This window comes from Notolabrus celidotus, chromosome 18 (genome assembly GCF_009762535.1).
Source record: "Notolabrus celidotus isolate fNotCel1 chromosome 18, fNotCel1.pri, whole genome shotgun sequence".
NCBI classification, from domain to species: Eukaryota; Metazoa; Chordata; class Actinopteri; order Labriformes; family Labridae; genus Notolabrus; species Notolabrus celidotus.
The window spans coordinates 15,979,612-16,092,683 of NC_048289.1; the positions used below are offsets into that span (position 1 = coordinate 15,979,612).

The 113,072-nt window shown below is 40.8% G+C and overlaps 7 protein-coding genes across 7 annotated transcripts; 2 read left to right on the top strand and 5 right to left on the bottom strand.

Annotated features, from left to right (window-relative positions):
- The first annotated feature begins 4,394 nt into the window (after positions 1 to 4,394).
- Positions 4,395 to 12,405, top strand: pgap3 (post-GPI attachment to proteins phospholipase 3). The gene is made up of 8 exons (XM_034707912.1): positions 4,395 to 4,834; positions 7,025 to 7,122; positions 7,252 to 7,404; positions 7,548 to 7,610; positions 9,424 to 9,485; positions 9,706 to 9,842; positions 10,015 to 10,219; positions 10,340 to 12,405. The coding sequence occupies exons 1-8, from the start codon at positions 4,564 to 4,566 to the stop codon at positions 10,401 to 10,403; spliced, it is 1,053 nt and encodes a 350-aa protein (XP_034563803.1). The 5' UTR covers positions 4,395 to 4,563; the 3' UTR covers positions 10,404 to 12,405.
- Positions 12,406 to 18,523: 6,118 nt separating this feature from the next.
- On the top strand, positions 18,524 to 50,364 carry erbb2 (erb-b2 receptor tyrosine kinase 2). The gene is made up of 27 exons (XM_034707845.1): positions 18,524 to 18,809; positions 30,606 to 30,757; positions 31,410 to 31,590; positions 31,687 to 31,827; positions 31,963 to 32,028; positions 32,714 to 32,829; positions 32,932 to 33,073; positions 33,385 to 33,513; positions 35,737 to 35,878; positions 36,967 to 37,040; positions 37,140 to 37,230; positions 38,510 to 38,712; positions 40,113 to 40,242; positions 40,901 to 40,991; positions 41,148 to 41,302; positions 42,310 to 42,357; positions 42,486 to 42,624; positions 42,737 to 42,859; positions 42,954 to 43,052; positions 43,140 to 43,325; positions 43,562 to 43,717; positions 43,802 to 43,877; positions 45,094 to 45,240; positions 45,350 to 45,447; positions 45,619 to 45,810; positions 45,940 to 46,336; positions 46,602 to 50,364. The coding sequence occupies exons 1-27, from the start codon at positions 18,737 to 18,739 to the stop codon at positions 46,967 to 46,969; spliced, it is 3,915 nt and encodes a 1,304-aa protein (XP_034563736.1). The 5' UTR covers positions 18,524 to 18,736; the 3' UTR covers positions 46,970 to 50,364.
- Positions 50,365 to 68,075: 17,711 nt separating this feature from the next.
- Positions 68,076 to 71,058, bottom strand: LOC117830037 (homeodomain-interacting protein kinase 1-like). The gene is made up of 9 exons (XM_034707936.1): positions 70,888 to 71,058; positions 70,226 to 70,419; positions 69,900 to 70,091; positions 69,602 to 69,783; positions 69,381 to 69,504; positions 69,184 to 69,303; positions 69,002 to 69,094; positions 68,742 to 68,902; positions 68,076 to 68,532 (listed from the first exon to the last, which is right to left on the bottom strand). Exons 1-5 carry the CDS (start codon positions 70,895 to 70,897, stop codon positions 69,384 to 69,386), a joined length of 699 nt encoding a protein of 232 aa, XP_034563827.1. The 5' UTR covers positions 70,898 to 71,058; the 3' UTR covers positions 68,076 to 68,532; positions 68,742 to 68,902; positions 69,002 to 69,094; positions 69,184 to 69,303; positions 69,381 to 69,383.
- A 3,655-nt stretch (positions 71,059 to 74,713) lies between these two features.
- On the bottom strand, positions 74,714 to 77,917 carry LOC117830005 (homeodomain-interacting protein kinase 1-like). Its single transcript, XM_034707880.1, has 9 exons — positions 77,747 to 77,917; positions 77,084 to 77,277; positions 76,758 to 76,949; positions 76,460 to 76,641; positions 76,239 to 76,362; positions 76,042 to 76,161; positions 75,860 to 75,952; positions 75,600 to 75,760; positions 74,714 to 75,390 (listed from the first exon to the last, which is right to left on the bottom strand). Exons 1-9 carry the CDS (start codon positions 77,754 to 77,756, stop codon positions 74,766 to 74,768), a joined length of 1,701 nt encoding a protein of 566 aa, XP_034563771.1. The 5' UTR covers positions 77,757 to 77,917; the 3' UTR covers positions 74,714 to 74,765.
- Positions 77,918 to 81,619: 3,702 nt separating this feature from the next.
- LOC117830036 lies at positions 81,620 to 92,571 on the bottom strand. Its single transcript, XM_034707935.1, has 4 exons — positions 92,537 to 92,571; positions 92,355 to 92,447; positions 82,503 to 82,663; positions 81,620 to 82,293 (listed from the first exon to the last, which is right to left on the bottom strand). The coding sequence occupies exons 3-4, from the start codon at positions 82,604 to 82,606 to the stop codon at positions 81,672 to 81,674; spliced, it is 726 nt and encodes a 241-aa protein (XP_034563826.1). The 5' UTR covers positions 82,607 to 82,663; positions 92,355 to 92,447; positions 92,537 to 92,571; the 3' UTR covers positions 81,620 to 81,671.
- A 5,521-nt stretch (positions 92,572 to 98,092) lies between these two features.
- LOC117830006 (homeodomain-interacting protein kinase 1-like) lies at positions 98,093 to 101,305 on the bottom strand. Its single transcript, XM_034707881.1, has 9 exons — positions 101,135 to 101,305; positions 100,472 to 100,665; positions 100,136 to 100,327; positions 99,838 to 100,019; positions 99,617 to 99,740; positions 99,420 to 99,539; positions 99,238 to 99,330; positions 98,978 to 99,138; positions 98,093 to 98,767 (listed from the first exon to the last, which is right to left on the bottom strand). The coding sequence occupies exons 1-9, from the start codon at positions 101,142 to 101,144 to the stop codon at positions 98,143 to 98,145; spliced, it is 1,701 nt and encodes a 566-aa protein (XP_034563772.1). The 5' UTR covers positions 101,145 to 101,305; the 3' UTR covers positions 98,093 to 98,142.
- A 3,382-nt stretch (positions 101,306 to 104,687) lies between these two features.
- On the bottom strand, positions 104,688 to 107,883 carry LOC117830007 (homeodomain-interacting protein kinase 1-like). The gene is made up of 9 exons (XM_034707882.1): positions 107,728 to 107,883; positions 107,065 to 107,258; positions 106,729 to 106,920; positions 106,431 to 106,612; positions 106,210 to 106,333; positions 106,013 to 106,132; positions 105,831 to 105,923; positions 105,571 to 105,731; positions 104,688 to 105,361 (listed from the first exon to the last, which is right to left on the bottom strand). Exons 1-9 carry the CDS (start codon positions 107,735 to 107,737, stop codon positions 104,740 to 104,742), a joined length of 1,698 nt encoding a protein of 565 aa, XP_034563773.1. The 5' UTR covers positions 107,738 to 107,883; the 3' UTR covers positions 104,688 to 104,739.
- Positions 107,884 to 113,072: the final 5,189 nt, after the last annotated feature.

Consider the following 113,072-nt stretch of genomic DNA (forward strand, 5'->3'; position numbering starts at 1 on the left):
GGATGGGCTGATCCGATTTCTCCTCTCAGTGAGTATTTGCCCGGTCTTCGAGAAGACTCTTTCAGAAGGAACTGATGAAGCCACGATACACAGCCTCCCCTCCATCACCTGTATCCTATATCCTCACATGTGATTGGCCACATGACCGCCATGCTGACCAATCAAAACAAAGTTCTGCTGTGAGCAGAGCTGGGGCTGAACACTGTAAGAGCTAGGCAGCGCAAGGAAAAAACTGGGAGCCGGCTCTCTCTCGATGCGAGCCGGCTCTTCTGATTCACTACAAAGCATCGGTTCTCAGAGCCGCAGCTTTTGATCATGATACATCACTAATGTACTTAATCTGTGTTACAATTATGAGGGGATCCTTGGATAATTTTCTCACCTGTAAGGGGTCCCTGGCTCCAAAAAGTTTGAGAACCCCTGCTCTATGCTCATCAAACCAGGATTACTTCAATTATTTTCAATTACAGTATGTGTTGACAGGATGTGATTTGAGGGCTACTCCACTAATTTCACTCTAACACAGCAAAAACTCAAAATCTCACAAAGTGAAATCGTCTAATTGTCTAACTTAATCGTGGTCACGTTAGCTTGCCAATGTTAGCATTTTCTATAATATGCTGCTAACATTGCTGTATACTGGTTGCTTTTATATTTTCAATATAAATATAATACCATGTCTATTTTTTAACCAAGAACATTTGAATGACATAGCAGCTTGTTGTTATTTGGACCCAGGCATTCCTAAAACACACAAGATTCATCAGACTTATGTACTTCTGTCATTTGTATTTTTCCTTTCTAATTTTACAGTGAAACACATTTAAATCTTGAGGGTTCAGGGTTTTGGTGTTGACGTGCACACACACACACACACACACAAACACACACACACACACACACACACACACACACACACACACACACACACACACACACACACACACACACATTATTCAAATCAAACTAACATTATCAAGTACAGCGGGTCATATTGTCATTTTACTACAAGCAGTGGACTTGTTCGGTTGTTGTACAGAAGGGATCTTTTTTCCATTGATTTTTATTAGAGTGAGACAAGGTTCAATTTGGCTTTTCACCACCAAAAATCTAAATGTCTCGGTTAACTAACAACACAAACTGCGCAAATACGACAGGAAATATATTTCTGATTTGTAAGGACCATCCAGAGGGCCCTATTCTCTGGCTCTGTATCAGTGTGGTTTCTTTTGTTTTGGGCCTTCCTGGAGCTCTTGCTGTACTCTGGGACAAGTTACAGAGAGGACGAAAAGGAAGCCAATTCACACCTCATGATGTTTTTGTGGTTAATACTACCATCATAGACGGGATGCTTTTACTCTTTAATTTACTGGAGCTGTATAACTATTTATACCTGCATAGCTTGGATTTTGAAGTATTTATGATGTTCTTGTTCTCATTGAATACGTGTGGAAGGCCTCTGTTGACCACTTGTATCTGTCTGGACTGTTACCTGGCTGTGGTTCATCCAGTTGTGTATCGGGCAAATAAGAGCCTGACCCCAAGGGTCCTGATAATTGTTGCTGTTTGGATTGTGACCTTTATTCATGGATGTGTTTTTGGAATTCTGGTTGAGTCAACCATGGACATGTATTTTGTCTTGTTCATGGCTTTGACCCTGCCTATAATTGGATTTTGTGATACCACCGTCCTCTGGACCCTGAGTAGACTGAACCCTGCAGGAGGAAGCATCCATCCAAAGAAGAAGAGGGCTCTGCAGATCATCATCAACAACCTGGTTGTTACCTTTACTTCCTATCTCCCACCAGTAATTGCTGCAGCGGTGAGCGACATTCTGAACTTGGATATTGTTACTGGAAGTTGTCTTGTTATGATGCCAGTGTTGTGCAGCGTGTTAGTAGGAAATACAGTTTCCCCCATTCTACATTTGAGCAACTTGGGGAAACTGGACTGGATAAAATGTTTGTGTCAGAAATTAACCTCTTCTAACCTTTGATTTTTCTATTCAGCAATATTTTTTAGTATACTGTAGCTACAAAGAGAGTTGCTCTTTATGAGAAAGGTGTTACAGAGAAAATCATCACGAACAATTCACAGTAATTAAAATGTTGTAATAACTTTGATTTGAAACAAAAATGTCATAAACACTTTCAGTTAACAACCTGAATTTATTGATATCAACTACATCACAATGCAAGGTATGATTTGCATATTGACATAAATTAATTTCATTTTGTTGTGACTTTTATGAAGTTTTCATTGTGCGTGTTAGTGTTTGAATTTTTCAGGAAATCTTAATTCAGTGTATTTTGTATAAAATAATTGGATAAGTATAAGTTCTCTACACCCTAATGTGCTTAATTATACCTTTTTTCTGTTTAAAATAAGCATATTGTAACTTTGTTCCACAATATACGTGTGATTCGGGTATTTGGGGATGATTTTTAGTAACTTTGAAATGTGTTTCTTGAAATTCTAATATTATTGAAGGAGGGTAACTGCTGTACACTTTCTGTCCTATTGTTTTTTAACATGTATGGAAGTTATCTGCTATAAAACCTTTCAAGTAATACATTTTGTGTCTCACTCATTGGGTTTTGATCAGCAATCTGCTTCTGCTTTAAACAAAATAATAAATGATGACTGTCACTGTAATTTTGTAATTTCAGAACTCATCACATCATTTAGCCAGAAGACAGCCTCATTTGTCATGTTGACAGTGAGTAGTGATAACCTAGGCACTGGAAAATGAATTGCATATTCAAATCAAGTAATATTTTCCACATTAGGTGGCTACACCTGTTAAAGATAATATATCTAAAAGTCCAAGGACGTAGAGAAAGGTAATATATCTGTCACAGATGTAGGAAGGAGGGGGAAGACCCGGGTGCAGATTCAAAAATAAGATAATTTAATAAACTAAAACAGAAATAAAACAAACTAAATCTAGGGAAAAAAAACAAACAGGGACACAGGGACACAGGGACACTGGAAGACTGGAAGACTGGAAGACAGGAATCCACATCACATCACACATCAGAAGCACAGTGAACAGAGACAGAAGGGAGGAAACACAGAGACTAAATAGACACACTGGGTAACGAGTAAGGACACACAGGTGAGTACAACAAGTCTCAGGTGAAGACAATCACAAAGGCAGGAAAACACAGGCAGTAACACTAAACTTAACCCAAGACTATTCTACAAAATAAAATAATGAAAACCAACTCAAGACCACAGGAAAACACAGGTAGCAACAAGACACAACATTAAACACACAAGAACACAAAACGGCAACAGATAAAACAAAGAACAAAAAATAAAGAAACACACGTAGTGAAACCAGAAATAAAAGCCAGGACACCACAAAGAAAACACAAAACAAAAGCAACCCATGATAATATGTATGTTTAAAAACATTCACTGATTTATTTATAAATTATGACAATTGGGTATCACTATGTAAATTACACAGACTTTTTGATGTACTTTCTTAGATCAGCGTTCTATTTTGTCTCACTGTTGCATACATTCTCATATTGAATTCTTCGTATGTTACAAATACTTCTTCTCCTTTATTATTATTATTATTATTATTATTATTATTATTATTATTATTATTATTATTATTCAGAATCAGAATCAGAACTACTTTATCCCTGGGGGGAAATTCAGTTGTTACAGAATGCTCTAATATACAGTATGAAAAAGTCAAAATATGAAAAGAAAGAAGGAATAAAATAAGATATAAATATATAAGATAAGATAAGATAGAATAAGAGATTCCTTTACTTGTAGACAGTGCAAAAGAAATATACAAAGCAAACAAGAGCCTATAAAGTAGCAATTATTAAAAAGTTATTAGCAATTAAAATTAAAATTAAAATCAAAGAGGTAAAAAAATAAGCATATCTTACACACTCACACTCACACTCACACACACACACACACACACACACACACACACGTGTTATTATTATTACTACTACTGCTACTACTACTATTATCGTTATTATTATTAGTGTTATTAGAAGTAGTATTTGTTTTGGTCATGTAGTCGAAATACTAACTTGGTTTTCACTTTTTGAGACAATTTAAAAAATCAATGTATCGACGAATCACATGATCTTATGACGTTGCTACGCAAAACAGGAAATACAAGTAACTACAAGAACACATCCTGCCTTCAAAATAAAAGCTCCCACAACGTCGCTTAAAAAAACTGCTACTGTCCCTTCCGAATAAGCCGTCTAAAGAGGCAGGAATTGCTTCTAGATGCAAATTAAAAAATACAAATTCCAAGTGAGGGTAATCTCATAGTGGCAAATGAAATTCCAATATTTAAAGCAACATTTTCGTGAAACGTACTCTTATGCGTGTCTTATTTTGAAAAACGTTGACCGGGAACAGTATGTGAGTGTGAGATTTGACCCTGTTCATGGTGCAGCAGGGGAACAGTTGGGCATACAGCACTGCAACTGTAAAACATTATAGGCCCGGTTCGTCTTCACCAACTCGGAATGGCAGTCTGGTAATGTGGACAGACGGCTGTCGAGGCCATCTATGCCGTTGTTGTCCCGCCGTGCCTTCGTGAGTTCTGACGGGTCAAGAACCATCACCATGGCCTCAGTGATACCCCGCTGCACATCTGTCAGACTCCCCGGCGTGGCCACTGTCGCCCTGCTCCTGATATCGGCGACCACTGTACAGTCCTCTCAAGGCGACAAGGAGCCAGTTTACCGGGACTGTGTGAAGCAGTGTGTCCGAATCAACTGCACCGGGGCTCGGCTGCGCGGCTTTCAGTCCACCCAGCCGCAGTACATGGCGCTGACAGGTGAGTTAACTATGGTTGTTGATGGCAGGTGTTTCAATGAAACGAGTGACCTAGGTAACTGTGGACATCCAGCCGAATGCATCAGTAGTGGTCGTCGTTATAACAGCTGTTATCATCATGCACCTTGTAACTACAACCACAGACGCATTTGGTTGAAAGTCGCCAGTTAACAGCCAGTCTTTTCACCGAAACACCAGTAAGTTGAGCTAGCTTGCTAGCTGTTTGTCGTTACATTCCTCGACAATGAAACTTATTGACTATGTGGCTGAAGATGTTCCTCAACTGTCTCTGCAAACATTCACTTTGTTCTAACCACTTCACGAAGCTGCACATGCTGCTTGTTTGTCATGGCTGCAGCGTGACTAACAGTGGTGGACAGTAACTAAGTCAATTTATTTGAGCACAGTACTTAAGTACATTTTTTGAGTATCTGTACTTTACTTGAGTATTATTTTTTGGGAAACTTATTACTTTTCTCCACTACATTCAGAAGACAATTATTGTACTTTTAACTCCACTACATTTCTGTCAATGCTCTAGTTACTCACTACTTTTGCTTTGATGTCAGCTCATGAATTCCCTTCTCTTTTCTGAAATCTGATCCCTAAGACAGTAAACTGTGTTTTTGTATTTCTATTTGTCTCAGTGGTTTAGCCGTACCTGTATATCGTGCGTCTCCATGGTTCAATGTGGAGCAAACAGAGCAAATTTCACTCAGATCAGGCAGTTCATGTAGAAGTGGTAATGATGTCTATAATTCTCTACCTGAGCACCCATGTCCATATCTTCAGCCCGTGTTAGAGGTTTTTGAAATGAAGAATGATACGGATAGTTTGAAATGTTCTCCCTGTTTCCCACTCTGCCCAAACATACAAACATTCACTGTCCAACCTGAGAAAGCATGTTGAGCTGCGTAACATTTGTTTCATTCCAGATGAACATTTCAAACTAAGTTGTCTGAGCTTGGAGTAACTTAGTTTCTGTTTGTATTCCATGGTATAGTTTTTGGGGATTTCAAGTAATGGTTTCTAAGTAAACATGATGTAACAGAATGTACTTCTATGTATTCTTGACTGTCATCATGCAAAAAGTACTTTGAATACTTAAGCATTTTTAAAAGCAAGTACTTCAGTACTTTAACTCAAGTATGTCAGAGCAACTTTCACTTGACCTGGAGGATCTATACTTTGACTTAAGTAAGGAAGCTGTGTACTTTGCCCACCGTTGGTTATTTCCTCACCCTTTACATGTTACACTATTTAATGTGCTGAAACAGCCATGGAAGTTCAAAGCCGGTTTTTCGAGCAGAGCAAGAGTCACAAAAGGCCGATTGTTACTCCACCCACGATCCCTCGTTAACAACTGTTTACCAATGTATCTACATGTGTTTGTGTGTGATTGTGTGAGAGATTTAAAAACAAAGCACTGCACCTTATGAGGGAAGGACATGATGCAGTGATTATTTGTAGTTAATCTTACTGACCTTACTTAATTTCAATATTTGATGTAATATTGTGTTATTTTTAGTTTTTTAATTGTATTTCATTTAAGTGTCTTGACTTTAGAAGTGCAACTGTTGACTTGCTTACTATTTGTTAATTTATTCCCTTCCTAAATTATTTAAAGGCACAGTGATTAGTTTTTAAATGGCTGAGAAACAGAGTGAAACTGATCCTGATCCCTCTTAATGACCTTCCAAAGCAAACAAGACCATCAACAACAACACAGATACCTTCTCTGTTGTCATTTTTAATGTCTGAAACTGCTCTGAGGGGGTAGTTGTCAGACCAGCTTCTTAGAAAACAACCTTTATTTGACTGTTTTCATGGAAAGCAATGACCTGACTTGATACATTTGACTTATGAAAGTCAGCAGGATGAGGTTTTTGTTGGTTCTGATTGGGACATTATTTTTTAACAAAAGAAAGCACATCACATTTTCCCAAAGCAGGATTGGTAAATCTTCAAATGTCTCGGTTTGTTTGGCCATGACAGCTTGTCATAGTAATCAGATTAAATGTATAAAAAAAACAGCATATCTGTGTAAGAATAACTTGAGCGTATTTCAGCCAACCAGAACATTCCTAGATGTGCGTTATTGTTAAATATGTAAAGGAAGACAATCTTAACTTCACCCTTTAACCTGTGAGTCTGCTGAAAGCCCTTCTCTTTCTTTGTCCCTGTGTTCCAGGTTGGACATGTAGAGATGACTGTCGCTACGAGTGCATGTGGACCACTGTGGGCCTTTATCAGGCTGAAGGGTACAGGATCCCACAGTTCCATGGCAAGGTAGGTGCCTTTTACAGAGGTCACTATCTATTTAACAGCTTCGCCGCAAAAACCTTGTTGGGTCCTCCAAAAGTGCTCGGTCAAATAGAGGGTCAGTATAGTTTAATAACGATGTCACATTTCTCACAGTGGCCATTTGCACGCTTCCTGTGCTTTGAGGAGCCAGCGTCTGCCTTGGCCTCTCTGCTTAACGGCCTTGCCTGCCTTCTCATGCTGCTGCGCTATAGGAGCACAGTGCCACGCCAGAGTCCCATGTACCACACCATCAACGCCTTCTCACTGGTGAGTCAAATCCTGCATTTTTTTTTTCTTCTAAATGAAAGAAAATTCAAAAGATCTTCACACAACAGTACGGTTATGTCTTAACTCTGACATGATGACTGTATAAATCAGTGTGAAAATAAAACATGATTGTGTCTCTTCAGGTATCTCTTAATGCCTGGTTCTGGTCCACAGTGTTTCACACCCGGGACACGTATCTCACTGAGGTAACGGATGCTAACTGCTTAGATATCTGCATGAAGCCATTTTTGTCAACTTGCTGGCAAAAACCAAAGTTGAAGTAAAAATGAAAAAGAGAACGCAAATCCTTTAGAAACTGCACTGTGAATGCTGCGTGTTGGAAAAAGCAGCTGCTTAACTGCAAAGCTGGGTTTGATAGCAGAATAAAATACATGATGTGTTTAATGTTGGGCTGGGCGATAATTCAATAACAATAATTATCGTGATATAATTTTTTTCAATATCGATATAACACATGTTAGATACAAATTTTGATATATTGAAACACCCGTAATCCATAGTAACCTTAAAAGGGGTGACACTACTCACGACAATACTCTACACTATAAACTGATAAACAGGAAGTTAGCTCCATCAAAAAAATTAGGATTCAAGAAGCTTATCAGAGAACTAAATCCAGATACAAGCTAATGAACCATCTGATTTATTAAACTTTTGAAAATCTGCTTTAAAATTTTAATTATTTGATATTTATGGTGATAATTATCGATATCGAGTGATATGAAAAATGTTATCGTGATCACATCTTTTGCAGTATTGCCCAGCTCTAGCCCTGTACAAGCTCTATCTTTAATTCGAGTTAAAGTTATTACATTGATGGCGTCGGTGAATCTCAGTGGTCAAACTGCGCCTCATGCACAGAGGTTATCATCCTCAAAGTGGGCGGCCTGGATTCATATCTTACCGTCGGCTCATTGCTGCATGTCATTCACAGCCCTATCTAAAAGAGTTCCTGGTTCATTATTCATCTTCATATTCCCTCAGACATACGCAACATCTCTTTTTATTGTCCCCAGAATCCATAAAGAAATTGGTCGCAGGTCATTCAAGTTCAAAGCCCCATCCGATTGGAATAATCTACCCCCTTCTCTTAAATCCATCACCATCATCCACTGCTTTAAATCAAAATTTTTTTATCATTTAAAAACAAGCTGTTCCTGTTTCTGACGTGTGTTAATGTGCTTTTTTGATGCCTTTCTCTTTGTTGATGCTGTCTATTGTCAAAGTTTTGTTTAATGGTGGGATGCTGGGGGTCCAGGAAGAGTAAGGGTGAGGGAGAGCTGTCTGTGTTTGTGTATTTGTGTTTGTTGTGATTTACTGTTTTGTGTGTATTAATTTGCTTTGTGTTTTTGTTGGGACCCCCTTGAAAACGAGATGCTGCATCTCAAGGGGCTATCCTATAATAAATAAATTACAAGTCAAATTACAGCCTCTATTCCCAGTGTCCTACTCAATCCACTGTCCTGTCTCTCTTGTGGTAGGCGTAAAAGTTCAAAATTAAGCTTTAGAAATGTTGAAGTACTTCAGTGCCAAAACCTACTGTACTACTTATAATAGTATTGATACATTGAATCCACTTATTTCTTAGAAAATGTGCATTCTGTTAGCTTCTGGTCTGGCTTTAGCTAATCACTATTTAAATGGAGGGATGTTAAGAACCATTGGGACTACATTTTCATGCCAAAGAACCTAACAACGAGCTCATTACGGCTCAAAGCAACTTCTTCCATACAGGCATTTAAAAAGAAAACATTTAGTGCAGCGTCACTGTATGCCGAGCACCAAAATATATTTTCTGCTGCCAGAAATCCTGCTGAGAAAGGGAAGGATTTTTTCTCTTTTCCCACCTAATGAGCTTACCCACTCAGTAGCATCCTAATGCCATTACTGTCCAGCTCTTCAGCTGCGTGGTATTATCTCCGTGACAATACAAACAGGCTCACCACTTCTGTTGTCATTTAACTAGTTTGTTTTTTGTTTGTTCTCTTTGTCTGTTAGAAAATGGACTACTTTTGTGCAACAGCAGTCATCCTGTACTCAATCTACTTGTGCTGTGTCAGGTGAGTTAGAAGCACATGTCTCAAATCATGTTTCTCATGATATTCAATGTGAAGCAGTCATTGTCCTGGTTAATATTTCAGTGTAATATCTCTTAAATGTAGTTTTAATATTTCTGTGAACTGTAAAAAAAATAAAAATAAATAGGCGCTCAGATTTTTGTGGTTAATGTAAATATAATAACACTTGATTCTTTTTCACTCTGCTCCCTCTCTTGGTCAGAACTCTGGGACTGAGGCGACCCGGGGTGTCCAGCATGGTGGGAGCCCTGCTGATCTTGGCCTTTACCTCGCATGTGTCCTATTTAACTTTTATCAGCTTTGACTACGGCTACAACATGGCTGCTAACTGCTCCATCGGTAAAGGACATGCTTACATAAAAAGCTTACATAAAAACCCATATTTTCTTGATTTCAGAGCTTATTATTTGGCTATTTGTTCCATTTTTAATCACTATCTTGATTTAGCAGCTTCATAATTATCAATACTTTCTATTTTTGTCATATTTATCTGTTTGTTTTGTCTCTGAAGGCATGGTAAACCTCCTGTGGTGGCTGTGTTGGTGCTGGCAGAACCGGCGGACCCTCCCATACTGGTGGAAATGCGGCCTGGTGGTGATGCTGCTTCATGGTCTAGCCTTGCTGGAGCTGCTGGACTTTCCACCAATGCTCTGGATCCTGGACGCTCACGCTGTGTGGCACATCAGCACAATTCCTGTGCACTTCCTCTTCTACAGGTTCGTACACTCACCTGCCCCCTCACCTTTGATTTAGAGCTCTCCTGAAGTGAGGCATTTCTGTATCTGAAAGAGAAAGAAAGATCAAGTTAAATGACCCTGACTTCTTTCTCCCCCCAGTTTCCTGATAGACGACAGCCTCTACCTGCTAAACACAGAGAAGATGGGCGTCAAAGTCGAGTAGGAAGAGCTCCTCGACTTGTCACCGCGCCCTCTCCCTTGCACCTCTCCAATCAGGGCAGCCGTACACCTGAACACGGACTTGACTCAGCCTGCCAGATGACATGCATGACAACACAATGACTTCCATCAAAGTAGACTTTGTTTCCTTGTTTTGTTTTTAGTTATTTATTTCAAGGGGGGTGGGGGGTATTTTTCCTCAATATTTTATTCCCACGGTTAATGCTTCCTTTATTTCACTTTGCCTTGTGTTGACGGTTCTCTCGCCATCCGTCACGACTACAAGGCACAATGAAGGAAAAAGTTTTGTGTTCCACTTCTTCTGACTTTGACATTTTTAATTACTCCTGAAATTAATCCTCCAAACACGCAAAAAAACTCACTCTGACATACTTCTGGAAGTCCAGCATGAACGGCAGTTTGCTGTGTCTGACAATAGATGGCACCAGTTCCTTCACCAGGCTGTCGTGACCTTCTCTCTGTTTGTGCTGGGGTCCATCTGAGCCAAAAGTGGACCGCTGAATACAGAGAGGTGGCCCTTGTGAATGTGGCTGGATTGTTCTAGAAAGAGAAGGGGGGTGGGGTGTTTGGAGACCATTCTCGCTGACTGTTGTTTTGTTTTTTCTCTTCTCCCATCACACCTTTTTCTTTTTGTGCCTGTGTTCCAACCACTGCTTTTGTTTCTCCTCGTTATAATTTTCGTAAGCTGCCTTAGATGTTTTAATTCTGTCGTTTGTGACCAATTTGTGCTTTATGGTGTTTACAGTTTTACTTTGATGACTTGATTTCGACTGGGTTGGGGAATGCCTGATGATCAGAAAGTGGGAGCGTTTTTTTTTTAAATCACCTGGATTGCCTTCAAGTGTGAGGAAAAGGAGGAGATGGTTGAGGTTGGAAAATAAGTTGCAACAGGGAGCTTTTTGTTAGTCCTGTGGTTGGTTGGTTGGTTGGTTGGTTGGTGTGTGTGGATGAGTGTACGGATGTTAATTTGACGAACATGTTTTTACATTTTCTTGCAGTAATGTTTCCCTGACACACAACCAGCTGCCCCAATGTCTAAAAAAACTCAATATCCCTCCATGTCTGCCTTACACACTGAATCATAACATTCATGTTCAAAACCAATACAATCAAATTCATACCATGTATGTATCCATCCCAGAACCGCCCTTCCATATGTGCACTTTACAGCTGCGTGTGTGTACGTTTACATAAACATTTTGTGTGAAACTCTTCTTCCCACACCTTTGTACCTCTCTGTGAGATTGTGAACAAAGACCAGTGTGTGTGCATGTGTTCACGTTGCCTTGACTCAACTTTGTTTTGTTTTTTTTGTCATTGTAAACTGAATCACTGTGTGTGTGTGTGTGTGTGTGTGTGTGAGAGGGGGCTAGATTGTGCTAGTTTTGCCCCTTTTGTGAAACAACTGAGTATGTATGAGTGTGTGAACTGTGTAAACTGTATGTGTGATGACGGACAGCCTGTGATGGAGGTGACAGAGGACAAAAGACATGGGAGAGCTCAAAAGTGGCAGAAATATTCCTGAGTTCACAGCAAAATTCTCATGGTATGATAGCTTTCTGATACTGTGCATTTTAAATAGTTGCATCTATATTAATTGATCATTTACGTCCACGAAACTGTCTGAGGCCCACATATGATCTATCTGAAGATGTATACAAATTTCACCCCATTTGAATTCATGATGGAAAAAAACACGGCCTGCAATTTTTTTTCTCTAAATTATTAAATGATAACTGTTTTAATAAGTTGGGCAATGCCTGTAAAACAAACTTCAGTTAATGCTCCGTGAATCATTTAATAGTCTATTTCCTTCTTCCTTATTGATAACCACATCCCTCACTCATCTGCTGCCCCCTGCCTGCTGCCCTGTGCACCATCACCTCTCCCACTCAGTGCACTTTCCTTCACCTCACAACTTATATTTGACCAAAAAAAAAAGGGAAATATATGAAACAAATAAAAGTGTTCTTTATTGATAAGGACTTGGACTCTGTTGTGTCTTTTGTTGTGTCTCAGTTTTATTTTTTTACTTCTCTGTTCTAGTGGTCCTCAAAATATAAATAAGGGTAGGAAAACAAGAGGAAGAATGTTCTGTATACTGACCGAGGATAAGATAAGAGCGCCTCATGAGACAGCTCTTAACCTGTTCAGGTAGGTACAATTTTAAAAACTTTTTTTATGATGACATCATAGACATATAACATCTCATCTTGCTTCTATGGGATTTATTGGTAAACTGTAAATGTTTGTGCCTCAAAAATGAGTTTTCATTCAAAGCAGTTGAGACTTTTTAAGGGAAAAGGTCAAGGGGTGGTATGAGGTACTTTTAAGTGTTATCCACAGGGGATGCCAGTTAGCTCCGCCTCTTTGTTGAGAAACCAGCCTGAGAACTAACATGGACACGCTGCAGACGGTCAGCTCTACTCAAGATTGTGCTTTGCCGTTGGAAAGCAAATTTATTTTAGTAGCATTCACTGACACAACACGTATGTGTTCTTCTGTCTAATTGGGTCTATGACGTACGACTCACCTTGATTTTCGCACAGTGCACTGATACATTGTATTTTGATATTAGGCAGAAGAACACATGCGTGTTGGGTCTGTAAATAGTGCAAAATCAAAGTGTCTTTCTGACGGCAAAGTATAGTTATGATTTTTTTCTTAGAGTGTACTCTTACACCAACTTAAATGTACGGTGGCTGAGAAGTGCAATGCAAATTTACAGGGGATGAAACACTTTTACAAAGTTGGTGATAAATTTATATTTTGGAAACATTTGTACATTTTATAAAACACAATTACATGTACCACGGATTTTCAAAATAAAAGACGTCTGTAATATGAAAATGTGCAACAGCCAGGAAATTTATATATATTTGACATTAACAACCCTGTTTCCACTAAAATATTTTAGATAAGACTGATAAGAGAACACCTCAAAATGTGTTCCTGCCTATCACATCTATTTATATGTGATTTTGGAATTTCAAAGTAAATGTATATGCTAAATTTCCAACAGTTTTTATTTTGAAGTTCCAAATCAGATATAGCTGTGATTGGCAGGAACGTATTTTGAGGTGTTCTCTGAACAGTCTGAATCAAATTATAATGTATATTATTAATATATATTAATTCCCTGGCTGTTGCACATTTTTATATTACAGACGTCTTTTATTTTGGAAATCGTTGGTACATTCCGTTTCCATCTGAATCTGCGTTTGTAATTTTGCTTCTGGTAAAATGTTCTGTTAATTGTAAAATTGTCTCATCGCTTGTAAAAGTGTTTCTGATTTTGTAAATATGTGTTCTTAAATTACATGACCATGTATTTTTTATGCTCGGCTCCAAATTTTCCTTGTAATCTAAAATGTATAATGTAACCAAAGTGAACGTTACTACAATCCTGTTTGATGCCCTTCAGTGTGAGTCCACAGGTAAAAGTGTGAGGCCATATCTACTGTCCAAAAGCTTCTCTTCTTTTGCTACAAGGAACTACTTTCTTCGTAGGCAGTGTGAGTACTAGTTATCCTTAGACTCTCACTAGCACACAGTATCTCTCACCCGCTTGCTGGGCTCCCCCTGTCTTTGCCACTCTGTGCAGACCCCAACAGTTATGAATGTTTTATAAGTCCATGTGGATAGGCTTTACTACATTTGATAATGATTTTTTCAATACAGAGCTAACAAAAAACTGTCCAGGTTTGCATGTTTCTGCAGAGGCATGAATCCAAGAGTTAAAATTCCTCATTAAAAATGTAATTATTTATTTACTGAAGTTCACAGCTGAGAAAATCATACAAGAAGAGAGCAGAAAGAGAACCACTAACTGATGTGAAAAGCCAGTAACAACGTGTGTTCTGTGTGAGCAGCTTTTTGTTGTTTCCTGATAGCTCAGTGCAGTAGGTCGGACTCTGACCCGGCCGCTGTGGGTGGGGAGAGTGGATAGATTGGGATGAATAGAGTTTATTCTTCTTCCTTCAACTCCTGATTTGTGACCGTCAAGTGAGGGGCATGAGAATTATAGAGATGCTCTGAGCTGGAATCATACAAATCCCTCTCACAAATTCAGTCAAACACAAAAGTCACCTGGTAAAGAGAGTCTGATTAAGATATTCAGAATTGTGTTCCATATATAAAGCATAAACATCTGATACTATTATAGTGAAGAGGCCTCTTTTGTGGGTAAACAGATACGGGGTTATAGTGAATGAGTGTTTGAATGATCACTCTAACTGTTTGAACTGGGTGCCCTGAGGAGATTTATTTTTAAAAGTATGTCTGTCCCCCTCCCAGGAGTGTGGACCATGATACTAATTACCATAATCTACTGGATAAGTAGATAAATCAGAACAAGTAAGGCCTACACAGTGGCAACGAGTGTAGTGGCTGGAATCAACAACTCAGTGTAGGTACCGGTTCTGAGTCCCACTGGGGGCTTTATTGTGTAGAGGTTGTTCTGGCTTCCTACCAATGGATAATGGACACTTCTGTTGTGCTAGCATAGATAATCCTGAACAAGTAAGCCCTGCAAAATGGCATGGTAGAGTGACTGTCAGCATTTACAACTCGCAGGGAGTAGGTTTTAGATTTAAATCCCTTATTTGGAGCTAGGATGCTTCGGCTTCCTATGAATGGACGATTCTTTTGAGTAATTAATTATCATTATACACTGAAGAGGACATAAACCTGAGCAATTAGGCCTCGAAAGTGGCTCTTAGGCTACGTTCACACTGGAAGGCTTAATGCTCAATTCCAATTTTTTGCTCATATCCGATTTTTTGTTTGCCTGTTCACATTACCATCTATAATGTGACCTGTATCCAATTCCAGTGTGAACTGTTTGCGGCTCCGAACTGCCCCGCATAAGCAAAAGAACAGTACAATGACGTCACATGCAGCTGTTTCACAAACGTAAACATGGAAGAAGTCAGCATTTTTTCATTTTCTTCTGTGTCCCCGTTTGGCAAGTTCTTTCGATATACTTTCAAACACAGACTGGTTACAGTATTAAACCTCAAGCTTTGCTTGTATGGAAGTGTCACCCCATGTATTTATAAGGTCCAAGACCTCGCTGTCCCTCAATTGACTTGCTCCATTGTTGTTTTCCTCCATTTTTGCAAGGCTACCGCAGCGTAGAATTGTGACGTGTGTCGCTATAAAGTGACGTGAAAGTATCGAATGCGCATCTAATCCGCCTTGGCCGTTCACACTGAGGTTGCATTGAAAAATAACAGATCTGTATCTGATTCAGGACCACATATGGAAGTGGTCTAAATCTGATTTGAAACAATCACATTTTGGCCAGATTTGAGTGTTCACACTGCCTCTAAAAAATCTTACCTGGTCACTTAAACCCCCCAAAAAATCAGATTTGGGCCACTTTTGCCTGCAGTGTGAACATAGCCTTAGTGTGATGATGGCTTTGTTGTCTCATGGCAAGACGGTTCTAGGTTCCAAACTCTCCTGGGTACCTTTTTCTTGTGATAGCAGAATGTTTTGGGTTCCCGCCGTTAGAAAATGGACAATACTTTTGAACTATCATAAAGTACTGAAGAAAAGATAAAACCTCAACAGTTAAGCCCCGCAAAGTGGCACCCAAGTGTGGTGAAAAGCCCTGATACCTCACAGCAAATTAGTAGTGGGTTCAAATTCTAGGGTGGCTGTCTCAACCAATTAAGAATGGACAATGATTTTGAATTACTGCAATACTGGAAAGAAAATGAACCTGTTGCAAAGTGCTATGTGTCATGTCAGTGTAGTGGTTAATAATGACATCACATTGTGGAAATGTAATGTTCTGGGTTCTGTTCACTGTAGTTTGCATCATGCATTTAAACGTAATGATGTACTGGAGAGTGAATAAACCTGAAAGAAAGAGGTGGTGTGGTGGTTAGGAATGCTACCTCATAGTGAGAAGGTCATTGGTTTGAAGCTGCTGTTGACAGGCAAGGTTGGTGCATGCATGTGTAGTTCTACGGCTAAATGGTTTAAAATAGGTTTCAATTTGTATTTGTATGCTGTATTAACTTGTGCGCTTGTCAACAGTGACAAGTCAGTGTTGAGCTTCTTTCTTAGTGTTAGAGTTTAGCAGATAAGCAAGTATAAAGCTGTCTGTTTATTTCATTGCAACTTAAAGCTGCTGTTGGTAGTCACAGAGTAAACATCTGTTCAGAGCATAGACTGTATAAAATATGGACGTAGTATCCGTGACGTCACCCATCTGTTCCTCAAGAGCTGTTTTGAGGCCAATCGTCGTCAGCAGCCGTATTGCTGCTGTGGAGCCAGTGTGACGTAAAGAGGCGGAGTTTGAGCCTCCTAGCCAACAGCTACAGTGTTCCCGCAGACGGCTGTGCCTCTCATTGTAAGACTGGTAATCTCAATATCTTCGGAATTACTGTGTTATAAAAATTCACCCCCTTCACAGTGAGAGCCGATTGAGAAATGAGCTATCCATACTAGACTCTTCTTTTGTACCAGGCTGTAAACATGTTTATTTCTGCTGTAAAGACCGTCTTCTTCCCATTCATGTGTATGTGACTTCCAGTACTTCCGGAGCCAGCCTCAAGTGGATTCTTGATGAACTGCAGCTTTTAGCACTTCTGCATTGGACTCATATTTTTTAGACCAGAGGTTGCCACTTGGTTCAGAGAGAGGGACTTCGAATGTTAACACCATCCCTCCCAACCAGATTTCTTCTTAGCCCCCCAACACAGATCAGCATATGCACACATGATAGTGCCGGACTCATAACCAATCGGAGGACGTAGTAGGGGCCGCCCCTTAGCCAATCAGGACAGAGGATTGGAGATTAGCTATGATTGGTCCGTCATAACGGGAACAGAAGAATAATAACATTGCTTGATACAAAGGCATTGGAAAACGCAGAGATTTCGCAATAATCTCAAATTACTCCACTTAGTGATGAGTACCGATGGGCATTATGACCTTTTCTCCAAACCAAGCAGAAAAAAAATTACATTTTTTACACCATTCCTACCAACAGCAGCTTTAAATAGAGAATGTAACCTACCTTTCTTACACCATCCTGTAATTATATTGATGAGGATCATCTTTTCTCTCCTGTGATTATTGATCCTAAATTTCCAGGGTATGAAAAAATTATAGTTACTAAATGCTTTTAATAGATCCTAAACATAATGGAGGTGTGGTTGTAGCAATTGTGCAGGGTTGGCTAAGGCAGGGCCCAACGCGATTCCTTTCAATGACTCTTATGTCTGTACTGTACGTAGTATCCGTGACGCCACCCATCTGTTTCTGAAGCACTGTTTTGAGGCCAATCATCGGCAGAAGCCATATTGCTGCTGTCGAGTGATTGTGACTTAAAGAGGCGGGCTTTGAGCCTCCTTGCCAACAGCTACAGCGTTCCCGCCTGTCAATCAAGTCAGCTGTGCCTCTCATTGAAAGACTCGTAATCTCAATACCTTCGAAATTGCTGCGTTAGAAAATGATTCACCCCCATACAGTGAGAGCCGATCGAGAAATGAGCTATCCAGACTACACTCGTTTTTTGTACCAGGCTGTAAACATGTTTATTTCTGCTGTAAAGATCAGCTTTTTTGAATTGGTGTGTATGTGGTTTCCGGTATCTGGAGCCAGCCTCAAGCGGATCCTTGATGAACTAAGTTTTTAGCACCGGAGGTTGCCGCTTGGTATAAGCACTGTCTGTTTATTTCATTGCAACTTAAATAGAGAATGTAACCTACCTTTCTTACACCATCCTGTAATTATGTTGATGAGGATCATCTTTTCTCTCCTGTGATTATTGATCCTAAATTTCCAGGGTATGGAAAAACTATAGTTAGTTAATGCTTTCAATAGATCATAAACATAATGGAGGTGTGGTTGTAGAAATTGTGCAGGGTTGGCTAAGGCAGGGCCCAACGTGATTCCTTTCAATGGCTCTTGTGTCCGTAGTGTGATATTCTCTCTTTTACTTTAATAAAATGTCAAAGTGCGTCTCTCGCCATCTCTTTCCTCTTCCTAAAAAGCTAAAATGAAGTGTAATTCGCTCTCGATAACGAAGTGAGGGCGGGCTGAGTCAACCTGCCACTCCCCGCTCAGGCCTTCACGGACGCGCGCCTCTGCTCATGCGCGCTGCTATCACGCTTTACAACCAACAGGCACAGAATTCCAGGGAGGAAGTCACTGAGAGTGGGAGACGAAGTATTCCAAAAGGTGCCAAAGCAAAACTAACCCAGAGACGAAGAGAAGTCAGAATACGGCAGTTCGGCTTTAGGAGCAGCGAATACATCAAAGTTTTGATTATGGACTAGAGGCGGCGGGTCGCTGCAGATGGAGGCGGTGAGAAGTTTAGTGTTTGTCGGGGCCGTGCTGCTCGGAGTGACGGGCGCGCTGGGCAGAGAAGGTGGGTAACTTTCGCCTCTTTTTGCCTTTGTTAAGACACGACTTTTATAAAAATGGACACTCTGCCTACATTGAATATATAAGGGGAAGGTATGTGTGCTGTTTGAGTGAATTTTTGAGGTTCAGCTTTCCCCTAGAGGTTGATATTTCTAGCTTGGACCACATTCCTCCGTGAGTCCGCAGCCCTCGTCACTCAGTCACTGCTGAGGCTCTTGGGATTTATGGAGCGCTGATAAGGAGACAAAAATGGCACCTGTCACAAAGTTTACCCGAGTTAAAAGTCTTATTTCAGATATAAACTCACCGTGACAACTTGTGGCACGGTTTTGTTGCACAAATAAACATTGTAGTAGTAGCAGGTGAAGAAATATGAGGAGACAGATTACAAGCTCTGAGTGACTGAGTGCGCATGCAGGCGGACGTGAGGCTGGTTTGCTCAACGCGTAAACAAAAACAAACCAACAACAATCACAGGCAGTGCATTGTGTCCCAGGGATCATGACGATGTCAATTATTCACTCCTGGCTCCAAAGAGGACATTGTCTGATAGAGGGCTACTTGTCACACTAGGAGCTTGAGTGCATGCCAGTAAGACAAGAGCTAACAGTGCAAACAAGAAAAGATTTGCAGGAGAGTCTCTGCAGATCAGGGTGTTATTTTTTTTAAAGTTTGAATATTGCATGAGAAAAGGAACATTTAATAACATATTAAGATTGCATTAATACTCACTCTGTAATAAAATCTCATTCACTATTTACTGCTTCCTCTTGTTTCCTAGATCAGGGGTTCCCAAACTTTTCAGCCCACAACCCCCAAAATATAGGTGCCAAAGACTCTTGACCCCCACTGTCCCTCAAAATTATTTAATGTGACTTAATTTAGCTGGTCTACAGAAAATTTGATGATTATGTGGCTGTTTCCTGTGCTGATATTGATTAACCTACTGCTACTGATGCTTTTGATAATTCATTGTTCACTAACCCTAAACTTAGGAGTCATCTGGCAAAAAGAAAGGCAGAAAACTCATTACATTTTCTATTTTCAATGTTTTATTTCAAGTTTAGCTACTATTCTTTACTATAATGGGTAAATTGTACTATTTTAGATAACTTAAAAAAAAAAAAAACATTCTGGAAAACATCTCATGACCCCCCTAGTTGTGTCTCGCGACCTCCCAAGGGGTCCCGACCCACACTTTGGGAACCCCTATCCTAGATCATCGGATTGTCAGCCTGCAGGAAACTCGGTGTGTAAAAAAAATAAAAAACAGATTAAACTCATTTTCTAAAAGAACAGTAATATTAAAATCATGACAGTAATAATTACCTATAGCTTTGTAATCTTGACTCCATGCATGGTCCTTTTATATTGGTAGAGATCATATGTTAAGTGGAGTCAAACATCAATAAGCGTAGTGTGCTTATTTTGAAAGCACTTAATATGTCACACAGTTTGTATTGATGTTTTCCTTTTTGATGATCAATACCAGGCTGAGGAAATAGGTCAGTGCTTTTTCACAATAACCACAAGACTTCTAAAAAGGAATCATTAATAATTGACTAAAACTGATAATGTAAAGAAACACAAATGTACTGAAGAGTCTGTGGCTACCCCCTCCTTCATCATCACAGCTACACACACTAACAAAGCCAATAGTCACAGGTGAAGTGATTTCAAAATACAGCTGCATTGTTGGTAGGAACAGGTTAGTGCACTTTGCTCCACAGTGTCGATCTCTGAAGCATCAGTTCAGAACGAGCGCTGTAATTGGTTTGAGCTGCAACTTAGGTAACACATCAGGCACAAGCAGATAATTCTTTACAGCTTCAGTTACTAAGTGTTGTTTTTGTCTAAACACACACACACACACACACACACACACACACACACACACACACACACACACACACACACACACACACACACACACACACACACATCCACATCCTGTGAACATCAAGTGTCTGATTTCAACGGTCAGCCATTGTTTTTCTTCTACTCATCAGGAACAATTATTTCAACATCCTGCCCCTGTGTGAGAACATAGTTTGTGTTTGTGTGTACGTGTGTGTGTGTGTGTGTGTGTGTGTGTTCATTCAGAGGGCCCAGTATTCACAGGGTTCATGTCCTTGTCACACTCCAGTACCCCCATTGAGTGCAACTCGCAGCAAAGTGATTAAGCTGTACTGAATGGCCTTCGGTGGCAGGTTAACTCGACCAGCAGTGACTCACACATTGAAGCTGTGTGTCAGCGATCTGATCACTGTGAGGGGAAGGAGGGGGAATCAGCGGACCCTCACTACCACATTAAGAGGGAACTGTTCACACCTTTCTGTCTGCTTGTCTATGGTTTGCGATACTCTCTGTGAACCATCAACACATCAACAATAAAGACATAATATAATATAAAAACAGACACAGATCTAAACAAAGAAGTCACAGTTATTAAGCAACCTATTTACAATAACAATACTCTTGATCATGTTAGATTTTTGTGTATATCTCCATTACACTTAACTTACTTGGGTTGTACGATACTGGAGATAACTGATTTTGCAATATTTTTCCTTTTTGTAATGTTTGTGAAAATGAAAAAATCCAAGAGTTATACCAAAAATGTGTGCATTTGTACTCTATAAATTATTTGAAAAATGAATACAGTGATACTTTGCATTGTTTGGATCTTTAAGTAGATCTTAGTGGATCTAAATCCCCCTCCTATGGGTGCTCTGACACCTGCGTTGAGAGATCGAAACACAAGAGGAGACAGAAAGCACAAATGCAGTGACGTGTTACTCGCTAACATCAAAGTTATCAAGTAACGTGAGCTTAAACATAAAGTTCTGTTTAATCTGCGTCATCGTCCCCGGTAACTTGAAATCAAACAAAAACTCACCTTCACTCTGCATGGGATTTTCTCAACACTAAACCGTACATGCACTACAGCTGGAGATGCTAAAAGTAAACACACTCATTAAGTAATGCTTAATGTCTTAATATCTGGCCTTGTTGCTTAATTGAGCATTTTCCAGTGTATCCATGATGGCAGTAGCGTATGACCAATATCGCATGTTATTCAATGTGACTAAAGCCCATATGCACATCGCAGTTGCAATAGTCAAACAATATATTGTTCATCTCTAACTTACCGATTACACAACAAAAGTCCCCCTCAGGTCTGAACAGTCCACAGCAGAATGAATGACAACTTTTAGCAGCAAGGTTTTTAAAAATGATCTGTCATGATGGTCAATGATCATCTGCGAATTCGCCTTGATTATAGATGCTAATAATAGTCACCTATATTTCAATAAAAATGTTGAATATTGTGTTTATTTTAGCTGCATATTGGTCCCAAAAGGTATTGTTTACAAATATTCTACCTGGACCTCTGAAAGGTCTTATTAAAGACTTAAAAAGTAATCAATAATTGTTGAATAAGCAAGTACATATATTTATTTATGGCCTTTGTATCAAAAAACGTATTAAATGCATTATTATTTCTATTTTAAATTAATTAAGAACAATTTTTTAAAGTTCTATTTCGCCTTTATTTGATAAGACAGTTTAGGCATCCCATGCAGAAAATTGTCCCAGCCGGAAGTCGATCCAGCGACCTCTGCAACAAGGACTTAGACCTCTGTGACGAGGACTTAGGCCCCTGTATATTGGGTGCGCTCAGACTGTGCAGCCAACGGCACCCGTGGATTACAAAACTTATTTGAAAATATTTTCTAATCTCACTTACCACCAGTAGAGAGTTAATTGAAGTACAATCCAATACCCATACCAGAAATGTGTTTAAAGCTCCTGTGAGGATTATTAAACTGGTTGTGAAACAGGCTAAGATTTACTATGACTACATGTTCTCCGTGTGCCACGTTCTCCTGCTCGTCAGCCCCAACCAGACCTTTGATGTGACCTTTTTTAGAAGACCATCAGCACCCAGACTGCTGATTTCTTTATTGTAATTTTAAAACCTGTAATCATCACGAGAGAGGGTAGGTGTCAGCTGGTATGACCGCCACTACACCAAAAAGAACGCTTTTTCCCCTGCAGTTTTTCCATGGGCGCAGTACCTCGTGTCAGATACCAGTTTTTCGTACCTGCTCTGCTCGGGTTCCAAGCAAGCTGAGCCAATACTAAAAGGTGACGTCGACGACATGCTGGCCACTGATTGGTCAGAGAATGTCATCACTGAAGAGTCATGACGCCCAGCACAGGATTCAAACCTGCCATTTTTAAAAAAACATCAGTACTGTACAATGTCTGCACGCAAAGTTTCTCCGTGGTCGTTGACGAGGTCCAGACTTTTTTGGGTCAACCATTGCCTCCATGTCCTTCATTGTTTGTGATTGTTGTGTTTTTGTTGCGTTCAAAATGACGTGAACCCAGGTTCGCGCAGCTGTGTTATGACGACACCGCCCAACGTGAGTCGGTGCTCGGGCTGGTGGAAAAGGTACCCAAACCGAGTTGAGTCAAGTAGAGTAGGGCGCAAACTGTGTAGTGGAAAGGGGCCATCAGTTAGAGAACATATTTACTTGTGAGTAAGAGCATCAAAGAAATAAGAGATATTACATTGTCCACAGGAGGCGCCAAAATTAACACAAACCCAAAGCCTCTCTCTAGAGCTTTAAAAGATAAAATGTGTTCTGGGCAATATTCTGATATTTCTGTCAAGTTTATCACTGGAAGGTAACAGTTATTTTATTTTAATAACCTGAACCATTGCACAGATTCCTGCTGCAGATGATTTCACACTACCTTCAGTGTAAAAAAAAGTTTGCACAAGTACCTCTAGTGCAGGGGTGTTGAGTGTATCTGTGTTTATAGTCTCTGCATGGCAGCTGAATGGATGAGGAGCTCACGTCTGACGCTCCGGTACAGTGTGAATCCTGTTCTGCTTGTCTGTTGAGCAATACCTGTTTTTTCTTCCTCGGCTGTAGAGCGAGAAGGGGAGAAAGAATGTGTTCAGGGAGGTTAGGAGAAATTCGCAGCTCATGCAAGACGCGTTGCTAGGATTAGCGCTGCATTAGAATAGGGAATGACATGTTAAATCTGCAGGATAACACCCTGACAGAGAAAGTCCTGATGGATCAGATGTTCTGTTTGATCTATTGCAGGAAAGTCGAGGACAGAAGATCCTTTTGGTTGTTATCTGTGTTCTCTCCAATGTCTAGCTCAGTCTAGTTGCTGCAGTAGCATCGCTGCTGCCATGTTTCTGTCACTTAGCGTACACACACTTTTAAATGCACACTCCCTTTGCTACCTGGCGCACAGCCATGGCCAGGTGTGGCTTGAGGCTTGCTTTCAGTTTGCAGACACTCACTCAAGCAGCACATGGGTACAAGATGCACTCAGTGTACGGCCACTCAGACAGGAAGCCAGATTAGCATCGCATCACTCACCAATAATTCTTGGAAGATGCAGTCGGTTGTGATCAAAATAGCCATCAGTAAACAGAACTCTGGAAACATTCACTAATCTAACGGAAATGGAAAAACAAACATAAGAGTGGAAAAAGATATTAGCCGTCCTTCTAAGGTTTGATGAAATCAAGTAAGGAGATAATTTATCAAACATTAGTATGTTGTGAAAACAAATAATTAACCTTTTGTACAGTTTAAGATAAATACATGCTAACTAGGGATGGGAATTTACCGTAATCCTTGTAATCGATTACTCAAATTTCCTAATGAACGATTACTTGAGTACTCACAATTATTATTATTTTTCAACCATATACAAAAATAAATAAATAAATAAAATCCGTCGGACATGGACCTACCAGACCAGAATTGTAGTAGGTTCTGCTGCCTTTTCTTCAGACATCTTTTCCATTCTCGCAGTTGTTGTTCTCCGTGATGGTAGCTTGTACTCCGGCTCGACAAACGTGATCAGCTCTCTGGAGCCTTCTCCTTCCACAAAACTTAATGGGAGCATATCTCCAGTTACCATTTTGGTTATTATCAGGCTAATCTTCTCCGCTTTGGTTTCATCACAACGACGTGTGCTAACAGGGCGAGCAAAAGACGTAATGCGAGACTGCCTGTTATCCGTCTCCGCTGTTTTCTCCTTGTGCTTTAAGCGCATGTGGTTAAGCATCAAACTAGTATTTCTATGGTATGTAAGTTTAACGCCACATATCTTGCACTGCACATTAACTTCATCGTTTTTTTCGAAGCACTTCCAGATATCACTTTTTTTTAACTGACATGCCGCAGGTGTTGCAGACAGTTCTGTGTTTGTTGTGATTTCGCTTTCGGTTGAATAACGTGTTCCTAAAATGCTGCCGTAGCTGCCGTAAAACAGATGTTTTTGCTGAAATCTGGCTCGGTGTGTTCTAAAGCTGAAGCCGTGGCCGGAGAAGAAAAACGTTTATATCCCGTTGATTATTTTCCTACCTAGTATATTCAGTCAGGCAAAAACAAAAAGCACATGGTCACACATGTAACGCTGTATGTTTTCAGGTTATCTTTCCAGGTGGGCGAGTAACAAACTGCTATTCGAATAATGGGGTCAATGGTGAATACTCGAGTACTCGAGTAATCGTACCCATCCCTAGTGCTAACACCTTAAGCTTTATCGATCAAGTGTGCTGTTTCGTGTGCAAAAACAGTGAGTAAGAATGTTGTTTAAAAAATAACATGAGAGAATCCACCTTACAGTTTCACCTTTGGACAGCTTATCAATTAAAGAGGTGAAAAATCATCCTTATATATCTGAGTATTGTGATTAGTTATTTATGTCTTTCAAAGTCCAGTCATACGTTGTGTTGAAGATCTAGTGCAGCCACGCTGGCTGTAGCTCCAATCAGTGGCTACTTCCATAATGCTATAATGCTCTGTTCTATAAGCTAGATGTAAACAAGTACCGGAAACCACATACACACAAATTCAAAAAAGCCGAACTTCACAGCAGAAATAAACATGTTTACAGCCTGGTTCAAAGACGAGTGGAGTCTGGATAGTTCATTTCTCGATTTGGCAGACACTGTAGGGGGGTGAATATTTTTCTGACGCAGCAATTTCGAAGATATTGAGATTACGAGTCTTCCAATGAGAGGCACAGCTGACTTGATTGACAGGCGGGAACACTGTAGCTGTTGGCTAGGAGGCTCAAAGCCCGCCTCTTTAAGTCACAATCTCTTGACAGCAGTTAGGTTGAGTTCAGCATTTCCAATATGGCTGCCGCCAACGATTGGCTTCAAAACAGCGCTTCGGAAACAGATGGGTAACGTCACGGAAACTACATCCATATTTTATACAGTCTTTGCTTGTAACCAGCACAGGCATGTGGACGTTAACCTGTAGGGCGGACTGGAAGCTGGTGGTGCTAGCACCGCTATTGTTAGACACACACAGCAAACGGATTTGAATCAGATTCCTAGGGATTTAGGTGCTTCAGAACATCCCTTATTGTGATACTGTACAATCTTGATGAAATGTTAATTCCTATGATTTAACTGTAGAGAAACTAGTGGTAGTGGTGTGTTTATGCATATGGTGTTTTTTTTTCACAGCAAGAGTGTTCCCAAAAATACATTCAAGAAAAGTGCAACATATATTGTTAAGCTGATTCTGTCAAAACAGATGGCAATAATTACAACTGTAACCCCTGTGTTATGGTTTATACAACACTAGGGATGCACGATATTATCGGCAATTGTATTTTTCACATGTTCCCTGTGAACACAGGTTAGGTTTACTTACTATGTCAAATGTGAAATTGGCCAAAATTGCCCTGGTTGAGGGTATTGTTGTGATTGTCTCAGGGAGAGCATCATCCAAGTTTTAAGTAGGATGTATCTTTTTGTATTAATTAACCAACAATCCCACATTGTTCTTACTTCCTTGCCATGATTGGTCTGTTGTACAAATGTGAGAAAGCAATTTAGTCAAGTTTTTCTTTCTTTCCTTTCTTCACTATTATGTGCTGTAATTCCTGTTTTTATCATCTGTAGCATCTCAGTCCTCCTCTGGCGGCAGTCTTTTTCCCCACTATTCAATGAGGCTGGACAGAACAACTGTAAAAACAGCCTTTGAAGATGAACAAAATGAGTGTGTATTATACTTTTTTTTGTGATGCAGTAAAGTGGTTCCTGTATTTATTCAGCTAAGTCAAATCTCAGATCTTGACAAGAATATCATAAAAAGTGTGGAGAATAGAAATTCACTTGTTTACTGCAGAATCAGCTGAGCAGTGGAAGTTTACAGATCCAAGTTGCCATGATACATTGTGCTGTATCAAACTGTGTGTGTGTGTGTGTGTGTGTGTGTGTGTGTGTGTGTGTGTGTGTGTGTGTGTGTGTGTGTGTGTGTGTGTGTGTGTGTGTGTGTGTGTGTGTGTGTGTGTGTGTGTGTGTGTGTGCTCGGATGCCAGTGTGTGGGTGTCACACTGCTGGACATAGAGATCGTCTTGTAACCTGAAGGGTCAAAGGTTACTGAGTTGTCTTTGATCAAGAGTCTGACTGGCAAACCTGGTGTCTCAGTGGTGAAATACATAGTGTGTGTCATCTTTTAGATATGAAAAGACACACATTCCTGTGAAATGACACTTTTCCAGAGTCCAAAATAAGTTAGGACACGACTCAGGAAAAAGTGAGAGACCAGGGGATTGCAGAGATCAGCTCTGAGAACAGGTAAGAGAAAAAAGTGTAGTGATTGAGTTCAGAAGAGGAAAGCAGAGCTAGTGACATGACAGCCGGCAGAGCGAGCGAAGTAAGTGATAAAAGAGTGAGTATTTTAGGCCAGGGGGACGGAGGGGTGGGCTACTCCTCACAAGGCCTTTCACACACACACACACACATCCGCACATCCGCACATGCGCAGGCGTTGCTGAGAGACTTTTGGAGAGCAAACAATGTGGGGATAAAAGGGGAGGAAGCTGAGTGCTGGCCTTACACACAAATGGAAATAGAAATGGAAAATCTGCTCTGTTCCGGCACATTTACCTAATCCCCGGAGCTGGAGCCGACCCTGCGTCTGCTTCTGTAGTTTTTTGTGCAGATTTCCGAGTTTTAGGGAGTCCTTTTCTTTAGAGATACATCATACTGAAAGAGATTTAAGAGTGGCAGTGATTAGTCATTAGATTTGATATACTAGACACAAGCATGGTGGGTGTGTATTTTCGGCAGCTGCTCCATCAATTAGAGACTCATTTGCTTGTCAGAAATTGATGCAGACTTTTGCAGGAGTTTTAATGTGGGTCAGCCATCACCAGGAAACTTCACACGTGGCAGACACACATGCATGATAAGAGCATGTCTGAAGCTCAAGTCTCCTGAACTTCATCAACCTCGTCCAGTCTGACAGCACTTACTGCTCCTCTGATGATGTATCCGAGACATCTTTTCCCTAAAGGAGGGACAGATATAGCACTGAGCAAGAAGAGGGGCTGGGGGGGGGGGTCTTCAATCAGGAAAAGTGGGTAGACTATTGAAGGGCTGTTGGAGAGGAGCCAGAGGAAGTCATTTATAACCTCAGCGGAGGAGGGACAGCCCAATATGCGTGTGACTGCCTGTTAAAGCATGGCAGCTATGTGTGTGTGCGTGGGTTTCTCTTTATGTGTGTGTGTGTGTGTGTGTGTGAGAGACAACCCCCATGAATTGTAGAGCTGTTTGACCCTGAATGTAATGCTGTGTGTGACCCACTGTGGGGAATCTGGGCTCCCTGCTGCCAGTGGAAAATATACCATACACACTCAGAGACACACAGAGGCAGCGCAGATGTTGTGTGTTTCATACCAGCGCATCCAAGGCCGCTTGTAAACTGTCACACAGTCAAAATATGTGCAGTCACAGCCGATACAACCAACATCATTTTGAGATCGTACATACATTCTCAGCCTGTTACTTTAACCATGCACATCACAGTCCTCTTGAGGGTAAGATCATTAAATTAAAAGATACAAAACAATTTTATTCTGTATTTTAATTATTTTCTTAAAAGTGTTGTCCTTCTAAGGATAAATGACAGTTTTTCTCCTTTTTACTTATTTTGTATAGATACTATTTTTTGATATGTTTATCACAACTAATGCTTATTTTCATATTATGCACAACTATGACCACGTATTTTCCCTGGGTACTGCCAGGGTGCCCTTGAGCAAGGCACCGAACACCCAACTGCTCAGTTGGCGCCAAGCGAGAACCTCCGGTCTAAAAATATGAGTCCAATGCGGAAGTGTTAAAAACTGCAATTTATCGAGGATCCGCTTGAGGCTGGCTCCGGTAGTACCAGAAACCACATACAATTCAAAACCAATTCAAAAATGACGATCTGTACAGCAGAAATAAACATGTTAACAGCCTGGTACAAAAGACGAGTATAGTCTGGATAGCTCATTTCTTGATCGGCTCACACTGTACAGGGGTGAATTTTTTTCAAAGATATTGAGATTACAGGTCTTCCAATGAGAGGCACAGGTGACTTGATTGACAGGCGGGAACACTCTAGCTGTTGAACGGAGGCTCAAAGCCCACCTCTTTACGTCACAATCGTTTGACAGCAGCAATATGGCTGCCGATGACGATTGGCCTCAAACAGCGCTTCAGAAAAAGATGGGTGACGCCACGGATACTAGGTCCATATTTTATACAGGTTGATGGCAGCCTCCTCGCTCTGACAACTTTTCTAAGTGCATGTTCATAGCATGTTTGTGAATAATTGTATGTCAAACTGTGTGTGTGTGTAGCATGATAAAAAAAATACGACAAGAGTGACGAACCTGAATTTCCTCCATGTGGGTTAATAACGTACACTTACCTTAGTTAGCCCACAGTCATGTGAAGGCAGTGCATCATATAGCTCACCCTAAAACCTTTGCACTGAACCCTCCCGAGCTTCAGTGGCGACACGCGTGCAGGGAGTCAGTCTGTGAGGGTTTGAGATCAATATAACATTAACTTAATTTTGAAATGTTCTCCTTAAAAGGGGGAAAATGGGGCGCTGGTGGCCTAACGGTCTAAGCGTCCCATGTATAGAGGCTATAGTCCTCGTCGCAGAGGTTGCTGGCTCGACTCCCGGACCATTTACTGTATGTCTTCCCCAGCTCTCTGCTCCCCACCTTTCCTGTCTCTCTTCAGCTGTCCTGTCCAATAAAGGCAAAAAAGCCCCAAAAAATACATATTAAAAGAAAAAAAAAAAGGGGCGGGGGGGGGGGGGGGGGGGTGTGGGGGGGGTTGTTTGATGTTAGGCTCTATGTATTCACACACTGACCTGGAGCACACCTCAAAGCCAGTGGATACTGTCTAAACCAGCTCTTTTTATAAAGCGTCTTGAGATACCGTTTGGTGTCAATTGGCGCTAAATGAATAGAGATTAATTGATTAGAAATAAGTATGTTGGGCTGGTCAGGTGGTACATGGTTGAACATATTTCAAAGGTAGCCTATTATTGAAAACATTCAACCAATCAGATAAATAGGACATAATAGGAAATGTGACAGATTGTAAATTCTTTCTTTACTCAAACCAGAGACCACATATTTTTAATTTATGGTGATACAAAACAGAGTAAAGCAGTACATTTAAACTATTTTTTAAGCTTGGGTTGTAAATTTTGATGCATTTAACTAAAAGATGGCTATTTTGTAAGAACTTCCTGTTTCATACTTTACATTGTTTTGTTGTTTTACCTTTTCTTCTGTGGTGGTATTTTGTTGTTGATAGTTTTTGCCCTCCAACTGATTTTGAACGCCATGAAACACTCTTCGCTACATTAATGTATGAATGCTGAAGAGTACAGTATTTTACATGCAGGAGGAACTTAAGCTCATATGTTGTTGTGTTTTTCAGTATGCCTGGGTACAGACATGAAGCTGGCCCTGCCCTCCAGCCTGGAAAATCACTATGAGACCCTGAGGCTGCTCTACACCGGCTGCCAGGTCGTCCATGGCAACCTGGAGATCACACACCTTCATGGAAACCCTGACCTCTCCTTCCTACAGGTATATGTAGAGTGCTTGCCATCATAATGGATGAAAATGAGTAGCCGATAATAGAGATAGACTGATATGGTTTCTCAGGGCCGATACAGAAACCGATTATTAGTAACCGATAACCGATATTTGGAGCTGTAACTGCTGCAGGCGGAAGAGCCCGTCTGTGTTGCAGCCAAAAACAAATGGACTTTCTGGCGGCAAATTAAAGTGCTGAAAAAAATCCAAGTGGAGCGTACACGTAAACAGAAGTGAGTGCTTGGGATGGAATCTTTAGGAATTCGCTAAATCACGTGGCAGAAATGACACCGTCTGCAGAAACGGTAACCTGGCTTGTGTTCCATTTCTCCCTGCAGTTTCTCATTGGCTGATTGGCTGTTGCCCGTGCCGTGGCTCTGCGTGTAACCAATCATATGGTGTAGTGACAGCAGACAGAGAGGCCCAGCTGCATCAGAGCCAAAATTTCCCAGTTTTACATTGATCTCTTATCGGCTGTCGGATTTTTAAAAAGGCCGATGCCGATATACGTAAAAATGCCGAATATCGGCGCTGATAATCAGTCTATCCCTAGCCGATAATGAATAGCTGTTGACAAATGTGCATTCCCTCAGTTAGCTCCGGTAAAGGCTCATGTTTTTACCCTCTGTATCTTCTTTCTCAGGGGATTGTGGAGGTTCAGGGTTATGTCCTCGTAGCTCACGTGTCAGTGGGTCTGGTCCCATTAGACAACCTCAGGATCATCAGAGGCAGCCAGCTGTACAACTCCAGCTACGCCCTGGCTGTGTTGGATAACACTCTGAATGGACAAGGGCTCAGGACGCTCCGGCTCCGTTCCCTTACAGGTCAGACTCTTGAACTATGAGGTGTTGTAGTCCAGAATTGACCTGTCTGGACTGGACTCAATTTTCTATAATTATTATATCCCCTCTCCCTCACAGAGATCCTGCTGGGTGGTGTGTATATTTGGGGGAACCCTCAGCTGTGCTTCCCAGATGCCCAGAACATCATATGGAGGGACACTTTGAATGAGCAGAACATCCATGCAAGGCAGCAACGACTGCAGCCTCGAGCTCCAAACTGTAAGCAGATTATTGAAAATGAAATGAAATAGCACAAGAAGCAGACTTTAAATTGTTGTAAGGGCACAAATAAAAATCAGCTCAATACAAGGTACTCAGCTCTTTTTGTTTGTTGTCATCTTTTGTCACGTTCAGGTCCCAGTTGTAACACTGCGTGCGGAAAAAGCTGTTGGGGAGAGACAGCACAGGACTGCCAGACCTGTGAGTAAATATCATGTGTGTGACAGTAAAGGCCAAATTCCACCAGATCCGTCTCTGGTCCATCTCTGGTCCTTCTGTGGTCCGTCACGGCACCGGATCTGATAGGTTTCTATTCTAGTCAATGTGTTATCCCCTACTGGATCCGCTCCGTTGCGTTCCGGCTGCATCTCTGATTCGGTAGGTCGGAACGCAGTGAATCAGATACACAAGACTTTTATTTTTGCCGGATGCTGGAGCATGACGCATCAATTCAGCACAGAGCAGATGGAGCGGGACAGGAAGTCAAGCACCAAAACTAAATAAAAACCCGGTTCATTGTCAGAATAAAACATTCTGTGTTATCTTTAGATCGCTTTCAACTTAACTATGACAAAAAGAAAAAGTAATTTAGAGCGGAGGCAGGCCTGGAGTCATCAAGTCAGAGGTTTTCAGAGGCTGATAAAGATAACATGGGGAGGAGAGGAGGAGGAGGAGAATCCTTGATTCAGTCATTGCCGCAGGAAAACCTCTGTCACATGACTCCAGATGTCCGTTCCGAAAACACAACTGGTGGGTGTTGACGGATGAGAGCGCATGGAGACGGACCGGACACGGATCTAGTGGAAGTCCTGTGTAACACTTACATAATTTAGCATCATTTAAGTCCAGAGCAGCAACATCTTGACCTTTTCATCTCTTTTTCAAGTGACCCGTATTAAATGTGCATCCGGCTGTCAGCGATGTAAAGGTCCCTCACCAAACGACTGCTGTCACATGCAGTGTGCTGCAGGATGCACGGGACCCTATGACTCAGACTGCCTGGTAAACGACACAATATATCTGTGACTCTAATATCTGTTGTGCTTTCGTGAACTGCCCTTTGTTTGTAGTGGATTAACACACTTCCTTCTTCCTCCTCTCCAGGCATGCCGTCACTTCAACGACAGTGGTGTGTGCAAGGAAAACTGCCCTCCACCGACAATCTACGACCCTGTCACCTTTCAGACCAAACCCAACCCGAACAAGAAATTCAACTTTGGAGCCACCTGTGTGAAGACGTGTCCCTGTGAGAGCTCTTCTTTTCGAACATGTCTTTTCAAAATCTCTGCAGCTCAGTGCTCAGCTAGTGGGCAATGCAGCTCGACAATGCACCTGATGATTACAGCGTTCAGCTGCAGGGCACCTTGGATGACAGAAGATGCTGACAGTGTGTTTATTTAAATCACTTACGCTGCCAAGTTTTCCACACATATTCTAGGAATTAAAACTTGGCAATGGTACCACACATTCCTACTTCTGAAACGCTTTAGGCCACCAGCATCTTATTTAATCTTTTCCAATGAAGACACCCTTTAAACTCTGTCTCTCTGTCTTTAGATAACTATCTGGCTATGGATGTCGCCTGCACTTTGCTTTGCCCCAAAGCCAACCAGGAAGTTATCGTCACAAACCCTGATGGAAACGAGACACAGAAATGCGAAAAGTGTGAAGGAGACTGTCCCAAAGGTGAGGATCTTTAAGTATTTGTGGGACATCATTTATCAGAGACAATGTTATCAGATGCTCAATCGCCTACTTTGTGATACAGGTTCAGGCTAATACTGGTTTAACTGTCTGGGTCACAAATTTGAGCTAAGTGAGCTAACCACAACCTACATGAGTGTTGTTTCTGACAGTATGCAATAGGGATGTACATTTTAAGTATTTTACGTCATTGATTTTTGGAAACGTTAACGATCAATTATCGATTAATCATAAAAAAATATATTATTCTTATGTGAAAAACAATGCAAAATAAGTTTTTTCCCCCTAAATTATATTTTCTACAGCAACAAAATACATATAACTGACGGTATCAAATCCTGCAGGGTTAGGCCATGACACAAAGCACACATCCTTTCAGTGTCAGTGAACACAACAATGAGCTCAGTGTCATCTAATTGGTCCAGAGTCACCGGATCTCAATCCAGAAGAGCATCTTTTGACATGTGGTAGAACAGGAGATCTGCTGCATGAGTGTGCCTTTTGCAAAACTGAGCTGATGATATAATATTAAATCCATGCCACAAAGATGTCAAGAGCTGTTTAAGAGATAGAGGAGCCATAAAATGTGGCTACTTTAAAGTCTGAAAGAGGATAAACAGTTTTGCACTACGTGGCGCAAATCTTGCGAGACTAATTCCATGTAAGCATTCACCCCATGCATTACATGGGGATGCTGGAGCACAGGTGATTATTTCTGCCCTGCACATTCTGAAGCATCACATGCTAACATTTCTGCAAAGTAAACCAACCTGTTTCAGCTCTAGCTTGTTGTTGTCACTGCTGAGGTTTGTGTCATGAATATGGGTTGGTACATTTAAATTACATAGATTACAATAATGGATAAAACGTGTGTGCGAAGGTGGAAAGATGATCACTCCTTTCTTCTGTAGACGTGAGCAAGCCCAGATAACTTACAAACATTATTTACAGAACAAGACTAGATGGTTTATAACACTCCTCAGCTTTTTAACATCATCGTGTTGGGCCTTCATAGATTAAAACAAGTTTTTTTTTTATTGTTGAAGTGTTTTACATTTTATGATTTTAGATACTTTTACAGGTTAAGCATACACACAACTGATTAACATTGCTTGAGTCACTGCCTTCCCCCCTCACTTCTTTCATCATTCAACTCAGCTCAACTCAACTCAACTTTATTTATACAGCACCTTTCATACAAAAAAACATGCAGCCCAAAGTGCTTCACAGAATAAGCTTTTATGTTTCAGGCCCCTTCCAACTGGAATAACTTACCTTTAAATATTTGTTCTCTATCTTCTTATTTAAAAATTATTTGTTTTCCCATTTCAAAAGAAAACTTTTTATGTTTTCAGTAAAGCCCTCACTGTTCCTCTACTTCCTTTACTTATTTTTATTCCATTATTTTTAATGACGATTATCGTTATGTATGTTTTTGTTGTTGTTGTTGTTGTTTTTGTTGTTGAGTTGGTTTATTGTCTGACAGTTCGTGGGGTTGTTTTTTTGTTTTTGTTTTGTTTTGTTTGTTTGTTTGTTTGCCTGTCTGTCTGTCTGTCTGTCTGTCTGTCTGTCTGTCTGTCTGTCTGTCTGTTTGTTTGTTTGTTTGTTTTTTCTCTTTTGAAGGATGCATGTTTTGTTGTATATTTTGTATTGTACTGTTTTCTATTTGTGATTGTCTGTCTGGGGCCCCCTCTAAAACGAGATGGCACCTCTCAAGGGGTTTATCCCAATAAAATAAATTTCTTTCAATAAAGAGAGACAGAAAACAACAGCAATAGTAAAATTAAAAAAGGCATGATAATAAATAAAATACTTAAAAATAAAAGAAAATCAACACAGTAAAATTAATAAAATAAGTCATAGTGGAAAGAAAAGTTAAAAATAAGGTAGAGTTAACAAGATCAGACGAACACAAGAAATAAATAGATAAATAAATAATTACATTTTCTAAATAAATAAATACATTTTCTAAATAAGATAAATCAGTGTTAAAGCAATGATTAAAGTAATAATTAACATACCACTCTAAATCCCTGTAGTTAAATGCACTACATTTATTTGCATCTTACGCAGATGGTTTCCCTCTTTTCATTGAAGTTTGTCGGTTATTATATTTGTTTTGATATTAACTAAAGTTCAGATCAATTGCTTTTAGATCACTTGGTTGAAGTATAGTAAAGCCATTTTTTTCTTCTTTTTTTCCAGTGTGTTATGGTCTGGGTATGGATAACCTAGGTGTCACAGACAACCATGGTATCACCATGGTGACATCATCAAATGTGGAGCAGTTCAACAGGTGTAGAAAGATATTTGGTAGTCTGGCTTTTCTCCCTCAGAGCTTTGAAAGGTAAGAAACACATCAGGTAGAACATAACACACACAAACACAAACACAAACACACACACAAACACAAACACAAACACACACACACACACACACACACACACACACACACACACACACACACACACACACACACACACACACGGTTTAGTTCATCATTATTATGTTATATTACATTATTATTGTTTACTACAACTTATGGTCATATTATATACCCATATTTATTTATTATAGTGCTTAATCTGTCATTACCAACCATAATCATAACCATGTCAACCTGTCACTACTGGAACATTTTTAATACTGCCTGGAATTATTGCTATTTAATCCATTTGTAACATTTGTATTTATCTAAATTGTATTCTATCTTTATTTATCTATTTTTATTTCTACTTATTTTATCTTACTAATTGGAACTTCTTCTTGATTATACTTATGTCTGGGTTGCTGTAACAACTGAATTCCCCCCTGGGGGCTCAATAAAGTAATATATTATCTTATCTTATGGTTAATTTAGACTTGTATTCACTTTAGTTCCTCAAAACAGCAGTTTCATTGCTAAACCTTTTAACTGCCACAGAGCCAAATCTCTTCGGTTCAGCCCTTTAACTCTTTGAGTTTACAGAAACATTTGTAGAAGAGTCTTTCAGCGGGTTAAGGGCAAGTTGCCAACCAAGCCAAACCCTTCGTAGGAAGTTACTCAGGTGTACTTTAAACTTACAATGAATCTCACCCTCCCAGTATCTCTATGTCAACATAGACAAACTGTGTGACTCTGAGTACAGTTATGAAATAAACAACATTTATAAAACTAGCATGTTACCTCATAAGTTGTTCTGTATGTGGTAAATAAAAGCTTTGTGGATTGACCTTCAGTGTTATCGACTCAAGCAAGATGCCAAATCCCTGATAAATCCTCTCGCTTGTGCCAGCTGCTCACAATGAAAGTGTGAAATGTAAACACACACCTGAGACAACCTACGCCCCACCACCACAGATTTTATTGATGGAGATGTTCAAAGATTATTATGTTGAAATGATGAAGGGATTTTGTGTTAAATTGCCATAAAACTTGATGTGCTAATTATCCAGGGACCCTATGACCAACACTTCAGGCCTGACCCTCGAGCAGCTGAGCGCCTTTCAGAAACTGGAGGAGATTACAGGTATTTGTTGAGCCCTTCTAAAGCCCTGACAAAGAAAAGAACATTGGTTGATGCATTCTTGAAAGTGTTTGAGTCTCTCTATCTAATTCAAACATGCAGGTTATTTGTACGTCGACGCCTGGCCAGAGGAATGGACTGACCTGAGCGTGTTTGAGAACCTGAAGGTGATCAGAGGAAGGTTGCTCTACAAGTAAGACTCTGCCCAGCATGTCTCCCTTTCTTTCTTTTTTATGCATGTCTACATACTACCCTAATGTCCCAAAATTAACCTTTCTCAGCCTTTCTCCTGTATCAGTTTTCATTACTCTGATTTTAGCTCCTTGCTCACACTTGTTATTCACCTTTTTATCTTTGTGTGTGCACTTTTTTTTATTATTATCACTCCCTGAATCACTGTTGGCAGTTTGTTCAATCTCCAGGTTATAAAAGCTAATAATTAGCCAACACAGCTGCTGTTGACTTGCAGCTCTGGACAACAGTTGAAGTACATGGTATGCTATCCAGTGTAGCAAACTCATTCTAGGTCATACTGATAAACCTGGGATCTGCTTGTCTGATACTTTGGAACAAGTTCTAACTTTATGAGACGTCATTGAAAATAGAACACTTGCATTGTGCTTTTGTCATGTGCCCATGCCTGTTTTTTTTGCATTAATGTTGTTTATGCTATTGTCCACTGGAAAGAATGCCCCTCCAAAAACAAGAAAAAAAACGTATTTCAAGGTACTTTTACCTTGAAATAAGCAAAAAAATCTGCCCATAGAACAGGTGAAAATTTGCTTGGTAACATTTCTTTAAATAACACGTAATATTTATAAAACTGTGATCTTAAAATTAGCTAAGAAAACTTATTTTAAGCAATATTTTACGAGTATGTTAAAGCTTAGTTTCTCAGAATAAGCCAGGAATGCTAACAATTAGTATTTTTTCACTCAAAAAAAAGATTTTTGCACTAATACATTTCATGTCAACTTCTTTATTTGAGATATATTCACCTTCATTTGAGTTGTATTATAGCGGCACTTCTCTAGGTTTAAGACCATCTTGTTCTTGAAATAAGATTACAAAGTTTAATTTGAGTGTATTGAGATATGTCTTCTCATAGTGCGCTGGATATACTAATATTCAGTCATTGTTTTTTAGGATAAGCCAGCTATGCTTAAAAGAAGGTGTTTCGTTGTGTGCATGTATTTTGAGGATGTATATTTTTATCTGATTTAGAAGAAACAGTGTTTCTTCTAAATTACAACTCAAAACAAGATCATTTTAAGATTGTTTGACTTAACAAGATATTTAAGGTGCATTGTCTTAAAACAAGTCCCTCTATCTTGCTCAAATGTTACTTGTTAGTACATTCATCTTAAATCAAGTGGGATAAGACATTTTGACTAAAAATGAGACAATTTCACTTGGTAAGATTTTGAGTTTTTGCAGTGTCTTCATTCCTTTTTTTCCTCTCTTCTACTTAGGGGTGTCTTTTCACTTGCGGTCCAAAATCTTCACATCCAATCTCTTGGGTTGCGTTCACTACGCAGTGTCAGTGGAGGTTTGGTCCTGTTGAACAACAACTCCCGGTTGTGTTACACTGATTCACTCCCCTGGGATAGTCTCCTCCATCCAACCCAGGGACCCCACCGCATTGTCAGCAACAACCAGAAGTCCCAACTCTGTGGTTGGTACACACTCACATGCACTCACGCGCACAAACGCATACACACTTTTTCACAGTACAACACAGGTTGCACTTTGATCAGATGCTTCACATTTGGCATCTGTCTGCATCAGTGTTAATTCGTTAGTGAAATTAGGACGATAAATGTCCGTCAACGACTAATTTTTTCATGACTAAAACAAGACTATGACGAGCTAAAGTGCTTCACTGATAATAAAAACCTCTGATGAATGTATGTTTTGATTTAGTTGACCAGACGATGACGAGACAAAAACTTTAGTGGCCGACCGTCGGACATTAAGAATCCACATTTCCCCCCGCTGTGCATCTAATCTTTAGAAATAAAAGTGATGTATTCCTGTGACAGGCTGAGTTATTATCTGAGGGGCTCAGTGTTAGCTTGGTCTCTGCCTGCAGCAGGTGTGCTTTATGAAGCAGCTCTCCCCGCCTCCATTCATCTGTCTCATCTTCATTGAGGATTTTTACTCCTGGTGTGCGTTAGTGACAAAGACACAACCGGGGGACGTCTGTTTAATATTTGATGGTTTTGATTTAATCCAGTTTGGTGATACATCAGACACATTTAGTAAGTTTTGATCAACTCCTTGTTGAAAGATGCAGATAAATTTCAGAGTGCCGTGAACTGACTGTCTGTCCAGTGCGCCTGTCACTGCAGGTGCATTCAAGGACCGTCGTAAATGTGAAATACAGTCCTTTCATGGCATTTTTCTGTGAGTCAAGAGAATCAAAATACAGTCACAGTGGTCACATCAAGAATGTTTTCTTTTGACTTTTTAGCAGGGACAGGCTGAATTATTTAACTTCAGATATTACAAAAGCTAAAAGGAGTGAAATGTTGATGATTTTAACACTTAGTACAACTCTGGTACCGATAACTGATCGACTACATGAATTATTTAAAGGCTGAAGATGTTTCATCAAAAATCAAAGACTAAAATGTTTTGAGTTTCCGCCGACTAAAACTAGACTAAACCTAAAAAGGGCTGAAAAGACTAAAATCTGACTATAACTAACAGGTATTTTCATCTAGAGACTAAGACTAAATCTAAAATAGCTGCCATTGAGACTGCTCTGCATCCAAGTTTTATATTGTTGAAATTTAAGTCAGCTGCGTAAGTTACCTTTTACACACATGATAAGCAACATTTGCAAAGGTTTTAGCCACATGCTAAATATTTAACATTGTTCCACAACCCTCACAGTGGACAGTGCAGACAGCTCCTACCTGTTTTTAATCACTTTCTCATAAAATAAAGTTTTAACTTTGCAGCTCAAGCTCGGACAAAGATTTCAGCTCTCTTGTAACACAGTTAAACTCACTAGACTAAGACTATCTGCAGCATGCGTCATGCTTCTCTTTCTCTCTCTCGTGTTTTCAGAGGCAGAGGGACGTGTCTGTCACCCTTTATGTGCGGGGGGCTGCTGGGGTCCGGGGCCAAGCCAGTGCGTTTCCTGCACGAATTTTCAACGTGGGTCTGAGTGTGTTCAGCAGTGTGACATCTTACAAGGGTAAGACATTTCATCTCTACGTGCAGCTGTGCTTAAAAAGCTAAAATTAGCCGAGTGATAATGTTTCAAATAATACACTAAACAAGTCCTCCACTTTCAAGTTGTTTCACAATCACACACTGGCCTAAAGTTTGTAAACAAGCAGATTTATGAGGGATTGACTGGATTTGGAGTTGGCGCCAATCCAGCTGAGTGTTCACAATAAATCAATCTGAAAGCTTTTAACTTGAATTGTTCCCTTAAGCATTATTGACAAAGCAAACTCTTGTGATATTGCTATGGAGTCAACGCTTTGTGGCCCCATTGAAGGTTATGTGCTGGACTATGTCCTAGTGAATGTTAATCATAGCTTTATATTAAACCAACAGACATTACAGTGATACTAAGCATATCTAATTCCTCACAAGAAGCTGTCACTTTCTCACACTGTGTCTCTCCATCATGCATACATTATTTGTTTAGCCCTGTGTGGCTCAGAGAACACCCTGTGCGGTCCTCTGATAAGCTAACATGAGCAGTTATTTCAAGCCAGAGGCCCCCTCTCTAAAAATGTCCGTCCTTTATGACAGTGTCAGGTGCTTTACCTAAAAGCATTTAACAGATTCCCAGACTGTGTTGTGAGATGTAGAGTTTCATCCCCCTTGTGTTTGTGTTGCAGGCCAGTGCGTGAGTACACAGATGGGCCTTTGTGTGTCGCCTGTCACTCAGAGTGTCGTCCTCTCAATGGCTCAGCTTCCTGTCAAGGCCCGGTAAGATAGTCAGGCGGCTCTCTGGCGGTCACGCTGACATAAACAATAGTGGCTGCAGCTTTGATTCTTTTTCTTTAGTTTTTACTGCCAAAAAGGGAGTAAATCCACCACATCATGCTTGTGTCTTTGTGTAAAAATGTGTCCCTCTGTCTTCAGGGTGCTGATGATTGTGAAGAGTGCAGAAACTTCAAGGACGGTGAGTTTTGTGTGGATCACTGTCCGAGCGGCGTGAAGGAGGATCAGCAAACAGTGTGGAAGTACAGCAATGCTACAGGACACTGTCTGCCCTGCAACACCAACTGCACGCTGTCGTGAGTGGACACACATCACAGGCACAAGCACACACACATTGCAGCCTTTAGGCAAGGCAAGGCAAGGCAGCTTTATTTGTATAGCATATTTCATACACAAGGGCAAATCAATGTGCTTTACATTAAAAGATTAAAAGCATTGGAAACATTCAGACAAGCATAAAATAACACAATTAAAATGACAAATATAATACAACAGAAAAGAAAAGGAAAATTAGAAATATATTAAAAAATACATTAAAATTTGCATTTAAAGCGAGTTAAAATAAGCTAAGATAGGAAGGCAGTGGCAAATAAAAAAGTCTTAATCTTGGATTTAAAAGAGGTGAGAGTTGGAGCAGACCTACAGCTTTCAGGGAGTTTGTTCCAGATATGTGGTGCATAATGACTAACCACTGCTTCACCATGTTTCTTTCTGACTCTCGGGACTGAAAGCAGACCAGTACCTGATGACCTCAGAGGTTGAGATGGTTCATACAGTAGCAGCAGATCAGCAATGTATTTTGGGCCTAAACCATTCAGTGCTTTATAAACCATCAGTAGGATTTTAAAGTCTATTCTCTGACAGACAGGAAGCCAGTGTAGGGATCTAAGAACTGGAGTGATGTGGTCTACTTTTTTGGTCCTTGTTAGGACTCGTCATCTGATGGACTTTTTAGGGAGTCCTGTAAAGACACCGTTACAGTAGTCTAGTCTGCTAAAGATAAATGCATGGACGAGTTTTTCTGCATCCTGCTGAGACATAAGTCCTTTAATCATTGATATGTTCTTAAGGTGATAGTAGGCTGACTTTGTAATTGTCTTAATGTGGCTGCTGAAATTAAGGTCTGAGTCTATGACTACACCAAGGTTTCTGGCTTTAAAACAATTAATCTTGGCATCCTGTTGGAGGCAGAGGCACTGAGTTAAATTAAATTGGTTAAGATTTTCTTCTGTGAAGTATGGTCTGCTTCAGGGGTCAGTGGGACGATGACAGTGATTTCACACCCTGCATTTCTCTGTTTCAGCTGCACTGTTATGGACGAGAAAGGCTGCCCCGTTGACAACAGGACAGGGTGAGCTGCTTCGACTTTTCAGACATCACGGTGCTGTCTGTCTGTGCTGACTATTGGGTTAAATCAATAATAAAGCTAAGCAGAATTTTTCTCTATGCTTGCTTTGTTTGACTGGTGTCTCTGTTTAGACCGGGTACCACCATCGCAGCTGCCGTGGGTGGGGTGGTGCTCTTCTTCATCTTGCTGGCTCTGCTTGTCTTCTACCTGAGGAGGCAGAAGAAGCTGAAGAGGAAGGAGACGTTGCGAAGGATCCTTCAAGAGCATGAGGTGGGTAGAGCAGGGAATAGAATAATAGTGCCAAAGTTAGTTATTTGGCTCACCTGGGGGTTGTTGTGATGTGATTGAAACAAACAACCATATGTTTTCTTTATGTGAACAGTTGGTGGAGCCTTTAACACCCAGTGGTGCGTCACCCAATCAGGCTCAGATGCGCATCCTGAAGGAGACTGAGCTGAAGAAGCTCAGGGTGCTGGGTGCAGGTGCTTTTGGTACTGTTTACAAGGTATGAGCAAGTCCTTAAACATTACATAATGCATAAATACGGCATGTGTTGTTCCACAGATTTCAAGTTATTGAATGGTTGTCTTGTGTTTCAGGGAGTGTGGGCTCCTGATGGGGAAAATGTGAAGATACCAGTTGCCATTAAGGTGTTGCGAGAGAACACATCCCCAAAAGCCAATAAAGAGATCCTTGATGTGAGGCAGACACAAATCCATTCACTTTTACATCACACATTCAGTCCAGTTTAAAACACTTTATCATCTTTCCTCTGTGTTCCTCAGGAGGCCTACGTGATGGCCGGTGTGTTCAGCCCGTACGTGTGTCGTCTGCTGGGGATCTGTCTGACCTCCACGGTGCAGCTAGTCACCCAGCTGATGCCGTACGGCTGCCTTCTGGACTACGTCAGGGAGAACAAAGACCGCATCGGCTCCCAGTTCCTCCTCAACTGGTGTGTCCAGATCGCCAAGGTGTGTGACTAAGAACATGGTGTCCTGTTTGTGTAGGTTTAGTTAAACACACTGACACTTCTGCTCGGATTAGTTGAAGTGAAGATGTGTATTTTACATGGCATACGACAGTGCCTTTTTTGTCGCTGATGCTTTTATCTCTCCTTTTCAAACTCACTGGGATATCAGCCTGTATATTTGAGGACACATGGATTTGTGGGTGATGGGTTTGTGTGTGTGTGTGTGTGTTGGGGTAGGGGATGAGTTATCTGGAGGAGGTCCGACTGGTGCACAGAGATCTGGCCGCCCGTAACGTTCTGGTGAAGAACCCAAACCACGTGAAGATCACCGACTTCGGTCTGGCCCGTTTGCTCGACATTGACGAGACCGAATATCACGCTGATGGAGGAAAAGTAAGGTTGAGGAGTGACTGTGAAAACATCTGCATTGGAGAAGTTTGCATTATTTATGTGTTTATTCTATGATTTGTTTTCCAGGTGCCGATTAAATGGATGGCCCTGGAGTCCATTCTGCACAGGAAGTTCACTCATCAGAGTGACGTCTGGAGCTACGGTCAGTATTACTTATGCCTTAATTTCCCAGCAATCTTGACAGCAGCATGCTCTCGAGCCAATCCATGTCCACTCTAGTCAATGCTTCACCAAAGTTACGTGTCGAGTCTGTTTCAGTGGAGCACAGAGCGTGTCAAGCTGAACAGAGTAGACAGACACAGGCGTAGAGCATGCGGTTCATTTCAAAATTAAACACCTAATCTTCACCTTATGTTGCTGATCAGTTAAACCCAAATAAGATTATACCAACCCGCTGTTTTAACACCCCACATAGCAAAATTGGTCTGGCCCGGTTCTGGCCCACAATACACTTAGACTCAGCCAACATGCCGCAAAGAATGACGGCCCTTAAGTGGCCCAGATATAGGCTGTTTTTGAAACCACCTACTATACCAGCATTACATACTGATTTGGCCAAAATTCAGTATGTAGTAAGTAGTATGGGAAAAAGAGCAAAATCTGCAGTATGCCAAAACTCCCCAGATGTCTACTGATTCGGGAAAGATTCACAGTATGCATCGGACCAGTCTGCCTCGGGTACTGTTTCCCACAATGCACAGCGCTCATTTTGCTTTTTGCTTTTTCCTTCTTTTTTTAGAGGAAATCCGTTTAAGGGTGCTTTGAAAATTATTAGATTACATATGAACCACTTCCTAACTTTTTAAATCATAAGTGGATGCTAGAGAAGCAGTTTCGCTATCAGCTTGGGCACTGTTTACTTCCGCTTTTCAAAACCGGAAATCCAGTGACGTCTGACCCAGCATACTGCAACACAGATCGAACAGAACAGTCATACTACATACTAAATTCAAACTCAGTATGTAGTAGCCAATACCTACTGTCTACTACATTAGTAAATAGTATGTAACAGGCCGTTTCGAAAACAGCCATAGTTTGCCAGAGATGACCCACACATGGGCCAGCTTAATCACAAGCTCAACCTTTATTGGCCGAGATGCGGCATGGAGAGACCTGGGCCACATAAACCAAGCCACAATCGGGCCAGATGTGGACTGCCATCATATATACAATGCCATCATTGCCAGACCTGGTCCACATCCAGTTGACATACCACTTGCCATGCCAGCAGTGCCGGCTTGACGCCAGATCTGGCCCAGACCTATCTGCTATGTGGGACGTCATTAGTAAATATTGCATATTTTTATGACTAACATATTCAAACTGATGCATTACCTTTCTGTACATTTCCTTCCCAGGGGTGACGGTGTGGGAGCTCATGACATTTGGGGCTAAACCCTACGACATGATCCCAGCGAGAGAAATCCCAGATGTTTTAGAGGGAGGAGAACGTCTCCCTCAGCCGCTCATCTGCACCATCGATGTCTACATGATCATGGTCAAATGTTAGTAGTTACATGATTTCCTTCATTTGTTTTGTTTTGTCATTCTTCATGTTTTTGGTTAGTTTTGAAAATGATTGATTGACAGCTTGGTTTTATGTTTGGACGGTAGGTTGGATGATTGACCCAGACAGCAGGCCAAGGTTCAAAGATCTAGTGAATGATTTCAGTGCCATGGCCAGAGATCCACCTCGCTTTGTAGTCATTCAGGTATGAGTGTGTGTCAAGCATCAAATGTTTGATTTGTAGTTTATGCAGCATGTTGTTTTTTGAAAAACAAGTGTTTGCTTTTAGACAGATCTCTCTTGAATTAAAAATCAATTGCAGGCATCTTGATAAATAAAGACTTCCTTTCCCTGTTTTTCTTTTCCTGTCTTGCAGAACGACGAGCAGATGAGCCTGTCAAGTCCAGTGGACAGCCAGTTCTTCAGGATGCTTCTGGAAGAAGAAGGAAACAATATGAGGGAACTGCTGGATGCAGAGGAGTACCTGGTGCCTCAGCCAAACCTTTTCCCAAGAACTCAGGGAGATGGGCCTCAAACCAACGGGCCATCAAGACACCAATCATACAGGGTCAGTGGGGAAGGACAATGTTTTTGACGCCACTTTGTTATAATGTCAAAACATGCACATGAATATGTTGAATAATCATTGTTTTGAACTTGTGTCTCTGTGGCCTTCTTCTTCATTTCTCTCGAGCAGAGCAGAGACCAGGGCTTGGATATTGATCCATCCATCGCTAGCGGTCCTCGGAGCATGTACTCGTCCCTGAGCACTCTGGGCCGCAGCCAGTACCCGACCTTACCTTTAGGAGCCAGCACCTCCAATGGCCTGTGGACCTCTCAGTACCCGATGCTGGCTCGCAGCACTTCAGCCGGCGGCCAGTCTGACTCCGTCTTCCTGGACGGACCTCCAGATGACCCCTCCATCCCTCCGGCTAGCCCTGGACGCTACTGCAAAGACCCCACCTACTCTAACGGGAGCCAGGGCGACCTGGAGGTAGATGGACCAGTGCAAAATGGATTCCATCTTCCTAACCATTTACATCATTCACTGCCAAGGCGGAATCATGGGTATAATCACAATCATGCCCTGCCAGGTGAGATTTCTAGAATACAAATATCACTCTATCAATTATTAAATGATTTGTATGGTCGCAAACTATAATCAAAGCCGTCTTATGATATTCTTGACTATACAGCCAGTCAAAAGACTTCTCTCTAAAATTAATCCACCTATGAAAAAGCACTTGGTAACAAGGGCAGGGAAGAAACTTTCTTTTTACAGAAACCTCGTGCAGAACCAGACTAATTGGTTGACAGCCATCTTTCACAAATGAATAATGTCCTCCTCCGTCTGTTCAGAATATGTCAACCAGGAGATTCAGGACCTCCGGCCAGGGATCCCTGATCGACCCACCACTCTGCCTCGCAAAGGCTCCAGAGTAGAACGCCGCCTCCCTAATGGCCTGAGCTCGGGTCACAGTGTGGAAAACCCAGGTTACTTGGTCCCTGCAGGCCCTGGAGCCGCTACGTCTCCAGCGTTTGACAACCCATACTACCTGGACCTTGTGGCCAAAGCCAATGCTGTTGCCGGGGCTGCGGCTCACGGCGGCCCAGGGACATCCGAGCAAAACGGGGGAGTTCCCAGGCATGTGAACGGGTTTGTGACACCCACAGCAGAGAATCCAGAGTATCTTGGATTAGCGGACACGTGGAGTGGATATACTTGAGGAGAAGGGGCTGGACGTAATGTAATGAACTCAAGAGGAGTCACAGTTTGTGTCCTACGAGCAGCGAGAGAATGGAAGAGGAATAGTGTGTGTGTGAGAAATGAGCGGGGTGTGTGATTGATTTTGAGAATAGTCAACGTGAATCTTCAAGAAAATACAAACTTATTTGAATCATCAAACCACCCAGCTGTGACGCACCGTGAGTCAACAGTGTAGCATTAATGTGGTGTCTCAGGCATCATGTGTATTCTGTCCTCCACTCAGCGCTCTGTAAATGACTGTTAAGTGCCAAAACACGTTGATGTAGCCTGTGTTTATGCACAGAACTTGAAATACAAAAAGAGTACACATTTATCAGAACTGATCATGGTACAAGAGGTCTGATTAGCACAGAAGCAACATTTTACTGGGTTAACAAAGCTCTTTTTTTCCCATCCTCATTTAAACATTAATGTCTGCTGTTGTTTATACATCACGTGAAGCATTTCTTGCATCCTCTGAAGCTCCCTTTCGTGTCTTGATATGCTAAAAAAATCCCAGCTAAAAGGTGAAAACTACACAGAGAACTTCAATACAGAGAGCAATGGCGTGCATTGAAGGTGATGCTTAGTATTCCAGTCACTTTTCCTCTGACCTGATGGGGGTCTTCAACAAACTCAAAAGCCATTTTGTTTTGGCCAGAGAAGGCCCTGCAGCCCATCTGGCCAGTGGACATGCTCCCTGAAAGAAGGGCATCCTGTAAGGAGAAGACAGAGGCATTGTGCTGCGCTGATGTATGTGGTTGTTAGTGTCCGCGGCTGCAGCTACTTTGTGGTACGGCACATGAGATGCGAGGTACAAGCAGGCTTTTTAAGCTGGGGGAAAGAGTAAACATCTCAAAAAATTATGTTTACATGTCAAAGACTGAGGGTACAGGGGAAGTTGGAGCCAACCTTTTCAGGGATTGTATGCTTTTGCAAAGACTGAGGGGAGATAAAGTGCATTTTAAATCATGCACAATGCACTACATGTTAAAATACTGCATATGCCGCCCCTGGATTGAGTTATCACATTAAGCCGTCAGATGGCCTTTTACTGTGCAAGAAAGCTCTACAAGCTATAAGTGAGTATATCGCACACAAAGTGAAGAATTTGCATGTAAGTATACATGTGTTTATGCAACAAAAAGCAGTTCTGCTGTTTGTGTTTTTGTGTAAAAGTGAGCGATGCACCAGACACTGAATCTGAATCTGAGGAGGCAGAAAACATTGCTCCGCATGGTTTGGATAATCAATGCATGGCTCAAATTCCACTCAGAGAGAACACACTGGCATCCCAGTTAATAATCCACAGCATTTTCTTTTTTTTTCTTTTTTTTTTTTTACAAGATTTTTTTTTTTTTCATGTGAGCTGGTGTTGGGTGGGGGGGGGGGGTCTGAAGCCGGTCAAAGAAGCCATTGTCAGACTCTCGTGTCTTTGTTGGAAAGTCAGCGCTCTCCCAACTCACACATCCCGAACAACTGGGGCTGTCACTGTTGTGGAAAGTGAGAAGTAGAGTTTTGGCAGCTTGTTGTTCAGTGTTTGGAGCTTTAAATCCTAAAAGTCTCTCAAAAGAAAATACCAGACCGTTAATCTGTGTCCAAACCTGCATCAACAATAAACTGTTCTTCATCTTGATGTTCTCATACGGGTTTTGAAGAGTTTTGATGCAGTAATATATTTCTAAGAAACTATACCTGATTTTATATAACAATTCCTTTGATAAATATATCATGTTTTTTTTCTAAAAGCATTGCAAGATTATATTTTAATAATTAATCTATCATATATTAATATAGATTGCATTTAATATAGAGTAACAAGGTGCACTGGACATTGTTTTTACTTCAACAAATAGTATAATGGGTATATTCATAGTGAATCCCTGTCAGGTGAATACCATACCTCAACAAACTTTTGAGCAGGAATTTTATAGATAATGTATTACTGCTTTGGTTGTTAAGGGTGTAAAAATACTGAGAGAAGCCTGCACCCCTCGCGTCCTGCTTCCACTTACGTATGCGTACGTAGGGGGTCACCCAGAGGTCAATTCATTGCTATGAGGATATCCAATATGTCTGTAAACCCCCCCAACCTCTGCTCATGGTTTATACACAACAGAATATGAATCTAACTAATCGGCCACAGTATACATCGTATACCCTTGACTTAATCAGTTTGATATGAAGCAGCAAGATTGATCCGTGTTTCAGATTTGCCTCTCCTAGATAGCTACAAATAGTTTTCACCAGGTTTCTATTCAGCCGTGAAAAACTGCACATACATTCGTTGAACACTGGAGGCATCATCCGTATATTAACAGATTTACAGACACTAGTCACATATGTAAGTGGAGACTAGGTGTTGAAATAAAAATATTTTAAAAATACAAGATTTCCAAAACAAGAGTTCCAAAGCTCACTTTGTTGTTTAGGGTGTTCTAAAGGAAAAAGTATCTTCAAAAATTGACATTAACCTTTAGAGTTGTAGGGTTTTCACCGGATCATGGCCAAATTACAGCACTCTTCACACATGCACCTACATCCTAAAGAATGTGATATTTTTCAGGATACACTGAGACCACTCCCTTATATACAATCACAAATAATGTGCTGGTATTTCCACGGTAGTGTCTTTACTGTAGAATAACATATATGACAGGGCTGATCTATTTACGGAAGTGTTTTTTTTCCCCCATACAAAGCCCTTCAGTTGTATCAGAACCAGACCAGACCTAAGGACTGGCCAGTGTTAGGTGGCACAGTGGGCACACGTTAAAGCCATCTAAATGTACTCCCTGTGAAAGTGAGCTTTGTTAAACTGTAAGATCAAGTAGAAGGGTAAACTTGAATGTAAGAGGCTGTTTTGAAATTTAGATAAACATCTACTAAAGTGTGTTAAAGAGTCTCAAATATGTTCTCATGCAGGAGTGAACCCAAGAGAAAGGAGGAGAATGTTAAGTAACATGTGGGTGCCGAAGGTTGTAAAAGATTAAATATCTGTAATTTACATTTTGAAGCAAATGTATTTTTTGTACTTTTCATGTGAATATTTTTTACTGTTCACAGTCTGTGTGATTTTGATAGAACATGAATAATAACCTGGTTTTTTGGGGGGATTTTAAATGCATCTTTTACTATTCGGTCAGTAAGTCTCATAATGTAAATGTGTATATATAAATAAAAACAATCACTTTGGTAGCTAATTTGATTGAACACAATCTGGTCACGATAAGCACATTGTGACCGTAGGAGCAACTGCTCGGGGGAGGGGGAGGGGAAAAATACATCAGATTTTTTTTATGAAGAAATGGTCATCTTTACATGTAATTGGTTGCATACATTATGTGTGTTATTAAAAGTATATAACACTCCAGACTTGATTGTTTTGTTATCTTTGCAGAGAAACAACACAATGACAATGTGAGAGTACATTTGAAAAAAATGCTTAAAAACAATGTAAATGTTGACATTTTTAACCATATTAATGAAAAAGCAGGTCAGAGGCTTGGTGTTAAAATGTCACCAGTCACTGCAGTTTATAATACAAAACAAACTGCTCCTGCCCCCCAGTGATGACAACTGGAACTGCAGCCATGAATCCTGTCCAAGGCAAGAGAGGGTAAGTCTATAATGCACTATGTAACCGTCTCTTCCCTCTGCTTTCTACTTATCCAGTGTTAAGATTATAAATCTGTGCATTTTATATGCTTTGATATGTTTTGGTGGATGCAGGAAGTAAACTTTGTCCATACTATAATGGGAATGCATGCACCTACAATTGTTACTTAATAGAAAGCTGAGCTTTACACGAACCTCATACTGAAGATGTAATTCAATTCAATTCAATTTGCTTTATTGGCATGAAAGACATGTTGCCAAAGCACATCATATTTATACACATACATTACATATATATTCATTACAAATTATATTCATTACATATTATATGTAATAAAATAAAATGCATTAAAACAATGGTGTCACTCGTACAGCATATCAATGTCCTCACTTGATGCGGTATGCTCATAAAATGTATCTGTTAGCAGGGAATCCTCTGCTAGCATAGATAGAGGTCAAGAATGTAATCAGGAAATCTAGATTTTGAATATTAACAACTGGCATCATAACCTGTACTAGACTAATTCTAAGATTCTGGAAGGAGACTCAAACTCCTACACTGAAAATGTGGAGAGAGCAGATGACAGGAATTGCAGCATGTGAGAAGGTGTTGGGTAAATTAAACTCCAGAAATGGTATGATTAAAGAACAATGGGACAGCTTCATTGACTTTAAGACTGGGGGAAGCAACATAACTCTGTGAGCAATGTATGGTAATTGCCTTAATATGTAAATGCAAACATAAATGTAAATGTAAATGTGAATGTTAATGCCAACTGTTTTAATTTATTTATCTTTTACTTATTAGTATTTTTTTTATTTTATTTACATATTTACTTATTTTATCTGATGTTGTCATAGTCCATTTTATTTGTTTTGTCTTTGTTGTTCATTTTTCTTGTAAAAAAAAAAAAAATAACTCAATAAAATTACCCATTATAAAAAAAAAAAGAATGTAATCAGGAACCAGGCATGGCTAGGATTTACCATTAGATTTCAATAATGCAGGACATCACTGAGCTATCTTGGCTAAAATGTCTCTTCAGACTCTACAGTAGATCCAGGACATCTCCTGTGGATCAACAGACTCAGTTGTTCAACAAATAAGGGAGCCATATGGTACAACATTCTTACTGGGGTAGTCTCAGCTTCCCATTCAGACTACATGCATCTTATAAACTTGTAGAAGGCTTACATTCCTTTCCAAATGGGAGTCCTGTGAGGAGTATATGAACAGTATTCATCTGGATGCTTTCTTTGAACCGTCTGTTCATTTCATAACCAAATGGATGATTGTGTCCATATTTTTGGAACATAAAATAATCTGGCCACCAAGAGAGACACCTGGAAAACTTTGCTATCGTGACCTGACTTTACCTGACTTTACCAGTCCAGACTGTGATTGAAAAATGACCCTCAATGTCACTTGCATATTCAAATCCCAGTTAAACAAATGGACCACATCATTACTGAGTCTCCTCAATAAAACAGATCACACCCAAACACGAAGACATATTGTAAAGAAGAGTGATCGGTGCATGTAGAAATATATTCATTTAAAGTTTTGGCTGTTTCTGGAATAGAAGTGTCGCTGCTGGAGAGAAATGTTTCTCCATTTGCAACTTCGCTCCCAAAATCTGACCTTAAACCACAGCGAGCCTTCAGAGGATGAATTTGGACACTGTGGCGACCTGATGACAGGCATCATAGTTTGGGCTTCTCTGAGCGCACTCATGTCTTTGATTGGATGTCCTGCATGTGTCGGTGTCCTCTGGGAACTCCTGCAAAGACACAGGTCAGGAACTCCATTGACCCCCAACAGCGTCTTCATGCTGAACCTCACCATCATGGATCTGGTCTTCTTGTTTTTCGTCCCCATCGGGCTGTGCAACTTCTTTCTGTGGCACTTTGAGTCCGTCCAAAAGTTAAGCAATTTTCTGTACGCCTTGAACTTGGTTGGACGGCCTCTCCTGACAGCATGTATCTGCCTGGACTGTTACCTTGCTGTGGTGTACCCTATCACCTACAGCAAAAAGAAGAGCCTGACTCCCCGTGTGCTCATGGCCACGGCTGTTTGGACTATCACGGTGGTTCAAGGGATCATGTCCACAGTCTTTGACGAGTTGAACCACAGCGCCTGGGCCATGTTCGTGTATGTAATAGCGCTGCCTGTCATCATCATGTGTGATGTCTCCATCTTCTGGGCTCTGAAGAAGTCCTTTCAGGCAGGAGGAACCCTCCACCCAAGGAAGAAGAAGGCTCTCCAGATCATCACCAACAGCATGGTCATGACCGTCATGTCGTATGTCCCTCCATTGCTGGGTTATATTCTTGGGGATTTGTTGATAAGTGATGAAAAAGTGTACGACTGCTTTTTAGCAATACCTATCCTGGTGACTCCGACTGCTGGGAGTGCTATCATGCCACTTCTTTATCTGGGTAATCTGGGCAGTATGAAGAGCTGCTGCTGTACTGTGTAACAGGATTATTAATATGTCTCACTACAAATCACACCTAAACAGTGGTGGACAAAGTACACGTCTTCATTACTTAAGTCAAAGGCTAGATACTCCAAGTAAAATATTACTCCAATGCAAGTGAAAGTTGTTCAGTCAAATTATTACTTGAGTTAAAATACTGAAGTACTTGCTTTTAAAAATACTTAAGTATTCAAAGTACTTTTAAAAATATCTCAAAACGTTGTATTTTCACAAGACATAAGTGCAGTAAAGAATACATAGGAGTATATTCTGTTACATTATGTTTATCTAGAAAAAATGACTTAAAATATCTAAAAACTATACCATGGAATAAAAACAGAAACTAAGTTACTCCAAGCACAACTTAGTTTGAAATGTTCATCTTGAATGAAACAAATGTTACATAGCTCAGCACGCTTTCTCAGGTTGGACAGTGAATGTTTGTATGTTTGTGCAGAGTGGGAAACAGGGAGAACATTTCAAATGATACGTATCATTCTTCATTTCAAAAACCTCTAACACGGGCTGAAGATATGGCCATGGGTGCTCAGGTGGAGAATTATAGCCATCATTACCACCTCTACATGACCTGCCTGATCTGAGTGAAATTTGCTGTGTGTTTGATATACAGGTACGACTAAACCACTGAGACAAACAGAACTACACAAACAAATTTTACTGTCTTTGGGATCAGATTTCAGAAAAGAGCATTGATAGAAATGTAGTGGAGTAAAAAGTATAATAATTGTCTTCTGAATGTAGTGGAGTAAAAGTAATAAGTTTGCCATCAAAATAATACTCAAGTAAAGTACAGATATTCAAAAAATGTACTTAAGTACAGTACTCAATTACACTTACTTTGTTACTGTCCACCACTGCACCTAAATAGTTTTCTTGAGTCTTTGTGAGGAAAAAAACAAACAGAAAAAATATTTATTTATATCTGTAGCTTGTAATGTATACATTCACGCATGTTTGATTTAGAGTAATTTCATATACTCACATTTATGTACAACTTAACTTCATAGTAAAATTGTGTAAACACTGTTATGTCATATTTATTATCATTAAACTGGTGGAAAAATAAAAAATAAAAAAGTGGTGTTTTGAGACAAATTCATGTATTGGGAAATTGCGCTCAAATTTTCCATTACACAAGGTGCTTTCCCCCTCAAATGTGTTGTTTTTTATTACCAGTGTATGTAAATAAGTGTTCCTATACCTGCACACCTGCTTCAGTGTAGCTGTCATGACAAATTATCTGTCTATCTTCATCATTTACATCTGCAATATGACCACTTTACATGAGGAGCCACATGTAAATCTATGGAAAAAGTAGTCTGCGTGATTATATTGTCAATAGCAACACTTTTTGATTAATAAGGAGCCTCTGAAGTCCCACAAAAAAGATCATTTTGATACTCTATGTGCAAAATAAGTTGTTCACAAAGTGGTTAGCATAAACATAAACTTTTGGCTACAACACAACTTTTTTTTGATAGCAACAGAGTCATATTATAAGTCTCTCACAACCATCTTTGTAGTAGTTATGAACTAAAGACAATGCTTGAAAACAGACAGCAGTAAATTAGGTTGGCACTCTACCCAGCAGAGGGCACATATGTTGTTTACTATACTAATAACAGCTTCACACTCATATGAATACTTTCTAATTGTATTTACAAAATAAAGAGAATGGAATTTGATGACAGTTGTTATATCAGAGTTTAATCATAACAACTGTGTTCACACATGTTAATAACTTATGCACAAAATAAGCAACTTATGCCAGAAGGTTACATAACTTGTTCCAACAAGATAATCATCTTGGAAGCAGAAAAAAATGTGCACAAATATTATTGTGTGCACAAGAAAATACATATTATATTCCAATATGTTTTGTGAAGTTGTTTACTTGATCCCACAAGACAGTAATCTTGTGTACACAAGATTCCATATTCATGTCTCCTCATAAATGAAGATAACTTTAGTGTGAAAGATAATTTACCCTGCCTTCCAAACCAGTTAAATGCAGCATCAAAATCTGGACAGCATGTGACAAAAGAGGTGTCGTGTTAATATCTCAACATAACTTCATAATTATTTTTTTTTCAAAAGGTAAAATAAAATAATCAAAAATATATGTCATGTAAAACTATTGTATTTATATTTCGGGCTTTCCAATGTACATTAAAAAAGTTTTAACATTATCTTAAATGAAAAACGAGTGAGTTATCCTCATTGAACCTTGATCTGTGACAATTAAAGAACACCAAATGACTCAATCTTGATTTAAATGGTTAGTTATTGAGTTAAAGATTAGATTTAAAAAAATGTTTTAGGGGTTTTTGGATAATTTAATATGCCCCCGGTCAAATTGACCCAGGAACATTATTGCTGTTCCAGAGAAACAAACATAACAGGAGGGTTAACATATTCCCACAACAATGATCTTGTGTGAAAAAGATAAATTACACATTACCAAAAGATATAACTGTTTTCTGTGCACAAGATAATAACTTGTGTACACAAGATATTGTTAATTAGCTGATTGGTCTTCAGGGTAGATGTAGATGTTTTATTAGTTCTTATCTGTAGTGTAAATCAGTCATAGATTGGGAAAGTTATTTCATATCTCATACAGAAAACATTTTTTAAGAGTTTATTTTAATGGCGGAGAGGATTTTTATGCTCTAAACTTCTTGAAATGTTATGATCAGTTTTACCCTTTTTTGTCAGATAAACTTTTCAGAGGTAACTCTACTCTACAGAATATAAGTGGGCAGTCAGATGGGTTATCAGTGATCATGTTTTTGAGCAACAGTGGCTTAACATCAGTAATCATTAGCTGAACTCAGCTCAAAGACTTTATTGTAAGTTATACATTACAATTAAAACATACGTTTTAAAGTTCAAAGGATATATATTATAAAAATAAGGACAGTTTTTGCTTTGTTTTCATAACTATGCACATCTGTTGCTTACATTTGACATATAAGAAAACATGAACAACAAAAAACATTCAGTAAAAGACTATGAAAAATTATTCTGTGAACTATGTATGTAGACAGTCAGGGATAAGCTCTTGGAGTATTTCGGACTATGTAAAATGTTCAAAATTTTAACATTTTATTCTACGCCTTCACTATCAAATCATATTTTAAGGAAAAGTACTGCTTTGCAAAGGAATCATGAATTAAGATTTTCTCAGGCATCCAAGCCTGAAACGATCAAGTTTCCCTTGAGTATTTAGGTGGAGTATCGGCATGATGGCGGATCCAAAAGTGGAAGTGATGGTCATTGGAATAGCAATATAACATACATAGGACCTAAAACTTCTGATCTGAGACATCCCAATGGCTATAAGTAATACTGGAGGAAGGTAGGAGAAGAGGGTCATCACCAGGCTGTTGATGAGGGTGTGAATGGCTCTTTGCTTCTGAGGGTGGATGCTTTTCCTGCTAGAGTCAGACTTAACTAAAGTACGGAGGATGAAAGAATCACAGATTCCAATTGTTATGATAGTGATTATGTATGGCACAGCAGGAAATATGGAGGTATATAACCAGAAAAAAACCCAGTATAAAATCCCATTGGCAATAGTCAAAGCCCAAACAATGGCAGCAATCACAACCCTAGGAATCAGACTTTTCTTCTTGTGGTAGGTGATTGGATGAACCACAGCCAGGTAACAGTCCAGACAGGAACAAGCCATCATGAGGGGTCTCCCACATGCGTTCAAGGAATACATACCATTCCAAAATGTTTCAAATGCCATATTCTCCATGATGAAATGATTCAATAGTCCAGGTGGGATGATGATCAAGAAAACAGCATCCATGATGGAGAGGTTCAGCATGAAAAAATCATTTGGTGTGAGCAGAGTTCCTCTCCTGTGTCTCTTGAACATCTCCCAGAGGATGGCAATCGTTGCAGGAAAACCAAGAGCAAAGCACAGACCTGTACAAAGAGCCCAAACAGTTCTTCCTCCCTCAATGCCTTCACATATGTCAAAATCAAATCCCACTAATGTGGCAGAGTTGTTGGGCTGACTCATGGAGCGGAGATGATCTTCAAACATTGCTAAGCAGAGCAGTCAATGAAGATCTGAGAGAAACTGAGAAGGTTGAAACACATGAATACCATGACTTGTATGTTGAGGTAAAAAATGTTTAAAACATGCAAACATTAATGAATGCACTTGTTTTTCCTCCTAAAAATTATGTTTTCAGTTTATCTAACATTTGAAACAATGTTGATTCAAAGACATACCGTACCTTTGTATAGTAGGTGTTAAAGGGCTGTTGAACTGAGGTGTTGCAATGTCTTGTTGCATTGACATATAGGTAAAACGTACACAGGAGCAGCTGCATTAACATCAGTCAAATTCAACGACCTGGTGTCAGTTGAACTTGCAAATTATACACTCATGGAAAAAGCAGATCAGCAGAGCACGCTGAAAGTCCCGAAGTGAGTGCCGAGCATAATGCAGTTCCATTTGAGGCTGGTTCCAATAGTAAATGTTAAACAGCCCAACTTTACAGCACTTAGTGTTTTTACTAGTAGGTTTTATAACTGAAAGTACTTCTAAAATGACTGTGTAGAAGGTTGAATTATTTTAAGTGCCTCAAAGATGTTAAAGTTTCATTTTGATCTCAGTCCCAAATGAAGTCCCAAATAACTGAAATACCTTTAAAAACCAGGACTTCAAGAGAAAAGGTGACAATACTCATTTTTCTAAGTTTTGCATTGTTATTCTGTTGTATTTATGTATATATTAACTGTAGAGCAGGGGTGTCCAAACTTTTTTCAAAGAGGGCCACATATGATGTTGTCAGAATACTTCAGGGCCAGTGGCTCCACTGTGACTTAGGAATCATAAAAGTTATATGTGAAATATCTATTTAATAACATTTTTATTTTTTTCTCAATAAAACAGTAACTAGGAAGTCCTCAGTTCTCCATAAGCCATGTAAACATTAGCAAACGTTATCTTCTTATGGAGGAAAATGTTTTTCATCGGGGTCGGACAATGTGGGAAAAAATATTGTATCATTATTTTTCTATGGCAGGATCACGGTCTGGATTTCATCACACTTCTTTTTCATGTTGTTTTTAAGGCTTTTCTGACCAGCAGACAACATTTTAAGAACAAAATAATTATTTTCCCGAGTTCTGAACATTTTTGTTGAAGAATGTCAGACTAATGGATCGAAAGCTTTTGCAATATAAAGGCTCCTCTCTTTTTGTCACAATAAGAGCAATAAAAGCCTCAGTTAAAGAGGAAGAAAGTTTTCCCCGATCAAAAGCTTCATTGTAGGTTTCCAGAAGTAGTGGTGCAAGTTAGGAATGAGTCCTGTAAAACTGGGCTGTAAACCTATCTAAGCATGGTGCTTTGCCTGAGGGTACCTGCTTGATAACATCAATCATCTCCTTAGTAGCGATGGGTGTGTCAAGATGTTAAATCTGGTCCTCTGATAGCAGTGGAAAAATGTGAAGGAAAAGTTTTCCTTCTTAAATTAGAGAGTTGCATTAAGGGCCCCACTTACCCCACGTTCACAACCCATCTGAAACATTGGTTCAAGACACAGTGGGTCTGTAATCACTAATCTGTATACATTGCTGTCTCTCCCTGTCTCTCTTCCGCTGTGTGCGTGTGTGCTGGTGTGTGCTTGTGTGGGCATGTGTGGGCGTGTGTGCTTGTGTGTTTGTGTACGTGCATGTGTGCTTGTGTGTTTGTGTACGTGCATGTGTGCATCTGTGTGTGTGTGCATGGGTTGGTGCGCGTGTGTTATTTTACAGGTTTAAAGTATTCATTTTTACTTGTGTGATATTCTGATATGTTGGTCCATGTTTTTACCTGGACTACGGCCGAAAATTAGCCTTATGGCTAACTCTGGCATTTTTACATTGATGCAATGCTGAAATGTTCATTATTATGCACTGTCCCTTCAAATAAATAAATAAATAAATGTGACCTCTTGAAAAAGGCCTTCAAATCCTCCCAGGCCACATCTGCAGATGGAGCTGTTGACAAATTGGTTTCAATGTACAGATTACTTTGTGACTTGAAGTTCTCTTACAATAAAAGGCTAGAATTTAATCATCTGGTAGATCACTCTGGTCTGTTAGATCCTAAAATAATCTATCCTAGAACAGTCGTGTATGTGGTGAACAGTAGAATGTATAACCTCTTAATTCTGGGTTGTAGGCACCAAACATTTACCAAACAAGCCTCCTTGGACATTTCCTTGAGGACAACATGAGCTCTACTAGTGCAGGCCAAAGAAAGTTACGATCTAATATTGGTTCTGTTACTTCATTTAGGTCCCCAACCTATGATAGTTGGAGTGCTTACACGACTCACCTGGAACTCACAGAGTATCAAATAATTATTCCTGCCTCATCAGCATTCTTAAAGGTATTTCAGTTGCAATTACATGGTGATTTAAACGTTTTTAACTTTGGCAATTTAACATTCTGTCACATTATTATCATGTTTTTTTTTTTTTTTTTTTTTTTTTATCTATTTGTGCTTTTGTTTATTTTCATTATCACTATTTTGTTGCAATTTTATTTGTCTATTATTATTATTATTATTATTATTATTATTATTATTATTATTATTATTATTATTATTATTATTATTATATTTTTTTTAATGTTGCAAAAAGATGAGAAAAGCAATACAATTGTAAATCATAAAAAAAAAGTAAAAAAAGATGAAACAAGGTTTGTCTCTACAATTTCAACTTTATTCAACTCCAAAATCTTATCTTATATAGAGGAATTAAACATCATCGTTACATTGCCCAAAACAACATTTTTACTGACCTCTCCATTGTTTCTCTCCTCTCCAGAAGAAAGGGGGAAAATACTCAAACTAAAGTTATTTTAATTATCTGTGAAAACATTCAATTATCAAAATTTCCCAGAGAAATAATCTCAGAGTCACTGGTTCTTATACACAGGTACAGTAATTATTTTGTCACAAGTCCATCATAGCAGGCTTTTCAAAGTCCTCAGATAAACAGAAATACAGGGGAGAGTGACAGGTGGTAGGCCAAAAAAAGGAACTTTGTTGTAGTCTCTAGCTTCTTGATGTGGGTCTGAAACTTTTCCAAGATTAGTGCAGTGAGATTGGCAAACTCTTAGCCATCACTCCAGAGGAAGGGCTATTGACAGGTGCATTTTGTGACAAGATGCAGATTTTCTGGTTGTGTTTTGACTTGTTGCAAGTTGATTCAAAGAAGATAGAACCCTTAGTGTGCTGGATAGCTTAGCGGTTTAGTACCCTTAAAACAGCTGCTAAGGAATCATTTCAGTTCAATCTTAATTATGGTCAAATTAGTATTTTAAGACACAAAACTTTCTATATCTATTAATAGTATTACCATAAATAGGTGTTCAGAGGTCTGAGCCAGAAATCAGAATCAGAAGAATCAGAATCAGAATCAGCTTTATTCGCCAAGTATGCTTGAACACACAAGGAATTTGACTTTGGTAAACTGTGCTCTCTTTGTACAAGGCATAAGAATAGGAATAAGAATAAGAACTACAATAAAAAATAAAATGAAAATATAATAACAATAACCTTAGCTATAAATACAAAGAAACAACAAATAGCTTGACTAATATGTACAGGACTAATATGGTTTATTTGACAACTGAGCTGTGGTCTTTTTATCTTTGCAATAGTTAACAAGAGCTGACTTCGGTTTGAATTCTGATGAGTTAAATATTTGATTTAACTCAAAAAGACTGTAAAAAGAACTCCAAGAAGCAGAAGTTAACGACAGAGGCACAAATTAAGACTTCTGAGGCATCCAAGCCTGAAACAATCCAGTTTCCCTTGAGTATTTAGGTGGAGTATCGGCATGATGGTTGATCCAAAAGTGGAAGCAATGGTCATTGGAATACCAACACAACATATGTAGGTTCTGAAATTGATAATCAGAGGCCTCCCAATGGCTATAAGTAATACCGGAGGAAGGTAGGAGAAGACGGTCATCACCAGGCTGTTGATGAGGGTGTGAATTGCTCTTTGCTTCTGAGGGTGGATGCTTTTCCTGCCAGAGTCAGACTTAACTAAAGTATGGAGGATGAAACAATCACAGATTCCAATTGTTACGATAGCAATGATAAACGGCACAGCGGTAACCATAGTGTAATAAACCTTGAAAGACATAAAATATATTAACCAAAAGGGAATAGTCAAAGCCCAAACAATGGCAGCCATCACAACCCTAGGAATCAGACTTTTCTTCTTGTGGTAGGTGATTGGATGAACCACAGCCAGGTAACAGTCCAGACAGGAACAAGCCATCATGAGGGGTCTCCCACATACGTTCAAGGAATACATACCATTCCAAAATGCTTCAAACGCTGTACTCCACAGAATGAAATGATTCAACAGTCCAGGTGGGATGGTGGTAAGAAAGACTGCATCCATGATAGAGAGGTTCAGCATGAAAAAATCATTTGGTGTGAGCGGAGTTCCTCTCCTGTGTCTCTTGAACATCTCCCAGAGGATGGTAATTGATGCAGGAAAACCAAGAACAAAGCATAGAATCGTACCAAAAGCCCAAACAATTCTCCCTTCTTCAATGCCTTCACATATGTCAAAATCAAATTCCTCAAAGAAGAGTCCTGGATTTGCAGAGTTGTTGGGCTGACTCATGGAGCGGCGATGGATTTGGAACAACATCATTGAGGAAAGAAGTGGATAAAAACCTGAAAGGTAATGACAGAGCATAAAGCACATATGAATTATGCACTCTGTACTACAAACTTGTTAAAAACATTATTATCAAAGCCAAGTTTTTAATAAGTTCATCCACCTTCTTAGATTGGAACTATCGCACACTGTACCTTTGAAAGAGGTTTTTGGGAGGGAAGTTTTACAGAGGTGCTGCTGTGTCCTTCTTCCCTGACTAAAGTGTCAAACACCTGTCAGAGCTGAAGCATATGTCTGGATATAATATCAGTACAATCATGAATAGTGTCAGTGACAGTGACAAATGTAATATACATGCAAAAGAGCAGACCCACAAATCACAGGAGGCTTTCAAAGGCTCATAAGAATTATTATCCAAATCTAGTCCTGTTTGTTTTTACCCTGCACTAACCACAGCAGAGCTGACAGCAGGTCTCTGGTATAAATAGAGGGAACAACTAGAAGCACAAATATCTAATAATACAATGAAATGTTATTGAACTAAACAAGACAACAAAACAAAGTTTATACCTGGTCCTGTGCTAGTTCATGCTCTTCTTTCGAAAATCTTTTTTTTTTTGTCTTAAAGCTGTGTCAAAAGCCATTTGTGCATAAAATATATAATAGCTCAGGAAAAAAAAATATCAGGAAAAAAAGAAAGTTCACAATTTGATTCAAAAAGATAACATCTCATATATTCTATATTCACTGGATGTCAAGGGAAATTGTTTTTTGTTTTAATTTTGATGATTATGGCTTAAAGTAAAAAAAAAATCCTTAAAACAAATACGTATAATACAGAAATATTCAAACTTCAAAAAGTATGTTTATCTATACCAGGGGTGTCAAACGTGCGGTCCGTGGGCCAAAACTGTCCCGCCAGAGGTCCCAATCCGGCCCGCGGAACGACTTTGCAAAGTGAAGAAATTACAGAGAAGACATTAATTGCAATTTTTCAATAAAAGTAACTACTATTTTAAATTTGTCCTCTGGGGGTCGTAAACAATCATAGTGCTGACTGAGCGCACCTGAGCAGCACTTTTTTTCTTAAAGTGAGAAAATAGATGACTTGCTGTTTGCATAATCCAGTTGAGATTCATAAAGACTTTTTAGAGCACTATAAGATGATCCACTAACCACTAACACTAGCACTACATCCCTGCATACAACACTGTCCAGCAAGCAAACTGTTCATGGTGGAGCTGAGGGGTCCAAAATAATCAACTTTACCTTCTTCAGTATTAAAATCTCTGTTCTTTTGCTGTAAACATTCCACTCTGTGTCAGGTGAATGAGAAACCTGGTGTTTGTTGTGTTCGCAGCAGGTTTCAGGGCTTAAAGAGTAAAATATTCTGCCCACTATGAGACTCATCATGGTGAAAACATCTGTTTTTGTAGAAAGATAGTTCATGTAACATGAACATTTTCAGAAAGTACTTGTACTTTTTGAACACTGAAACAAAGGGACAAATGTAGAGTTGTCGTTATTTATAAGTTATTATGTTATGATTTTACTGGTCTGGCCCACTTCAGATCTACTTGGGCTGTATGTGGCCCCTGAATTTAATTGAGTTTGACGCCCTTGATTATACAATCATTACTTGGTTGGGGTTCATCAATATGCTCTAAAATCACCTCCATTACATGGCAGAGAGGCAATCAACCTGTAGCACTGCTGAGGTGTTATTGAAGTTCAGATTGCTTTGATACAGCTGGTCTGTATTTTGGGGTTTGGGTGTTTCTCAGCTTCCTCTTGACAAAAATCCCAAAGACTCTCTTTGGGCTTCAAGTCAGCTGAGTTGGCTGGCCAATCAATCACGGTAACATCATCATCAGCAAAACATTTGATGGTGTTTTGGCGCAGTGGGCAGGTGCTAAATCCTATTGGAAAAGGAATTCAGCATCTCAATGAAGCAACGGTCCAGCTTTCTTTCTCTTTAGCCCTGCTGACATTGTCTCTGATTCAGGAGTGGCTTGATATTTTGAATGTGACAGTTGTAGCCCCCTCCTGAAGAAGTGTCTTGGCTCTTCATGGACTGACACCAGCCTCAGTCCACTCCTTGCAAGGATCTCCCAAGTTCTTGAATCAACTTTTCTTGACAATCCTCTCAAAGTTGCGGTCATCCCTGTTGCTTGTGTACATTCTCCTACCACACTTTTCCCTTCCAGTCACATTTCTTTTTCATATGCTTCGATACAGCACTCTGAGAACAGCCAGGCGTTTCAGCAATGACCTTCTGTGGCTTACCCCCCTTTTGGAGGGTGTTGAGGATCGTCTTCTGGAGAACTTTCATAGCAGCAAACTTCCCGTTGATTGTGGTTTTGCATACTGAACTAGACTGAGAGATATGAGGTATTTGTACTGTTTGAATAGTAATTTACTCAAACTCCAAATTAAATATTATCATATTTTTTAAATATGTTTTTTTTGTAAACATTTTTGAGCTGTAGGGCATGATTATCAAAATTAAAAATGAACACTTGGAACATTAAGCCTGCAATGAATCCTGAATATATTAAATTTTCACTTTCTTAAATTACTTATGAGAAATATTTAACTCATTTGCAACATCTTAAAGACATTTAAAAGCTGAGCCTTGCATTAAGCTCAGCTCATCAAAAGTGATTTCAACATCATGAACATTTGAAAACAATATGATTTGAAAACTCTTCAGTCGAACCCTTTATAATGAATTGACAATAAATTGTTTTACCTGTAAAGACTGTGGAAACAAAAACAAAGTATGTGGCAACATCCTGCACATTGCAGGCAAATGTTTCTGTCAGACAGCTTTCATAACTGATTAATAATTGTTGAAGTATTACTGAGGTTCATTAGAGGTCACCGGGTTTCCTGCTGTGGAGCAGCTGAAATTAAATGTCACTGCCTTTCTGTGCCCTGTTGACATTCTGCTGCTGTATTTGTTTCATATAACAGCAGCCTGATATGGCAACTGAAGGAGAGATGAACGCCCCAATTCAAATACATTTTAGGCTGAAAAATTATTTCAAATTAGCGGCATAGCTGCTTTAGACAGGTTGGTCTTATGAGCTGGCTGATCTGTATTGGCTCATGTGATTTAGTCACTGAACTTGCCGCAATTGTGATATTGGTTCCTTACGGGGATTCTTGATTAGACAAACAATGACTTATTCATGCCTTCATACCCTCCCGTCTCGATTACTGTAATTCTCTGTACACATGTCTTAGTCAAGAATCAATCCACCATCATCAAACAGTTCAAAACACAGCAGCTCTTCTTTTAACAGGAACTAAAAAATGTGCCCACATCGCCCCAATTTTAACTCATCTACACTGGCTGCCTGTTGATTTTAGGATTGATTTAAAGATTGTTTTACTGACTTTTAAAGCACAACATGGACTTGCCCTTCTATATATCTCTGAGCTTTTATCCCCCTACAAACCTAGTCGCAGTATGAGATCCTCTAGCTGTTAGCTGTTCCAAGGACCCGACTGAAAACCAAAGGGGACAGGGCCTTTTCAGTCAGGGCTCCTACACTCTGGAACAGCCTGCCAGAGGAGATCAGACCTGCAGAATCAGTCCCTTGTTTTGTGTCATTGCTCAAGACACATTTTTACAGGAAAGCTTTTATTGTGTGATTTCATTTAATTTTAGCTCTGATTTTAAGGGTCTGTTTTATAAGTTAGTGTGGTTTTTAAGCTTTTATTTCATTTTATTTTTAATCGCTTCATTTTGCTTTGCACTTCTTGTTTTTATTGCCCACTGTGAAGCACCTTGTTACTTGTATTGAAAAGTGCTATATAAATAAAGTATTATTATTATTATTATTATTATTATTATTATTATTATTATTATTATTATTATTATTATTACTAGTCAGCACTGGAAGCACTAGTCAGTTTGATGAGTTACAAGTATCTTGTATTATTGTGGGCCCTCAATGCTGGTCATGTGTCGTGCCTAAGCTGAAGCTGCCACTGGCCCGGCTGTAGCCATCTTCATACAGGCTTCATTGTTGCAGTAATAGACAATGAGCACAAGAGGGGGCCATTCTGATGTTTCACAAATAACCGCAGTGTGCCTCTTCTTACAACATGGAAGTTGGTGTTATCTTTAATGTTTTAGACAACTAAGAGTTTTCTCTGGTGGAAGCACTTGAGGCACACAAGTAGGAACTATTAAAGCTGGTTAAAGGATGTCATCTTTTCTGTTTCTTTTTTATCAGTTTAAGGATAACCTGCAGTGAGATCAGTTAACCTACAGGATAGAGGCAAGTGATCAGGCCATCCTCTAGTGACAGAGGGGATTGAGATATGTGCCAGAACAGTAGACAAGATAAATTGAAGTGCAAAAAAATTCACTCTAAATTTTTATGACGTTTTAGAGCTAAATGTGGAGAATTGTTGCTGTTATTTTCAGTGTGCACAACTTTACAAATGGCGACCCATAGTTTTCAGCTACTGACTACTGCAGGCTGTCACATTACAAACGTGAAGTTACTGATTGGTTCACATGTAACCGCTAGCTGATACCTGGGTCAAAATGCAGCTACAGTAAGTTGAAACTGAGAAAACTTGAAGCAGTTTTTGATAAGAAGTAACCACACACACTTTTAACCAAGCGGCAACCTCCGGCCAATGGGTGACGTCACTAAAACTATGTCCATTTAGTGTACAGTCTATGCTTACGACCCATTTCTGTGTTGAAGTCCCCTTAACATTGATGTAAAAATAATATATTCTAAAAGAAGAAATTGTCTTCATATTTGTACAGCAAATGTCCATAGAGCACATATATCCAACTTAAACCCTGTCTTCTGTTCAACTCTAGCAGTACATGGATTTTACATACTGATGATACATTTTACACCAATCCACTGATCACATCCAAACTGTGGGGGGTGTCTTTATCACGTATCATGGATCAGATGTGATCCCAAACACCACTACTTGATACAGTCCGTTTGACCAGAACTGGGTTTGAGGAGACAATGCTAGCATTTAAAAAAATAATACTGTTCGCCAATATTTGCCCCTTGTTTAACTTGCTCACAGTTGGGCTGCCATTCACAGTTTTAACCACACATCCCATTCAACATAAAACTCTTCTAACAATTAGGGGTGAGTTGGTCAGAACCTCACGATACGATACGCATCACAATACTTTGGTCACGATATGATAGTATCACGATATATCACAATATTGCGATATTCTACACAGTAAACTAAGAAAAAATAGGAATGGTGTAAATCACACAATATTACTCAAAATTGAAAGGACAAATTAAGTTAAAACTATTTGATTGAAAACAACTTTTCCATTTTATTGTTTTTGAAATACTGAAGTCGTATTTTAGTTACAACTCGACTTAAACATGAATTTTTTTTTTTTTTTTTTACAAAAAATCGATATTAAGAGTTGAAATATCGATATCGTATCGAAGGTCAAAGATATATTGCTGTATTGATATTTTTTCACAGCTCTACTAACAATGCCTAACTATTACAATCCATGTGTCAAACACACATTTGAAATCAGACAAACAAGCTAGCTAGCACTTCAACTTTAGCAACTGAGCCAAATGGGCTTACCAATTTAACATTTTTTTTAACTTTTTTAAACAAGATTAGAGATTAGTCAAACCTGATAAAAACTACAGAAAGCAGCAAGCATTGACTCATATTTTTATGTAGAGATCAACTGGTTTCAGTACGATACAGTAATGAGAAAAACGTGGTGTAAAAATTCAATAAAAGAAAGTATGGCCGTGCATTGGTCCAGTATCAATAAATACATTCTCTGATTATAATGTCATTGACTTATCTGTAGTGTCCCTCAATCATTCTATGGTATTTTTATGTCCTGAAACATGGGAAAATCCAGTGAAAATCGTTGTTTACCAGACTAGTAACATGTCGTGTTTAGTTGCTTTTTTTCTTCCTGTGTAAATAAGATAAATCAATTCAAATCAGACCTCATAACCTCTCATCATTTTTATTTCCTTTCTGTCAGCATAAACCTCAGGTTTTGTATTTCTCTTTAATGCAAGAAAGAAATCCCAAGGCACTGTATTGTAATGCTTTCATTTTTATTTGCTATATTTACAGAGTTCAATGACACCCTACAAGGATCGAATCCTCGTTCTGGCACGGTCAACAAAAGCTGCGATTCTCCTGAAGACTCGGGAGAACCACTTTGGCCTCTTCTTTTTGCCACCAGAAGGAGCTGTGGTCTCGGCAGGGGGGTCAGCTAGTGCAGCTTCATCTTCTGGTTTCTCGCTATCAGAGCAGAGAGGTGGCTCCTCTTCAGGTGAGCTGGGCTCTGGTTTTTCTGCCTGTGACTCTTTAAATTGAGCCCAGTTACAGGACCAGGGGTCTTCATAGTCCCAGGAGAGGTGACATGTTATTTCTCCCTCTGAAAGCTGGGACTCCGTGTCCCTGTGAGAGGAGGGTTTTTCTCCATCAGAGGGCCAGGAATCCTCATAGTCCCAGTAGAGGGGACAGGGTGTTTCTCCTTCTGAAAGCTGGGACTCTGTGTCCCCGTCACTGGAGCCTTCTGCAGCCCAGAGAGGAGGTGGATCTCCACCCGAATGCCAGGAGTCTGAATCATGGCGGGGGTCAGTGGCTGCTGCCCTGTTGGGGGACCCAGTTGTGGGACCATCCTCTGTGGAGAAGGGTGTCCTGTCTGCGCCACAGGACCCAGGATGTTGGCAGATACTCATCATGATGACTTGTGAGTAATTCCGGCTAGATGGAGTTAAACAACAATCAATCAATCATCCAGCATCTTGTGTTATCTACCAAACAAACACAAGCCTCCCTCACACTCATGGAAACCCTCCTGATTCTAAACAGGCGAGGTTCAGGTCTGAGCAGCACGCTCCTGCAGGTATCCAGGCCTGAATGACCCTAAATGATCTTAGTGCATGTGTGCTAGTGGTTTCTCAGTCACTTACTAGTCTGGGTGCTGGGTCAGGTGGGCCATTTTGATAAATTGATGCTGCAGAGCTTGATGGGGCGTGAATCTTTGGGACCCATCAAGGTGCAGCAGACCTTTCATGAGGTCCACAAAAGCCCTCCTATCATCAGTTTCTGCAGGGCCCTCATCTGGATAAAACTGGATACGGAACAGATTCAGGTGCGTTAGACTTCACAGAGACAGATCAGTGACTCATGTTTATTTAGTCTGCACTCAGTGAGCACAGAGAGTACCTACATTCACCAGAGCATCCAGAGAGCTCAGCAGATCGATGCAGCTGTGATGATCTTCAGCTTTATAACCGTTCACAGCTGCGTACTCCTCAGGAGTCTAAATGAAGAAAATACATGAGAGTTATTTAAAAGAGTTCAACTGAAGTCTTTCACTAACTCGAACAAAGAAGAGCGTGGTTACTCTACCAGAAGTCTCCATTTTGGACCGCCAGCAGCCTCCTCCTCGGTGAAAAAGAAGCGAGTGAACCTGCCAGCACGGAGCTGATGGTCCTCGGGCTGACCCAGAACCTCCACCATGCACCTCATCTGCAGTCAGAACAAACACAGTCACATCACCTGAAATCCTGTGCAAGACTCTGAACTGTTTAAGGAAGCACACATACCGATTAATAGTCACAATTGACTGGGAAGAGGTTATCGGCGAGGAAGAGGAAGGCTAGGACGCAGCCTACTCCCCAAACATCTATAGCCTCTGTGATGTTCAGGCCGAGGGCAACCTCTGGAGCCCTGAAGAGGAGGACAAGAACCACAACATGTCATTTTATGGACAGTCTTTGAGAAACAAGAGGACAACAAGGGGGTTTACATGAAAGACTAAACCTACTTGTATCCGAGAGGTTGGAGCTCCATCCCAGGCTTGACTTTGGAGGCTGGGATGGCCTCGCCGAAGTCTATTAACTTGACCCTGAGGGCCTGGTCCAGCTCATTGATTACCATGATGTTATCAGGTTTTATGTCGGTATGTAATATGCCAAGAGTATTTAGTGCGTCCAAGGCCACAAAGAGCTGCAGAGACCACACAGAAAGGTTCAGTTTTATATTCACGGCTGTGGATGGTCTGCCCTGATCTGTGGGAGCAGATACAGCAGATGATACAGGCTCTGTACAACAATGTTAACTACCTGCTTTGCAATTGGCCTTATCTCATTCAGGAACATGGATTCATAATCCCGATGGGAGAGCAGGTCGTATAGATTTGTTTGGAGCATCTCGAATGCGAGGCAGGTTCGTCCCATGTGGATGAACTGCTCAAAAAACTTCACCAAATTGGTGGCATCTGGATTTAGCACTGAGAGGACCTTTAAGATGGTAACCTGAGGAGACAGAACAACAGTTTGTGTACTGTCGGCCTTCTTATGGAGCAGTATAATGGAGTCTGTATTATGTAGTGATGAGCAGATGAATCTATTGATGTGTTGTAAGAATCAAAAGAAGTCTGAAAGTTTACCTCTTTCTCAGTGTCCAGGATCAAACCAGGGCCCTTTTTCAGGATCTTGACGGCGACGGCCTCTTTGGTTTGGAGGTTTTGACACCTGGCCACTTGACCGAAGCACCCCTCGCCGATGAACTCTAGTACGGAGTACTCTGCCTGGCCGCCACAAAGGGTCTGACCGGCCTGGATGTCAGGCTCTGTTACAGTAACTGAAGAGAGATCATGTGACGTCAGTGTGTGAGCGTCGGAGACATTGTCAAGTTAAGAAACAAAGTATGAACCTTTTAAAAAGAGCGGAGATCGCATCAGTACTTTAGTCATTTCAAAACTGAGCAAGTTCAATATAATCTCACTCTTCAGTCGAGACAGTTTCTTTACATTGTATAGTTTGTGCTGATTTATTTCGAGAAGATGCGTTATATATTTGAACATCCTGAAAACGGTTTCTAAGAATAATTCACCAAATGACCAACGACTAAAATCCTGCAGTTGAAAGCACTGCTACAAAAAACATCTTAGTTTATGTTGCATCTCAATATCAGTCAATTCAATTTAATTCAAATTTGCTTTATTGGCATGAACAAACACATTTTATTGCCAAATAATAGCAATGTTAGTCTTTAAATGCACCTTTAAACATCACGTTAAAGCACAATCATGCTGTATTTGAGTCTTACCAGTGGACATTTCTCCAGTCACTTCTCAGTTTAAGGTCCAAAGACTGAAAATGAACCTTGACGTTAGAATCTTTGAAAATTCACAATAAATCGCTCTCTCTCAACAACAAACACAGCTCTCCTCTCCTTTAAAACTCTCCACACTCAGAGTAAATCTACCGGACTCCTATTTATAAGATTTCTGCCTCATTATGATGTAAACAATGAAGAGCCCACACCTCTGTTCTGTCATAATGACACTTTAGAACTCAGAGGTTAAAAAATCTGCAGCAGAAACATGTTTTTATTCAAACTGTCTCCTGATTTAAAAAGTTTTTACAGATTATTCAATGTGTCCAAAATCACCTGCTACTATAAAGAGGGTTTGCTTTAGTGCTGTCTGAATTACGTGTTCATCTCCTTCAATGCTTGGTGTAAAGTGTGCAACATATGGTCACTAGCCCAAACAACAAATACCCACATAAAATCTAACTCTCTGTGAGTGAAAGAAACAGAAAAGTGAATATTTTATGACATTTTCACCAAATTTAAAGCTCCAGTGATACATTTTTATCTGCTTGTGAAACAGACTGACATTAAAGGGTCACTTTCAGTCCCCACAGTCTCTCTGACTCCTCAGACAAATCAATGGGGATAGTTTTAATGAGGAAATATTGCCCTCTGTCGTTCTGTCTGAACCGCCACAATCTGTTAAAGCTAACTAGCTTGCAGGCTAATTAAATTAATGTTTGTATTTTAACTTCAAAACCTCATCAGCTGGCATCCAGAGCGGATCAGCGGCGTCAGTAGCCAGTGAACCGGGTCTCGAGCACGTTGATCTAATGTTTACATGTTGGCTGAATATACACGGCTGCTCACAGACCAGCGTTACTTCAACCCTCTGAATTTGATCCAGAATCTGATCCTGACGGAGAGGCGCCTGCAGCAGGACCTTTCTGAAGGATTGGTCACAGATTTAGTATTTCTTGTTGTTTTATTTGTCAGTATGTAGACGTGTGTCTTGGTACACTGCTATGAACATGTAGCTATGTGGCTATGCTAACTAGTGCTAGCACTTTTCCATGAAAAATAAAAATCATCCACTAGATCTTCAAATCTGCAGACGTGGGGAGTAAAACCGACCTTTGTGTTTATTAAGACAGCCTACAACTAGCATGCCTCCCTCCTAAGCTCCTTGTTAGCACACACGTGTGCAGGTAATGAAAAACGGAGGAGGAGTTGAGTTGTATCTTATACAGTCTATGGGCTGAGCAAGCTCCGAGCTCTGACTTCCGTTACAGACCAGATGTCGTTATGACGTATGAAAAACACTGAAAACTGAAACAGCTCATTTCAGCACACATTTACAGAAAGGTGGAGAAATCAGAACAGGGGCAGAATGGATTTTTTCCATTTTCGGGGGGTTTGTAGACATGCCAGGGACACATATTTCAGGTAGAGAACCATTAAAAAGTCGATTTTGCATGATATGTCACGTTTAAGATCCGGAGAGGGAAAGAGCTGCACCCAAGTCCTTCACAGAGTGCAATAGCAGCCTGTGGAGTACTGTGGACTGTGCCGGTGTTGTGCCGAGAAACGCCTGCCTGCTGAGAATTGCATCCCCTTGCGGGAACGTGCACCACTCAAAGTGGAGAGGTCCACGACAATGTACAGTTTAAAACCGATACAATTCTTGTTTGTTGGGCTAAACAGTGATGAGTAATGACCCGAAAGTAAAGTTTATATCTTTTTGTGTCATTTATGTTGAATAGACCTTGTAGAATAAGCCTTTTATTTGCTTAAACGTTTGACTGAAATGTGATATCCTCTTCAATGCGGAAAACGCAAAACTTTGTAGTATCGATTTAATTTAATTGTGCTACTATAGTGTTCTGTGGCATTTGAGCCGACTGTATCATTGAGCATATATCAACACTGAGAAAAACAACAAACAAGTGCAAATAAAATCCAGATGTTAGTTTTAAAAGTTGCAGTTTGGACATTGTTTGTTTTGATAATGTTTTAATGATGTTTTAATGATGAATGTTTTTTTATTCCCTGTAAATTGACCTCGGGTGACTTGAAAGGTGCCTCCAAATAAAATGTATTATTATTATTATTTTTAATATTGTTGGGCAGCCTGTGTCGTGTATTATCCAGAAATATTCAGCTATAGAAACAATAAAACTCATGTTTTTGTAAATAATGAATCCACAAAGTCCAAAATGTGAGCTGGAAGCAGTTTGTGACTCTGCAAAAGATCAGACACTAACTTTGTGGGTGGATGCATATTTCGGCAATACTGATTTGTCTGCCGAAATATGCATCCACTCGTTATTCATTTACAGAGACAATAACAACTCATATTTTTCACACAATGAAATAATGGCTTTTAACCAAGCGGCAACCTCCGGCCAATGGGTGACGTCACTAAGGCTATGTCCATTTAGTGTACAGTCTATGCTTACGACCCATTTCTGTGTTGAAGTCCCCTTAACATTGATGTAAAAATAATATATTCTAAAAGAAGAAATTGTCCTCATATTTGTACAGCAAATGTCCATAGCGCACATATATCCAACTTAAACCCTGTCTTCTGTTCAACTCTGGCAGTACATGGATTTCACAAACTGATGATACATTTTACACCAATCCACTGATCACATCCAAACTGTGGGGGGTGTCTTTATCACGTATCATGGATCAGATGTGATCCCAAACACCACTACTTGATACAGTCCGTTTGACCAGAACTGGGTTTGAGGAGACAATGCTAGCATTTAAAAAAATAATACTGTTCGCCAATATTTGCCCCTTGTTTAACTTGCTCACAGTTGGGCTGCCATTCACAGTTTTAACCACACATCCCATTCAACATAAAACTCTTCTAACAATTAGGGGTGAGTTGGTCAGAACCTCACGATACGATACGCATCACAATACTTTGGTCACGATATGATAGTATCACGATATATCACAATATTGCGATATTCTACACAGTAAACTAAGAAAAAATAGGAATGGTGTAAATCACACAATATTACTCAAAATTGAAAGGACAAATTAAGTCAAAACTATTTGATTGAAAACAACTTTTCCATTTTATTGTTTTTGAAATACTGAAGTCGTATTTTAGTTACAACTCGACTTAAATATGAATTTTTATTTATTTTTTACAAAAAATCGATATTAAGAGTTGAAATATTGATATCGTATCGAAGGTCAAAGATATATTGCTGTATCGATATTTTTTCACAGCTCTACTAACAATGCCTAACTATTACAATCCATGTGTCAAACACACATTTGAAATCAGACAAACAAGCTAGCTAGCACTTCAACTTTAGCAACTGAGCCAAATGGGCTTACCAATTTAACATTTTTTAACTTTTTTAAACAAGATTAGAGATTAGTCAAACCTGATAAAAACTACAGAAAGCAGCAAGCATTGACCCATATTTTTATGTAGAGATCAATTGGTTTAAGTATGATACAGTAATGAGAAAAACGTGGTGTAAAAATTCAATAAAAGAAAGTATGGCCGTGCATTGGTCCAGTATCAATAAATACATTCTCTGATTATAATGTCATTGACTTATCTGTAGTGTCCCTCAATCATTCTATGGTATTTTTATGTCCTGAAACATGGGAAAATCCAGTGAAAATCGTTGTTTACCAGACTAGTAACATGTCGTGTTTAGTTGCTTTTTTTTTCTTCCTGTGTAAATAAGATAAATCAATTCAAATCAGACCTCATAACCTCTCATCATTTTTATTTCCTTTCTGTCAGCATAAACCTCAGGTTTTGTATTTCTCTTTAATGCAAGAAAGAAATCCCAAGGCACTGTATTGTAATGCTTTCATTTTTATTTGCTATATTTACAGAGTTCAATGACACCCTACAAGGATCGAATCCTCGTTCTGGCACGGTCAACAAAAGCTGCGATTCTCCTGAAGACTCGGGAGAACCACTTTGGCCTCTTCTTTTTGCCACCAGAAGGAGCTGTGGTCTCGGCAGGGGGGTCAGCTAGTGCAGCTTCATCTTCTGGTTTCTCGCTGTCAGAGCAGAGAGGTGGCTCCTCTTCAGGTGAGCTGGGCTCTGGTTTTTCTGCCTGAGACTCTTTAAATTGAGCCCAGTTACAGGACCAGGGGTCTTCATAGTCCCAGGAGAGGTGACATGTTATTTCTCCCTCTGAAAGCTGGGACTCCGTGTCCCTGTGAGAGGAGGGTTTTTCTCCATCAGAGGGCCAGGAATCCTCATAGTCCCAGTAGAGGGGACAGGGTGTTTCTCCTTCTGAAAGCTGGGACTCTGTGTCCCCGTCACTGGAGCCTTCTGCAGCCCAGAGAGGAGGTGGATCTCCACCCGAATGCCAGGAGTCTGAATCATGGCGGGGGTCAGTGGCTGCTGCCCTGTTGGGGGACCCAGTTGTGGGACCATCCTCAGTGGAGAAGGGTGTCCTGTCTGCGCCACAGGACCCAGGATGTTGGCAGATACTCATCATGATGACTTGTGAGTAATTCCGGCTAGATGGAGTTAAACAACAATCAATCAATCATCCAGCATCTTGTGTTATCTACCAAACAAACACAAGCCTCTCTCACACTCATGGAAACCCTCCTGATTCTAAACAGGCGAGGTTCAGGTCTGAGCAGCACGCTCCTGCAGGTATCCGGGCCTGAGTGACCCTAAATGATCTTAGTGCATGTGTGCTAGTGGTTTCTCAGTCACTTACTAGTCTTGGTGCTGGGTCAGGTGGGCCATTTTGATAAATTGATGCTGCAGAGCTTGATGGGGCGTGAATCTTTGGGACCCATCAAGGTGCAGCAGACCTTTCATGAGGTCCACAAAAGCCCTCCTATCATCAGTTTCTGCAGGGCCCTCATCTGGATAAAACTGGATATGGAACAGATTCAGGTGCGTTAGACTTCACAGAGACAGATCAGTGACTCATGTTTATTCAGTCTGCACTCAGTGAGCACAGAGAGTACCTACATTCACCAGAGCATCCAGAGAGCTCAGCAGATCGATGCAGCTGTGATGATCTGCAGCTTTATAACCGTTCACAGCTGCGTACTCCTCAGGAGTCTAAATGAAGAAAATACATGAGAGTTATTTAAAAGAGTTCAACTGAAGTCTTTCACTAACTGGAACAAAGAAGAGCGTGGTTACTCTACCAGAAGTCTCCATTTTGGACCGCCAGCAGCCTCCTCCTCGGTGAAAAAGAAGCGAGTGAACCTGCCAGCACGGAGCTGATGGTCCTCGGGCTGACCCAGAACCTCCACCATGCACCTCATCTGCAGTCAGAACAAACACAGTCACATCACCTGAAATCCTGTGCAAGACTCTGAACTGTTTAAGGAAGCACACATACCGACTGATAGTCACAATTGACTGGGAAGAGGTTATCGGCGAGGAAGAGGAAGGCTAGGACGCAGCCTACTCCCCAAACATCTATAGCCTCTGTGATGTTCAGGCCGAGGGCAACCTCTGGAGCCCTGAAGAGGAGGACAAGAACCACAACATGTCATTTTATGGACAGTCCTTGAGAAACAAGAGGACAACAAGGGGGTTTACATGAAAGACTAAACCTACTTGTATCCGAGAGGTTGGATCTCCATCCCAGGCTTGACTTTGGAGGCTGGGATGGCCTCGCCGAAGTCTATTAACTTGACCCTGAGGGCCTGGTCCAGCTCATTGATTACCATGATGTTATCAGGTTTTATGTCGGTATGCAATATGCCAAGAGTATTTAGTGCGTCCAAGGCCACAAAGAGCTGCAGAGACCACACAGAAAGGTTCAGTTTTATATTCACGGCTGTGGACGGTCTGCCCTGATCTGTGGGAGCAGATACAGCAGATGATACAGGCTCTGTACAACAATGTTAACTACCTGCTTTGCAATTGGCCTTATCTCATTCAGGAACATGGATTCATAATCCCGATGGGAGAGCAGGTCGTATAGATTAGTTTGGAGCATCTCGAATGCGAGGCAGGTTCGTCCCATGTGGGTGAACTGCTCAAAAAACTTCACCAAATTGGTGGCATCTGGATTTAGCACTGAGAGGACCTTTAAGATGGTAACCTGAGGAGACAGAACAACAGTTTGTGTACTGTTGGCCTTCTTATGGAGCAGTATAATGGAGTCTGTAATATGTAGTGATGAGCAGATGAATCTATTGATGTGTTGTAAGTATCAAAAGAAGTCTGAGAGTTTACCTCTTTCTCAGTGTCCAGGATCAAACCAGGGCCCTTTTTCAGGATCTTGACGGCGACGGCCTCTTTGGTTTGGAGGTTCTGGCACCTGGCCACTTGACCGAAGCACCCCTCGCCGATGAACTCTAGTACGGAGTACTCTGCCTGGCCGCCACAAAGGGTCTGACCGGCCTGGATGTCAGGCTCTGTTACAGTAACTGAAGAGAGATCATGTGACGTCAGTGTGTGAGCGTCGGAGACATTGTCAAGTTAAGAAACAAAGTATGAACCTTTTAAAAAGAGCGGAGATCGCATCAGTACTTTAGTCATTTCAAAAACTGAGCAAGTTCAATATAATCTCACTCTTCAGTCGAGACAGTTTCTTTACATTGTATAGTTTGTGCTGATTTATTTCGAGAAGATGCGTTAGATATTTGAACATCCTGAAAACGGTTTCTAAGAATAATTCACCAAACGACCAACGACTAAAATCCTGCAGTTGAAAGCACTGCTACAAAAAACATCTTAGTTTATGTTGCATCTCATTATTAGTCAATTCAATTTAATTCAAATTTGCTTTATTGGCATGAACAAACACATGTTATTGCCAAATAATAGCAATGTTAGTCTTTAAATGCACCTTTAAACATCACGTTAAAGCACAATCATGCTGTATTTGAGTCTTACCAGTGGACATTTCTCCAGTCACTTCTCAGTTTAAGGTCCAAAGACTGAAAATGAACCTTGACGTTAGAATCTTTGAAAATTCACAATAAATCGCTCTCTCTCAACAACAAACACAGCTCTCCTCTCCTTTAAAACTCTCCACACTCAGAGTAAATCTACCGGACTCCTATTTATAAGATTTCTGCCTCATTATGATGTAAACAATGAAGTGCCCACACCTCTGTTCTGTCATAATGACACTTTAGAACTCAGAGGTTAAAAAATCTGCAGCAGAAACATGTTTTTATTCAAACTGTCTCCTGATTTAAAACGTTTTTACAGATTATTCAATGTGTCCAAAATCACCTGCTACTATAAAGAGGGTTTGCTTTAGTGCTGTCTGAATTACGTGTTCATCTCCTTCAATGCTTGGTGTAAAGTGTGCAACATATGGTCACCAGCCCAAACAACAAATACCCACATAAAATCTAACTCTCTGTGAGTCAAAGAAACAGAAAAGTGAATATTTTATGACATTTTCACCAAATTTAAAGCTCCAGTGATACATTTTTATCTGCTTGTGAAACAGACTGACATTAAAGGGTCACTTTCAGTCCCCACAGTCTCTCTGACTCCTCAGACAAATCAATGGAGATATTTTTAATGAGGAAATATTGCCCTCTGTCGTTCTGTCTGAACCGCCACAGGGTAATCTGTTAAAGCTAACTAGCTTGCAGGCTAATTAAATTAATGTTTGTATTTTAACTTCAAAACCTCATCAGCTGGCATCCAGAGCGGATCAGCGGCGTCAGTAGCCAGTGAACCGGGTCTCGAGCACGTTGATCTAATGTTTACATGTTGGCTGAATATACACGGCTGCTCACAGACCCGCGTTACTTCAACCCTCTGAATTTGATCCAGAATCTGATCCTGACGGAGAGGCGCCTGCAGCAGGACCTTTCTGAAGGATTGGTCACAGATTTAGTGTTTCTTGTTGTTTTATTTGTCAGTATGTAGACGTGTGTCTTGGTACACTGCTATGAACATGTAGCTATGTGGCTATGCTAACTAGCACTAGCACTTTTCCATGAAAAATAAAAATCATCCACTAGATCTTCAAATCTGCAGACGTGGGGAGTAAAACCGACCTTTGTGTTTATTAAGACAGCCTACAACTAGCATGCCTCCCTCCTAAGCTCCTTGTTAGCACACGTGTGCAAGTAATGAAAAACGGAGGAGGAGTTGAGTTGTATCTTATACAGTCTATGGGCTGAGCAAGCTCCGAGCTCTGACTTCCGTTACAGACCAGATGTCGTTATGACGTATGAAAAACACTGAAAACTGAAACAGCTCATTTCAGCACACATTTACAGACAGGTGGAGAAATCAGAACAGGGGCAGAATGGATTTTTTTCTTTTTCGGGGGGTTTGTAGACATGCCAGGGACACATATTTCAGATAGAGAACCATTAAAAAGTCGATTTTGCATGATATGTCACGTTTAAGATCCGGAGAGGGAAAGAGCTGCACCCAAGTCCTTCACAGAGTGCAATAGCAGCCTGTGGAGTACTGTGGACTGTGCCGGTGTTGTGCCGAGAAACGCCTGCCTGCTGAGAATTGCATCCCCTTGCGGGAACGTGCACCACTCAAAGTGGAGAGGTCCACGACAATGTACAGTTTAAAACTGATACAATTCTTGTTTGTTCGGCTAAACAGTGATGAGTAATGACCCGAAAGTAAAGTTTATATCTTTTTGTGTCATTTATGTTGAATAGACCTTGTAGAATAAGCCTTTTATTAGCTTTAATGTTAGACTGAAATGTGATATCCTCTTCAATGCGGAAAACGCAAAACTTTGTAGGATCGATTTAATTTAATTGTGCTACTATAGTGTTCTGTGGCATTTGAGCCGACTGTATCATTGAGCATATATCAACACTGAGAAAAACAACAAACAAGTGCAAATAAAATCCAGATGTTAATTTTAAAAGTTGCAGTTTGGACATTGTTTGTTTTGATAATGTTTTAATGATGTTTTAATGATGAATGTTTTTTTATTCCCTGTAAATTGACCTCGGGTGACTTGAAAGGTGCCTCCAAATAAAATGTATTATTATTATTGTTATTATTATCATTATTATTATTATTATTATTATTATTATTAATAATTTTAATATTGTTGGGCAGCCTGTGTCGTGTATTATCCAGAAATATTCAGCTATAGAAACAATAAAACTCATATTTTTGTAAATAATGAATCCACAAAGTCCAAAATGTGAGCTGGAAGCAGTTTGTGACTCTACAAAAGATCAGACACTAACTTTGTGGGTGGATGCATATTTCGGCAATACTGATTTGTCTGCCGAAATATGCATCCACTCGTTATTCATTTACAGAGACAATAACAACTCATATTTTTCACACAATGAAATAATGGCTTTTAACCAAGCGGCAACCTCCGGCCAATGGGTGACGTCACTAAGGCTATGTCCATTTAGTGTACAGTCTATGCTTACGACCCATTTCTGTGTTGAAGTCCCCTTAACATTGATGTAAAAATAATATATTCTAAAAGAAGAAATTGTCCTCATATTTGTACAGCAAATGTCCATAGCGCACATATATCCAACTTAAACCCTGTCTTCTGTTCAACTCTGGCAGTACATGGATTTTACAAACTGATGATACATTTTACACCAATCCGCTGATCACATCCAAACTGTGGGGGGTGTCTTTATCACGTATCATGGATCAGATGTGATCCCAAACACCACTACTTGATACAGTCCGTTTGACCGGAACTGGGTTGAGGAGACAATGCTAGCATTTAAAAAAATAATACTGTTCGCCAATATTTGCCCCTTGTTTAACTTGCTCACAGTTGGGCTGCCATTCACAGTTTTAACCACACATCCCATTCAACATAAAACTCTTCTAACAATTAGGGGTGAGTTGGTCAGAACCTCACGATACGATACGCATCACAATACTTTGGTCACGATATGATAGTATCACGATATATCACAATATTGCGATATTCTACACAGTAAACTAAGAAAAAATAGGAATGGTGTAAATCACACAATATTACTCAAAATTGAAAGGACAAATTAAGTCAAAACTATTTGATTGAAAACAACTTTTCCATTTTATTGTTTTGAAATACTGAAGTCGTATTTTAGTTACAACTCGACTTAAATATGAATTTTTTTTTTTTTTTTTTACAAAAAATCGATATTAAGAGTTGAAATATCGATATCGTATCGGAGGTCAAAGATATATTGCTGTATCGATATTTTTTCACAGCTCTACTAACAATGCCTAACTATTACAATCCATGTGTCAAACACACATTTGAAATCAGACAACAAGCTAGCTAGCACTTCAACTTTAGCAACTGAGCCAAATGGGCTTACCAATTTAACATTTTTTTTAACTTTTTTAAACAAGATTAGAGATTAGTCAAACCTGATAAAAACTACAGAAAGCAGCAAGCATTGACTCATATTTTTATGTAGAGATCAACTGGTTTCAGTATGATACAGTAATGAGAAAAACATGGTGTAAAAATTCAATAAAAGAAAGTATGGCCATGCATTGGTCCAGTATCAATAAATACATTCTCTGATTATAATGTCATTGACTTATCTGTAGTGTCCCTCAATCATTCTATGGTATTTTTATGTCCTGAAACATGGGAAAATCCAGTGAAAATCATTGTTTACCAGACTAGTAACATGTCGTGTTTAGTTGCTTTTTTTCTTCCTGTGTAAATAAGATAAATCAATTCAAATCAGACCTCATAACCTCTCATCATTTTTATTTCCTTTCTGTCAGCATAAACCTCAGGTTTTGTATTTCTCTTTAATGCAAGAAAGAAATCCCAAGGCACTGTATTGTAATGCTTTCATTTTTATTTGCTATATTTACAGAGTTCAATGACACCCTACAAGGATCGAATCCTCGTTCTGGCACGGTCAACAAAAGCTGCGATTCTCCTGAAGACTCGGGAGAACCACTTTGGCCTCTTCTTTTTGCCACCAGAAGGAGCTGTGGTCTCGGCAGGGGGGTCAGCTAGTGCAGCTTCATCTTCTGGTTTCTCGCTGTCAGAGCAGAGAGGTGGCTCCTCTTCAGGTGAGCTGGGCTCTGGTTTTTCTGCCTGTGACTCTTTAAATTGAGCCCAGTTAGAGGACCAGGGGTCTTCATAGTCCCAGGAGAGGTGACATGTTATTTCTCCCTCTGAAAGCTGGGACTCCGTGTCCCTGTGAGAGGAGGGTTTTTCTCCATCAGAGGGCCAGGAATCCTCATAGTCCCAGTAGAGGGGACAGGGTGTTTCTCCTTCTGAAAGCTGGGACTCTGTGTCCCCGTCACTGGAGCCTTCTGCAGCCCAGAGAGGAGGTGGATCTCCACCCGAATGCCAGGAGTCTGAATCATGGCGGGGGTCAGTGGCTGCTGCCCTGTTGGGGGACCCAGTTGTGGGACCATCCTCAGTGGAGAAGGGTGTCCTGTCTGCGCCACATGACCCAGGATGTTGGCAGATACTCATCATGACTTGTGAGTAATTCCGGCTAGATGGAGTTAAACAACAATCAATCAATCATCCAGCATCTTGTGTTATCTACCAAACAAACACAAGCCTCTCTCACACTCATGGAAACCCTCCTGATTCTAAACAGGTGAGGTTCAGGTCTGAGCAGCACGCTCCTGCAGGTATCCAGGCCTGAATGACCCTAAATGATCTTAGTGCATGTGTGCTAGTGGTTTCTCAGTCACTTACTAGTCTGGGTGCTGGGTCAGGTGGGCCATTTTGATAAATTGATGCTGCAGAGCTTGATGGGGCGTGAATCTTTGGGACCCATCAAGGTGCAGCAGACCTTTCATGAGGTCCACAAAAGCCCTCCTATCATCAGTTTCTGCAGGGCCCTCATCTGGATAAAACTGGATATGGAACAGATTCAGGTGCGTTAGACTTCACAGAGACAGATCAGTGACTCATGTTTATTCAGTCTGCACTCAGTGAGCACAGAGAGTACCTACATCACCAGAGCATCCAGAGAGCTCAGCAGATCGATGCAGCTGTGATGATCTTCAGCTTTATAGCCGTTCACAGCTGCGTACTCCTCAGGAGTCTAAATGAAGAAAATACATGAGAGTTATTTAAAAGAGTTCAACTGAAGTCTTTCACTAACTCGAACAAAGAAGAGCGTTGTTACTCTACCAGAAGTCTCCATTTTGGACCGCCAGCAGCCTCCTCCTCGGTGAAAAAGAAGCGAGTGAACCTGCCAGCACGGAGCTGATGGTCCTCGGGCTGACCCAGAACCTCCACCATGCACCTCATCTGCAGTCAGAACAAACACAGTCACATCACCTGAAATCCTGTGCAAGACTCTGAACTGTTTAAGGAAGCACACATACCGATTGATAGTCACAATTGACTGGGAAGAGGTTATCGGCGAGGAAGAGGAACGCTAGGACGCAGCCTACTCCCCAAACATCTATAGCCTCTGTGATGTTCAGGCCGAGGGCAACCTCTGGAGCCCTGAAGAGGAGGACAAGAACCACAACATGTCATTTTACGGACAGTCCTTGAGAAACAAGAGGACAACAAGGGGGTTTACATGAAAGACTAAACCTACTTGTATCCGAGAGGTTGGATCTCCATCCCAGGCTTGACTTTGGAGGCTGGGATGGCCTCGCCGAAGTCTATTAGCTTGACCTGAGGGCCTGGTCCAGCTCATTGATTACCATGATGTTATCAGGTTTTATGTCGGTATGCAATATGCCAAGAGTATTTAGTGCGTCCAAGGCCACAAAGAGCTGCAGAGACCACACAGAAAGGTTCAGTTTTATATTCACGGCTGTGGACGGTCTGCCCTGATCTGTGGGAGCAGATACAGCAGATGATACAGGCTCTGTACAACAATGTTAACTACCTGCTTTGCAATTGGCCTTATCTCATTCAGGAACATGGATTCATAATCCCGGTGGGAGAGCAGGTCGTATAGATTTGTTTGGAGCATCTCGAATGCGAGGCAGGTTCGTCCCATGTGGGTGAACTGCTCAAAAAACTTCACCAAATTGGTGGCATCTGGATTTAGCACTGAGAGGACCTTTAAGATGGTAACCTGAGGAGACAGAACAACAGTTTGTGTACTGTTGGCCTTCTTATGGAGCAGTATAATGGAGTCTGTAATATGTAGTGATGAGCAGATTAATCTATTGGGTTAGGGTTAGGGTTAGTAAGAATCAAAAGAAGTCTGAGAGTTTACCTCTTTCTCAGTGTCCAGCATCAAACCAGGGCCCTTTTTCAGGATCTTGACGGCGACGGCCTCTTTGGTTTGGAGGTTTTGGCACCTGGCCACTTGACCGAAGCACCCCTCGCCGATGAACTCTAGTACGGAGTACTCTGCCTGGCCGCCACAAAGGGTCTGACCGGCCTGGATGTCAGGCTCTGTTACAGTAACTGAAGAGAGATCATGTGACGTCAGTGTGTGAGCGTCGGAGACATTGTCAAGTTAAGAAACAAAGTATGAACCTTTTAAAAGAGCGGAGATCGCATCAGTACTTTAGTCATTTCAAAAACTGAGCAAGTTCAATATAATCTCACTCTTCAGTTGAGACAGTTTCTTTACATTGTATAGTTTGTGCTGATTTATTTCGAGAAGATGCGTTAGATATTTGAACATCCTGAAAACGGTTTCTAAGAATAATTCACCAAACGACCAACGACTAAAATCCTGCAGTTGAAAGCACTGCTACAAAAACATCTTAGTTTATGTTGCATCTCAATATTAGTCAATTCAATTTAATTCAAATTTGCTTTATTGGCATGAACAAAAACATGTTATTGCCAAATAATAGCAATGTTAGTCTTTAATGCACCTTTAAACATCACGTTAAAGCACAATCATGCTGTATTTGAGTCTTACCAGTGGACATTTCTCCAGTCACTTCTCAGTTTAAGGTCCAAAGACTGAAAATGAACCTTGACGTTAGAATCTTTGAAAATTCACAATAAATCGCTCTCTCTCAACAACAAACACAGCTCTCCTCTCCTTTAAAACTCTCCACACTCAGAGTAAATCTACCGGACTCCTATTTATAAGATTTCTGCCTCATTATGATGTAAACAATGAGGAGCCCACACCTCTGTTCTGTCATAATGACACTTTAGAACCCAGAGGTTAAAAAATCTGCAGCAGAAACATGTTTTTATTCAAACTGTCTCCTGATTTAAAAAGTTTTTACAGATTATTCAATGTGTCCAAAATCACCTGCTACTATAAAGAGGGTTTGCTTTAGTGCTGTCTGAATTACGTGTTCATCTCCTTCAATGCTTGGTGTAAAGTGTGCAACATATGGTCACTAGCCCAAACAACAAATACCCACATAAAATCTAACTCTCTGTGAGTCAAAGAAACAGAAAAGTGAATATTTTATGACATTTTCACCAAATTTAAAGCTCCAGTGATACATTTTTATCTGCTTGTGAAACAGACTGACATTAAAGGGTCACTTTCAGTCCCCACAGTCTCTCTGACTCCTCAGACAAATCAATGGAGATATTTTTAATGAGGAAATATTGCCCTCTGTCGTTCTGTCTGAACCGCCACAGGGTAATCTGTTAAAGCTAACTAGCTTGCAGGCTAATTAAATTAATGTTTGTATTTTAACTTCAAAACCTCATCAGCTGGCATCCAGAGCGGATCAGCAGCGTCAGTAGCCAGTGAACCGGGTCTCGAGCACGTTGATCTAATGTTTACATGTAGGCTGAATATACACGGCTGCTCACAGACCGGTGGAGTTGTTAATGTGAAAGTTAAAATCACCAAGTAAAATCATTTTATCATAGCCAGTTAAAACAATGGACATAAAATCATAAAATTCTGTTAAAAAATTGCTGTTGTATTTGGGTGGGCGGGTAGATGGTGACAGTGAGAACTGGCTGCTGTGATTTTATGACCATGGCTAAGTATTCAAGGTTTGAAACTGACCAAGTGAGCATGATGCACAGTTAAAACCACTAGAAAAAATACTGGCGATCCCTCCCCCTCTCCTGTTCTGTCTGCAGGAGAATAAAAGTTAAAATTGCTGGGGAGGACTCTAAAAGGGAAGCAGGTGCAGTTGTGTTGAGCTATGTTTCAGTTAAAAATAAAAAGCTAAGACCATGTTCTGAAATAAAATCATTAATATAAAAGTTTTACTGGGGAGGATCTGATATTTAAAAGTGCAAGCTTAGTGGGCTCATTTGGCTTCACGGTACCTGGATGTGTTGGAGTGATTTTTATTAAGTTGCGTGGTGGAGTGATAATATGTGAGGAGGAGGTAAAAGGAGGACGGCTTTGTTTCAGGACTCGATTTGATGAAATAGTGGTAATCGGGAAGAAGACTGGTGGTGATGGTGTAGGAGGTGGAGAGAGACAGAGGGACGTGTTCGTATGTTGGACATTAGATTGTGTAGTGTTAGATTGGAGATGATCCGCAGGTGAGGAGGTGGGACTGTCAGGTGGGCATGATTGCGGAGTAAATAGTCACCGTGGGTGTGTCTGCACTGCATGCTGCATATTAGCAGCCAGCACATGAGAGCCCAGTTTGTTTGGGTGAAGTCCGTCACGGTTAAAAAGAGACGCACGGTTCCAAAACAGATTAAAATTGTCTATAAAACCCAGGTTAAGTGCAGAGCATGTAGATAGCAGCCAGGAGTGAAGGCTCAGGAGTCGGCTGAAGCGACCTGCACCACGTCCGACAGTCGGGATGGGGCTTGAAATAAAAACAGTCTTCCCAGAGTGCTGAAGGAGCTTAAAAAGAGAGTTGAAGTCGGATTTTGTTACCTCCGAACGAAGACGGGTCGTATCGTTGGTTCCAACGTGGATAATTATCCTGCTGATGGAAGAGGGGAGCGACGGCAGCATTTCCTGGAGCTTTCTGTGGAGATCAGTGACTGTAGCACCGGGAAGACACTGTGTGACTGCGTTGAAGAACCGTACATTCCTAATTATTGAATCCCCTATGATCAGAGTGGATGGTGGGATGAGGGGCTGTGGGGAAGCAGGTTGGATGTTTTCAGAAGGTGGTGGACTGCACGGATGGGGACGCGCTCCAGCGGTGTTCACCGCAGAGCGCTCCTGCTGAACCCGCGACGGAAAGCCGCCAGCGGAGCTGCAGGTTTGGGAACGTGCTCCAGCGGTGTTCACCGCAGGGCGCTCCTGCTGAACCCGCGACGGGAGGCCGCCAGCAGAGCCCCGGGGGTCAGAGGCGTGCCAGACGATGGTGAGGAGATGGGATCCGTTGGGGGAGAGCACCTCCGCTGACTTGGACGGGCAAGCTCCGCCGAGCGCCGGTTCACGGCTTCCATTAGGAGCCTGCGGCGGTAAGGGGCAGACCTCCCCGGGGGCAGGCCGGCAGGTCGGGATAGGGAATGGGTGGTAGCTGGTTTTTGGTCGCGGCGTGGACGTGGCGTGAAGTTAGCCGATGCCCAGTGCCGGTGTGGAGGAGAGAGCGATGGAGGCGTCCGCTGGTGGCTTAAAGGTGGGAATTCATCATCCAGGATATCGAAGCGGTTCCCCAGCTTGATGTCCCATGCAGCTGGAACACAGGAGGAACTTCTCTTAATGCGGTCACCGACCACCTCCCACTGCTCCGAGTGGAGCGGAGTGGAGCAGTTTACCCGGAGCTTCGGTCTCGCCCCGCGGAGGAGCCAGGGGTCCGCTGGTATGGAGGTAGTGGGGGCAGCGGGTGGAGTAGAGACCGGCCGGGACGCCGCGTCGGTCTGTTCCTTAGCCTCGGTGCAGGTGCCCTGGGTTGGAGCCTCCAGGTGAGGGAGCAGGGTCGGCCTGGTAGGAGGCATTGCAAGCGACCCGAAGGCGAAACAGCGTTGGCCATGCTGGTAGTAGCACAAGCCGGCCCCTCAGTGCCACAGACGGAGGCCTGGGCAGGCCGCCGAAGACAATTGTATCCAAAAATTCTCTGCCTCCGAATTCGGTACAGTTTGTGGATTCTTTCCTCCAACTCCACTATCTTCTCAGTGAGATGGAGACAACTTCCGCAGCCAGAGGGCAAGGTAAGAGACATGGTGTTCCAGGCCAGTTTGTTTCTTAGAATTCTCGACCGGGAGCACCGATTGTTTAAATCCCGCTTGTAATGAAGGATAAAAACAGTAGTAAAAGACTCTAAAATAGGTAGCAAATGTTGATACTTAAAATGGTTAAAAAGTTTGATTCGAGAGGCTGTAATCTAGCGCGCTATTTTGCGCGCCTGCCAGCACGACCCGGAAGCAAACAGGAAGTTACGTGTTACAACGTAGCTTACTCTGACTGACACACATCCACGACAGGTTGGAATACAAAACAAAACGTTTAAGATCCGGAGAGGGAAAGAGCTGCACCCAAGTCCTTCACAGAGTGCAATAGCAGCCTTTGGAGTACTGTGGACTGTGCCGGTTGTTGTGCCGAGAAACGCCTGCCTGCTGAGAATTGCATCCCCTCGCGGGAACGTGCACACTCAAAGTCGAGAGGTCCACGACAATGTACAGTTTTAAAACCGATACAATTCTTGTTTGTTGGGCTAACAGTGATGAGTAATGACCCGAAAAGTAAAGTTATATCTATTTGTGTCATTATGTGAATAGACCTGTAGAATAAGCCTTTATTAGCTTTAAACGTTTTGACTGAAATGTGATATCCTCTTCAATGCGGAAAACGCAAAACTTGTAGGATCGATCTTAATTTAATTGTGCTACTATAGTGTTCTGTGGCATTTGAGCCGACTGTATCATTGAGCATATATCAACACTGAGAAAAAAAACAAACAAGTGCAAATAAAATCCAGATGGTAATTTTAAAGTTGCAGTTTGGACATTGTTGTTTTGATAATGTTTTAATGATGTTTTAATGATGAATGTTTTATTATTCCCTGTAAATTGACCTCGGGTGACTTGAAAGGTGCCTCCAAATAAAATGTATTATTATCATTGTTATTATTATCATTATTATTATTATTATAATTATTATTATTATTTTTAATATTGTTGGGCAGCCTGTGTCGTGTATTATCCAGAAATATTCAGCTATAGAAACAATTAAAAACTCATATTTTTGTAAATAATGAATCCACAAAGTCCAAAATGTGAGCTGGAAGCAGTTTGTGACTCTACAAAAGATCAGACACTAACTTTGTGGGTGGATGCATATTTCGGCAATATGATTTGTCTGCCGAAATATGCATCCACTCGTTATTCATTTACAGAGACAATAACAACTCATATTTTTCACACAATGAAATAATGGCTTTTAACCAAGCGGCAACCTCCGGCCAATGGGTGACGTCACTAAAACTATGTCCATTTAGTGTACAGTCTATGCTTACGACCATTTCTGTGTTGAAGTCCCCTTAACATTGATGTAAAAATAATATATTCTAAAAGAAGAAATTGTCTTCATATTTGTACAGCAAATGTCCATAGCGCACATATATCCAACTTAAACCCTGTCTTCTGTTCAACTCTGGCAGTACATGGATTTTACAAAACTGATGATACATTTTACACCAATCCGCTGATCACATCCAAACTGTGGGGGGTGTCATTTATCACGTATCATGGATCAGATGTGATCCAAAACACCACTACTTGATACAGTCCGTTTGACCCAGAACTGGGTTTGAGGAGACAATGCTAGCATTTAAAAAATAATACTGTTCGCCAATATTTGCCCCTTGTTAACTTGCTCACAGTTGGCTGCCATTCACAGTTTTAACCCACACATCCCATTCAACATAAACTCTTCTAACAATTAGGGGTGAGTTGGTCAGAACCTCACGATCTGTACGCACACATACTTTGGTCACGATATGATAGTATCACGATATCTCACAATATTGCGATATTCTACACAGTAACTAAGAAAAAATAGGAATGGTGTAAATCACACAATATTACTCAAAATTGAAAGGACAAATAAGTCAAAACTATTGATTGAAAACAACTTTTTCCATTTTATTGTTTTTGAAATACTGAAGTCGTATTTTAGTTACAACTCGAATTAAATATGATTTTTTTTTTTTTTTTTTCAAAAAATCGATATTAAGAGTTGAAATATCGATATCATATACGGAGGTCAAAGATATATTGCTGTATCGATATTTTTTCACAGCTCTACTAACAATGCCTAACTATTACAATCCAGGTGTCAAACACACATTTGAAATCAGACAAACAAGCTAGCTAGCACTTCAACTTAGCAACTGAGCCAAATGGGCTTACCAATTTTAACATTTTTTTTACTTTTTTAAACAAGATTAGAGATTAGTCAAACCTGATAAAAACTACAGAAAGCAGCAAGCATTGACCCATATTTTTATGTAGAGATCAACTGGTTTCAGTACGATACAGTAATGAGAAAACGTGGTGTAAAAATTCAATAAAAGAAAGTATGGCCATGCATTGGTCCAGTATCAATAAATACATTCTCTGATTATAATGTCATTGACTTATCTGTAGTGTCCCTCAATCATTCTATGGTATTTTTATGTCCTGAAACATGGGAAAATCCAGTGAAAATCGTTGTTTACCAGACTAGTAACATGTCGTGTTTAGTTGCTTTTTTTTTCTTCCTGTGTAAATAAGATAAATCAATTCAAATCAGACCTCATAACCTCATCTCTGTCTAGCAGAGGGCCACCAGACTCTAATCTGGGACATTCAGTGAAGCTGCAGGCCATTGAGGATCCCAAACTGGTTTACCCGGGCGAGGAAAAGGATCAATAATGTCCTATAGCCTTCCCCCACAACCTGACTGGATCACCAGCTGCTACAACAACTCCCTGATTATGCCATGAATCTGAGCTGCAGAAGATGACTCACAGTATGTCTGTTAAATTTACCAGGTGACATAACTTTGTTACAGAGAAATCTATTTTTAAAGAGGTAGAGCAACATCAGTTTGTATTCATAATAACATTTGATTTTATCAGAGCTTAAAAAGTTCCTCAGTGTAAACTAGACATTTCTATAGACATCTAGACAACCTTTAAAATAATTTCACATTGAGACCAATGTATTGATAATGGATAGTTGAGGTTGACAGTCAAGAATTCTATGTTTAAAAAAAGTTATTCCATTTACTGTATAATACTAAGAAAATACTGCCTCATCGTGAACAGTTATTTCATATATAGACTTGAAAGTCATTATGTGCAGAAAACCAATCACCATGAATCTATCCTAAAGTGGCAGATTTATGTAAGTCAGTGTCACCTTAGTCGGCAGTATTTTCAGTACAGATATTATTCTTACATAACACTCATGCTTTTAATTGACTGTGAATGAATATACTACGTTTCATGTGGTTTATAACAGTAAATCAGGCTAATGTTAATAATTTAATCAATCAATCAATCAGGTAGATCATTTTTATTTCCTTTCTGTCAGCATAAACCTCAGGTTTTGTATTTCTCTTTAATGCAAGAAAGAAATCCCAAGGCACTGTATTGTAATGCTTTCATTTTTATTTGCTATATTTACAGAGTTCAATGACACCTACAAGGATCGAATCCTCGTTCTGGCACGGTCAACAAAAGCTGCGATTCTCCTGAAGACTCGGGAGAACCACTTTGGCCTCTTCTTTTTGCCACCAGAAGGAGCTGTGGTCTCGGCAGGGGGGTCAGCTAGTGCAGCTTCATCTTCTGGTTTCTCGCTGTCAGAGCAGAGAGGTGGCTCCTCTTCAGGTGAGCTGGGCTCTGGTTTTTCTGCCTGTGACTCTTTAAATTGAGCCCAGTTACAGGACCAGGGGTCTTCATAGTCCCAGGAGAGGTGACATGTTATTTCTCCCTCTGAAAGCTGGGACTCCGTGTCCCTGTGAGAGGAGGGTTTTTCTCCATCAGAGGGCCAGGAATCCTCATAGTCCCAGTAGAGGGGACAGGGTGTTTCTCCTTCTGAAAGCTGGGACTCTGTGTCCCCGTCACTGGAGCCTTCTGCAGCCAGAGAGGAGGTGGATCTCCACCCGAATGCCAGGAGTCTGAATCATGGCGGGGTCAGTGGCTGCTGCCCTGTTGGGGGACCCAGTTGTGGGACCATCCTCAGTGGAGAAGGGTGTCCTGTCTGCGCCACAGGACCCAGGATGTTGGCAGATACTCATCATGATGACTTGTGAGTAATTCCGGCTAGATGGAGTTAAAAACAACAATCAATCAATCATCCAGCATCTTGTGTTATCTACCAAACAAACACAAGCCTCTCTCACACTCATGGAAACCCTCCTGATTCTAAACAGGCGAGGTTCAGGTCTGAGCAGCACGCTCCTGCAGGTATCCAGGCCTGAATGACCCTAAATGATCTTAGTGCATGTGTGCTAGTGGTTTTCTCAGTCACTTACTAGTCTGGGTGCTGGGTCAGGTGGGCCATTTTGATAAATTGATGCTGCAGAGCTTGACTGGGGCGTGAATCTTTGGGACCCATCAAGGTGCAGCAGACCTTTCATGAGGTCCACAACAGCCATCCTATCATCAGTTTCTGCAGGGCCCTCATCTGGATAAACTGGATATGGAACAGATTCAGGTGCGTTAGACTTCACAGAGACAGATCAGTGACTCATGTTTATTCAGTCTGCACTCAGTGAGCACAGAGAGTACCTACATTCACCAGAGCATCCAGAGAGCTCAGCAGATCGATGCAGCTGTGATGATCTTCAGCTTTATAACCGTTCACAGCTGCGTACTCCTCAGGAGTCTAAATGAAGAAAATACATGAGAGTTATTTAAAAGAGTTCAACTGAAGTCTTTCACTAACTCGAACAAAGAAGAGCGTGGTTACTCTACCAGAAGTCTCCATTTTGGACCGCCAGCAGCCTCCTCCTCGGTTGAAAAAGAAGCGAGTGAACCTGCCAGCACGGAGCTGATGGTCCTCGGGCTGACCCAGAACCTCCACCATGCACCTCATCTGCAGTCAGAACAAACACAGTCACATCACCTGACATCCTGTGCAAGACTCTGAACTGTTTAAGGAAGCACACATACCGATTGATAGTCACAATTGACTGGGAAGAGGTTATCGGCGAGGAAGAGGAAGGCTAGGACGCAGCCTACTCCCCAAACATCTATAGCCTCTGTGATGTCAGGCCGAGGGCAACCTCTGGAGCCCTGAAGAGGAGGACAAGAACCACAACATGTCATTTTACTGGACAGTCTTTGAGAAACAAGAGGACAACAAGGGGGTTTCACATGAAAGACTAAACCTACTTGTATCCGAGAGGTTGGATCTCCATCCAGGCTTGACTTTGGAGGCTGGGATGGCCTCGCCGAAGTCTATTAACTTGACCCTGAGGGCCTGGTCCAGCTCATTGATTACCATGATGTTATCAGGTTTTATGTCGGTATGCAATATGCCAAGAGTATTTAGTGCGTCCAAGGCCACAAAGAGCTGCAGAGACCACACAGAAAGGTTCAGTTTTATATTCACGGCTGTGGACGGTCTGCCCTGATCTGTGGGAGCAGATACAGCAGATGATACAGGCTCTGTACAACAATGTTAACTACCTGCTTTGCAATTGGCCTATCTCATTCAGGAACATGGATTCATAATCCCGATGGGAGAGCAGGTCGTATAGATTAGTTTGGAGCATCTCGAATGCGAGGCAGGTTCGTCCCATGTGGGTGAACTGCTCAAAAAACTTCACCAAATTGGTGGCATCTGGATTTAGCACTGAGAGGACCTTTAAGATGGTAACCTGAGGAGACAGAACAACAGTTTGTGTACTGTCGGCCTTCTTATGGAGCAGTATAATGGAGTCTGTATATGTAGTGATGAGCAGATGAATCTATTGGTATGTGTTGTAAGAATCAAAAGAAGTCTGAGAGTTTACCTCTTTCTCAGTGTCCAGGATCAAACCAGGGCCCTTTTTCAGGATCTTGACGGCGACGGCCTCTTTGGTTTGGAGGTTTTGGCACCTGGCCACTTGACCGAAGCACCCCTCGCCGATGAACTCTAGTACGGAGTACTCTGCCTGGCCGCCACAAAGGGTCTGACCGGCCTGGATGTCAGGCTCTGTTACAGTAACTGAAGAGAGATCATGTGACGTCAGTGTGTGAGCGTCGGAGACATTGTCAAGTTAAGAAACAAAGTATGAACCTTTTAAAAAGAGCGGAGATCGCATCAGTACTTTAGTCATTTCAAAAACTGAGCAAGTTCAATATAATCTCACTCTTCAGTCGAGACAGTTTCTTTACATTGTATAGTTTGTGCTGATTTATTTCGAGAAGATGCGTTAGATATTTGAACATCCTGAAAACGGTTTCTAAGAATAATTCACCAAACGACCAACGACTAAAATCCTGCAGTTGAAAGCACTGCTACAAAAAACATCTTAGTTTATTTTGCATCTCAATATTAGTCAATTCAATTTAATTCAAATTTGCTTTATTGGCATGAACAAACACACGTTATTGCCAAATAATAGCAATGTTAGTCTTTAAATGCACCTTTAAACATCACGTTAAAGCACAATCATGCTGTATTTGAGTCTTACCAGTGGACATTTCTCCAGTCACTTCTCAGTTTAAGGTCCAAAGACTGAAAATGAACCTTGACGTTAGAATCTTTGAAAATTCACAATAAATCGCTCTCTCTCAACAACAAACACAGCTCTCCTCTCCTTTAAAACTCTCCACACTCAGAGTAAATCTACCGGACTCCTATTTATAAGATTTCTGCCTCATTATGATGTAAACAATGAAGTGCCCACACCTCTGTTCTGTCATAATGACACTTTAGAACTCAGAGGTTAAAAAATCTGCAGCAGAAACATGTTTTTATTCAAACTGTCTCCTGATTTAAAAAGTTTTTACAGATTATTCAACGTGTCCAAAATCACCTGCTACTATAAAGAGGGTTTGCTTTAGTGCTGTCTGAATTACGTGTTCATCTCCTTCAATGCTTGGTGTAAAGTGTGCAACATATGGTCACTAGCCCAAACAACAAATACCCACATAAAATCTAACTCTCTGTGAGTCAAAGAAACAGAAAAGTGAATATTTTATGACATTTTCACCAAATTTAAAGCTCCAGTGATACATTTTTATCTGCTTGTGAAACAGACTGACATTAAAGGGTCACTTTCAGTCCCCACAGTCTCTCTGACTCCTCAGACAAATCCATGGAGATATTTTTAATGAGGAAATATTGCCCTCTGTCGTTCTGTCTGAACTGCCACAGGGTAATCTGTTAAAGCTAACTAGCTTGCAGGCTAATTAAATGAATGTTTGTATTTTAACTTCAAAACCTCATCAGCTGGCATCCAGAGCGGATCAGCGGCGTCAGTAGCCAGTGAACCTGGTCTCGAGCACGTTGATCTAATGTTTACATGTTGGCTGAATATACACGGCTGCTCACAGACCAGCGTTACTTCAACCCTCTGAATTTGATCCAGAATCTGATCCTGACGGAGAGGCACCTGCAGCAGGACCTTTCTGAACAATTGGTCACAGATTTAGTATTTCTTGTTGTTTTATTTGTCAGTATGTAGACGTGTGTCTTGGTACACAGCTATGAACATGTAGCTATGTGGCTATGCTAACTAGCACTAGCACTTTTCCATGAAAAATAAAGATCATCCACTAGATCTTCAAATCTGCAGACGTGGGGAGTAAAACCGACCTTTGTGTTTATTAAGACAGCCTACAACTAGCATGCTTCCCTCCTAAGCTCCTTGTTAGCACACGTGTGTGCAGGTAATGAAAAACGGAGGAGGAGTTGAGTTGTATCTTATACAGTCTATGGGCTGAGCAAGCTCCGAGCTCTGACTTCCGTTACAGACCAGATGTCGTTACGATGTATGAAAAACACTGAAAACTGAAACAGCTCATTTCAGCACACATTTACAGAAAGGTGGAGAAATCAGAACAGGGGCAGAATGGATTTTTTTCTTTTCGGGGGGTTTGTAGACATGCCAGGGACACATATTTCAGGTAGAGAACCATTAAAAAGTCGATTTTGCATGATATGTCACGTTTAAGATCCGGAGAGGGAAAGAGCTGCACCCAAGTCCTTCACAGAGTGCAATAGTAGCCTTTGGAGTACTGTGGACTGTGCCAGTGTTGTGCCGAGAAACGCCTGCCTGCTGAGAATTGCATCCCCTCGCGGGAACGCGCACCACTCAAAGTGGAGAGGTCCACGACAATGTACAGTTTAAATCCGATACAATTCTTGTTTGTTCGGCTAAACAGTGATGAGTAATGACCCGAAAGTAAAGTTTATATCTATTTGTGTCATTTATGTTGAATAGACCTTGTAGAATAAGCCTTTTATTAGCTTAAACGTTTGACTGAAATGTGATATCCTCTTCAATGCGGAAAACGCAAAACTTTGTAGGATCGATTTAATTTAATTGTGCTACTATAGTGTTCTGTGGCATTTGAGCCGACTGTATCATTGAGCATATATCAACACTGAGAAAAAACAACAAACAAGTGCAAATAAAATCCAGATGTTAATTTTAAAAGTTGCAGTTTGGACATTGTTTGTTTTGATAATGTTTTAATGATGTTTTAATGATGAATGTTTTATTATTCCCTGTAAATTGACCTCAGGTGACTTGAAAGGTGCCTCCAAATAAAATGTATTATTATCATTGTTATTATTATCATTATTATTATTGTTATTATTATTATTATTATTATTATTATTATTATAAATATTCAGCTATAGAAACAATAAAACTCATATTTTTGTAAATAATGAATCCACAAAGTCCAAAATGTGAGCTGGAAGCAGTTTGTGACTCTACAAAATATCAGACACTAAATTTGTGGGTGGATGCATATTTCGGCAATACTGATTTGTCTGCCTAAATATGCATCCACTCGTTATTCATTTACAGAGACAATAACAACTCATATTTTTCACACAATGAAATAATGGCTTTTAACCAAGCGGCAACCTCCGGCCAATGGGTGACGTCACTAAGGCTATGTCCATTTAGTGTACAGTCTATGCTTACGACCCATTTCTGTGTTGAAGTCCCCTTAACATTGATGTAAAAATAATATATTCTAAAAGAAGAAATTGTCTTCATATTTGTACAGCAAATGTCCATAGCGCACATATATCCAACTTAAACCCTGTCTTCTGTTCAACTCTGGCAGTACATGGATTTTACAAACTGATGATACATTTTACACCAATCCGCTGATCACATCCAAACTGTGGGGGGTGTCTTTATCACGTATCATGGATCAGATGTGATCCAAAACACCACTACTTGATACAGTCCGTTTGACCAGAACTGGGTTTGAGGAGACAATGCTAGCATTTAAAAAAATAATACTGTTCGCCAATATTTGCCCCTTGTTTAACTTGCTCACAGTTGGGCTGCCATTCACAGTTTTAACCACACATCCCATTCAACATAAAACTCTTCTAACAATTAGGGGTGAGTTGGTCAGAACCTCACGATACGATACGCATCACAATACTTTGGTCACGATATGATAGTATCACGATATATCACAATATTGCGATATTCTACACAGTAAACTAAGAAAAAATAGGAATGGTGTAAATCACACAATATTACTCAAAATTGAAAGGACAAATTAAGTCAAAACTATTTGATTGAAAACAACTTTTCCATTTTATTGTTTTTGAAATACTGAAGTCGTATTTTAGTTACAACTCGACTTAAATATGAATTTTTTTTTTTTTTTTACAAAAAATCGATATTAAGAGTTGAAATATCGATATCGTATCGGAGGTCAAAGATATATTGCTGTATCGATATTTTTTCACAGCTCTACTAACAATGCCTAACTATTACAATCCATGTGTCAAACACACATTTGAAATCAGACAAACAAGCTAGCTAGCACTTCAACTTTAGCAACTGAGCCAAATGGGCTTACCAATTTAACATTTTTTTTAACTTTTTTAAACAAGATTAGAGATTAGTCAAACCTGATAAAAACTACAGAAAGCAGCAAGCATTGACTCATATTTTTATGTAGAGATCAACTGGTTTCAGTATGATACAGTAATGAGAAAAACATGGTGTAAAAATTCAATAAAAGAAAGTATGGCCATGCATTGGTCCAGTATCAATAAATACATTCTCTGATTATAATGTCATTGACTTATCTGTAGTGTCCCTCAATCATTCTATGGTATTTTTATGTCCTGAAACATGGGAAAATCCAGTGAAAATCATTGTTTACCAGACTAGTAACATGTCGTGTTTAGTTGCTTTTTTTCTTCCTGTGTAAATAAGATAAATCAATTCAAATCAGACCTCATAACCTCTCATCATTTTTATTTCCTTTCTGTCAGCATAAACCTCAGGTTTTGTATTTCTCTTTAATGCAAGAAAGAAATCCCAAGGCACTGTATTGTAATGCTTTCATTTTTATTTGCTATATTTACAGAGTTCAATGACACCTTACAAGGATCGAATCCTCGTTCTGGCACGGTCAACAAAAGCTGCGATTCTCCTGAAGACTCGGGAGAACCACTTTGGCCTCTTCTTTTTGCCACCAGAAGGAGCTGTGGTCTCGGCAGGGGGGTCAGCTAGTGCAGCTTCATCTTCTGGTTTCTCGCTGTCAGAGCAGAGAGGTGGCTCCTCTTCAGGTGAGCTGGGCTCTGGTTTTTCTGCCTGTGACTCTTTAAATTGAGCCCAGTTAGAGGACCAGGGGTCTTCATAGTCCCAGGAGAGGTGACATGTTATTTCTCCCTCTGAAAGCTGGGACTCCGTGTCCCTGTGAGAGGAGGGTTTTTCTCCATCAGAGGGCCAGGAATCCTCATAGTCCCAGTAGAGGGGACAGGGTGTTTCTCCTTCTGAAAGCTGGGACTCTGTGTCCCCGTCACTGGAGCCTTCTGCAGCCCAGAGAGGAGGTGGATCTCCACCCGAATGCCAGGAGTCTGAATCATGGCGGGGGTCAGTGGCTGCTGCCCTGTTGGGGGACCCAGTTGTGGGACCATCCTCAGTGGAGAAGGGTGTCCTGTCTGCGCCACAGGACCCAGGATGTTGGCAGATACTCATCATGATGACTTGTGAGTAATTCCGGCTAGATGGAGTTAAAACAACAATCAATCAATCATCCAGCATCTTGTGTTATCTACCAAACAAACACAAGCCTCTCTCACACTCATGGAAACCCTCCTGATTCTAAACAGGCAAGGTTCAGGTCTGAGCAGCACGCTCCTGCAGGTATCCAGGCCTGAATGACCCTAAATGATCTTAGTGCATGTGTGCTAGTGGTTTCTCAGTCACTTACTAGTCTGGGTGCTGGGTCAGGTGGGCCATTTTGATAAATTGATGCTGCAGAGCTTGACGGGGCGTGAATCTTTGGGACCCATCAAGGTGCAGCAGACCTTTCATGAGGTCCACAAAAGCCATCCTATCATCAGTTTCTGCAGGGCCCTCATCTGGATAAAACTGGATATGGAACAGATTCAGGTGCGTTAGACTTCACAGAGACAGATCAGTGACTCATGTTTATTCAGTCTGCACTCAGTGAGCACAGAGAGTACCTACATTCACCAGAGCATCCAGAGAGCTCAGCAGATCGATGCAGCTGTGATGATCTTCAGCTTTATAACCGTTCACAGCTGCATACTCCTCAGGAGTCTAAATGAAGAAAATACATGAGAGTTATTTAAAAGAGTTCAACTGAAGTCTTTCACTAACTCGAACAAAGAAGAGCGTGGTTACTCTACCAGAAGTCTCCATTTTGGACCGCCAGCAGCCTCCTCCTCGGTGAAAAAGAAGCGAGTGAACCTGCCAGCACGGAGCTGATGGTCCTCGGGCTGACCCAGAACCTCCACCATGCACCTCATCTGCAGTCAGAACAAACACAGTCACATCACCTGAAATCCTGTGCAAGACTCTGAACTGTTTAAGGAAGCACACATACCGATTGATAGTCACAATTGACTGGGAAGAGGTTATCGGCAAGGAAGAGGAAGGCTAGGACGCAGCCTACTCCCCAAACATCTATAGCCTCTGTGATGTTCAGGCCGAGGGCAACCTCTGGAGCCCTGAAGAGGAGGACAAGAACCACAACATGTCATTTTATGGACAGTCCTTGAGAAACAAGAGGACAACAAGGGGGTTTACATGAAAGACTAAACCTACTTGTATCCGAGAGGTTGGATCTCCATCCCAGGCTTGACTTTGGAGGCTGGGATGGCCTCGCCGAAGTCTATTAGCTTGACCCTGAGGGCCTGGTCCAGCTCATTGATTACCATGATGTTATCAGGTTTTATGTCGGTATGCAATATGCCAAGAGTATTTAGTGCGTCCAAGGCCACAAAGAGCTGCAGAGACCACACAGAAAGGTTCAGTTTTATATTCACGGCTGTGGACGGTCTGCCCTGATCTGTGGGAGCAGATACAGCAGATGATACAGGCTCTGTACAACAATGTTAACTACCTGCTTTGCAATTGGCCTTATCTCATTCAGGAACATGGATTCATAATCCCGGTGGGAGAGCAGGTCGTATAGATTTGTTTGGAGCATCTCGAATGCGAGGCAGGTTCGTCCCATGTGGGTGAACTGCTCAAAAAACTTCACCAAATTGGTGGCATCTGGATTTAGCACTGAGAGGACCTTTAAGATGGTAACCTGAGGAGACAGAACAACAGTTTGTGTACTGTTGGCCTTCTTATGGAGCAGTATAATGGAGTCTGTATTATGTAGTGATGAGCAGATTAATCTATTGGGTTAGGGTTAGGGTTAGTAAGAATCAAAAGAAGTCTGAGAGTTTACCTCTTTCTCAGTGTCCAGCATCAAACCAGGGCCCTTTTTCAGGATCTTGACGGCGACGGCCTCTTTGGTTTGGAGGTTTTGGCACCTGGCCACTTGACCGAAGCACCCCTCGCCGATGAACTCTAGTACGGAGTACTCTGCCTGGCTGCAACAAAGGGTCTGACCGGCCTGGATGTCAGGCTCTGTTACAGTAACTGAAGAGAGATCATGTGACGTCAGTGTGTGAGCGATGGAGACATTGTCAAGTTAAGAAACAAAGTATGAACCTTTTAAAAAGAGCGGAGATCGCATCAGTACTTTAGTCATTTCAAAAACTGAGCAAGTTCAATATAATCTCACTCTTCAGTCGAGACAGTTTCTTTACATTGTATAGTTTGTGCTGATTTATTTCGAGAAGATGCGTTAGATATTTGAACATCCTGAAAACGGTTTCTAAGAATAATTCACCAAACGACCAACGACTAAAATCCTGCAGTTGAAAGCACTGCTACAAAAAACATCTTAGTTTATGTTGCATCTCAATATTAGTCAATTCAATTTAATTCAAATTTGCTTTATTGGCATGAACAAACACATGTTATTGCCAAATAATAGCAATATTAGTCTTTAAATGCACCTTTAAACATCACGTTAAAGCACAATCATGCTGTATTTGAGTCTTACCAGTGGACATTTCTCCAGTCACTTCTCAGTTTAAGGTCCAAAGACTGAAAATGAACCTTGACGTTAGAATCTTTGAAAATTCACAATAAATCGCTCTCTCTCAACAACAAACACAGCTCTCCTCTCCTTTAAAACTCTCCACACTCAGAGTAAATCTACCGGACTCCTATTTATAAGATTTCTGCCTCATTATGATGTAAACAATGAAGTGCCCACACCTCTGTTCTGTCATAATGACACTTTAGAACTCAGAGGTTAAAAAATCTGCAGCAGAAACATGTTTTTATTCAAACTGTCTCCTGATTTAAAAAGTTTTTACAGATTATTCAATGTGTCCAAAATCACCTGCTACTATAAAGAGGGTTTGCTTTAGTGCTGTCTGAATTACGTGTTCATCTCCTTCAATGCTTGGTGTAAAGTGTGCAACATATGGTCACTAGCCCAAACAACAAATACCCACATAAAATCTAACTCTATGTGAGTGAAAGAAACAGAAAAGTGAATATTTTATGACATTTTCACCAAATTTAAAGCTCCAGTGATACATTTTTATCTGCTTGTGAAACAGACTGACATTAAAGGGTCACTTTCAGTCCCCACAGTCTCTCTGACTCCTCAGACAAATCAATGGAGATATTTTTAATGAGGAAATATTGCCCTCTGTCGTTCTGTCTGAACCGCCACAGGGTAATCTGTTAAAGCTAACTAGCTTGCAGGCTAATTAAATGAATGTTTGTATTTTAACTTCAAAACCTCATCAGCTGGCATCCAGAGCGGATCAGCGGCGTCAGTAGCCAGTGAACCGGGTCTCGAGCACGTTGATCTAATGTTTACATGTTGGCTGAATATACACGGCTGCTCACAGACCAGCGTTACTTCAACCCTCTGAATTTGATCCAGAATCTGATCCTGATGGAGAGGCGCCTGCAGCAGGACCTTTCTGAAGGATTGGTCACAGATTTAGTATTTCTTGTTGTTTTATTTGTCAGTATGTAGACGTGTGTCTTGGTACACTGCTATGAACATGTAGCTATGTGGCTATGCTAACTAGTACTAGCACTTTTCCATGAAAAATAAAAATCATCCACTAGATCTTCAAATCTGCAGACGTGGGGAGTAAAACCGACCTTTGTGTTTATTAAGACAGCCTACAACTAGCATGCCTCCCTCCTAAGCTCCTTGTTAGCACACATTTGTGCAGGTAATGAAAAACGGAGGAGGAGTTGAGTTGTATCTTATACAGTCTATGGGCTGAGCAAGCTCCGAGCTCTGACTTCCGTTACAGACCAGATGTCGTTATGAGGTATGAAAAACACTGAAAACTGAAACAGCTCATTTCAGCACACATTTACAGAAAGGTGGAGAAATCAGAACAGGGGCAGAATGGATTTTTTTCATTTTCGGGGGGTTTGTATGTTGAATAGACCTTGTAGAATAAGCCTTTTATTAGCTTAAACGTTTGACTGAAATGTGATATCCTCTTCAATGCGGAAAACGCAAAACTTTGTAGGATCGATTTAATTTAATTGTGCTACTATAGTGTTCTGTGGCATTTGAGCCGACTGTATCATTGAGCATATATCAACACTGAGAAAAACAACAAACAAGTGCAAATAAAATCCAGATGTTAATTTTAAAAGTTGCAGTTTGGACATTGTTTGTTTTGATAATGTTTTAATGATGTTTTAATGATGAATGTTTTATTATTCCCTGTAAATTGACCTCAGGTGACTTGAAAGGTGCCTCCAAATAAAATGTATTATTATCATTGTTATTATTATCATTATTGTTATTATTATCATTATTATTATTATTATTATTATTATTTTTAATATTGTTGGGCAGCCTGTGTCGTGTATTATCCAGAAATATTCAGCTATAGAAACAATAAAACTCATATTTTTGTAAATAATGAATCCACAAAGTCCAAAATGTGAGCTGGAAGCAGTTTGTGACTCTACAAAAGATCAGACACTAACTTTGTGGGTGGATGCATATTTCGGCAATACTGATTTGTCTGCCTAAATATGCATCCACTCGTTATTCATTTACAGAGACAATAACAACTCATATTTTTCACACAATGAAATAATGGCTTTTAACCAAGCGGCAACCTCCGGCCAATGGGTGACGTCACTAAAGCTATGTCCATTTAGTGTACAGTCTATGCTTACGACCCATTTCTGTGTTGAAGTCCCCTTAACATTGATGTAAAAATAATATATTCTAAAAGAAGAAATTGTCTTCATATTTGTACAGCAAATGTCCATAGCGCACATATATCCAACTTAAACCCTGTCTTCTGTTCAACTCTGGCAGTACATGGATTTTACAAACTGATGATACATTTTACACCAATCCGCTGATCACATCCAAACTGTGGGGGGTGTCTTTATCACGTATCATGGATCAGATGTGATCCCAAACACCACTACTTGATACAGTCCGTTTGACCAGGAACTGGGTTTGAGGAGACAATGCTAGCATTTAAAAAAATAATACTGTTCGCCAATATTTGCCCCTTGTTTAACTTGCTCACAGTTGGGCTGCCATTCATAGTTTTAACCACACATCCCATTCAACATAAAATCTTCTAACAATTAGGGGTGAGTTGGTCAGAACCTCACGATACGATACGCATCACAATACTTTGGTCACGATATGATAGTATCACGATATATCACAATATTGCGATATTCTACACAGTAAACTAAGAAAAAATAGGAATGGTGTAAATCACACAATATTACTCAAAATTGAAAGGACAAATTAAGTCAAAACTATTTGATTGAAAACAACTTTTCCATTTTATTGTTTTTGAAATACTGAAGTCGTATTTTAGTTACAACTCGACTTAAATATGAATTTTTTTTATTTTTTTACAAAAAATCGATATTAAGAGTTGAAATATCGATATCGTATCGGAGGTCAAAGATATATTGCTGTATCGATATTTTTTCACAGCTCTACTAACAATGCCTAACTATTACAATCCATGTGTCAAACACACATTTGAAATCAGACAAACAAGCTAGCTAGCACTTCAACTTTAGCAACTGAGCCAAATGGGCTTACCAATTTAACATTTTTTTTAACTTTTTTAAACAAGATTAGAGATTAGTCAAACCTGATAAAAACTACAGAAAGCAGCAAGCATTGACTCATATTTTTATGTAGAGATCAACTGGTTTCAGTATGATACAGTAATGAGAAAAACATGGTGTAAAAATTCAATAAAAGAAAGTATGGCCATGCATTGGTCCAGTATCAATAAATACATTCTCTGATTATAATGTCATTGACTTATCTGTAGTGTCCCTCAATCATTCTATGGTATTTTTATGTCCTGAAACATGGGAAAATCCAGTGAAAATCATTGTTTACCAGACTAGTAACATGTCGTGTTTAGTTGCTTTTTTTCTTCCTGTGTAAATAAGATAAATCAATTCAAATCAGACCTCATAACCTCTCATCATTTTTATTTCCTTTCTGTCAGCATAAACCTCAGGTTTTGTATTTCTCTTTAATGCAAGAAAGAAATCCCAAGGCACTGTATTGTAATGCTTTCATTTTTATTTGCTATATTTACAGAGTTCAATGACACCCTACAAGGATCGAATCCTCGTTCTGGCACGGTCAACAAAAGCTGCGATTCTCCTGAAGACTCGGGAGAACCACTTTGGCCTCTTCTTTTTGCCACCAGAAGGAGCTGTGGTCTCGGCAGGGGGGTCAGCTAGTGCAGCTTCATCTTCTGGTTTCTCGCTGTCAGAGCAGAGAGGTGGCTCCTCTTCAGGTGAGCTGGGCTCTGGTTTTTCTGCCTGTGACTCTTTAAATTGAGCCCAGTTAGAGGACCAGGGGTCTTCATAGTCCCAGGAGAGGTGACATGTTATTTCTCCCTCTGAAAGCTGGGACTCCGTGTCCCTGTGAGAGGAGGGTTTTTCTCCATCAGAGGGCCAGGAATCCTCATAGTCCCAGTAGAGGGGACAGGGTGTTTCTCCTTCTGAAAGCTGGGACTCTGTGTCCCCGTCACTGGAGCCTTCTGCAGCCCAGAGAGGAGGTGGATCTCCACCCGAATGCCAGGAGTCTGAATCATGGCGGGGGTCAGTGGCTGCTGCCCTGTTGGGGGACCCAGTTGTGGGACCATCCTCAGTGGAGAAGGGTGTCCTGTCTGCGCCACATGACCCAGGATGTTGGCAGATACTCATCATGACTTGTGAGTAATTCCGGCTAGATGGAGTTAAACAACAATCAATCAATCATCCAGCATCTTGTGTTATCTACCAAACAAACACAAGCCTCTCTCACACTCATGGAAACCCTCCTGATTCTAAACAGGTGAGGTTCAGGTCTGAGCAGCACGCTCCTGCAGGTATCCAGGCCTGAATGACCCTAAATGATCTTAGTGCATGTGTGCTAGTGGTTTCTCAGTCACTTACTAGTCTGGGTGCTGGGTCAGGTGGGCCATTTTGATAAATTGATGCTGCAGAGCTTGATGGGGCGTGAATCTTTGGGACCCATCAAGGTGCAGCAGACCTTTCATGAGGTCCACAAAAGCCCTCCTATCATCAGTTTCTGCAGGGCCCTCATCTGGATAAAACTGGATATGGAACAGATTCAGGTGCGTTAGACTTCACAGAGACAGATCAGTGACTCATGTTTATTCAGTCTGCACTCAGTGAGCACAGAGAGTACCTACATTCACCAGAGCATCCAGAGAGCTCAGCAGATCGATGCAGCTGTGATGATCTTCAGCTTTATAGCCGTTCACAGCTGCGTACTCCTCAGGAGTCTAAATGAAGAAAATACATGAGAGTTATTTAAAAGAGTTCAACTGAAGTCTTTCACTAACTCGAACAAAGAAGAGCGTTGTTACTCTACCAGAAGTCTCCATTTTGGACCGCCAGCAGCCTCCTCCTCGGTGAAAAAGAAGCGAGTGAACCTGCCAGCACGGAGCTGATGGTCCTCGGGCTGACCCAGAACCTCCACCATGCACCTCATCTGCAGTCAGAACAAACACAGTCACATCACCTGAAATCCTGTGCAAGACTCTGAACTGTTTAAGGAAGCACACATACCGATTGATAGTCACAATTGACTGGGAAGAGGTTATCGGCGAGGAAGAGGAACGCTAGGACGCAGCCTACTCCCCAAACATCTATAGCCTCTGTGATGTTCAGGCCGAGGGCAACCTCTGGAGCCCTGAAGAGGAGGACAAGAACCACAACATGTCATTTTACGGACAGTCCTTGAGAAACAAGAGGACAACAAGGGGGTTTACATGAAAGACTAAACCTACTTGTATCCGAGAGGTTGGATCTCCATCCCAGGCTTGACTTTGGAGGCTGGGATGGCCTCGCCGAAGTCTATTAGCTTGACCCTGAGGGCCTGGTCCAGCTCATTGATTACCATGATGTTATCAGGTTTTATGTCGGTATGCAATATGCCAAGAGTATTTAGTGCGTCCAAGGCCACAAAGAGCTGCAGAGACCACACAGAAAGGTTCAGTTTTATATTCACGGCTGTGGACGGTCTGCCCTGATCTGTGGGAGCAGATACAGCAGATGATACAGGCTCTGTACAACAATGTTAACTACCTGCTTTGCAATTGGCCTTATCTCATTCAGGAACATGGATTCATAATCCCGGTGGGAGAGCAGGTCGTATAGATTTGTTTGGAGCATCTCGAATGCGAGGCAGGTTCGTCCCATGTGGGTGAACTGCTCAAAAAACTTCACCAAATTGGTGGCATCTGGATTTAGCACTGAGAGGACCTTTAAGATGGTAACCTGAGGAGACAGAACAACAGTTTGTGTACTGTTGGCCTTCTTATGGAGCAGTATAATGGAGTCTGTAATATGTAGTGATGAGCAGATTAATCTATTGGGTTAGGGTTAGGGTTAGTAAGAATCAAAAGAAGTCTGAGAGTTTACCTCTTTCTCAGTGTCCAGCATCAAACCAGGGCCCTTTTTCAGGATCTTGACGGCGACGGCCTCTTTGGTTTGGAGGTTTTGGCACCTGGCCACTTGACCGAAGCACCCCTCGCCGATGAACTCTAGTACGGAGTACTCTGCCTGGCCGCCACAAAGGGTCTGACCGGCCTGGATGTCAGGCTCTGTTACAGTAACTGAAGAGAGATCATGTGACGTCAGTGTGTGAGCGTCGGAGACATTGTCAAGTTAAGAAACAAAGTATGAACCTTTTAAAAAGAGCGGAGATCGCATCAGTACTTTAGTCATTTCAAAAACTGAGCAAGTTCAATATAATCTCACTCTTCAGTTGAGACAGTTTCTTTACATTGTATAGTTTGTGCTGATTTATTTCGAGAAGATGCGTTAGATATTTGAACATCCTGAAAACGGTTTCTAAGAATAATTCACCAAACGACCAACGACTAAAATCCTGCAGTTGAAAGCACTGCTACAAAAAACATCTTAGTTTATGTTGCATCTCAATATTAGTCAATTCAATTTAATTCAAATTTGCTTTATTGGCATGAACAAAAACATGTTATTGCCAAATAATAGCAATGTTAGTCTTTAAATGCACCTTTAAACATCACGTTAAAGCACAATCATGCTGTATTTGAGTCTTACCAGTGGACATTTCTCCAGTCACTTCTCAGTTTAAGGTCCAAAGACTGAAAATGAACCTTGACGTTAGAATCTTTGAAAATTCACAATAAATCGCTCTCTCTCAACAACAAACACAGCTCTCCTCTCCTTTAAAACTCTCCACACTCAGAGTAAATCTACCGGACTCCTATTTATAAGATTTCTGCCTCATTATGATGTAAACAATGAGGAGCCCACACCTCTGTTCTGTCATAATGACACTTTAGAACCCAGAGGTTAAAAAATCTGCAGCAGAAACATGTTTTTATTCAAACTGTCTCCTGATTTAAAAAGTTTTTACAGATTATTCAATGTGTCCAAAATCACCTGCTACTATAAAGAGGGTTTGCTTTAGTGCTGTCTGAATTACGTGTTCATCTCCTTCAATGCTTGGTGTAAAGTGTGCAACATATGGTCACTAGCCCAAACAACAAATACCCACATAAAATCTAACTCTCTGTGAGTCAAAGAAACAGAAAAGTGAATATTTTATGACATTTTCACCAAATTTAAAGCTCCAGTGATACATTTTTATCTGCTTGTGAAACAGACTGACATTAAAGGGTCACTTTCAGTCCCCACAGTCTCTCTGACTCCTCAGACAAATCAATGGAGATATTTTTAATGAGGAAATATTGCCCTCTGTCGTTCTGTCTGAACCGCCACAGGGTAATCTGTTAAAGCTAACTAGCTTGCAGGCTAATTAAATTAATGTTTGTATTTTAACTTCAAAACCTCATCAGCTGGCATCCAGAGCGGATCAGCAGCGTCAGTAGCCAGTGAACCGGGTCTCGAGCACGTTGATCTAATGTTTACATGTAGGCTGAATATACACGGCTGCTCACAGACCGGTGGAGTTGTTAATGTGAAAGTTAAAATCACCAAGTAAAATCATTTTATCATAGCCAGTTAAAACAATGGACATAAAATCATAAAATTCTGTTAAAAAATTGCTGTTGTATTTGGGTGGGCGGTAGATGGTGACAGTGAGAACTGGCTGCTGTGATTTTATGACCATGGCTAAGTATTCAAAGGTTTGAAACTGACCAAGTGAGCATGATGCACAGTTAAAACCACTAGAAAAAATACTGGCGATCCCTCCCCCTCTCCTGTTCTGTCTGCAGGAGAATAAAAAGTTAAAATTTGCTGGGGAGGACTCTAAAAGGGAAGCAGGTGCAGTTGTGTTGAGCTATGTTTCAGTTAAAAATAAAAAGCTAAGACCATGTTCTGAAATAAAATCATTAATATAAAAAGTTTTACTGGGGAGGGATCTGATATTTAAAAGTGCAAGCTTAGTGGGCTCATTTGGCTTCACGGTACCTGGATGTGTTGGAGTGATTTTTATTAAGTTGCGTGGTGGAGTGATAATATGTGAGGAGGAGGTAAAAGGAGGACGGCTTTGTTTCAGGACTCGATTTGATGAAATAGTGGTAATCGGGAAGAAGACTGGTGGTGATGGTGTAGGAGGTGGAGAGAGACAGAGGGACGTGTTCGTATGTTGGACATTAGATTGTGTAGTGTTAGATTGGAGATGATCCGCAGGTGAGGAGGTGGGACTGTCAGGTGGGCATGATTGCGGAGTAAATAGTCACCGTGGGTGTGTCTGCACTGCATGCTGCATATTAGCAGCCAGCACATGAGAGCCCAGTTTGTTTGGGTGAAGTCCGTCACGGTTAAAAAGAGACGCACGGTTCCAAAACAGATTAAAATTGTCTATAAAACCCAGGTTAAGTGCAGAGCATGTAGATAGCAGCCAGGAGTGAAGGCTCAGGAGTCGGCTGAAGCGACCTGCACCACGTCCGACAGTCGGGATGGGGCTTGAAATAAAAACAGTCTTCCCAGAGTGCTGAAGGAGCTTAAAAAGAGAGTTGAAGTCGGATTTTGTTACCTCCGAACGAAGACGGGTCGTATCGTTGGTTCCAACGTGGATAATTATCCTGCTGATGGAAGAGGGGAGCGACGGCAGCATTTCCTGGAGCTTTCTGTGGAGATCAGTGACTGTAGCACCGGGAAGACACTGTGTGACTGCGTTGAAGAACCGTACATTCCTAATTATTGAATCCCCTATGATCAGAGTGGATGGTGGGATGAGGGGCTGTGGGGAAGCAGGTTGGATGTTTTCAGAAGGTGGTGGACTGCACGGATGGGGACGCGCTCCAGCGGTGTTCACCGCAGAGCGCTCCTGCTGAACCCGCGACGGAAAGCCGCCAGCGGAGCTGCAGGTTTGGGAACGTGCTCCAGCGGTGTTCACCGCAGGGCGCTCCTGCTGAACCCGCGACGGGAGGCCGCCAGCAGAGCCCCGGGGGTCAGAGGCGGTGCCAGACGATGGTGAGGAGATGGGATCCGTTGGGGAGAGCACCTCCGCTGACTTTGGACGGGCAAGCTCCGCCGAGCGCCGGTTCACGGCTTCCATTAGGAGCCTGCGGCGGTAAGGGGCAGACCTCCCCGGGGGCAGGCCGGCAGGTCGGGATAGGGAATGGGTGGTAGCTGGTTTTTGGTCGCGGCGTGGACGTGGCGTGAAGTTAGCCGATGCCCAGTGCCGGTGTGGAGGAGAGAGCGATGGAGGCGTCCGCTGGTGGCTTAAAGGTGGGAATTCATCATCCAGGATATCGAAGCGGTTCCCCAGCTTGATGTCCCATGCAGCTGGAACACAGGAGGAACTTCTCTTAATGCGGTCACCGACCACCTCCCACTGCTCCGAGTGGAGCGGAGTGGAGCAGTTTACCCGGAGCTTCGGTCTCGCCCCGCGGAGGAGCCAGGGGTCCGCTGGTATGGAGGTAGTGGGGGCAGCGGGTGGAGTAGAGACCGGCCGGGACGCCGCGTCGGTCTGTTCCTTAGCCTCGGTGCAGGTGCCCTGGGTGGAGCCTCCAGGTGAGGGAGCAGGGTCGGCCTGGTAGGAGGCATTGCAAGCGACCGAAGGCGAAACAGCGTTGGCCATGCTGGTAGTAGCACAAGCCGGCCCCTCAGTGCCACAGACGGAGGCCTGGGCAGGCCCGCCGAAGACAATTGTATCCAAAAAATTCTCTGCCTCCCGAATTCGGTACAGTTTGTGGATTCTTTCCTCCAACTCCACTATCTTCTCAGTGAGATGGAGACAACTTCCGCAGCCAGAGGGCAAGGTAAGAGACATGGTGTTCCAGGCCCAGTTTGTTTCTTAGAATTCTCGACCGGGAGCACCGATTGTTTAAATCCCGCTTGTAATGAAGGATAAAAACAGTAGTAAAAAGACTCTAAAATAGGTAGCAAATGTTGATACTTAAAACTGGTTAAAAAGTTTGATTCGAGAGGCTGTAATCTAGCGCGCTATTTTGCGCGCCTGCCAGCACGACCCGGAAGCAAACAGGAAGTTACGTGTTACAACGTAGCTTACTCTGACTGACACACATCCACGACAGGTTGGAAATACAAAACAAAACGTTTAAGATCCGGAGAGGGAAAGAGCTGCACCCAAGTCCTTCACAGAGTGCAATAGCAGCCTTTGGAGTACTGTGGACTGTGCCGGTGTTGTGCCGAGAAACGCCTGCCTGCTGAGAATTGCATCCCCTCGCGGGAACGTGCACCACTCAAAGTCGAGAGGTCCACGACAATGTACAGTTTAAAACCGATACAATTCTTGTTTGTTGGGCTAAACAGTGATGAGTAATGACCCGAAAAGTAAAGTTTATATCTATTTGTGTCATTTATGTTGAATAGACCTTGTAGAATAAGCCTTTTATTAGCTTAAACGTTTGACTGAAATGTGATATCCTCTTCAATGCGGAAAACGCAAAACTTTGTAGGATCGATTTAATTTAATTGTGCTACTATAGTGTTCTGTGGCATTTGAGCCGACTGTATCATTGAGCATATATCAACACTGAGAAAAAAAACAAACAAGTGCAAATAAAATCCAGATGTTAATTTTAAAAGTTGCAGTTTGGACATTGTTTGTTTTGATAATGTTTTAATGATGTTTTAATGATGAATGTTTTATTATTCCCTGTAAATTGACCTCGGGTGACTTGAAAGGTGCCTCCAAATAAAATGTATTATTATCATTGTTATTATTATCATTATTATTATTATTATTATAATTATTATTATTATTTTTAATATTGTTGGGCAGCCTGTGTCGTGTATTATCCAGAAATATTCAGCTATAGAAACAATAAAACTCATATTTTTGTAAATAATGAATCCACAAAGTCCAAAATGTGAGCTGGAAGCAGTTTGTGACTCTACAAAAGATCAGACACTAACTTTGTGGGTGGATGCATATTTCGGCAATACTGATTTGTCTGCCGAAATATGCATCCACTCGTTATTCATTTACAGAGACAATAACAACTCATATTTTTCACACAATGAAATAATGGCTTTTAACCAAGCGGCAACCTCCGGCCAATGGGTGACGTCACTAAAACTATGTCCATTTAGTGTACAGTCTATGCTTACGACCCATTTCTGTGTTGAAGTCCCCTTAACATTGATGTAAAAATAATATATTCTAAAAGAAGAAATTGTCTTCATATTTGTACAGCAAATGTCCATAGCGCACATATATCCAACTTAAACCCTGTCTTCTGTTCAACTCTGGCAGTACATGGATTTTACAAACTGATGATACATTTTACACCAATCCGCTGATCACATCCAAACTGTGGGGGGTGTCTTTATCACGTATCATGGATCAGATGTGATCCAAAACACCACTACTTGATACAGTCCGTTTGACCAGAACTGGGTTTGAGGAGACAATGCTAGCATTTAAAAAAATAATACTGTTCGCCAATATTTGCCCCTTGTTTAACTTGCTCACAGTTGGGCTGCCATTCACAGTTTTAACCACACATCCCATTCAACATAAAACTCTTCTAACAATTAGGGGTGAGTTGGTCAGAACCTCACGATCTGTACGCATCACAATACTTTGGTCACGATATGATAGTATCACGATATATCACAATATTGCGATATTCTACACAGTAAACTAAGAAAAAATAGGAATGGTGTAAATCACACAATATTACTCAAAATTGAAAGGACAAATTAAGTCAAAACTATTTGATTGAAAACAACTTTTCCATTTTATTGTTTTTGAAATACTGAAGTCGTATTTTAGTTACAACTCGACTTAAATATGATTTTTTTTTTTTTTTTTTTCAAAAAATCGATATTAAGAGTTGAAATATCGATATCATATCGGAGGTCAAAGATATATTGCTGTATCGATATTTTTTCACAGCTCTACTAACAATGCCTAACTATTACAATCCATGTGTCAAACACACATTTGAAATCAGACAAACAAGCTAGCTAGCACTTCAACTTTAGCAACTGAGCCAAAT

What these genes read in the sequence shown, in the direction of transcription:
- pgap3 (XM_034707912.1), top strand. Translation starts at nt 4,564, where the DNA reads ATGCCGTTGTTGTCCCGCCGTGCCTTCGTGAGTTCTGACGGGTCAAGA. An exon ending in CCATCAACGCCTTCTCACTG is followed by an intron (nt 7,405 to 7,547) that starts GTGAGTCAAATC and finishes GTGTCTCTTCAG; the next exon opens with GTATCTCTTAATGCCTGGTT. An exon ending in ATCTACTTGTGCTGTGTCAG is followed by an intron (nt 9,486 to 9,705) that starts GTGAGTTAGAAG and finishes TCTCTTGGTCAG; the next exon opens with AACTCTGGGACTGAGGCGAC.
- erbb2 (XM_034707845.1), top strand. Translation starts at nt 18,737, where the DNA reads ATGGAGGCGGTGAGAAGTTTAGTGTTTGTCGGGGCCGTGCTGCTCGGA. An exon ending in CCAATAAAGAGATCCTTGAT is followed by an intron (nt 43,053 to 43,139) that starts GTGAGGCAGACA and finishes TGTGTTCCTCAG; the next exon opens with GAGGCCTACGTGATGGCCGG. An exon ending in TCACAATCATGCCCTGCCAG is followed by an intron (nt 46,337 to 46,601) that starts GTGAGATTTCTA and finishes CCGTCTGTTCAG; the next exon opens with AATATGTCAACCAGGAGATT.
- LOC117830037 (XM_034707936.1), bottom strand. An exon ending in TCCTGGACACTGAGAAAGAG is followed by an intron (nt 70,092 to 70,225) that starts GTAAACTTTCAG and finishes CTGTCTCCTCAG; the next exon opens with GTTACCATCTTAAAGGTCCT. An exon ending in TAAGGCCAATTGCAAAGCAG is followed by an intron (nt 69,784 to 69,899) that starts GTAGTTAACATT and finishes TGGTCTCTGCAG; the next exon opens with CTCTTTGTGGCCTTGGACGC.
- LOC117830005 (XM_034707880.1), bottom strand. An exon ending in CTCTGGATGCTCTGGTGAAT is followed by an intron (nt 75,761 to 75,859) that starts GTAGGTACTCTC and finishes TTCCATATCCAG; the next exon opens with TTTTATCCAGATGAGGGCCC. An exon ending in CTGACCCAGCACCAAGACTA is followed by an intron (nt 75,391 to 75,599) that starts GTAAGTGACTGA and finishes AACTCCATCTAG; the next exon opens with CCGGAATTACTCACAAGTCA.
- LOC117830036 (XM_034707935.1), bottom strand. Translation starts at nt 82,606, where the DNA reads ATGAAAGGTCTGCTGCACCTTGATGGGTCCCAAAGATTCACGCCCCAT. An exon ending in CTGACCCAGCACCCAGACTA is followed by an intron (nt 82,294 to 82,502) that starts GTAAGTGACTGA and finishes AACTCCATCTAG; the next exon opens with CCGGAATTACTCACAAGTCA.
- LOC117830006 (XM_034707881.1), bottom strand. An exon ending in ATCCAACCTCTCGGATACAA is followed by an intron (nt 99,741 to 99,837) that starts GTAGGTTTAGTC and finishes CCTCCTCTTCAG; the next exon opens with GGCTCCAGAGGTTGCCCTCG. An exon ending in TCAATTGTGACTATCAATCG is followed by an intron (nt 99,540 to 99,616) that starts GTATGTGTGCTT and finishes TTCTGACTGCAG; the next exon opens with ATGAGGTGCATGGTGGAGGT.
- LOC117830007 (XM_034707882.1), bottom strand. An exon ending in TAAGGCCAATTGCAAAGCAG is followed by an intron (nt 106,613 to 106,728) that starts GTAGTTAACATT and finishes TGGTCTCTGCAG; the next exon opens with CTCTTTGTGGCCTTGGACGC. An exon ending in GTCCAAAATGGAGACTTCTG is followed by an intron (nt 105,924 to 106,012) that starts GTAGAGTAACAA and finishes TTCTTCATTTAG; the next exon opens with ACTCCTGAGGAGTACGCAGC.